Raw genomic sequence first — 144,179 nt, 5'->3', positions numbered from 1 at the left:
CCACAAGGGCCTTTTGATTGTTCTTAAGTCTACTTTTGATTGAGGCGTGTTGAATTAAGTGACCCCTTATTACTGCTTTGTAAGCGTCCCATATAGTTTGGATCTTGGTTTCCTCTTTGGTATTTAATTCGAAATAGTCCCTTGTTTTCTCTTTGTATTTCTTAATGTCCTCTTCTGTTTTGAGGAGATTGTCATCCAATCTCCATTTTCTTCTTCCTTGTCTGTGGTTTATTGTCATGGTGATTGGATTGTGGTCTGAGTGATCCCTCGGTAATATTTTGATCTCTGTTACTTTAGATGTAATTGTTCTTGTAGTCCAGATCATGTCGATTCTAGTCCAGACACGGTGTCTATTGGAGAAGTGTGTATAGTCCTTTACTCCTATATTATGGGCCCTCCAGGTATCATCTAGACCGTATTCTTCCAAACAACTTAGGAAGTTTGATGGCAGGGTATTAGTTTTTACCACTTTTTTCTTTTGTTGGGTTTTAGTCCTGTCTAGTTTTGGATTTATAATCCCGTTGAAGTCCCCGAGTATAACTAGGTGTGAGTAGTTTTCCGCCAGGATTTTTTCCTTCAGCGCCCTTACAAATTTCCCTTTAGGGCCGTTGGGGGCGTATATATTACATATAAGAATATTCTCTGTTCCCACCATTATTTTAACTGCTAGGATTCTGCCCTCTAAATCTTTAAAGATGAGGTCTGATGGGATATTCTCATCTATGTAAAGCGCTACTCCCCTTTTCTTTTCTGGGGCTGAGGAGTGATATACCTTGCCTAGTTTTTTGTGGACCAGATGTGATGAATGGCGTTGTGATATATGGGTTTCCTGCAATGCAATTACATTATATTTACCTCGTTTTAGCTGGTTAAAAATCATATTCCTTTTATTAGGTGAGTTTAACCCGTTTACGTTGTTAGAATAAAATTTTACCTGCTGTGTGATGTCGCCCATTTCACTCCTTTGTTTCATCATGGTCCATTTCGTCAGGCTCTTCTCCGTCATCCTGTTCCTCGTTGTCAAATCTTGAGTTCTGGGTCGTTTTTCCGGCATCCGGGGATTTGCTTCTTTTTCTTTTTGGTTTCTTCCTTTTTTCTTCTGGTCTTTGAGGGGACCTAATTTTGAATTCTTTCTCTAATCTCTTAAAGAAGGCTTTGGCTTTATCCTCTGAGGTAAGCCAAAATCTTTCCCCCTTGTATGTGGTCATAATTCCCTCTTGTTTTTCCCAGCGAAATCTGATGTTAAGTCTTTTAAGCTCGTCCATTAGGAAGAAATACTTCTTCCTCTTACTTAGGGTGTCTGGAGAAAATTCTTTTAGAATTAGTACTTTAGATTCCATGTAATATATGGGTTTCAAGTGGCTTATTCTCAGTACTTCATCCCTAGTTGTTTTCCTGACAAAGTTTACCACTGTATCTTTTGGTATCTTGTTTCTTTTCGCATAATTAGACTGTACCCTATGTACCCTGTCCAGCCCATTGTCTATTTCTTGTGCGGGTAAGTCTAATAGTTTAGCCAAGAGGTTGACTATAGTTTCCCTAATATTTTCTTTCTCTGTTTCTGCTATATTTCTAAAGCGAAGTTGGTATTCAGTATCGTTTTGTACTAGCTTCTCTTACGCTTTCTCCATTTTAAGATTTTGTCTTTCTATCCTCCCCAGTCTTTTCTCCATTTCCATTTGGGCTTTCTCTACTTTAATGTTATTTAATTTGGCATCCTTAATCTCTTGTATTGTTTTAGTTAGTTCTCCTTTCATTAGTTTCATCTCTTCTTTAAATTCCTTTTGGATTTTTGAAACTTCTGTTTGGATAGCCTTTTGCTGGGCTTCCTGTTTCTCAGCCCTAGTTTGGAAGTCTGCTTGTAACTTATCTTGTTTTTCCGATAATCCTTGTATCTCTTTTTGTATTCCCATTAGTAGTTCCTTTAGCCCCGGCTCCTCAGGAGTTGGGGGGTCTGCCACAGTTGGTGGGCCTGCCATTGAGTGCCTTCTAGATGGGCCTTTTAATTCTTTTATCTCCTTTAGGTCCTTGTCCGGTCAGAATTTGGTATTTGCCATTTCTATATTATCAGGTGTTTGGGGGGGGGGGATAAGGGTTTAGTATCTAATATTATTTCCTCTTTTTGTCCCCAGTGGGGTATTCCCCTTGGTCTTATTTTGTCAGCTGGCTTCTGTGAGGGGTAGTATATTGAGTCCTTATACTTTTTATAATCTCTGTCTCTTTGCCAGATTGAGGTGGTGGCTATTTGATAGATTTTAAATAGCTGCAATCTTGTTATTGTTGTCTCTTATTTCCTTTCACCACTTTTGGGGTTTCTCCTTTTGAGCTTTCTGTCTCCTTTTGATAGTTTCCACTTCTTCTCTTTCCTCTCTCTTTCTCTTCTATATTAACCCCCGTTCTGTACCATCTCTTTCCTCTGGGCTCTTTTTCTCTTTCTTTCCTCCCTTGCTCAGCTGCTTTATCTTGGGCCTCGAGATTCCCCACCCTTGGGGTGGGGGAGCTTGCTTACTCTTGCCTTTGAGTTAGTCTTTTTTCCTTACGTTTTCTCTCTAGTTAATTATAATTACCCCTCTATGGTCTATCTTTATCCCTTTTTCTCTCCCTAGCTATCTTCCAACTATCTTCCAACTTTCCTCCTTATTATTATTTGTTATTAACAAACTCCCCCCCCCCCGTGAGTTCCACAGTCAGCTGGTTCTCTTGTCCCTTCTGTCTCCTCTGTCCTTCTACTCACTGTTATTCAGCCGCACTCAGTCAGTACTCCGTCAAGCGCGCTGCTCCCTCGGTCACCTTTGTACGCAGTCAGGCATCCAAGTTGCAGCCAGCCACGACCGGTTGCGGTGCCTCTACCGGCTGCGCCGATTTCGCCGTCGTTAGTGGGTTATCCCCGCACCGTCGCTGGTCCTCTTCCTCCACTGCAGCTCAGCGTCTTCGTTGTCGTCTCTGTAGGACCCTGTAGATCCCTCTGCTGCCGCGTCGCACATCCGGGTCTTCTGGATTCCTCCGCCGCCGGATCTCATCTCCGCCGCTGCCTCTTTCGATCTTCAGGCTCTCCTCGTGGCCCTCCGCGTCTCCGCGTCTCAGCCGCCGTCCCAGCCGCCGTCTCGGCCTCCGCGTCTCCGCCGCCGTCCTAGCCGCCGTCTCTCCTCGGTCACGCTCCGTCCTCGGGCAGCTCGGAGCAGGGCGATAGCCAGGGAAGATCCGTGTGTCTCCCTCCCGGCCGCAGCTCTCTGCTGCTCCAAGGCTGGAGCCTGTTCTTAGATGAGGCACCTTGAGGTTATCCCAAAGTTGTGGTAAGATTTTGTTGGGGTTATGTTGCCTTCTCCGTTGTTTTAGACTTCTGCTCTGTCTCCTTCCCGAGATGGGGATTTCCCCAGTGTTTCAGGCCTCTGTTTCTTCTTTTCTTCTTTCTCCTCTTGTGAGGCTTTTCCCTGTTGTTTACTAGGTGTCTCTTCCTCTTAGCAACTCTTCCACTCCGCTCCTCTTTTCCACTCCTCCTGCATTACTCCATAGGTTACTCCTCACTTCTTACTTCTCTTCGCTTCTTATTTCCTTTTTCTGGTTGCAAGGCAGAGGGTTGGAGGGTCAGGCCTGTTTGAGCAGATAGCTCGGGGAGCTATGGATTATAGTTCTTACAGCTTGTGCCTTATTTTCTAAGAGTTTGTTTCTGTTTGGGGCAACAGTGTGGGATTTCTCGCAGTATTGCTCCCAATTAGAATCAAGTCTTTTAAGTTTTAGTAGTTTTTGATATCTTTAATATCTTCTTGTAGCTGAGGAGGGATGAAATGAACGAATGAAAAGATATACACATGTAATAAAACTACCTTTTTAGCTGGCTAGGCCGAAGCCTGCTTGGCAGTGGCTTGCCTCCTGGCTGTTGTACAGAGAAGGAGGAGGAGTCAGGCTGACTCCTGATTGGGTGTAACAATCAGGGGTGGAGTCAGCTGAATGGAGGGAAAGGAGTTGTCTTATCTGACAGGGGGAGAAGAGCCTGAGTTTGAGACAGAGAGAGTTGGATTTTTAGAGAGGGAACTGACAGAAAGGGAAGAGCTTCTAGCTAGTCTCTAGGTTAGGGAATAAGGAGAAGACATTGGGCTAGAGCTTTGCTAGTTTAGAGAGAGGCTAGTAAAGGAAAGCTGTGTCTTACTGAGCCTAAGAGAGGTCTCAAAGATACCTTATAACCCTGTGTGAGAGGCAGACTGAGGTCTGTGCTCTGTGTAAAACTGTGTCTAATATTAGAACAGTTGGTTAAAGAGACTCAAGCTGAGAAGGTCTTTCTGTCAGGAGAACTGTTTGTGTTCAAGCAACCAAGTTACTGCAACTGCATCAAGATTTTGTACCACTCATTACATCGAGTTGTTGTTATTCTCAAGTTAAAATAAACTCTTTATTAGTTTACTCTCAACTGTTGTTCGCCTCAATCCATTCATTTCCCCACAAAATCATTCTCTCAACATAGCTTTTGATCTCCAGACAGCCATTGAAGTTCAAGAGCTCAAACATCCTTTTACTTATTATACAATCACACCCTTTTAGTTCCTCAGGCAGGCATTTCTGAGGTGGTGGCAGCTATATTTCTATCAAGTACTTCGGTCACTAGGCTCAGCCTTTTGCTCCACACTATATCCAAGGGCGGAGGTGTGATCGTGGTGTCCACCCTGCCCAGGCTGAATGCTCTAACTCCTTTATAACACACATCCTCGGCGTCCTCATTTCTTCATTTTTAAGCATGTTTGGGTGGTTGCAGAGGCAGTAAATGCGGAGTATCCTCCGCTTCCCAACACTAGGTTCGCACACTGCGACTACAACCCCATTAGCCCTCCCCAAAACGTGCTCAGGGGTTAAGGGGGAGTCAAGCAGCTTGGTGACTCTCCGTCCCCTCACTCCAGGACAGAGAGGGGGGGTCCGAGACCCTCCTAAACCTAGAAAGTTGGATGACTAGGCGAGAGCACTCACCAAGCCCAGCCTGCCTCCATGAGCATCCACCGGAAGTCCCAGCGTCCACCGGAAGTCCCAGCAGGACTTCCTCTGCAGGACTCTTAACTATTGTCATCTGAATCTCTTTTTGTGTATGTCAAATAACTGTGGTTTTCAATTATATTATATTGTACTGTACTGAGTTTACATTTCTTCTTCCTTTCTCCGCTATGGTTTTTTTTCCCATTGGTGGGAAAAATTAAGACAGTATCCCAAAAGCTAATAGCATAAGTGAGATAAAGAAAAGACCAGATTAGTGGGTAGCAACAACATCCCTTGACTCTGCTGCCTCCAGAGGCTGGACCATAAAAGGAGGACTCCGGTGGGTGCCCAGTCACACAGCACCATCCAAGACAGCCAAAGTAGACCTTGGGACAGTGGCTCTCGGTCTGTGGGTCCCCGGGTGTTTTGGCCTGCGGCTCCCAGAAATCCCAGCCAATTTACCAGCTATTGTGATTTTTGGGAGTTGGGGCTGGTGCATCTAGGGGCCTGTGTGTTGGGAGGGACTGCCTTAGGATCATGAGAGGGGAAGTGGGAGGCCCTAGTTGGGCGCTTAAAGGATTGGTACAATGTGTTATTTGTGTATAGGGTTATTATGGTTTAATATGTTTAACAGTTTTAAATTGTATGTATACGCTTATTGTTTCTAGTGGTTTTATGATATGTTTTATATGGTGTGTATAATGAGGTATTGGATTTTTGCCTAGATGTATGATGTATGCCGCTCTGAGTTCCCTGAGGGGTGAGAAGAGCAGGATAGAAATGAAATAAATAAATAAATAAATAAATAGTATATAGGAAGTCATTGAACTACAGGGACATTAAACATTTTTCTAGTTTAACACCACAAGTAATTTAAAACATCATGGGTTGTAGTGAAATGAAATTGATCCTTCACATTTAGATAAAACCTAAAGAGAAAATCTCTTAAAGTGAGCTTCTGGGGTATAGCTGCTTGGCTAGATTAGCTCCACCCCTAAACAATAATCCCAGTTGGGACTATTTCTCTGGTCTGATCACTGGAGGAAGTCAAACTGCCCTCCCCACCCAGCAAGCAGGGAGGGGAAAGCTCATTTTGTTTCACTTTCCCAAGCATCATTGTCTTCTCATTACATGTCCAAAGTTCAAGAGTCACATTTTAGTCATTTTGGCTTCTGTGGAGAGTTCAGACTTGATTTGCTCTAAGGACGTTATCCCACCTTAACTTAACATTTTCTTACCATCTTCATTTGATGGCAAAATGGAGTCCCATGGAGGCCATCCCATGATGCACAGCCACTTCCGGTGACTGCCCATGGGAATCTGTCTTGCTAGTGTGCAAAGATGGTAAGAAGATCCATTTTCAGGAGTCAGGCATTTCCTGACTCCTGATTGAAGAAAGCAACAGGAAGTGGAGGAAAGCCCGAAAAAAACAGAGAAACATCATCAGATAGCTAGCCATTCCCAAAGATGAACTTTGCCAAGGTAAGACAGATCCCCACTCTTCAGGACACTTTCCCCTGCTTTCCTCTGCTTTATCCCCCCTTCCCTCCCACCCATGACAGTAGTTCCTAACCTTTGGTCCTCCAGTTGTTTTGGACTTCAACTCCCAAAAATCCCAGCTAGCTTACTAAGCTATTAGGAATTGCAAGAGCGGAAGTCTAAAACACCTGGAGGACCAAAGGTTGGGAACCAATGCTCTAAGACATAGAACTCTTCTCCAGCACCACATTTCAAATTAGATGATTTTATTCCTATCAGATTTCATCACTATCCAGCTTTCACAAACATACATAATTAGAAATACAACATAATCAACAATCTTAACTTTAGCATTAATAACATCTTGCCATCTCAAGATCTTATCTAGTTTGTTCATAACTACCCTTCTAAATCTTAGTCTTCTGTTTTCTTGACTGCAGTTTCCACTCTGATTAATGAATGAGCCAAGGTATGGAAAATATTGAACTATTTCAATATCTTCATCATCTATTTTATTTATTTATTTACTTACTTACTTACTTTATTTCTATACCGCTTTACTCAGCCTTTTCTCAGCCCTTAAAGTTATGTAGATTATCTGTGGTTATTATTTTTGTTTTCTTAATGTTCAGTTGTAAACCTACCTTTGCACTTTCTGTCTTGCTTTTCTTCAGTAATTGCTCCAAGCCTTTTCTATTTCTGCTAATAGTATGGTGTCACTTTTTCTTACCACATAAAAAAACCTCTTGTTAAATAAAGAAAGACAGAATAGCTGCAGATTTTCCTTATTATGGAGGGGGTATGTTATTGTTTTTACTGTTGATTTTACCGGTATTGAATTGTACCAGAGTTGTAAGACACCTTGAGTCCCTTGAGGGGGAGAAAGGCAGGGTATAAATGAAGTAAATAAATAAATAACGGTTTGTACCTGGCATTATTCTAGTTTGCTTCTGGATACATGTTGAGCAGTAAGAAACTAAAATATTCAGAAGTAATTAGGTAAATTGTACAGACAGTGTTGTAGGCTAGAAATAGAAATAACATTATTTTTTTCATACATAATAAAAATATAAAGAAGCAGAAGATTAAAATGACTATTATTACCTTGCAACTTTCATAGCCTAATATTAATAGTATATTTTGCAGACTGTTCCATATGTGACCAAGGAGAATGCATGTGAAGACATATCTAGTTGCTTGGTTGTTGCAGGCATTGTCAGCTATATCTGGCACTCTTTTTTTGGAACCATGGATGCAGAATTCACTGATACCTAGAAAGTCCTGCTTTTTTGTCACCAGGTGTTGTTATTGCTTTCAACCCTTTGTCAATACTGGTTCAGTCCACAGTGCCATCACACCTCAGAAACAGTGCCAATGTGCCTTCAGCCAGTTCCTCCATCGAGTTGTCTCTGTCACTTTCTATAATGCATTACATCATTATGTACAACTACATGCAGCATCAGATGAGTTAGGGAGAAACATCTCCTTGGTACCATGCTTTTGGCTACTTGTGCAAGTGGGACAGGGGGAGGCTAGAACAAATCCTGGGTTATCCATCGTCAAGTGCCCATAGTCTCCCCATTTCCTCCATGTCTGGCATGACATGCAAAGCAACCATTAGGCACACATCTATAACCAGAAGCTAGAAGCCATTTGCCAATCATTGCTAAGCTGCTCGCACTTGGGAGTCTAGTGGTGCCAGCCATCTTTGGTGTCAGCCTGATCTTATCTGGCCCTCTGGAAGAAAGCTCAGCTGCCATGGCTTTGAGCTGATTAGTAACAGTTCCAGACCCTTGACAGAGTATGGCCTGGAGTGCCAGAAAGAGCAGCAGGAGTATACAAGTGCCAGGAGAATTGGATCACTATGAGACAGCTAATTTCTAAAAAGAAGGCTATGGCAAAATACACAGGCAGACTTGGTTGGGTATTTTTGCAGAGCTTAATAGTACTTACGTTGGTTTCTAAACATTCGCAGACGAAGAAGAGGGAGACAAATTGGTCTGTTTCCAGTCCACAGCACTTTCATGTGGATTTATCCGTAATTTGGCATTGTTTCCAATGTAATCAGCTATGTTAAAAATAAATCCTCTCAAATGTGGATAACATGGATACACTGACCAGTATTCAGCTAAATTGTGTAAATGATACGCATAAACATGCTGTTGGGGATATGAAAGCAGAGAGGGACTGTCCAATGTTTTAACTAGTGTTAAAACATTTTTGACCCATATTCTAAACAAACAAAAAAGCTAAGGGCATCTGAAGGGCATGGCTGGATCTGAACAAAAGACTCTTCGGTCCAATGTTCTCTTTGCTCAGTGGTCAACCAATCATCTGACTTGATTATAACTAACTACCCCTAGTATGCTTCTGCAGAATTAAACTATGGTGTTTTATTCACCTCAATCCCTAGTCTTTAATTAGGAAGTAAAAGGACTAGAGGAAGATAAGGAGGCACCATGCCTCAAGATTGTAAAACAAGTAAAAGCTTACCATTCATTTAAATTATTTCTTGAGTGTCCTCTAGTATATGATCCAAGATAAACCACACTTCACTTTGAGTATACTGATATTTTGGTTCCTGAAATATTTGGGTTAATGGGGTGTTGTGTGGTTTCCAGGCTGTGTGGCCATGTTCTAGCAGCATTTCCTCCTGACATTTTGCCTGCATCTGTGGCTGACGTTTTCTGAGGTTCCTCTGAAGATGCTAGCCACAAATACAGGCAAAACGTCAGGTGAAAATGCTTCTAAAACATGACCATAAAGCCCAAAAACCACTCAACATTCCAGTGATTCTGGCCATGAAAACCTTTGACAATACATTTGGTTCAATAATTGCCAAGTCTGAACTTTGCATTCATGTTTAACATTATTAGAATCCATTGTCTGCCTTTGGGCATAAAGTGTGGAACACATAATTGAAGAATGCCATGGAAATTCCAGTCATCCCTTGCAGATGAGCTAATAAAGATATTTAGAACCTCTTCACATGGCCCATGGGGACCGTGCCATTGTGCCAGGAGTTGCTGGTGAAAGGGAAGGCACACATGGTGCCTTGTGACACCCCATGCATCCTCCCTCCTTCCCCCATCATATGGTAGGGATGGGATAAGGCATGTTGGCACCCTGTCACTGTCCCCATCATATGGGAGTAAGGGGGGGGGGGCAATGCCTTGCTGCCCTTTCCCCCATTATATGGAGGGAAAGGAAAGGAAGTGTGGGTAGCTCCATCGGAGCTAACTGAAAAATGCTTTCCGCCCTGTGGTGCAGGAGGAAAGTCCTTCTGATGCTTCCCCTCCACTTTGGGAGGAATGTGGGCAGGACCTGCTGAGCATTGTCTGATGGCAGTTGACACGCCCCGTCTAAGCCATGGCTAAAAGCACCAAAACTGGGCTATTTAGCCCCATGTGAAGAGGTCCTTAAAGATGAAACCTTATTTTTCTCTGTCTTGGGAAATTTCCCTATTTAAAAAATGTGTTAACTATATCCCTAGCAATGAAATAATGCACATAATTTAAAGTTCTTTATGTAAGAAAACACCTTGTAACATTATATTTTATTGCTTGATTTGTTTTTATACCAAAAAGAGTCATAATTTCACCACAGAGAGGAAATAATGTTTATTCTAAATTAATTGTACTTTTTATTTTTAAATTTGTGTCAATTAGCACTGGTTTTATCTGCATCCCCAATACATTGCTACTCTTGGTTTCACTCTGCCTTTAAAACTAAAAACTCCATGTCTTCCCCTTTAATTAAAAGTTGGATGGCAGATTTATGAGAACACAAGCTGGATACCCAGAAGAATTTTTGAAAACAATGATTTATGTTTTTACATTTGGATAGTGAAAATCTGCAAGAGGCTTTGCAATTGAGACATCAAAAGAGTTGCTGAGGTTTTGTTTCAGTAATTAATCAGTTCAGATTTTGTTTTAATTGGAATAGCATAGCACCCAAATCGAATACAGAGAAGTTTTGGGGTGTTGCACAGAACAAATGGTTTTTGTACCTTATCTTGAAACATAGCAGAGGGGACATTACACTGTGGGAGTACTACAATTTGACACAACTAATTATCATGGCTTCATAGTTTCACAAGGTCTTCAACCTTCTCTGCTACAGAGTACTGGTGCTTAACCAAACTACAAATCCCAGATTTCTTAGCACTGAGTCATGGCAATTAAAGTGGTGTCAACCTACATTCACTCTACAGTATAGATGCACCCAGGGGCTGCTGAGCGGATCTCTTTGCTAACATTCTAATTATTTAAATTTCTTTAGCTGTAGGGTTGCAATCCAAAATACCCTAAAAGTGCTAAATTCCATTTGATTTTGTAAGCTAAGGAGAGTCAGCTATTGTTGGCACTTGGATAGGAGACTGCCAAGAAGTACCAGATGATGTAGATTATGGACCTCATGAGATGGAGGTCCTCAAGCAGGGAGAAAGCAGGAGCATCCATGGGGCAGTGGGGCAAATCTGGTGGGCAGCAGAGGAAACTATTGCTCTGCACCCAGCATTGCCTTCATTGCCCCCTTCCCCAAGCTTTCACTAGCTTGTCCTATGAGGACACGAGAAGCCTCCCATGTTCTCGAGGTCTATCGTAGGATGGTGCCAGAACACTGGGAGGGCGGAGCCCCACAGGAAATAGCTGTGCCTTGTCTGATGGGATCAGCTCCATCCTTCCAGAATCCTGGAAGCATCCTAGTACACTGAAAAAGTCAAATGTTATGAGGTCCTATAGTATACAATAGAATCTCGCTTATCCAACATAAACGTTGGATATGTGATAATAAGGAGGGATTAGGGAAAAGCCTATTAAACGTCAAATTACATTATGATTTTACAAATTAAGCACCAAAATATCATGTTTTACAACAAATCAACAGAAAAAGCAATTCAATACACGGTAATGTTATGTAGTAATTACTGTATTTACGACTTTAGCACCAAAACATCAAAATATATTGAAACAGCCGTGGATCCGGGCAGGAGGCAGATTGTGTTGGATAATACAGAACGTTGGATGAGCAAAGGTTGGATAAGCAAGACTCTACTGTATTTCCAGGGAACAAACTGGTAAAAATATATCTGAGTATTCTTTGCCTATGAAAACCCAATGGCATTCTTAGTATTACCATAAATGAACTTGAAGGCACATACGCATTAAATTGTTGCCCATGTGTAAAGCTGCCTTCAGTCCCCTTCAGGACAAATCTGGCAAATAAATAAATAAATAATGCACATATATAGCTGCAGATTTGAGAATAAGGTAAGAGCTTACTTTGTTTTTAAAATATTTTAGTTCTTGTTTTCCTCTCCTACCTTACCCTACAGAAGATGTCTACATTCTTGTGTTGAGAGGGGATTTTTTTCTCTTTCTCTTTTCCTTGATAATTGTTAAAATGGCATTTGCAGTTTTTGTTGTAGCCAAGTTGGACTTCTCAACTATTCATTGACGTAGGACCCATGATTATTCTAATAGTGTGTTGGATAAAGCACTAAAGTGTGTAAGGACTAACTGGATTTTCATGTTTAGCATTCTAATTTATTTTGCATAACATGTGTTGTCTATTATGCCTTGTTTAATTAATTAACTAATACATTTAGTTTTATTATTTCATTTATTATCATATTGCCATAACCTTTATTTCAATCCTTTTGTAACTGCTTCACCTATTAGATTTCATAATAACCAGCCACATGGTTGGTGTTTCAGTTGTTATGGTATAAACTGCATATCCTTTATCCAAAATGCTTGGGACCAGAAATGTTTTAGATTTTGGATGTTTACTGATTTTGGAATGCTTTCATTGGCACATATGTATATAAGGAGATACCTTCAAGATGGGACTAAGTTCTAAACATGAAATTCATGTATCTTTCATACACATAACTTGGAGGTAATTGTATGTAGAATTTGTTTTAATAAGTTTGGTCATTAAATCAAGTCTGTATAACCATCTGAAGCCAGAAATGTCACTATTTCAGCACCAAAGTGTATTTTGGAATTTTTTGTAAGGCATATATATTACCACTATTTTATGGTTATATTATGAATATTTTAAATATCATATATTCCAAATTTTCACTTTTTTATATAAATAGCTATTAATTTTCAATTAAATTACCATTAATGTTTAATTTATTTTATTTTTGTATGTGTCTAGTTCAAAGATCAGTCTGAAACACTTAAGAATGCTTCCGATAATCACCATGACACGATATTTTATAATATGTGAGACCTCAATGTTTGGAGACTGTTCACCACTGAATAGCAGTCTGGTAGGAGCCTCTTACTTGCATGCCCTTCTTATGAGTTTTTCAGAGATATCTGGCTGGCTATTTATTTCATTAATTATATTTCTATTTGGTTGATTATTTATGTTATTAATAACATTTACCATATATGCCATTTTTCATCTGGTTGGGTACTGTACATGTCTCCTCACATTTTCCCATTTTCTCCTCAAACAGTTCTGTGGACCAGCTTAAAGAGAGAGATTGGTTCAAGGTCAGAAAGTAAAATATATAGCTCGGCTTCAGGCTATCTGAATGACCATATCCTCCTGTACTAGTTTTCCCTTGGGAGAAAACCTGCTTTCTGCCCAACAATCCTCACAAGCATGCCTGGTAAGAAAACGGGAGAGGACCTTTTCAAAGGCTTAATCCAGGCTATACACTTCCCTTCCCAATTTGGCTAGCATGGCTCCCCATTGTCCTTCAATCAGCAAATGAAGCATTTTTATATTCCAACAGACTTTAGAGATGTAAGAAAAGGGCATTGAAGAATGTTCTGTACTATGTTTGTTTTCTAGTCTTTTTTAGTTGATATGTTTTCAGTGGTTTGGTCTCATAAGGCACAATTTAAAAAATAGCTTTTGGTATTTTAGTTAGGTTGGATCACAGCCATAGAGACAAGGCATTGTTATATGATAATGATGTAAGCTTCATGTCCCAATGGGGATTTAACCTGAAACTCCCAATTCATTCTTTAAAACTATGCTAATTACAGCAATAAGATACAGTGGTAGATAGACTTCCAGTGTTAAACTTCACTTAATTTCTGCTTTCCGCATGGCATGTCTTTGGAAGTTTAGAAGTAACTCATTGTTAATCAATTTTAGAGGCCATGACAACTTTTGAAAACAGTGACTATTCAGGTCAAGTATTACAAAACTCAATTATATCCACTACTGATTTGTATTGATTTTTACCAAGGGATTTAAAGGTATTTTAAAGAAGGAGTATACAGAGGTGTTTTGGATGGATGTTAAAAGAAATGGATGGAAAAGAACAAAATGTGAAGACAAAATGTGAAGTGATATTGTGTTGGAAGAGGGAGAGAGAAATTCCAAAAAGTTTGTTATATCCCTTCCTTGTTAGTTTGTTGCCTTATAGAGGTGTGCGGAACGCCAAAAAGGCACTTCATTTCTAATTACAAAATTTGGGTGACCCCTGTTTCATTTCTAAAGTGTTTCTGTTTCATTTCTAATACAAAGTTCCAACACTTTGATTATTTTTTCATTTTGTTATTCCACCCATTTCTGCCAGCAGGGAAACCTCTGGGGCTCCTTTCTCCCTCATTTTTATGGATATCAGGATGAAACATGCTACAATTGTAGTGCACATTTACCTTTGTAAGCTACTAATTTTTGGATTTTTTTTGAAGTTTCTATGAACAACATTTAAAAAAAACTACAAGAGCTATCTCCCCTATTTCTCTAAAATGACACAACATAACCAGGAAATCACACACACACACACACACCCCAAGTTTCAAAAAATTTCACACGTCTACTGATTTCAATTTTTAAAAATTTTGCCCAAATTAAAAAAAACTACAAGACTACTGCACTTTATAGAATTTAATTATACCTTTGAACCAATAATAGATGTGTAATATGGGGAATGAAAGTAAAGAAAGAGGTTGGTAGTTACAGTTGGTATTCGGTAGTATTACCATTGCCCCCAAAATATGGCAAAGGAAAGAACAGGTTGGTTGGTAGACTAGAATTAAAATAGAATTAAAATAGACTAGAAAATAAAGCAGTTTGTAGACTTAATTAATTTTAAATTAAAGAAATCCAAAGGGAAACCTGCAAAGAATTAGTTTTGCAGTATAGATACACCCTTAACCATGTTAGTATGACTAAATGATTCTCAATTCCTAGAGGATCATAGAAGTAACATTTCTAAATGTGACTTACAAAATTTCACAAAAACAAGCATAAGTAAATCCAGTTACACCTGAATGTCTCCAGCAAGTACATTCCATAATGTATAGAGGTTCACCAATAAAAATGTAAACAATTGAAATAAGATCCAAGTCTCTTCCCAATGGCCTCCTAAATAAGATCAAAGCATTCTTTGTGACCATCTAAAGTGATGAAAGACCTGTGAAACCATCACTGCTGGCAATGTGCTTTTGACATCACATGACTCCTTTTATTACATATTTTTCTGTGGCTTACAGATTCTGTTTTTATGTGAGGTCTTAAGGAATGGTGAGATCTTAACAGAATATATTATGGTTGAGCACATAATAGAAGAAGCAGTGCCTCTGTTGAAAGAGTGAGAATATCCTATTCCCTTTTCCTATTGTTTACAGACTGGTCACGTTTATAGTAGCTTACTGCCATTGGGTGATGAGTGCTGTTTTAATTTGAGTCTTAAGTTGTTTGTTTTTTTTATATCTATTTGTTTTATTCAATTGTATTTTATATTGTATTTTATGTTCTGTTTTTGGCACCTTGTGTCGTTTGTAAGCCACCCCAAGTTTCTTCGGGGAGATGGAGGTGGGATACAAAAATAAAGTTGTTGTTGTTGTTGTTGATATTATTATTATTATTATTATTATTATTATTATTATTATTATATTATGCTTCAAGAAACAGTGCAGCTATCTGGAAACATCAATTCAGAATGCAGGTAGAAGACTGAATCTTGTCAAATGTTTTGTGCTTGTAAAAGGCCAGCATGCTGTGGAACATTGTCCTGCCAACAGTTTTATCTTGGTTATATTTGTGGGCTGAATGCCTGGAGAGAGTAATGCCATTCAAATATGTGTGTCTGTAAATATATATGGCTGTCTAATGCTGTCAGGCCATTAATCCACTGAATCCAGTATTGTTTGTTTTCTTGGGAAATTGCTTTTTCAGCCATTTTCCCATCTTTTCCCTGGGAGATACCTGTTATCTACACTAAGATCCTTACATATGCAAGGTATAAAATATGTTATGAAAATTGCCATAGTTTTGTTGGATGGTACTGCACTCTTCTTGACTCTTTACTGCAGATATAGTGTACAGCATTTTTTTTCTTTTATCAGTATACCAATTTCAATATACACATACAATATATTGCAAGAATGGATCATTCTGACCTATTTAAAGCCAATTCCAGTGCAGATTAGTTTTGCAATGCCAGACAATGCTCATTCCTGAACTATTTTTAGTTAGCATTTGTTCATTGTGATCTCTAAACTATTGGATTAATAGCATCACCCTGTCATCGGTTTTACATCAGCTGGAAGACCATTATATTGTTCTAGAATATTTTATAACTCTGACACAGTGTGTAAAATTAGAAGAGTGGCTGTTTGTCACTTGCTAGCTTAGATCAAAGTGTAATCTTCTTACTCCATCTCTGCCACATGCAAGTTAAAACTGTAAGCAAGATACTGCACGTAAATACGACACCATTAAACAGCCTTACATCCAACATAGTTGTTGTTATAACTCACCCTTTTGAGTCAGAAGATTCAGACAAAGAGCAGTCAGACTTCCAGGAATTTACTGCTCCTGATAACAGTGGCTTCTCGGGTTCCAAGTAACTGAGGTACATAGTTAGGGGGCGTGATACTCCACAACAGGAGGTGACAGATGCTGAGGATGCACTACCACCTTTTGAAGATTGTGGAAAAGATAAGGAGAGATTATATTGATCTCACTGGCTATTAACTAGGAGGTACTGAACCATTAAGCACCTGGTGTCTTAAGACAGCTGCCAATAAATCTCCCAGCAGCTGCCTAGCATCTTTGTTGCTTACAGCAATTCTGTCTTGATGACTAACAGAACTCTTTAACATACGTGTTTTCTTGACCTTGTGCTGGGTACAATTGGCAACTGCATTTTATTCCTTGCTGGTTATTTTTATCTAGACTACTAACTTGGTGTAATGTCTTCTAGACCAGCTGCTAACCACCCTGTTGTTTCTTCTTTCACAGCTGGATAACCTGTGACTGGTCTACACTGGATTAACTACCTGATCACTTGCTCTTGATGATTGGAACATAGGATAACTAGTGTCCATCACCCACCCATACATCGGGAGGAACTAAATCTGGAGTTTTGTGTGTGTTTTGTTTGTGTTATCCTAGTAAGTTGTAGCTTATAAAAGGAACTTTATTTAAGGTTACCAGATCTCATGATTTGGCCCTGAATCTCCAGTTTTTGTGAGTCAATTCCAAGCAGGAGATGAGGGCACAAATTCTCAAAATGCAAATGGCTCAGCTCTGCATGCAAGAGGGAAAGGCTTCCTGCAAATCTACGGTTCTTCTAGGAGGGTAGCAGCTTATTAGTTTGCAAGACTTAATAATATTTTCCTGCAACTTACAAAGACAAGGTGGGCATCTATCAATTTACTTTGTTAGCTTCTTCCCTTCCAGTCCTTGTGATATCGTGGCTCACTCTCCATCTCCTCTGTATCTATCTTCTGGCTAGAAGTATGTTAGATTAAATTTTCTTTATCACATATCTAAATAAGCAAAAATAAATAATCCTATCATTTCACCTTAATCAGGAAACAGTCCCTTAAACTAAGTCTTCATTTCCAATCAGGAACAATGTGTGTGAGGGTGTTTAAATAATAAGCAGTGAGCAATTGAAGTTAATATTTAATGCACAACACTAAATGATATCATCAATGGCCAGGAAACCTCACGGTCTGGGATGATCTTGAATCAGCACTCTTTGGCACCGTCCATGCAGCTGTATAAAATCCACATTGAACTGGATTATATAGCAGTGTGGACTCATATAATCCAGTTCAAAGCAGATATAGTGGGGGTGGGATGATGCCTGAAGTCAAACTCCATGCTTGTCTGGATACCCAACCTTTCTTCTTCTTCTTTTAAGCCTTATTTCTTTTAGCCCTTTAACCATTTCAATGCCTCCCAGAAGAGAAGTTCAGTTGAGTGGCTTCCTGTACATTTGTGCTGTTTCTCTGCACATCATGGTGGTTGGAATAAATCTTGCCATTTTAGCGAGTGAGAGGGTGGAGTGTTGGTAGCTTAAACTCTTGATTATCACCACCACTTTTTATGCCACTGAAAGATGTTAAATGCACAAAGCATATAAATAAATATTGGCTAGTAAAAAATTGTGGACACTGAACAGATGAAAGTGAGTCCCATGGAAGACAAAATCTGATTTGAACAACCAGGAAAGGAAGGAAAAGAAAGAAAAACCTGGAGGGATTCTGGAGCTAATAAGCCTTGCCTTCTGTATTGCGCTTACATAGGGATTTGACTCAGACAAATTTGTGCCAGTGAAAGGAAATAATTAAAATGTTGTCCTTTGGTTTCAATATTTACATAAGTGTTTATTGCCTTCTCTAAATTTCTTTTGTCTCAAAAACATTATGCTCCTATTTTCACACAGACACTTTGTAACAAGTGGATACAGTAGTTGCATGCAGCTCTCCAAAATTGTTGAGGGGGATTTTTTACCCCTCCAGGCTATCTGGACAGCTTCTTTTCTGATTCAAAAGTTTGTGATTTGCCTATTCTAGAAGAATCCAATAACGGCAGTACCCTATAAACAGCCTGGAGACACAACCTGCTTTTTTAACTTTAAAAAAAATCAGAAAATACACTTCACAAAAATAAACATGTATTTCTGGCCATTTCCAAAGAGAGTATTTGTTGGCATTTGAGGTCAGCAATTGACCAATATTCCCTTAGTCTCTCCCCTAGCTTAGATGATGGAATTCAGGTGAGTCAGCTTTACTGAACCGATGTCTGTTGTAATCCCTTTAGGCCTCTTGAAGATGCATCCCTGAGATACTTTAGGTTGCAAATACTACTTGGTCAATCCTCTGAATGTAGTAAGATATTGCCACAGGCATCTTGCTTTGACATTGGCTCAGTGCCCATGCAGAGCTCCACAAGATACTGTCAAAATGAGATCAAGCAACAGTCTACAATACAGTCTGAAACACTGAAACATGGAGAGGTGAGGACCATTTGCCAGGAGCAGTCCAGGGTTACATACCAGATAACCAATCAGCATTTCAAATTTCAAGGGCTGCAGCAACAAATAAGTTTATAAAACAGTCTAGGTCATATACAGTTCAGACCAGAGATCAAGAACAGAGACTGAATTGGAATTATTTCAAGTACTATTCAGATGCTTATAAAGCTAGAGATTTCTTGCCCCATCCAACCTCCCTGCTGTTGTCAGTCAAGTTTTCTTCAGATGCCTTCCTTCCTATTACAACCAAGTGAGATCATCTAAAAGGGAGGATCTGAGTTAGTTTCTTTTATCAACACCTTTCTTGGGGGCTTGAGAGCTGTTCTTCCTTCTGATCTGACTCTGAGCTTTTGTAGGCAGCAGAAGAGGGGCCTGGCTGTTTTTCAGCTATCTAGCTAGGCCTTTTCTGGGTCTTCTCTCTTTCATGCTGGCATGATAAGGCCTGTTCCTCATTAGATAAGGAGCCTTCAAGAGAAGTCATGACATCAGGGCAACCATACCATAGGCCCAACTCAAGAAAATGTGTAAGAAAAACACAGTAACATATCTTTTCAATGGTTTTTTTTTTTTAATGAAAGAAAGTTGAGTGAAGACAACAACAATGTATTGTGGAAGCATAACTATGTACACGACATGGAACAGAATGATATGCTTGTCCCTAAGGGCAGCATCCTTACTAGGGACAAACCAAATATTATCAAATGGGAGAAATGATATTTGGGTGAGGCACATTTTGAATGAGTAAAATTATCTACGAGCTCCAAGGCAACAGATGTCACCTCAGGAACTGCTTACCAAAAGCCATCATTCCCCACCGCCCACCCCATGTACTCACAGAATCATAATGTAGCATCATTACAGGAGCATTACTGGGGCAGTGACAGATGCTGCTATTTGCAATATTATCAAAAACATTACATAAATTAAAGTTAATGCTGTTACCTATTAACTTACAAATTATACCCCAACATCTTACAAATAAATTCCCCTCCCATCTACATTGCTACCTGAAAATGGGTTTTTTTTTTGTTCAGCCCTAATTTCATTGATAGCCATATATATTTTGCTCTTTATTATCTGATTTCTGTCTTTCCAATACATACAGATATACATTTAACCATAGGTCTGGCTTGTTATGTCCTTGATATCTAACAAACCGTGAAAGCGAGAAGAGTGAAGTTAGATTGTTAAAACACATCCTCTGTAATCCAAGAGTAATCTCTGAAACATTTAATGAGATGCTCAATCAAGTATAGTGTGTGATGTTACTAGTAATGGTGAAGAAGTCATGTTTCAACCTCAGGGAGAAAGAAGGCACTTGAAAATCCTGACACACAACACCATGCATACTCTGTTAAAAGCAAAAGGCTTCTTTGTATTTCTTTACATTCCTGACAGCTTGATTGTCAACCCTTGGCCTTAGAAATGTGTACTTTAGTGCTCATATACCTCAGCTGGAGGTAATCTGAGTCCATGGACCATAGGTTTGGTGACATGCACTCATCCCATTTTTAGAGGCCAATCAAGGTGAAGAAATATTATAAGATACTTTCTGTTCTTTTTTATCTGCTTTGAAAGAACTCAATTTCCCTTTGTAGGAAAAAAAATGGCTTATTTTACTATGTTTCTAGCAAATACCAAGGCTCCAAAATAAAGTAGTCTCTCATCCATTGGCTTATTGGTGTTTGCTTTTTAAAAAAAAAAAAAAAGGCTGGGAGCTCGTACGAAACCATACGAGCTGCATGAGAGTCCACTTTTTGATCACATTGAAGGTGGTAGTGGTTGAACCTTGTCTCATTTAAGATGGCCCTTCTCTCACTTCACTGTACAATTGCAGTGTAATACATGGCATATATAACAGAAAACGTGGGTTTGAATGGGTTTTCATTCCGTTCAGAGTAGCAATACTCAGGACTGATTTCAGGGGAGGATACAGCCATCCCCCAGAGGACCTTTTCATTTGCCGGCCCAAGACAGTGGAATGACCTGCTGGAAGAGATTTGACAGCTAAATCAGCCATCAGAATTTAAGAGGCAATTGAAGACCTATCTCTTTCAGCAGTCCCACTCAATTTTTAACTATGGCTTTTAAAGTCACACCATGTGTGTATTGTGTTTTAATATTTGTTCTGTGTTATTAGGAATATGTTTTAATATTGTTGTTGTTGTTCATTCGTTCAGTCATCTCCGACTCTTCGTGACCTCATGGACCAGCCTACGCCAGAGCTCCCTGTCGGCCGTTACCACCCCCAGCTCCCTCAAGGTCAGTCCAGTCACTTCAAGGATGCCATCCATCCATCTTGCCCTTGGTCGGCCCCTCTTCCTTTTGCCTTCCACTTTCCCCAGCATAATTGTCTTCTCTAGGCTTTCCTGTCTCCTCATGATGTGGCCAAAGTACTTCAACTTTGTCTCTAGTATCTTTCCCTCCAGTGAGCAGTCGGGCTTTATTTCCTGGAGGATGGACTGGTTGGATCTTCTCGCAGTCCAAGGCACTCTCAGCACTTTCCTCCAACACCACAGCTCAAAAGCATCGATCTTCCTTCGCTCAGCCTTCCCTAAGGTCCAGCTCTCACATCCGTAGGTTACTACAGGGAATACCATGGCTTTGACTAGGCGGATCTTTGTTGCCAGTCTGATGTCTCTACTCTTCACTATTCTCCTCATGTTTTAATATACAATATATGTATTTTACTGATTGTTTTATGATGGCATGTTTTTAATTATGTTGTGTTAAGCTGTGAGAAGTGGGGAGAAATAAAATTGTTGTTGTTGTTCTTGTTGTTACACTCTCCATGTCCATCCCACAGTGTCAGCAGGGCAGAGTCTGGATCAGCCATGGGCAAACTTCGGCCCTCCAGGTGTTTTTGGACTTCAACTCTCATAGTTCCCAACAATTAGTAAGCAGGCTGAGATTTCTGAAAGTTGAAGTTCAAAACACCTGGAGAGCTGAAGTTTGCCCAATGCGTGATCTAGATATTCTAGTGGGGCTGAAACTTGGTCAGCCCTGCTGGATGATCACCTTACCTTTTCTGTTTCCACTGCTGCTGCTGGGTGGAATTATCCTATTTCCATTGTCATTCTGTTGTCAGACAAAGAGCTTTTCCTTCAGGCATGACTTTGACAAATGGGGAAAATTGATGTAAATATCATTCTCTTAAGCAAAAATAGAGAAGACAATTATGCTGGGGAAAGTGGAAGGCAAAAGGAAGAGGGGCCGACCAAGGGCAAGATGGATGGATGGCATCCTTGAAGTGACTGGACTGACCTTGAGGGAGCTGGGGGTGGTAACGGCCGACAGGGAGCTCTGGCGTAGGCTGGTCCATGAGGTCACGAAGAGTCGGAGACGACTGAACGAATGAACAACAACAACAAGCAAAAATAATTTTATTATGTATTATTTATTATTTCAAACATATATACCCCATCCTTCTCAACCCCCGAGGGGGACTCAGGGTGGCTTATAACTGGCAACAATTTGATGACACACACACACACACACACACACATATATATATAGGTAATTACACAATGAATATTAGGTTAAAAACAATTTAAAACATTATTATAAACCGTTTAACCATTTCCAAGTCCGATTCAGCATCTAAAGATCCAATTCAAATCCTGTCCATAGTGAATTCTCATAACATTGCAAGTGCTCTCATGCCTGCTGCCCAGAAGCCTGGCCCCAGAATCATGATTTAAGCTTCTTCCTAAAGGAAAGGAGGGATGAAGATGACCTAATTTCACTGGAAAGCGAGCTCCACAGGCGGGGGCCACCACCAAGAAGGCCCTGTCCCTCATCTCCGCCAAATGTGTTTACGAGGATGGTGGGATTGAGAGAAGGGCCTCCCTGGACAATCTTAGATCCGAGGTGGGATGTAGAGGAAGATACAGTCAAATAGATAAGCTGGGCTGAAACCGTATAGGGCTTTATAGGCTAAGACCAATACCTTTTGCCCAATTTTCCTAGCAGAAAGTCTTGCTCTCTCTACTGAAATTTTGCTTTCTTTGCAGAAATGTTGTTTTCTGTGCAAAATAAATCATTTTAAAATTCAAAGTAAGTTTTGAACTACAAAAATACTTACCTGCCCAATCCTCCAGTTTTGACAATTTTTCAAACATTTTTTCCATTCTTACAAGATATGGGCTGCATCTTATAAACTGAAGTCAGGATTCATTATTCAACTCATAGTCACTATACATGCTTCAGTACTTACTGGATATAACTCTGGTAGTATAATTGTAGTACTTCATATATCAACAAAACCAGGCCTTCCTAAAGTTGGTTGCCAACACTGTATGTTTACGTCTCTGTATCTGGAATTACCAATCGGTTCTTCCTAGTAATAGAAATTCCTTCTTTTTAAAAATCCCTTAATCTTTCATGCAGGAGGCTGCTATTTTTGTTTACCAAGAGATAAGCATCATAATTAGACTTCTGCAACTAAGTCTTTCCCTCAGTGAGCTTAAAGTTTCATTTCAGCTGGCACTGTTTTCAGGGAGTCCATTGCAACCTAGAATCTGTTTCCCCATGAAACCAAGTTATCATCTCTCTCTGTGTGTAAGCTCTACTCAAGTCAGGTAATTTAGCAGGATTTGAACTTTGTTAATTACTACAAGCCAAAAAATAGAGATAATCCAGCATTAATAGACATCTTATGTATTAATAGACGTTTTGCTGACACAAATCTTCCCAGCAAATGAAACTAATAACAGTAAGGTTTTTGGTTTGGAGGCTTTTAAAAAAAAGGGCAGCCTCTCCACTGCCCAAAAAACCCACAAGGCCACATATTATTGGCTTTTCATAATGTTGTACACATAGCAATGACCCATTAAAAAAGGGTAGAACAGTGCTGGAGGATTAGTGTGGTTGCTTCTCTTTTTATGTATATGGACAAAATTCTCAAAGTCCAACAATTATTTTTGGTTATTATACCAGTCGCATTTTTTTTCCTTCCTTCCACTATGATCAAGTCACCCTGTAAACCAAACATGTTCATGTTGCCAACCCCTAGGGCTACATCCCTATAGCCAGATGTGCAATGATGACATCATTTATAAAATCTCTAGAGCAGGGGTCCTCAAACTAAGGCCCAGGGGCCAGATACGGCCCTCCAAGGTCATTTACCTGGCCCTTACTCAGGGTCAACCTAAGTCTGAAACGACTTGAAAGCACACAACAACAACAACAATCCTGTCTCATCAGCCAAAAGCAGGCCCACACTTCCCATTGAAATACTAATAAGTTTATATTTGTTAAAATTGTTTTTCATTTTAATTGCTGTATTGTTTTTAAGTGTTGTTTGAACTACAAATAAGATATATGCAGTGTGCATAGGAATTCATTCATGTTTTTTTTTATCAAACTATAATCCGGCCCTCCAACAGTTTGAGGGACTGTGACCTGGCCCTCTGTTTGAAAAGTTTGAGGACCCCTGCTCTAGAGGATCCCTTATGTCAGTTCCACACATACATTAAACCCATTTCAGAGTGGGATTAAGAGATCCACTCCAAAAGGAGTTTAAGTTCACACAGGCAGGGGGTAAATTGGTTTTGCCCACTGGCTGTCCACATGCCATCCTGAATATTTTGAGAATGGCATGTGGCCACTCAAAACCCTCATCAGTTATAGGTAATTTGTGTAAGCATCTTTGGTGGGAACATAATAGGGAGACTTATTGATTGCTTCCCTTGGGCTATGGAACTCCCTTCCTAGGGAAGTCAGAATGGCCTCCTTCCTGTTGACCTTCTGGTGGCAGGCTAAAACGTTTTTATTTAGGCACACTTTTGAAGCAGAATATTTTTAAGAATGAGTCAGAGGGTGCTCCATGATGTAGTGAATTGTTTTTAACATTATTTTTTAGCTATATGTTTTAATGAAATTTTAAACTAAATTGTTTTAATAATTGTAACATTTAATTCTATTTTAATATTTATGTTTTGTAGGTTTTAATGGTATGGTTTTTAAGGTTGTGAGTTGCTTTGGGACTCAGTCTTGATAGAAAAGCAGGGCAATATTGATAAAGATAAAAATAACAATAATTGATGATGATGATGATGATGATGATGATGATGATGATAATAATAAATGGAACTTGGAAAAAGGAGACTGAGAGCCTGATTCTTGCAGCCCAAGAACAAGCAATTAGGACAACTGCAATCAAAGCCAAAATTGAAAAGTCAACTACAAATTCCAAATGTAGACTCTGTAAGGAAGCAGACAAATTGATGGATCACATACTCAGCTGCTGCAAGAAGATTGTGCAGACAAACTACAAGCAGAGGCATAATACCATTGCTCATACGATCCATTGGAACTTGTGCCACAAATACCATCGGCCTGTGACAAAGAACTGGTGGGATTACGAGCTTGAAAAGGTTGCAGAATATGAACACGTCAAACTTCCGAATTCAGACTGACAGAGTTTTGGAGCACAATACTCCTGACCTCACAATCATGGAAAAAAATAAAGTATGGATCATCAATGTTACAATCACAGGCAACAGCAGGATTGATGAGAAGCAACTCAAAATGCTTATGCAATACGAGGCTTTAAAGATCAAACTGCAAAGACTCTAACACAGGCCAGTAAAGGTGGTCCCAATGGTAATCGGCATGCTGGATGCAGTGCCTAAAGACCTTGGCTTGCACTTAAAAACAATCAGCACTGACAAAATCATTGTCTGTCAGCTGCAAAATGCTACCCCACTTGGATCTGCACGCATGATTTGCCAAAACATCACATAGTCCTAGACACTGATGTGTGATCCAATACAACAGCCAGCAGAGTTTGCTATCTTGTTTGCTATGTACAAATCTTGTTATGTATCTAATTAATAATAATAATAATAATAATAATAATAATAATAATAGCATTGTCGAAGGCTTTCATGGCCGGAATCACTGGATTGTTGTAGGTTTTTTTGGGCTATATGGCCATGGTCTAGAGGCATTCTCTCCTGACATTTCGCCTGCATCTATGGCAAGCATCCTCAGAGGTAGTGAGGTCTGTTGGAACTAGGAAAAAAACCTACAACAACCCAATAATAATAGCATTATATGCCCCTCTCTGTGCCTCAAAGAGGGATAGAACACCATTTTAAAAATTCATATGCACGTTGTACCCTGTAGCATATTAATACCTGAAACCCTTTTCACTATGGAAACCTATGCAGATTTTCAGTCCACAACAGATGTTTCCCTTTCACTTTGATGCTTCAGCCAAGTGAAGTGCACCACATATTAATTATTTACATGTTATGAATGAATATATTCTCCATCCATTGTAACCATTCATGCAGATTTTTTTTCAACTATGAGCCGACTAATGTAAAAATGTAATGGACTTATGGATGAATTCATGCAAAACTAATATGGATGCATCTGTAATGCTACCAAACTTGAAAAGCAATGTAACTATTCTTAAAATATGCATGGGTGGCGACATCTGCAACTACAGCAAGCAAAGAACATTTTTGCAAATATGGCAGATATTTGATGGTTTCTTTTGGACCACATTTTCAATCAAACAAATTTAATCTGCATTTTCTGGAGTACCATGCAGGTTGAAACACAACAACTGTTGAATTCCACATTTCTCTGCATTCACAATTCTATTCTTGTCTTTTAAAATATACCAGAATCTATGTAAAATATATCTAAGAGAAAATACCTTTAAAATACATGCTTTTGTATAAAAATTAATCTAGCTATGATGCTTAAATGTGCAAATGTATCTTTTGTTTGTTTATTCATATGTAATAAAGCACAGACAGTGTTTATTTACATAACACTGCTCATCAGCAGTGTTCCCACCACCTCCTCTTCCAGCTGGTTGCAGAATACTGTGTAAACTCCTAGACATTATGGATGTCTCATTCTACCTCAAGGTCCAAGGCAGTTGAGTAGTTCAGCAGCTGTATCCATGACTGAGCAGCCCTTTTGAGGATCCACTCTGCTCACCCCACATGGGGAAGGGGCCAGAAAAGGTGCCGTAAACATAGTCTGCCTCTCTTATCCCTGACTGGACTGCCGCATCCAGGGGGGTCACCACCCTGCGACCAAAAAAGAAAAATGAACTTTGGAACATGGAACGTATGGACACTGATGGACAACACTGACAGTGAGTGGCCCGAACACAGAACTGCCATTATTGCAAGGGAGTTGGGAAGCTTTAACATTGACATAGCAGCACTTCAGGAGACCCAGAGAGCAGGAGAGGGAGAGCTGAAGGAAGAAAAAGGAGGCTACACCTTCTTCTGGAAGGGACTGCCTGAAGAAGACCAAAGAATGCACGGAGTTGGCTTTGATATCAGAAATGATCTGGTGAAACATCTGACTGAAGCACCCACTGGCTCCTCCTAATTGAACTTGCCAAAAACCAAAGGCAACCATCATAAATGCCTATGCACCAACACTAGATGCTGATGAAGACATCAAGAATTTTTTTACTGTCAGCTGGACACCGTCCTATTGGAGATACCTAAGGAGGACAAAATCATCCTCCTGTGGGACTTTAATGCAAGAGTCGGCCGAGACTTCAACCTGTGGCCAGGAACCATAGGAAAAGTCAGGGTTGGAAACAACAACTCAAATGGCATCCTGCTTCTCACCAAATGTGCGGAACACAACCTTGTCATCACCAACATGTTCTTCCGCCAGAAAAACAAGTTCAAGACATCATGGAAGCACCCCCGGTCAAAGCATTGGCACCTCTTAGACTACGTAATCACACGGGCCAGAGACCGCCGTGATGTGCTTCTCACAAGAGCCATGACAGGTGCTGACGACTGCTGGACAGACCACAGGCTAATCCAATCCATGATAGTTATCAAGATCGTCCCCAAGCGCAGACTCCAAGGAAGAAAGACAAGGCGCAAAATGAACACCCAAGCCCTTCAGGAGCCCTCCAAACGAGCCCATCTCCAAACAGCACTCAAGGGCCATCTACCCATAGAACACCCCGAAAATGTTGAGGAACATTGGAACAATCTGAAGACCTCCATCATCACAGCCTGCGAAGAAACTATTGGATATCAAACCAAGAAACATCAAGATTGGTTTGATGAAAATGACAACGAGATCCAACAGCTAATTGACAAGAAAAGGAAAGCCTTCCAAACATGGTAGAGAGACATCAATTGTGCTGCTAAAAAATGATCTACACCAGTGCTAAAGCTGAGGTCCAAAGAAGGACAAGAGAACTCAAGAACATCTGGTGGACAAAGAAGGTTGAAGAAATTCAACACCTGGCAGATACCCATGATGCTCAGGGATTTTTCAAAGCCACAAAGGTCATCTATGGACCAAGAAACCATGGCATACAGCCTCGACGCTCATCAGATCGAACCAAACTTCTGAAGGACAAAAAATCAATTGCACTACGTTGGAAAGAATACTACCAAAGCCTCCTGAATCACAGCTCCAATGTGGCTGAAGAGGTCCTCTCACAAATCCCACAACAACAAACCAGGGATGAGCTTGCAGCACTGCCTAGTTTGGTAGAAGTCAGCAATGCCATCAGCCAAAAAAAAAAAAAAAACAAAGCCAGTGGACCTGATGGGATCCCTGCTGAAATCTTTAAAGAGGGAGGACCTGAGCTGACACACCAACTCCACCAGCTCATTGAAAAAGTTTGGGTGACCGAGAAAATCCCAGCACATTTCAAGGATGCCGCCATCATCACCCTCTTCAAAAAAGGAAAAAGAACAGACTGCGGAAACTATCAAAGTATCTCCCTTCTAACCTCCGCTGGGAAAATCCTTGCAAGAATCCTTGCAAACTGCCTTCTACCCCTCTCAGAAGACACCCTCCCAGAATCCCAGAATGGCTTCTGCCCCTCCAGAGGAACAGTGCACATGATCTTCACTGCACGACAGCTCCAAGAAAAATGCAGGGAACAAAATCACCCACTGTACATGGCATTCATTGACCTTGCAAAGGCATTTGACACAGTGAATCGCAGCACTCTCTGGACCATCCTCCAGAAAATCGGGAGCCCTAACAAATTTGTGAACATCCTGCAGCTCCTCCATGATTACATGATGGCAACAGTCTTGGACAGCAATGGCTCCCAAAGTGACCTATTTAAGGTGGAATCAGGTATCAAACAGGGATGCATTATTGCCCCAACCTTATTTTCCATCTTCATCACTATGATACTTCATCTTGTTGATGGGAAGCTTCCCATCGGAGTGGAAATCATCTATCGGACAGATGGCAAGCTATTTAACCTCAGCAGACTGAAAGCCAAAACCAAGGTTAAAACCACATCTGTTATAGAACTCCAGTATGCTGATGACAACATTGTCTGTGTGCATTCAGAAGAAGGCCTACAAGTCACTCTAAACACCTTTGCAGAAGCATATGAGAAGCTCGCCCTGTAATTAAACATCGAGAAAACCAAAGTCCTCTTCCAGCAGTCACCAGCCAATCCCTCTCCAATGCCAGAAATGCAGCTTACTGGTGTAACATTAGAAAATGTTGACCATTTCCACTACCTTGGCAGCCACCTCTCCACAAAAGTCAACATTGACACTGAAATTCAACACCGCCTGAGCTCTGTAAATGCAGCAGAGAGTGTTTGAGGACCGGGACATCTATAGGGATACCAAGATGCTCGTTTGTAAAGCTATTGTCCTCCTAACCCTGCTATACACCTGTGAGACTTGGATAATCTACAGACGTCACATGCAACTCCTGGAACGATTTCATCAGTGCTGCCTCCGAAAAATCCTGCAAATCTCTTGGGAAGACCAGCAGATAAATGCAGCCTGCTGGAGGAAGCAAAGATCACCAGCATTGAAGCGATGGTCCTCCGCCATCAACTCCACTGGATCGGCCATGTTGTCCGGATGCCTGACCACTGTCTCCCAAAGCAGTTGCTCTATTCCGAACTCAAAAACAGAAAACGGAATGTTGGAGGACAGGAAAAGAGATTTAAAGACGGGCTCACAGCCAACCTTTAAAACTCTGGCATAGACACTGAGAACTGGGAAGCCCTGGCCCTTGAGCGCTCCAGTTGGAAGTCAGCTGTGACCAGCAGTGTTGGGGAATTTGAAGAGGCATGAATGGAGGGCGAAAGAGAAATACGTGCCAAGAGGAAGGCATGTCAAGCCAACCCCGACCAGGACCGCCTTCCATCTGGAAACCGATGCCCTCACCGTGGGAGAAGATGCAGATCAAGAATAGGGCTCCACAGTCACCTACAGGCCCACCGCCAGGATACTACACTTGGAGGACCATCATTCTCGGAATATGAGGCATCGCCTAAGTGAATTAAGTGAAATGTAGTTGGTTTAGGAGGATGCATGTGACCATTTCCAGGGCCACATGAATCTGGAACAGGCCCAGAATCACCAGTCACTCTACACAGGATCTAAGAAAACTGTATCCTCAAAAGATGTCAATGACCTAGCAGATATGTATGGGAAAGCATGGTCACATTTTTTAAATCCTTTATTATTTTGATATCTCTGAATTATTTCCATGGGATCCTTTGTTAAATGGGATCCTTTCTGTATTCACCCAGAACTGAACTCTAGAAAGAGAGTCAGCACAACATATAAGACTTACAAGAAGATTTTTGATGGATCATACCATAGACCTATGGAGATCTGTGAGTATACTCCAGCATCCTAATTCACATGTGGCTCTTGGGAAGTCCACAAAAGGACACAAGACCTTTCTTATGTTTTTCTTATGTTGGAAACTGCCCTGAATCCCTTTGGGTAGATAAGTCGGTCTATAAATAATAATAATAATTATTATAATAATAATAATTATTATTATTATTTGAAACACAACAAGATGAGTCCACAGTAGACAAGATCACTTTGCTGGCTGTTGTATTGGATCACACGTCGGACACTTCCCAAGTATCTAGGACTGTTTGATGTATCAGCGAATAATGCGTGCAGATCCCAGTAAGGTGGCCTTCTTCAGCTGGCAGATGGTAATTTTGTCAGCGCTGATTGTGTTAAAATGTAGGCCAAGGTCTTTAGGCACTGCACCCAGTGTGCCGATCACCACTGGGACCACCTTTACTGGCTTGTGCCATAGTCTTTGCAGTTCGATCTTTAAATCCTCATATCGTGTCAGCTTTTCCAATTGTTTCTCTTTGATCATTATTATTATTATTATTATTATTATTATTATTCCCTTCAACTGGCACTCAAATAATATTAACATAAGCTCTAATCCTTAGGATAGCACAAGTAGCCATTCACCTTCTATTGAAGGTGTCCAATCTCTTTTAAATACCCTGAAGCCAATGGGGTAATTTTTTAAATAATCAATGTCCCCTAATTAATTCTATGGGATAAACCCAAGCTACAGTAATAAGAGGCTTTTTGAATGTGTACAAGCGGACAGGTCTCTTTTTATATACTCCGCAATTCTATGAATCTCAGTCGATCATGTCTTCCTTAACCCATCTCTTTTCTAAACAAAATAGCTCCATATCTTCAATTTTTTATAGACCACTTGTTCCAGTCCCATCAACAGTTTGAATAACTTTTCCGTGCTTGTCAGTTTTCCATTATCCACAAATTCTACGTAACTAAATGCAGCTCTTAAAATTATATCTTTTGGAATTGATCTGATAGATAGCTAGGTTCCCCTGACCACCTTTAAAAAACACCTGTCCCCCCCCCCCCCAAAAAAAGCCCAAAAGACAGTTTCTGTAAGAGAATGCCCTTGAAAGCCAGAATGACTACAATGTGACAGCATTTTCCCTATACTCTACCCTTTAAAACAGCGAAACAGATTGTAGGTTTTCAGTCTGATTTAGCAGGACTGGCAGAAACTCTAATTTTGTCATGGCCCTTTCACTCAAAGACAGATTTCAGATTTCAACAACTATTACTTTACAGTGGAAACAACAAAGCACGGAGTGGACAGAAAAACAAAGTCTAAAAGACCCATAAGCAGTGATGCCACTGTAACAGATGATGTAAAGTAGATTTCTCTGTATGCTCCTGGTGACAAAAGGATCATTCCCTCATCAAAGGGGAGGGGTGATTGAGATTTCTAGGGCCCTTTTATACTATTTATTTATTTATTTATTTATTTATATCCCGCCCTTCTCACCTCCAAAGGGGGACTCTGACAATAACAATATCAGCAAAACACAATATTATAAAACTCTGAAAAAAATATACATATCAATTAAAATAGTCTTTCAAATGATTAAGACATGTCAAACATATCAAAAGCTCTGCAAACATTAAACCAATTGTGAGTCATATTCATTCCCAAAGGCTTGCTTAAATAACCAGGTCTTAAGATCCTTCCTGAAGCTTAAGAGTGAGGGGGCTGTTCTCATGTATCTGGGGAGGGAGTTCCACAGTTGTGGGGCCATCACCGAGAAAGCTCTGTCTCTTGTCCATGCCAACCACACCTGTGATGAGGGTGGGACCAAGAGAAGGGCCTCCCCAGAAGATCTTAACAGTTTCATGGGATCATAAAGGGAGATATGTTCAGACAGGTAAGCTGGACCTTATACTAAGAGTTATAACACTCTGATTCTACTTAATTGCCATGGATCTAGTATATGTCATTTTGCGTTGTACCATGTAGAAAGGAGCATTTATAATTCCTAACTGGAGCTCTGTAGAGCCTCCCCAAACTACAAAGTCCAGAATTGCATAGGATGCAGCCATGGCAATGGAATGATTGCAATGTGAAAGGCCCCAGGCCTTATCTTGCTCACTTGAGTAAGTCTGACAAAGTTTGATGCTTTTATAAGGGCTGAATTCAGTGCAGCATTAAATGCATTTTTGCATCTAACATACATAGTTTTTAAATTGCCAAAATTGAGTTAGACATGTGATAAGATCAGGGTGGATGGGTGCACTGGGCCCATCTACACTGGCCAAATGGATTTATTCAGAGTGAACCAGTTCGATGGCAGCCGCATGACATATGGGGCCTACTCACTATAATACGCCCTTGTCCCACATTTTAAAAAGTCATGGGATACTCTGGATTTTCCTCTCTGCAATGCAGAGATAGGGGGTAGCATAATAATAATAATAATAATAATAATAATAATAATAATAATAACAACAACAACAACAACAGCAACAACAACAACAACAACAACTTTATTTTTATACCCTGCTTCTATCTCCACAAAGGGACTCGGGGAGGCTTAAATGGGGTCAAGCCCAAATAACAAAGTTAAAACATAGCACATCAAAGTGCATCAACAGCAATTTAAAACAACATAAAAAACATTAAACATAATATAAAACGTTTAACTTGCTATGTCATTTTGGGCTTTGCAGTGCCCATCATGTGCAAAAATGGCAGTGTTAATTGCTGCGTGCCTGGAGTGATGTTAGCCAGAATAATGAGGCAATTGAAGAGGGGAAGGGTGAAAGGGAGAAATTCATCTTTTCTCCTCTCTCATATCAATTCATCACTCTGCCTATCGTCATTACAGGAACTGAGTGGTGACCAGTGCCATTTTCATGCACAGTTGGCACCACAAAGCACAAAAATGGTTGGAACCAGTATTTCCTCCCAATCTAATCCAAGTAACATTTTCAAAAGAATGCCCCAGAATACAATGAGGGGACAAGGGGGTTAAATTTCTGCTCCATACTTTTTCTCATCACTTTAAGGTAAAGGTAAAGGTTTTCCCCTGACATTAAGTCCAGCCATGTCTGACTCTGAGGTGTGATGCTCATCTCCATTTCCAAGCTGAAGAGCCAGTGTTGTCAGAAGACACCTCCAAGGTCATGTGGCTGGCATGACTACATGAAGCGCCATTACCTTTCCGCCAGAGCGGTACCTATTGATCTACTCACATTTGCATGTTTTTGAACTGCTAGGTTGGCAGAATCTGGGGCTGAAAGTGGAAGCTCACGCCACTCCCCGGATTTGAACCTGCCACCTTTTGGTCAACAAGCTCAGCAGCTCAGTGGTTTAACCCACTGTGCCACTGGGAAATTCACTACGTAAGTACACAAGCACAACACTTTATTACAGTCCATGGACCCACAACTATAGATAACATACAGGAGTTTACAGATCCCTCATAAGTACATTACGGCAGGAACATGTAGAATCAATTGAAGATGTTCTGAACCAGGAAGGATTTGAATTGGTCCTTCTACAAGAAGTGTGGTGTGAGAAAGATTATTGGGAAAGATTATTGGGAGTTGTACCTGCTACCCATCCTCCCATTATTTCAGAAGTGGAGTGATTGGCAGCGGGGCCTGTGTCTTCTCCAAAAACCAAATACTGGATACCTTCCAGCACTAGTATTCTGTAGATGGCTATCCCTACATGTCCCAACATGGAGAATGGTTTGATTGCAAGTCTGTGGAGCTTGTAGTGCTAAAGATCGAAGGAATTGTTTTCAACATCTATGTAACACATCTCCATGCAGAATACTCTCAAGAAAAATATTATTTCCTGTTCCATCGAGTGGTTCAGGCCTGGGAACTTGGCCAGTTTATACAATGTACTTGAAAAGGAGTCGATGGGGTTCGGCTTGGAGGAGATCTCAATACTCACCCAGAGAATGTTGTCATTTGGCTATTGCAAGGTTGGGGTGGGCTGCAGTATTCCTTCATCACAGCAGAAAAGATTGAGCATTGTAAGTATGGCGGTACTGCTTCTCAAACAAGAAGGAACTACAGTGTTTCTCACAAAGAATTTGTATAGACTACATTCTTTATAAGGGGTTATCTCAGTATGAAATAAGGTGATGTGGCCAACCAGGACAGCTCCAACCAGGACAGCTCCAAACAAGGACATTCCTTACTCTGACCATGAAGTTGTTATGGCCACCTTGTCTGTGGCTAAAAACAATCAGATGAAGAACTAAACCATCCTGCAGTTGAGCCAAGAGTGGAGGACATCTTGAATGAGGCATGAATAGAGGTGTGGGTGGGGCTTCACTCAGCACACCGCTAGTGGTATTCCTGTGGCTGCATGGCTGTCCTGGCTCTGCTGGTACTGCTCATTCAAGGAGCCATGGGCCTAATTTCCATCTTGGGTGGAAACCTACAGCGTCCCTTCTCCATGTTCTCCTTCTCCCTGCTTAGTCTGTTGGCTATGTTGGTGTTACTCATCTCAGCTATACCGTATCACTTCCACACTATTGAAATGAGGATGCTGCAGGGGACAGAGCCGGAAATGCGGCTGGGGCTGCAGACCTTCCAGGACAAGCTGAGCTCAATATGAAACCTTTTGTTCCTGAAGCTGTGATAGAGACCAAGAGACCTTTTGGCAAACGTGCGAACAGAACATTCTCCATTTTCTCTGTGTTCTCAGTAGTAGTAAAGTGTGTGGTAATAACTATAATTTGAAACTGTGTAAAGGATTTTTAGACTTTTTTTAGGACAGTAACATTTTCTATGGATGGGTCTATCTTTCCATTGAATAAATTATTTTAAAAACCCTTTTTGAAGGTAAAATGGGAATGACAAAGGAACTGAAGTACTGCATAGAGAAACCAGCAGTTTAATATTTTTAAGAAGTTATGCTGCTCAAACTGCATAAAATCACACTGACTCAGACAAGGTACTCAATGCAATTGAATGTCTTTTGGGGATAAGCAATTATATGGACTTGTTTGAAAATGCTTTCCACCCAATTGCAGGATACTAGTGGGGAAATTCACAACAAAAATTTATATCAGATGTATGGGACAGAATCTAACTGATTTCTATATTGGTGGTGAATTTTAAAATGTGATTGTCATATGAGTTATTTGCATAGATGATACTGTTACACTGCATACTCTGCTAATGTATAAGCTATTCTGCATTTCCTGAAATACAATATTTCAGGAAATGTGGAACATTATAACATTATGAAAACATTAGTTTTCTAACAAATCACTAACATATGTAAAGTAACAGGAAATTTGAATCTACAGAATTGTAATGTATTCAAGTATTGTATTGCCTTATAAAAATTTGTGTACTGAACCAATCTTGTTTAATAACTTATAGTGATGGCTTGAATTAAGAGTTTAATTTGTTCAGTGACTGAACTCTTAACTCAAATGTATCTTATCTCAAAGTGAATTTTCCCATTGAAATGCTATTAATGCTAGCCCCCCAAATGCTCCCAATTTTTTGTTATGTCTTTTAAAATAAGAAAATACACTTTATAAATAACAAATAATGTATAATTGAACATTCATATGGAACAATAAATAAGAAATACCAACTTTAAAATGGTAGAAGCACAAAGTTGTGGCAAGGAAGTATTTATTTATTTATTTGCCATATTTATACCCCGCTCTTCTCAAAGGGGACTCAAGCAGATTTACACATAGGCAACTATTCAATGCCTTAGAAACAACATACAATTAAAATAAACATTTAAATTAAGATTAAAATTAATACACATTAAAACAGTTAAAAACATTACATTCATTCTTCTAATTTTCCCAAAATCAAAAATTCATATACTTGGAAGAGACCTCATGGCCATCTAGTTCAACCCACTGCAATGCAGAAAAATCTTGTTTAAACAAGGGCCCTCCACCACACTCTGAGACAGAGAGTTCCAGTGCTGAACAGCTATTACAGTCAGGAAGTTCTTCCTAATGTTCAGGTAGAATCTCCTTTCCTGTAATTTGAACCCATTGCTCTGAGTCCTAGGCCAGAATATCAACACAGAAAATTCCACAATTTCTGCTTTGAACTGGAATATATGGCAGTGTAGACTCAGATAACCCAGTTCAAAGCAGATATTGTGAGATTTTCTGTGTTGATATTCTGGGTTTTATAGCTGTGTGGAAGGGCCCCTAGTCTTCAGGGCAGCAAAAAACAAACCTGCTCCATCCCCCTTATGACATACTTTCACATATTTGTACATGTCTATCATGTCACCTCTCAAGCTATTAATTCCCAGATAAGATGCTCCTTATAGGAACTGGTCTCCAGATCTTTTATTATTTTAGTTGCCCTCATATGGACACATTCCAACCAGTTAATATCTCTTTTAGGTTCCTTCTTTGGAGGCTTTTAAGCAGAGGCTGGATGGCCATCTGTCGGGGGTGCTTTGAATGCACTTTTCCTGCTTCTTGGCAGGGTGTTGGACTGGATGGCCCAACTCAATGATTCTATAATTCTATGATTCTTTGAATTTATGCTGCCTGGAATTAGCCACAGTATCCCAGGTGAGGTTTAACCAAAGCATTGCTTCTCTCGATCTAGACACTATAATCTTTCTGATGCAGGCCAAAATCCCATTGGCTTTTTTAGCTGCAGCATCAAATTGTTTATTAATGTTCTACTTGTTGTCCACAAAGACTCCAAGAACTTTTCACATGTACTGTTGTCAAGCCAGACGAGACCTGTTCTGTATTTTTACATTTCATTTTTTTCTAACTAAGTGGAGTATTTTACATTTCTGCTTGTTGAAATTCATTTTGTTAGTTTTGGCTCAGCTCTGTAATCTCATTTTGAATTCTGATCCTGCCTTCTGGAGTATTAGCTATCCCTCCTGATTTGGTGTCCTCTGCAAACTCGATAAGCATGTCCTCTCAACCTTCATCTAGGTCATTAATAAAGATGTCGAACAGTACAGGGCACAGGACCGAACTCTGTTGCACTCCACTAGTCACTTCTTTCCAGAAGAGTAGGTTGTATTATGTGTCAGTTGTGTTTTTATTCTGAGAAGACTGGTAAGATTTATTCTAAAGGTTTTATGGCGATATCTGTCCACTCCAACAACAATTTTTCTTTCTTTTGATTTCTTTCTTGGGTATGGAAAATTTTGAAGGGAAAAGTGAAGGGAATGAAATGATTTTACACACACACACGTGTGTGTGTGTGTGTGTGTGTAAAATAACAAAACTATACAGAAATTAAAATTCTAACATTGTGTGTCTTTCCATGGACATTTGCAGTGCAATTCTATACATGTCTTCCCAGAAATAAATCCAACTGACTTCAATTGATTCAGGTAGGGACATGAATCAATTGAAGTCAGTTGGATTTATTTCATATTTTCCTATACTCCTTTTTAAAAGGCCTCATTCTGAAATAAAATTCTCCCCTATCTTTACAGGCCAAATATAAAAAAGTGTAGTTATTCCTATCTTGAGAAAGACCAGGTTGCACCTGTTTGCTGTGTAGCTGTTATAGATGGAAATGTAGCTGTCAGGGGGAAAAATAGTCAGCAGTCCTAATTCAACATCACAAACATGGCTGAATGCACAGGGATTCAAAGCCAAGTTTTTAAGAGCTAAGTACTCAAAGCCCTCCACCTGGATGGATAAATCACTTTTTGCCCACATTTGCTCACCGTGTTTATGAATAAATTTGTAGATATAGTTACATTCTTGACAGAAATAAAAGAGCTGAATGAATTTTTCACCGAACTTTGCTTATAGGTAAATTACTATAAGGATGCAGATTAGATCAATTAAAATCTAAATTGTGGAATTTCAGGGAGAGCATTTATCTAATGGGTCTGGTTCATACATGTTATTTGAAGCTATTTCACAGATATTTGTGTTTTAAGTTTATATCTGAAATAGTATATGTGAACATGGGCAATGTTTGCATTCCTAAGGACAAACTGTGTCCTATTAAGTGTTGATAAACTATACGGCAATGTAACGACTATTCAACAATTTCCAATGGGTCACAGATTTCCCAGTCTTGAGGGACACTCTTTGGGAAATCACAACTGGTGCTGTTTTTTGTTTGATATATGCTTAATCAGATTCTTACTTCTGCATTTGCATAATATATGAAATTATCATTTAGCTACATAATCAATTGTTGGTTTCCAGACTATATATATATATATATATATATATATATATATATATATATATATGTAGCAGTCCAGCTTGGAGTAATACAGTGAGAGTTCTGTTCTTTAATAGGTGAGGTTTCTGATTCCAGTGGCAACAGAAACAGGTGTCTTAGCCAAATAAGACACAGTGTGACCTCAGATGTGGATCATGTCATGCTTGCCTGGAACAAAATGGGACACCATGTGCATAGTAATGAGCGGACTGGCTTTTTTTTGGAGAAAATAGTGGTGTGGATGGCTCACTAGCACAGCTTGGGCATCGTAGCTGGCAGTCTGATTTTGTTCCTACTGAGGCATTTTGTGAAAATGTCAGTCCAGCCTTGATCAGCACCTCTACTAAGTGTTATTGATGGATGTTCTTCAGAAGGGCTTGATGACCTGCCTACAAGTCAGCAATTTTCAATTCAATGTATACATAAAGCCTAGAATACATTTCACTACTTCATTAGCTACAGTGATATAATATGACTAGGGCAATTTTATATTTATTTATTTAATATCCTGTCACCATCTTCCCAAAGGGAGTCAGGGCAACTTACAAAAGCACTCCAAGGTGCAGCATGTAACATAAACGGTACAAGAGTATATATATAAAAAAATCTCACATAGAAATTATAAAAACTATATATATAAGAAAACCTGACCTAGGGCCTTATCCCATGGGGTGGGAAGATCATATTGCCGTGGTGCTTAGGCCTGCAGCATTACAAAGCACATAGTTTTGTTTGTCACTCTTTATCACATGTTACCCTTTCTTGCCTTTTCTCCCAAAATAATCCATTTCCAGATTCATCACACCAGTGAGTGCAGTTCCTGCCCACTCTATTCTTTTAAAAAAAGAAAAAAAATGGGGGGGGGTGTCTAGGTATACCAGGGCTTTTCCCTCCCTCCCATTTTGCTGCTCTGGAGTCTGGAGGAGAAGGGGGGCACTGATTTATTGTGTTGGCAGGAGAGAAACTTCTTGAAATTCAGATCTCTGAATGAGAGAGAGAGAGATGGAGGGAGGGAGCAAAGGGGGCAAAGTAGGATGATCATTTGAAGTGTTTCTTGTGCCAGTGGAATTCAACCATTACAATTGTGTCCTTGTACAGCTGGGAGGTGGGAGAGCAGGCTTTGTTAAACATGAGCCAACAATGTGATGTGGCGGCAAAAAAAGCCAATGGGATTTTGGCCTGCATCAATAGGAGCATAGTGTCTAGATCTAAGGAAGTAATGCTACCCCTCTATTCTGCTTTGGTTAGACCACATCTGGAATATTGTGTCCAATTCTGGGCACCACAATTCAAGAGAGACATTGACAAGCTGGAATGTGTCCAGAGGAGGGCGACTAAAATGATCAAGGGTCTGGTGAACAAGCCCTATGAGGAGCGGCTTAGGGAACTGGGCATGTTTAGCCTGAAGAAGAGAAGGCTGAGAGGAGATATGTTAGCCATGTATAAATATGTGAGAGGAAGCCACAGGGAGGAGGGAGCAAGCTTGTTTTCTGCTTCCCTGGAGACTAGGACGCGGAACAATGGCTTCAAACTACAAGAGAGGAGATTCCATCTGAACATTAGGAAGAACTTCCTGACTGTGAGAGCCGTTCAGCAGTGGAACTCTCTGCCCCGGAGTGTGGTGGAGGCTCCTTCTTTGGAAGCTTTTAAGCAGAGGCTGGATGGCCATCTGTCAGGGGTGATTTGAATGCAATATTCCTGCTTCTTGGCAGGGGGTTGGACTGGATGGCCCATGAGGTCTCTTCCAACTCTTTGATTCTATGATTCTATGTTCGGGTGTCTCTTCCATCACAAAGCTTTTCTTTAGGCAGAAGAATTTACCAAAGCTCACACTCCCTCTTTCTTTCTGTTTTTCATTTACACACACACACACACACACACACACTCCTCATTAAAAAGCATTGCAATGTGGGGAACTTATTTGTGAAGCTTAAAGAGCTCAGCAAAAATCGGCCAATCCCTGACTTCCCAACCTGCATTTACATGAGGGAAGAGACAGGAAACACAGTGTGAAGGAAAAATGAAAGAGAGCACTCTGGAGACACCGGCTTTTCTCAGTACTCTCCATTGCAGAAATCTGGAATTTTAAAAGCTAGCAATACAAACAGAAAAAAACAAAGATATTTTGAAATTTTGGTATTTTGAATGATTTTAAAAAATGAAATTAATTACCATGTTAAGCTTATGGGGCAGGATTTTGGGAGAGAAAATCCCAAAATCCTGCTTCATGACCACATGAACTGACCACAAAAATGCCCCTTATTCCCTGTCATGGAAGCAATTGAACCCGGGCAAATATGACAGCTCCTATCCCACTTGTTGTGATGTTTTCAGTTATATCCCAATTCCTGAGTCCAGAAGACAATCTCTGACCATCTTCTCCCCTCCCTTTGTATGGCTGTTTCTAATGTTTCCCTAATGAATCCTGACAGAGCTAACAGGAAGTTCCCCTGCACCATGGGAAGAGCATCATAAATTGTACCCTCAATGGCTTAGAAATGTTTTAAAATGGGAAGGGGGACATGGGATAAGGTCCTTTGTTTGTATTTTATATCCTAAAAACCACATCATGCCATGATCTTTTAGTGAGCACAATTCTTTGAAATTTGCAGTCAAGTTCTTGGCATAAAAACACATATATTGAGTAAAGTTGCAGACCAAATGTGTAGGCAATATATATATGCTTTAAAAAAAAGTGGATACTGAAATGAGGCTGAATATATGTGAAACTGACACACATAGAAACAGTCTGATGATAAATTCCTAAATATACAGTCCTTGTTTTTCTTCTTGCTGTTCTCATATCTGCTAAAACAAAATTCTTAGTACTTTAAAGCTCTTCCGACCCTTCCCTTGGTGGAATCATTCTTAAGCTTTCATTGCATGAACCCATAAATTTTGATTTATTTTGCCTCATCTCATAATACTTCCAGTCTCTTGCATTTTTAACAGGTAGATTATCTTCTTTTATGCAGCACATCATATATGATGAAAATGGAAGAAGTTTTTTAAAAGGAAAAAAATTAGCAACAGCCAAGAAATTTTAATGCATCTAGATAATGCCTTCTCAAAAAACATATTACCTTTTCTGTGCTCCCGCCTTGGGAAGCTAGCAATATGTTAAATGCCCTATATATGAAAGATAAGGCACTGTCTATTGGTTTCATGATAATGTGTTTCCATACTCTCCGCTGTAGGGAAATTGTAAAGTATCTCTGAATAGAGACAAGTATAAGCAGATTGGTACCAGAATTCCATACTTAAAATGGTCCTGCATTCATTTCCTGTTTATCCCAAAGAATCAACCCTTTACAAACTCTTCATGTTCCAGGTGAGACCACTATATCTGAAAAGTGAAGGAAACTTCAGGAAATCCAGAATATCAAGGCAGAAAATCCCACATTAATCTGAGTGTGGACTCAGATAACCCAGTTCAAAGCAGATATTGTGGGATTTTCTGCCTTGATATTCTTGAATATGGGCTGTGTGGAAGGGCCCCCAGTCTGACATGGCGAGGTTGAAATTTCTGTGTTAAAATTTCGTTACTTCCAGTAACAATGTGTAATTAAAATAGGCTGCTGCTGTTGTTTTTTACTTCACCTGTCTTCTTTCAAACTCAGGGCCCTTCCACACAGCCCTATATGTCAGAATATCAAGGCAGAAAATCCCACAGTATCTGCTTTGAACTGGGTTATCTGAGTCCACACTGCCTTGGTATTCTGGGATATAGAGCTGTATGGAAGGGCCTTCAACCACCAATAGATAAAGCTCTTAAGAACTCCTGTGTTGCTAATTTGAGTCCTCAATCTAAAAACAGTCCCCTTTCTTTGTTCTGAAGCAGAGGTGGGCAACTGCATGGGAGCTATTTTTTCTCAGATGACCATATCTCCTGCACCAAATTAAAAAAAAATTTCTCTCAAAATGGCAACAGAAAGTAAGGGGACATCTCCTGTCACCATTTTGAGAGTGGCTGCAGAAGAATGTATTGGTATGGTATTCTGTGGGCCCTTCCACATAGCCCAGAATATCAAGGCAGATAATCCATAATATCAGTTTTGAACTGGATTATCTGAATCCACACTGCCATGTAATCCAGTTCAATTTGGCTTTTATACGGCTGTTTGGAAGGGGCCTGGGGTGCTGTGGGAGTGGAGTGATATATTTTTGTGAGTTTTGGGGCAATTGGTGGGCATCTTCTGTGATTTTTAGACAATAAATGCCAATGACCCTTTGCAAAAATGGCCCAAAATCCATGCTGAATACTGGGATAGGGTTGTAGAACTAATGGGGGTTCCAAGGGCTACAAAAATTGATTCAATGTCTACACTGCCCACTTAGGTTAGTGTGAATTTGGATCAGCCCTGCAATAGCTAAACACTGCATGAGGCTCATCTGGGTTAATCAAGGGGAAAGTCATCTTTGTGTGGCTCTCCCAAGAGTTAAGTTAATTGGGGAGGGGGGTACCTAATTTTGAGCCAGACTTTGTATTGTCCCAAGTTGGGTGTGTCAGGACAGTTGGGCTGCTTCCTAAATGGACCCAGCCACAGTTATATTGACAGGCAACCCTAGCCCCTGAGCTCAAGTGGCATGGGCCCATAGGATGACAGTTCCTTGCTGGTCCCTCCATCCATGACCTGCTACTTACCTTTTCCTTAGTCACCTTAGTGACCTCACCAAGAAGATTGGGTGGAAAAAGGGAGGCTTCTCCCACCAGCTACCTTAGCAAGCCAGCACACCCCACAACTGAGGTAGTTGGGGCTATCACAGCTGGCAATAGTTGTAATGGATGGGAGGGGACATTATTGGTTGTTTACAGCAGCACTAAACTGCGCTCCCTGCCACCACTGAGGTGACCGAGGGAATCTATTGTGACACAAAGCATACTTGGTCCAGTGTACACGATGCTGGATCAAGGCCACTTTTTGAGTTAATGTAGAAGGGCCCTAGAGGGGCCTCCTTTTCGTTGTCTTTACAACAGCAGACAAATGCTTTTTATTCGGTCAGATACATTTGCTATGTGAAGGTTGTAAAGAAAGGGTTTTAAAGAGTACTATGTTGTTTTGAATTATATTGTTTTCTTTTTTTCCTTTTTATAGTTGTGTTTTAAATTGTTTCACTGTGGTGGATAGTTTAATTCTATTTTAAATGTTTACTTTTTGAATGTTTTCAGATATATAGATTATAAGATGCCCAATCTTAGAGGAAAGGTGGATAGAAATAAAATTTAATAGCAACAACAGCAATAAGGTCTCTTGTGCTGTCACAGAGATATATGTTTGCATTGTTTAGCTTTTCTTTTAAGGGTAGGGCAACGTATATAACCTATCTGATTAAACATATTTTGCCTGCTAATAAATCTGAAATCTAGTACCTCATTTTCTTAGCACTCAACACACAGTGATTGCTCTCTGTATACAATATTCCTAATATGCTAAATGGTTCTGGATCTCTGCACAATAATTCTTTGTGAATGATAATACACAGATCATGGGGATTTACTAAGTACGACCTATCGTAGTCCATCCATCAATATGACAGGCAGTCATTTACAGAATTCAAGCTGCCATTATGCTTGAATGCACCTTATCTACTGCTTTGCAGGTTCTGGTGATAATGCCTTTTATATGGCACTATATAATGTCTCACGTCCCACCCTATTCCTGTGGCTATCCCCTTGTATGGAACAAGAAATATGTTTTAAATTAGAAAGTAATCATAATCTTTGGCTTCATGTTTACTTCTTATGGAACTCAATAGGATTTAAGTGCTCATTATGACTCAGAAAAGTGCATCGTATGGACAAATTATAGCTATGCAGGCATAAGGGACATGATGATATGTTTTGTTTCAATTTCTCTCCTTTCAGCAGGTATATTTGAAGTATAGCACTGATCTGCAAACCACAAGCTACATGTAGCATCTTGGGGCCTAATGGGGGCTTATTTGCTCACAGATATGCTACTTGGCTGACTAAAGCAACCTAACCACTGTAGTAAAATAGCAAGAACAGCAGATCAGATTGGTATCATGCAGTAGAAGAACCATGCCATTCTGGGCATTCCAAATACTATGTCCCAAATCCCACTGATGTTGAACAAGATAGCTGGGGCCCCATCTACACTGCCATATAAGACAGTTTCATAATTCAGTTTAACAGCATTGAACTGCATTATATGCGTCTACGCTGCCATATAATCCTGTCCAATGCAATTAAACAGCACATGATAGTGTAGATGGGACCTGGGAGCTCAGGTTAAAGCCTGCCCGTCATATAAGAGATCATAGGCCTTCTCATATCATGTGACTTTAAGTCTCCAGCCTGGCACCCAATCAACATCAGATTTACTCCTGCTCCATACACACTTCTTTGTGAGATGTATTGACTTTCTCAGTAAATGGCATCTTGCGATTATGGGTGACTCAATGGAAAGGAATGATGCTTAGTGGAGTTATGGGCGGTAGAAGAATGAATCTTATTACCTGCTGTTTTGGAAAATGTGAATCTTCTTAACCATTTGGGAAATGGGATTCATAATCTTTTTTAAAAATGGTGGTCAAAGGAAAGGCATGACCTTGTTAGAAGTCACAACCTTTTGAAAAGTGATGTTCACCAGCATTCATGCAAGGCAAGTAGGTCTCTCAGCTGTTAAACTGATGTACCTATGAACTGCTAGGTATGTCTTTGAACTGCTAGAGACAAAGACATGCCAATGCTCAAAAACATATATTCAGCAGAGTTTCAGAAGTGTTCTTTGAAGTTGCTCAAAAACATCTACTCTTCCTTAAAATATATTTGCCTTTAAATCATGCTCTCAAGAGACAAAATAAACAGTCTTCTTCAAAAGTAACAGAGTTGGTTTACTCACAAAACATTATGTATACAGCATACAGGCACTTTGCTTATGATCCAGTTGCAATAGGATTTTGAGTAGTTTCTCTGTATAGGCATCTTCCTTAGACACAATAGTCCATAGTCCAAAGGAGACTTTAAGCATACTGTTCCTGCATAGAACTCTAAACTGTGCTAACTGCTTCTGATGCAAACAGATGGCTTGTCCTTTCTCTAAGAGTCTAATGGATTTTATCTCCACCTAAGCCTAAAGCAAACAGTTCTCTACAGACTTCTCAAAGCAAACACTGATCCAAAAATGGAGTCTTAGGTCCTGAACATTTCCAAACCTGATCACATGGTCTGCAGCCCTTCCCACAACAAAGTGGTTAGGTAAAATTGCAAACCAATACACACATACAATACAGTAAGCAATTATATACATAAGAAACAACTAGTGGAGGTTTGAGAAGGTTGCTATTGCCAACATACTGATGGACTCAATCAAGGAAATCAGACCTGAAAAGGTCTATTAATAAGAGGGTCTCTTGAAGGCTCTTACTCTTAGAGTCACCATAAACAGATGCAAACCTGATGACAAATAAAAACAAGAGCAATTGAGGTAGGTTAGTCATAGATGTGCTTTTGAGGAATGTGTTTATTTATTATTTATTTAAAACTTTTATATCCCGATCATCTCTACCTCCGTAGAGGGACTCAGACCAGCTGTAACCCTGGAATGTAGTACCGTTTCTTGCTTCATTCTTGCATATAAGTTTTCCTTTCTGGGCTCTTTCACACAACCATATAACCCAGAATATCAAGCCAGACAATCTACAATATCTGCTTTGAACTGGATTATCTGAGTCCACACTGCCATATAGTCTAGTTCAGTCGTTCTCAACCTGTGAGTTCCTAGATGTTTTGGCCTTCATCTCCCAGAAATCCTGACAGCTGGTAAACTGGCTGGGATTTCTGGGAGTTGTAGGCCAAAACACCTGGGGACCCACAGGTTGAGAACCACTGGTCTAGTTCAATGTGATTTTATACAGCTGTGTGTAAGGGCCCTCTGTTACAATAGGGACTTTAAAGGAACAGTCTAGGGCCCCTTCCACACAACCGTATGAAATCCACATTGAACTGGATTATATGGCAGTGTGGACTCAGATAATCCAGTTCAATGCAGATATTGTAGATTATCTGCCTTGATATTTTGGGTTATATGGCTATGTGGAAGGCTCCTATAACACTGAACTTATTTTGAGATAGCTTTTTATCTTTGGTTTAATTCTGCTGTGATTGAAACTGTTTTCATTGAAGCTTCTTAGGTTATAATCATATGATACACCTACACAGTATAGAGGCTACAGGATACTTCAGGTCTCTCTCATGAGTGTAGACAGGGGAGTCCATTCTCCGAAATTACTAATGAATTTTATGTATTTGTAGTCTATTTTTCTTTCAGTATGGGACAATGTGGATAAAAACAACATATCGGTAAAATAATAATCATTAAAATTTAGAAAATTACAATGTTACAATGTGGACAAAAACAACATATTGGTAAAATAGTAATCATTAAAATTTAGAAAATTGTCCCATTAAAACAGCACTAATTTAAAACAATTTAAAATATTTAAAATATTACAATGAGGATACAAATAAACCATGTTCCAATAAACGACCTTCAACAGCAACCAGCTAGAGGAGGGAAGATTCAAGTCAGACTTACATCTCCAGATATGTATGTGAATCAGGTTTTTTATTCATTTACTGTATGTTAAGATTATATTTTATATTAAGGTCCTGTGATGCTTTGATTTAGTTATTCTGACTATGACTTAAATGCCAGCACAAGCTTTTTCTAAAGTCTAACAGGATTGTATAAGCTGGAAGATGCATCAAGCAGACAAAATCTTATTGTATATTCCTTCAAAACTCTCCGAAGAAATATTATTCCAGCTGTCTTGCAAAAGTTATTATCCTGTCTGGTAACTGAAAAAAATATATACTTGGTTGAGACACGATGGTATTTCTTGAAAACCAATAAACATAAAGGGCTTTACTACCATATGCATTCAGGAAAAAATATTATTTCTTTATTTACTTACTTCATTTATACTCCGCCTTCTTACCACGCAGGGCACTCAAGGAGGCTTACAGACACTGGGAAAATTCAATGCTGCATATGAACAAAACAATAAAAACATATCCCATCCAACTATAAAACAGTGAAAACACATGAGCAAATAAAACACATACAACAATATTCTAAATTTTTATCCATATTTTGACTTAAGAATGATCTGGATATGTGATTGTTTTACCCATGAGCATGTTTAGGTATCAAGAATATTTCCATCTTTACATTTTTAGCTAACTTTTACAAAAGCTTGATTTTTCAGTTTTATCACAAAAAGGAACTAGTATGCTACAACGTAGGACTGAAACTAATGCTGAAATGTGGAAAATCATTCAGTTTTTCCCCCTGCAATAAATCACAGTGATTGAAACTAACCAAGCTTATAAAGTCTCTTTTTTGTCATCACCCCTGTATTTGTTTGTACTTAATATAAACACCATGAAAAAGTGCAAGTGATAATCACACGAAAGAATATAAAATTATTTACAATGAAAAAAAAACCTCTTACAAATTGAACTTGTAATTGAAGCAAAGTACCCATCTTCTTATGCATGATTGTATACATGTGCATCCTTTCCTAATGAGATAAATGAAGTGGCAGCGATCCATGAGACCTTTTAGAATTATTGCTGGATCACAAGAATGTATCTTCCAAGTTCTTAATAGGAGAAAAGCTCAGTGCTGTTTTAAAAAAAAGAAAGAAAAGAAATGATTTACTCAGTCTGCACCTTCCAGTTCAAAGAGATGCAATATGGATTGAAAATGGATGCAGTTTGTGTCTGGAAAGGAAATCCATACATTTCTAATACCTTTTTAAAATGACCCAATGCTGCATATATTTTTAAAATAGACATAAATGCACTTCATTCATTCTATTCATGTATTTATGAGTGTAAAATTTGAAACAATTTTACAAAAAATGTCCTTTTTAGTCAACAGCAACAACAACATGAACATGATCTTGAATTTGGGGAAAGGAAAATGTCTATAGAACTGGATTTAGCAGCGTTATTCAGAATGAAAAAACAAGACAAGTCTTAGGAACTTTGAAAACCAAGGGGAATTATTTTAATCACGAATGTTCCAAAAGTGGGTTATTATTGTTGCTTTCATTTCAGTTATGTTATTTTGTCGTTCACTTCCATAATAATTTAACAAGCATCTGATAGCGGAATTGATTTGAGATGAGCAAAGCTTCCTGGCGCAAGAGAGGCAGTGGCGGGCAGACAATGAGTGAACTGGTAATACAATACACAAGATAAATTGGGAGCCAAATCTCATATACAAAATATTATTAATTCTAATTTCTACTTATTACAAAGCAGCTTCTTTGCATGTATAACATTGCCTTTTGCACCCCATACATGACTTTAATTAAGCTCTAACTTATTCATGACTGTAATTCAGATCTAAGTGCTAGTCAAGTGAAATCAGTGTAATTAGTCCCAGAGGGCATTTAATATGAGAACTAGGTTTCTGTTTCATCTTTACATATAGGCAAATTCGAAGGGTACTGGATGATAATTTTGAGACATTTGTCACTTAAAAACTGCTATAAAGCTGGTGAGAGAATTACAAACGAAAATCTTGCTACAAAAGTCCCCCATAAAACACAGTTTAGTTTAATTTATTTACATGATATGAAAGTGGAGCAAAATGAGGGTATTATTCTCTTTAAAGCTCATAAACTTTTCATAACCATTTCTCTAATTTAGAAGGAAATAAGATTGTACAAGTTTTCTTAACCTTTGAAAAGGATTAAAACCCTTTAACCTTTTAAATATTTTCCCTTACTCTGCAGCAACCATTTCTGCCTTAGAAGTATCTGTAATATGAAACGATGAGACAGGGTTTCTGAGACAGATGTTTTGAAAAGGTCCCAACAGCACTGAAAGCGTATTTATTGAGGCTCAACTTCATTAGGTCAGACATCTGCTCAATATGAAGGTCTCCTCATCTTAATACAGGAGTCTCCAGCTAGCTACAAACTGGCTGTAGTTGACCCTATTCAACCGGTCACCTCATGGACAGATACAAAGGTACTCCAAAGGCCAACCTCAAAACATGCATGGATATCACAACTTGTAAGGTCAGACAAATGGAAAGGCTGCTTAGCTGTGTTTTGAAATTGTGTTTCCGACATCTGTGTTTTGGGAAAGACATCTACAGTTCTTTAAGATAAGAGAATACCTAAAGTCTTAGAGTGAACTCCATCCCTCAAACTATCATCAGTGGAAACATAACGTATTTTATCACATAATAGTCACCACCCCCATTGTTGGCCCCAAATTGGTAATTTTGCTTTCCTTGGTAATAGTCACACCCTTGATTCATTGCCGCAACGTATATGCTTTGCTTGCTCGCAGGCCTGTCCTCTTTCAGACACGCTTTTAAACTTTTGGTGGAGGGGTGAAAAAAGGAGTGTAACTATTATACAGTGAAACAAATTCCAACTATGGGACTTCATTTGAATGCCTCAGGTGCTAGCCCTTGTTCTGAGTATATCTGGCCTGCAAAAATGGCACTTGTTTTCAGCTCTAGTTTTTGTAATACAGAACATATGCCATCTACCAGTCATCACCTGCTCGCCCATAGAAAATCATGATAATCACCATATCTTTTTTTAAAAAACTAGAGCTAATGCTGTCTATTCAATGCAATTTTCTGAATCTGCACCCCATATAACTGTAGGAACAGGCCTGAAAACCAAGACACCAAGATTTTTTTCTGTTGCACTGAGTTATGTGATGGAATAAGGCAAATGGAAACACAGGTCAATTGTAGGAGATTTTTTTCCCTAATCTAATACAGTAATACCAGTATCTTTTCAAGGTTTCAGCCAACAGCTGTTTCTTTTCCCCCCCAAACTGAGTTGTCATGACTAAGTTTAGATCTTTAGCATGTAGACTATCACTGAGTAATAACATATGCAACTGCACCTGCAACCATAGCACCTGCGACCTACATTACATGTGAAAAGCTATAAAGATCTCAAACTCATTATAATAATATACTTATCCACTTAGTAGCAGAAAACAAAATTTTACACTGTTGTACATCTTTTTCTCATGATTCTGTCATCTCATTCCAAAAGACAGTGTGTGTGTGAGAGAGTGTGCATAATTAAAAATGCATAAATTACCAATCTTGATAAAATAATGAAGACTAGAGACATCACACTGGCAACAAAGATCTGCATAATTAAAGCAATGGTATTCCCTGCAGTAACCTATGGATGCAAGAGCTGGACCACAAGGAAGACAGAGCGAAGGAAGATAGATGCTTTTGAACTGTGGTGGAAAATTTTGAGAGTGCCTTGGACCACAAGAAGATCAAACCAGTTCATACTCCAGGAAATAAAACCTGATTGCTCACTGGAGGGAAGGATATTAAAGGCAAAGATGAAGTACTTTGGCCACATAATGAGAAGATAGGAAAGCTTGGAGAAGACAATGATGCTGGAGAAAATGGAAGGAAAAAGGGAAGAGGGGCAGACCAAGAGCAAGATGAATTGATGGTATCTTTGAAGTGACTGGCTTGACTTTGAAGGAACTGAGGGTGGCTATGGCCGACAGGGAGTTCTGACATGAGCTGGTCCATGAGGTCTCGAAGAGTCGGAAGCAACTGAACAAATAAACAACAACAAATTCTAAATTTCTCGATACACTGAAAATCAAGAAGAATCAATTTCATTAAAGAGGAAAGGGCTGATTAGTACCCAATGAACCTTTACTAAAACTTAAAAAATTGTTTCGATTGATTGCATGTTTTCTTTGCCTATATTTTCTAAACAAACACATAAATAAATAAATAAATAAATAAATGACAAGATCAAGGCAAACATTATATGTTGTACTTAATATAAAAGTTGCAAGGTGGCAGCATACCCTTAGAAATGAACCTTTCATATTTTTGCATTCAAACACACACACACATACACAAACTTTACTAGAGTTCTCTTTATTTCCACTAAAATGAAGAGAGATACTTTTTTTGCATTTTCTTTTCTTACATGCAAGAACAGTGCATTTAAAATGTTTTTGTCCATGCTAAATAAGATTATAATTTTCTTTTCACATTTCACATGTTTTACGTATGGAATTATGTTTTATGCAATAATGAATTTCCACTAAATGTGAAATTTCATCCAAATGTGAAAAATGTAATGGTATCTTGCTACTTTTATATGTGCTCATCTCATGGTGAAATCACTCCTATATTTGGTGCTACATGTATCAATAGAACACCCTTTTAAGATATAATGATCACTTACTAAAAAAAACTCCAAAAATGCAAGGGAAAATATTTTAAAACATATTGTTCTGCAGTAGTTTCCATGTCTAAAAGGCACAGATGCTATGTTTGTCACCCAACCTTTAACAATAAAGTATTTTAATGAAATTAACTAATAAATACTAAATGAATCTAAATGTGAATATGTGTGAAAAAAATGACCAGCAGATACTTTGTTAACCCCAAATTTGAACAAATTTTACTCCTAGGTCCAAATATTAGTCTCACAGTAGACATATGACATTATCCTATGAGTGAGGAGGTAGGCTCATATACCCATGGCATTATGTCCTGTTGTATTAGAAAGCAAATTGTATCATTTTGCAGATCCCATCACATATTGTTATTTCTTGCCTTTTCTCCCAAAATCATCCATTTTAAGACTTTTCATATCCCACGTGTTTTTCCCCTTTTTCTCCAGTTGTATAGCGATTCTTGAAGTCAGTAGATGATCTATGCCCATCTTCTCCCCTCCCCCACCCCCATTTTCAGACACTTCAGAAACTCGAGTGTTTAGAAATGGGGGGCTGGATGGGATGTCACTAGTGAGTCAATGAGATTAGATAAAAATGAATGTACTGTTCAGCATTTAAGTAAATGATTTTACTTTATTTGAGATTAGAACATGGATGTAGGCCTTGAGGTGTGTGGGATTCAAAGATGTCAAATGTTACTCTCAAATCAATGCCTCAGTCATTCTATTTTATTCCTTGTCTCTCTGTTTTCCCAGATAGTCTTTGGGACACTCACAGTGCAGGATCTCAACCCCAAGTTATTTGTCCCAAGAAGTTGGTATTAAGCAAAGCATCCTATTTTAAAACATTTTTTTAGAAAAATCATATACTCTGCATTCCTTTCTGTTGGCTAATTTCCAATAACTGATTAAATCACTTTGGAAAGCTATTTATCTTAGTAACTATCGGAACATCCTGGGGTGATTAAAGTCATAAATATCGTTTATAATGAATATTTAGGCAGATCTTCATTTCCTATAGATTCAAACTCAATGAAAAGCTACACAAAACAGGCTACATAACTGATTTCACATTAAATCTTTAGTTCCTATGTTGCCAATCTTTCCCTTTAGCTCTTACAGAAGGGGGAAGAGATCCTGCTTTTCTCCATGCTCATCCCTTGTTGCTACAATATTTAATTGCTCCCAATCATCTAGATTGGACAAACTGGAGACATAGATGGCTACCATTTATTTATTATTTATTTATTTTGTTTACTTCATTTTTACCCCACCTGTCTCACCCCACAGGAGACTCAAAGTGGCTTACAAACTTTGGTAAAATTCAATGCCACATAGACATAACAATAAAACACACAGTGACAGTGAACACTGTGTGCTTGACAATTAATTAGTATGTAGAGAACCTATACAATCAATAAAGGGCAGATCTACATTGACCAATATTCCAAGTCTGATCCAACATGTTATATACTGTATAAGTACCAGGTATGGACCACACAGGGAATCCTCCAGCCACAGTGGAGGTAGAAGGAAATGCTGATTGGACAGCCACCCTAACCATCCCTTCCCACCCTCAATGTCATGGCAGTAAACAATCACGACATGAATGTTACCTGTCTGCTATTGCATACAGTGACATGGGAGGGCAAGGAGAGGGAGATGGGGGTAGAATCCCCTTTCCCCTCCCTTCCTAGGCCACCACATGATGACAGGCAGGTAGGACCCATGTTACATACAGAGACCACTGTGATAAAGGGGGGGGGACTGCTATCCCATGACCCTGGGCCACCAGTGCTTGGGGAACATGGGATGGTAGGGATTATAGTTGAGGGCATCTGTTCCCAAAAGTCTAAAGTCAGGAGTAGCCCAAATTCTGTGACATTAAGCCAATTTGGCTCTATAACAACCTAACTGGTCAGTGCAGGTGTGTCTCATGCCTCTTATGTTGGTGTCAGTCTTTACATACTTCAGAACTACTGTTTACTTTGCTGATGGGTAAAGAGGTTATAGCTATATTACCATCTAGAAGGAAACAATACTATCCATATTAAGAAGGTTTTTTTTGTTTAGCATTTTGAGCATGTTGTGGAAGTTCTGTGCTCTCCTGCTTACAAACTCCACACAAAGCACAGAAAAATATTGGCAAGAGTGATGTATCTGTAAAAATTAACACATCTAAGACCACAGGATAAGGTCAATTGAACTCAATGAGTAGATATGCATAAGAGCTTGTCCTTATACCCAATTGGTATTTTGTCTGTCAGTATAGCAGGGACATGTTACAATTGTATTATCTGACTTATATGAGGGCAAAAGGTATTTTTATTAATACTTTTATTCATTCTAAAACAGCAACATATTAGAACATTTCAAAATAATTATTTTTTCCAAACATACAGATCTATGTTTAAGTCATGAATTTTCATCTATATATATAAATTTGTTAGGGGCATCCAACGAGGAAACAAAACTCAAAAACCCCCCAACGAAACTTAACCAAAATTCCCATGCACATAACACAACCCACAAGGTACAAACATATCTACTCAAAATGAAAAACAACACAACAACACACTCACAAAACGGCAAAACAACAAAACTCAAAAAAAAACCCAACGAAACTTAACCAAAATTCCCATGCACATAACACAACCCACAAGGTACAAACATATCTACTCAAAATGAAAAACAACACAACAACACGCTCACAAAACGGCAAAACAACAAAACTCAAAAAAAACCCAACGAAACTTAACCAAAATCCCCGTGCCCATAACACAACCCACAAGGTACAAACATATCTACTCAAAATGAAAAGCAACACAGCAACACACTCACAAAACGGCAAAAGAACAAAACTCAAAAAAACCCCAACGAAACTTAACCAAAATTCCCATGCCCATAACACAACCCACAAGGTACAAACATATCTACTCAAAATGAAAAACAACACAACAACACACTCACAAAACGGCAAAACAACCGAGCATGCGCATTGGCGCCCAGCCGCAAGTTCCCTGGCACGCGCACATGGCCTTCCGGCCAACGTTCCCTCTGCGGAAACCATGCCCACTCCAAGCCCCGCCGCGCCACTTCCCGCACACACACACCCCCTGCCGCACACACACACGCAACCCCACGCTCCATCACTCCCCCCGCCACCGCATACACACACGCAACCCCACTCCCCCCACCGCCACACACACACACACAACACCACGCTCCATCACTCCCCCCACCGCCGCACACACACGCAACCCCACTCCCCCCGCCGCCGCACACACACACGCAACCCCACGCTCCATCACTCCCCCCGCTGCCGCACACACACACGCAACCCCACGCTCCATCACTCCCCTGCCCCAATCTTACCTCCTTTTACTTCACGCCACCTCCAAACCCCACCCCGCCCCTTCCCGCCCTGTCAAAATCTAGGAAAGACAGGAAGGAAGGAAAGAAGGAAGAAAGAGAAAGGGAGGTAAAGAAAAAGGGGGAAGGAAGGAAAGTTAGAGGAAGAAGAAAAGGAAAGAAAAGGAAAGATGGAAGGAAAGAAAAGAGAGACAGCAGAAGAGAAAGAAAAAGGGGGAAGGAAGGAAAGAGATAGAGAAAGAAGAGGAGAAGGAAAGATGGGAAGGAAGGAAGGAAGGAAGGAAGGAGGGAAGGAGGGAGGGAGGGAGGGAGGGAGGGAAAGAAGGAGAGAAAGAGGGAAGATTGGCCACAGCAACACGTGGCGGGTAAAGGTTGTTATTTCTATTATTATTATGATGCTATTCTTCCTCTGAGGCCCTTTTAGGGGGAATGGGAGAGGTGTCAGGTTCCGGAGGCAATGCATTGCATTATTGTTATTGTTATGATGGTGGTGAAATAAAAGGAAATAAAAAGTGAAAGAAGGAAGTAAACAGGGAGGGAAGAAAGGCAAAGGAAGAAAGGGGGAGGGAATGAAGGAAAGAGAGAATCATAGAATCATAGAATCATAGAATCAAAGAGTTGGAAGAGACCTCATGGGCCATCCAGTCCAACCCCCTGCCAAGAAGCAGGAATATTGCATTCAAATCACCCCTGACAGATGGCCATCCAGCCTCTGTTTAAAAGCTTCCAAGGAAGGAGCCTCCACCACACTCCGGGGCAGAGAGTTCCACTGCTGAACGGCTCTCACAGTCAGGAAGTTCTTCCTAATGTTCAGATGGAATCTCCTTTCTTGTAGTTTGAAGCCATTGTTCCGTGTCCTAGTCTCCAAGGAAGCAGAAAACAAGCTAGCTCCCTCCTCCCTGTGGCTTCCTCTCACATATTTATACATGGCTATCATATCTCCTCTCAGCCTTCTCTTCTTCAGGCTAAACATGCCCAGTTCCCTAAGCCGCTCCTCATAGGGCTTGTTCTCCAGACCCTTGATCATTTTAGTCGCCCTCCTCTGGACACTTTCCAGCTTGTCAATATCTCTCTTGAATTGTGGTGCCCAGAATTGGACACAATATTCCAGATGTGGTCTAACCAAAGCAGAATAGAGGGGTAGCATTACTTCCTTAGATCTAGACACTATGCTCCTATTGATGCAGGCCAAAATCCCATTGGCTTTTTTTGCCGCCACATCACATTGTTGGCTCATGTTTAACTTGTTGTCCACGAGGACTCCAAGATCTTTTTCACACGTACTGCTCTCGAGCCAGGCGTCCCCCATTCTGTATCTTTGCATCTCATTTTTTCTGCCAAAGTGGAGTATCTTGCATTTGTCACTGTTGAACTTCATTTTGTTAGTTTTGGCCCATCTCTCTAATCTGTCAAGATCGTTTTGAATTCTGCTCCTGTCCTCTGGACTATTGGCTATCCCTCCCAATTTGGTGTCGTCTGCAAACTTGATGATCATGCCTTCTAGCCCTTCATCTAAGTCATTAATAAAGATGTTGAAAGGATGAAACCAAGTAGTGAAAAAAGGAAAGAAAGAGGTAGAGAAGGAAGAAAGGAGAGAAAGGGGGAGGAAAAGGGGGAAGGAATAGGTAGGGACCTCTCTTTCATAATAGTCCAGATATCTACCTCAACTTTGATAAGTTTTACTATAGGCCACAGCAACGCGTGGCAGGGCACAGCTAGTAGAATTGTAGATTCTATGATTCTATCCAAACATTTTAGAAAGAAAAATCAGAGCACGCATAATAGGTGCATTTGCCTAATTTACTTTTGCTAAATAACGTGACAAAATGAAATGGAGTAAATGCATTTGGGTATCTTGTCTCTGGCTTTAATTACACAGACTCTTTTTTTAAAGTTCAATTAACCTGATTCTGTGTAAGTTTCCTTTGTAAACAAAAACGCTTTTAAGACTAGATTGATTTTTGCTCTTTTAAAATGCCTGAGTGAATATGGGAAGCTGATTTTTGAGAACGCATTTAGAATAGTGGATGATTTTTTTCTAAAGAAATGTTTCTTAATGAATTGATTTTTTTCAGTATTAAATATATGAGGGAAACAGTTTAGGTATTAAATCTAACAAATTATTGTTGTTGTTGTTGTTGTTGTTGTTGTTATTTTACTGACACAAAAGCACAGTATGTCACAGCAAACGAGATCTATATGCTGGATTTCGTATCACAAAATCACAAGTCGAACACTTCCCAAGCGTCTAGGACTGTGTGATGTATTTTCGAATGATGCATGCAGATCCAAGTAAGGTGGACTTTGGCAATTGACAGATCGTGATTTTGTCGATGTTTATTGTTTCCAAATGCCGGCTGAGATCTTTTGGCACCCAGTGCGCCAATGACCACTGGGACCACCTGTGCTGGTTTATGCCAGAGCCTTTGTAGTTCGATTTTGAGTTCTTGATAGCGGCTGAGTTTTTCCTGTTGATTTTCCTCAATGCGACTGTCACCCGGTATGGCAACATCAATAAGCCAACTTTTTTCTTTTCCACAATTGTGATGTCTGGTGTATTGTGTTCCAAAACTTTGTCAGTCTGGATTTGAAAGTCCCACAGTATTTTTGCATGTTCATTTTCCATGACCTTTGTGGGTTTATTATTATTATTATTATTATTGTTGTTGTTGTTGTTGTTGTTGTTTATACCTCGCTTTATCTCCCCAAAGAGGACTTGAAGTGGCTTGACATAAAAGCATTAGTATACAATTTAAAATATACAAATATGCAACCATTAAAATAGAATTAAACCCAAACTGCACTAAAAAAAATCTTGCCTTGCAGGAATCTGGAGATAAAGTACTCCCAAGAAATTACTATCCAACTTCTATGTTAAAGCTCCGAATAATGTGAGATCTCTTGCTTTAAATGTATTTTTTCCACTCTTTCCAAATGTTAAAAAACTGGTCTAAGGACACATCTACACCAGGCATCCTTAAACTGTAGTACTCCATCTGTTTGGGCCTTCAACTCTTAGGATTCCTTACCATTGAACAAGCCGGCTAGGGCTTCTAGGGGTTGGAGTCCCAGACAGCTCAAGGGCCACAGTTTGAGGATGCCTGATCTACACTGTAGGATTCATGAAATTTGACACCACAATCATGACTCAATGGTATGGAATCCTTGAATTTAAATGGATGCATGCTACGACAGAGGAGATAAATTTGAAAGAAGAGGAATTTACAAGAGGTGGCTGAAGGACAAGGATCAAGAAGTGTATTTCCAGTATGGAAACACAACTTTTGATGTAGATTAGCAGCCAAAATTAAGATGACAATGGAGATTAATTTAGAAAGAATGCTGTGTGATTAGATGAGGAGGAAATCAGCAAACATTAATGGAAAGGGGGCATTGGGGGAAGCTGAGTGGGAAAAGTTTGGACACTTGGTAGATGTTTGCATTTCTGGAAGGGGGCAAATGAAAAGAAAGAGCTCCTCTCAGGATATGGGTGATTTGCTGATAGATATTCAATGGATACAAATGAGGGTATTTGGCAGAACACCAAGAATTTTCCAGATATACACTGCTGTTTCCCATTATCTGAAAAAGGAATGGGACTCAAAGAGTAGAAGCTGAGGTGCATGTGACCTACGAAGTCTCATCACAGAGACCAACCACCAGAATGGGAGGGCAGCTATGTTCCCTGATTTCAATAGATTAAACCTAAAATCATATTGAGAGTAAAAATCAATCAACCAATGGATTGATTGATTGATTGATTGATTATGAAACTAAAACTTTGTAGTGGGTATCAATTTCCCACTGCACATGTATGAAAGCATTAAGGGTGACGCTGTACAAGTATGGTAGAAGAAAATCCATTTATCAGGATTCATGGACTTAATGCAGTCCCGATGGTGAGGTGAAGGGGTGCCTCATCGGGAAGGTGTAAGTGAAGGGCAGAGAAAGCTGCAGGCATCCGGGGCGCCCAGGGTAGGGCAAAAAAGAGATAGGGTGGCTCTGTGCCCAGAAAAACACACCTTTTTTACCTGTCTGGCCCGCCCTTGTATCCTATTACTGTACCTCCTCCTCTGCCTCTCAGATCTCGCTTCCTGAAGAAGTGAAGTGGTGCAGGTGCGCAGGTACGAGATCTGAGAGGCAGAGAAGGAAAATTACCATATTGAAATCAAATCTGATGCTTTTAAAAATTTTATTTGGTGTGCATTGGAAGAGGGGTAATCTTATACGGCAAGTATATCCCAAACTCTGTATTTTAACTGGAAAAGTTGGAGTCATCTTATATGCCGGAAAATATGGTAAGTGTTTTGTACCAAGGCTTCTGTTTAAAACAAATACTGAAATTATTTTCAGGGTATGAGCATGGCCAGACCATTCACTAAGAATGAAAGAGCGTTAATACAACCCTATAGGTTTGCAAAAGAAATGTCTCTAGTGGAACTGTATGGGTCTTAAAATAAGAAGGAGCAAGACAATTTAAGAAATCCTTCACATTTGGAGGAATTACGTCACTGCCAATAATTGAAAAGTTTTCAAATTGAGCCTAGATCTAAAATATTAAAAGAGAAGGCTTTCTCCAGACATTTCTGTTGATATAACAGGTCCTAAATGGTCTGTGTTTTGGCAAATACCTCTTTTGAATAATCTCTTCTTAATTAGCACAAATTTTACAGTCTTCTGATTTGACTGAAAATTAGCATCGTTGATTTTTAGGTGAAAACACCCCAAATATTTTGGGGTGTTTTCATCATGTTATGTTCTTATTGGGGACAAAAATTAATAGCTGTGAATAACAAAATATTGTGAAGTAAACCTAAAGAGATCTAGAGAACCAGTGTCATGTATTTAATTCCTCTCACAGAAATACTGCCAATGTGCACAGATAATAAAGGAAACTTTGGCCTTGGTGCATGACTGTAAAAATTGTTATGCAGGGCCATTTGTTGCAGAAACTGAGCAGCAGTTGGTATCTGGGAATAGCAGATATCTCTCCTTAGATCCACCAACTCATTTTGGCTTAATGTGGCCCAGCTATTGAGGATAGTCCAACAAAAGCTTTGAGAGACACATCATCCAGTGACAACTGACAGTGCTGTCAGAAGAAATGATGAGTGATTTGATATTGCCTGTGTCAACTTTGAAAATGAAAATCTGTCTGGTATCAGAGGTGACATGTGTCAGAAATCAAAACAAATGACATCACTCTACAAAGGTATTGCCAAAGACTGGCTCAGATCTATCTGTACTGTATTTTCAATTAAAATCACAGCTATATGTAATTGAGGAGAAATTGTTCAAGAGAAATTGATAGTACCTACATTCCTTCAAAAGGATGTGCATCAGAGAAGACATAAGAATAGCTGAATATAAAAAGAGGAGACTGCAAAGTTATGTATTTGTTCTCCCATTACAAAATACATTGAAAGTCTTAAGAAAAAAGAGGGAAGAATGTATATGAACTTGACTATTGGGACAATGCCATTGTTAATTAGGTCAAATTTCAGGTGACTGGATGATGGATTAGAAGGAATTCTAGACAGATACATGTTAACTAACAAGTGGCAATGGGTGTGCAAATGCAACAGTTAAGAAAAAAGGGTAGTGAGATCATGTATGTTTCAATATGTGGTTATAATGCATAATTGTTAAATGGTTAGATACTAGGCCTGTCGGTTTTAGTTCGTTAATTCTTTAATTCGTTATTAAATCGTTATTTTTACCATATCCGACGCGATATCAAAACATATTTTCAAACCCGGAAGGGTTTAAAAATATCGAAACAGCAGCCCCATTTTTTTAACGAGCTTCAGCTCCGCTCGTTAATGGGATGGAGGCTGCTTTGCTGCTGGTGCCTGGATTGGCTCACCCATCGCCTGAAGTGTAGATCCAACCCAGGACGACCCTCTCCACGGCTCCCATCTGACTCCAAGCCCTTCCCTGCCCCGACTGAGCAAGAAACGGAGCGGCTCCCCGCAGCGCCTGGGTTGGGCTGAGCCCTCCTGATTCTCAAGCCTCCAAAGCCCGGCGCGCTCTTCCCATTCGTGGAGAAGCACGTCGCTCAAAAGGAAGAGGATTTGCCCCGCCCTGGAAGACTGAGGCATGCTGGGAGGTGTAGTTCCTCTAAGAGACCAATGCATGCCTCTTCCTTTTGAGCGACGTGCTTCTCCACGAATGGGAAGAGCGCACCGGGCTTTGGAGGCTTGAGAATCAGGAGGGCTCAGCCCAACCCAGGCGCTGCGGGGAGCCGCTCCGTTTCTTGCTCAGTCGGGGCAGGGAAGGGCTTGGAGTCGGATGGGAGCCGTGGAGAGGGTCGTCCTGGGTTGGATCTACACTTCAGGCGATGGGTGAGCCAATCCACCGGCAAAGAGCGGTGCTTTTCGGGCTTGGATGTTGGGTACCGTGCGCCTTTGCCGTTGCGCCCTCGCCGTGCGCTTTTACGCACGGAGTTTGGGAACTTGTTTTTGGCACGGCTTTCCTGGCACCGTGGAAGGAGCCTGTGAACGGGAAATGGATCGGGTGTGGAGTGAGCATTGCCCCCAACGCTTATCAGCTCTGACACTCGTGTTTGATCTCGTGTGTGTCGCGTACAAAGTTGGGAAAAGTTCCTCTTTATCCGAGCGCGCGCGCGTTGGAAAGCCTTGCTGAGGCGAGGAAGGTATGCGGTTGCTTGGCATTCTCGACATGCCTCTTGGCTCCCTGTTTGATCAAGAAAAAATTTGTTTCTAAAATGTTTTGTAAATATTTACGAAATTTCGTAAATAACAAAACATTTTTTTGGAAAGTTTTGTAAATATTTTAAATATCGAAACAAAAAAACACCCCAATTAAGAATCGAATTTAGAAACAAATTTTTTCTTGATCAAACAGGCCTATTAGATACAATAAAAGACAGTTTCCAAAATGCTTTAGAGGGAAGAAAGTGGAGGAATGTAATGCTCCCTTAGAAGTGACTAGAATATGCCAAGAAAGGAATACTGAGTGTTCTGTCAGTCTTTCTGCAGCATATCAACCAGTGCATTGATCAACCGGACTACAAAGAGGAATACAAAGAACACTGCACTCTTATAGGCATCTATCTATGAGTAAGCCCCAATGAACTCACAGCAGGTTTTAGGGATGTAATTCTTCAACAAGTAATTTCAACCACTGTCTTCAAATTCTGAAAAAGGCTTCAATGCAGTTTCTGGTGGCTATTCAAAATTTGGAGCTTAGTCTGTGCAAAATTTTCGTGTTTTGCTTAGAATACAGTATTTTTTTATGCAGGAAACGTTGTTTGCAAAGAAAATACTATTTCAATGCAGAAATATTCATTCCTATGCAAAAATGCTATTTTGTTTTAAAGAAATATTATTCCTATGCAAGTGAACCATGTGTGAATATTACACAAAACAAATATTTAATTACAGCATGTTCTATTCAGAAAATAACTTTCCCTGTGCATGGGACCAATATTTTGCATTGAAAAAATGTTTTATGTACACAAAATGATTTTCCTGCACAAAAGATATATGTGAATTTTGTGCAAAATGTGCCCTGAACTGTGAAAATTTTTGTCAGAGCAGAATTATGACGGTTTCTGAACATTCAAAACACCTGTTTTTCAGCATAATCAGTCAGTGAAATGGACATCATAGGGGGCTATGCTTTAGGAAATAGCTACAAACTTGTGGTGAAAGGGGCCAACCACCAAACTATATGGTCCATCAAACCTGAAAAGCTTTTAGCTAGTATTTTATATGCTCAACTGCATCTGGCTTATGCATTAAAAATATGACCAATGATAATGGAGTGTATTCATACACGCCTCCTGGCTCATTTGAACCAATTGAGGACCATGAATAAAAATAATAGGTTAAAATCAATTTTAAAACATTATTATCAACCGTGTAGCCATTTCCAAGTCCAAATCAGCATCCAAAGACCCAGATTCAAAGCATGTCTGAAGTCAATTCTCATAACATTACAAGTGCTGTCATGCCTGTTTTCCAAATGCCTGGTCCCAGAACCATGATTTAAGCTTCTTCCTAAAAGAAAGGAGGGATGGAGCTGACCTAATTTTGCTGTGAAGCGAGTTCTCTCTTGTAATCTGCCTTCAAATTTTGCTCCATAGAGCTTGGGGATCTTTCTGGGATCTTCCATACCTTAGTAAATTAATCTGATTTTATTAAAGCAGTGCAATGAGTGGAGGCCAGGGGCTTCTTGGAACAGGCATTCATCTACTGTAAACACAGCAAGAATATCAGGCAGATGACTCTTCCTAAAGTCTTAACTGTTTACTCATTGCATTTAGCACAAGAAGACAGGGGAATTTAAATGGAAAGGAAGTCCCAATGAACGAACAACAGTCCAGTAGTGAAAGATTAGATTTTACCTAAAGCACAAATTGGCTTCTCAAAGTATTCTAATCATGTCCAAGTCAAGAAACAATACAATTAAATTCCTGCAAATTTTGATAAAATGGAGGGGGAAATAGGAGTAAATATTGTTAGCATTGGGATGAAACTTTTTTCTTCAGCACATTTATGTAAAGCATAGCTTCCAACAGGAGGACAAAAGATTAAAGTCTACTTGTCCTCCTCCCCCTTGTTCAGATATGTTTTGAAGCAGAAATCATTGCGGTATACCATATCATGCAATTATGGGAAATCGGTCAGGGAAGCTGAGACTATTCAAATGTCACTCTCGGGTTCCAGGAATCAATCAACAACCTGGTTTAGAGAATAAAATGAAACTCTCCAGACCAGGAGGGGGGTGGATAAAGAGGAGCTAATTCCAGAAAACATCAATGGCTTTTCGTGAAAGCCATATTGACTCTCAATTACTGGGTGCTAAGTTAGTCTCATAAAAAACAATAGGCATGTCACCTAGACAATATATTTCTCTAAAAAGCGCATTTACTTTACTCAACATCTAGTAGTATAGCCTTGATCTAATTATCATTATTTATTTATTTATTTATTTCCTATACTTATATTCTGCCCTTCTCCCCCCTGGGGGTGAGGGGGACTCAGGGCAACCTCATAACAAGCATCATAAGATGCATTACAATCATAAAATAATAAAAAAATTCAACAGTTGTAATTAAAAATATTAAAACAATTAATTAAAAACATGTGATTAAAAACACCAGTTAAAAATCAAATCCGAGTCTGGGCCAATACATTGTCATGGGTTTCAACAACACATTTAAAAAATGGAGATAATTTTGAGGGTTGGGCTATGCTATGAAACGTTTACATGTTACATTTCCCTAGAAAAGCTTGTGGTACAAGAACACAAATTCATTTTACATGGTTGTCAAAGTGAGCAAAACAAAATCATCCATCAAGATTTAAACTTTCTTATTGAAAATATGGCCTAAAAAGAAAATCTTTGGAACTGAAGGAATTATATCCTGGACATTGATAGGATTCCGTGGTTTTCATTCCCACCCAAAGTAACATTTCTAAGCTCTGGTTATATTCTACATACTGTGTATTGCACTATTGTACTCTGAAAATCATTACATTAAAGGGGAAGAGTTTGTGAGAAACCAACTAAGTAAACACTGAAATCTGCAGTGACAGTGATGTAGTTATGTTATTGTAGCAAGTTTTCTGCTACGTCAAATAAGAATATATCGGTTATGTGCTCATGTGATGTCACTTTATAATATCTGAGCAGAAAATTTTATGGGCAAATCCAGCTGTGTCATTCCACTGACTTCATCATTTCCACTTTTGGAAATAAGAAAGGGCAATTCTACATACAAATAGACACACATTTTTGCAGCATCTCCACAAATCTGCTTCATGATTGGTTATGAAACAGCCATAATACTATTAGACTACTACAAGTGTGATAATGGATTTAGGTCTATATTTCCAAATGTGATCTTTTTGATCACAGCCTTTATCAGAAAGACTGTGACATTATTTTCCCATCATTTGATCCATATGAGACAAAGGGCCTCATCAGACAGGCAAAAATTATTATTATTTATTTATTTACTACCTTTATTTACATTTCTATACTATATTTATTTACTATATTAAATTGCCCTTCCTGCACTGCTTTTACCCCTCTTCAGACACAGAGCCCGCTAGCTCCCATGCCACAATGTTGATCTACTTCCATCAGGACTCCGTGTCTGAAGAGGGGTGAAATTGGTGTTGGCCACAGCAGAAGCTTCCTGTGTTGCATAAGGAACAGTGGAAGGGGGAGCCAGGTGGCAGATGGAGTAAGTGGCAAGGCGGGCAATGCGAGAAAAGGGGCGATGGGTTTCCCACATCCCACCCCAGGCCTCACCAGATGCACCAAGATTCATGGCAAATCCAGTAGTTAATGTGATGAGATCCTTAGCTGCAATAGCTGTTTTCCCCTCACCAACCACCTACTCCCTTAGACAGGATCTACACTGGCATATAATGCAGTTTCGGAATACAGATTAACTGCATTGAATTGAATTATATGGCAGTGTAGACTCAAATAATCCAGATAAATGCAGTTAATCTGCATTCTGAAATTTCTAAACTGTAGAATGAATGTAGATTGACACAGCGTTTACTGCCATAGTTCAATGCTCTGGAATCATAGGCAATGTAGTTTTATAAGGTCTTTATCCTTCTCCACCTACAAAATCATGAAGCCAACAGGAAATTGAAAGTTACCTGGGAAGGCAAATAACTTGTACACTGTCCCCATTAAATATCTCAGTGTTACTTTTGATGGGACATTAATATTTAGGAAATACTGTGGGAACACCAAGCACAAAATTGCTGCATGCAATAACATCCTGAAAAACTTACTGATAGCGCATGGGGTGCAGACCCAAAATTAATAAGTACATCAGCCCTGGCCTTGTCTTATTCAACTGCTGAGTATGCCTACCCCGTCTGGCATAAATCTATCCATATAAAGCAGGTGACTATAGCACTTACTGAAACATGTAGAATAATCACAGGATGTCTCAAGCCTACACCTGTTGATAGACTCTATAAGCTAGCTGGCATCCCCTCCCCTTCCCCCCCCCCCCCCCGTTCCCAATGTATGATGGGAAGTTGCTGCCAATAGCGAGAGAAATAAGGTTGAATACTATGAAAGCCTCCCACTGTATAGCTACCAGTCTCGTCTCAGTAGATTTAAATCAATGAAAAGTTTCATGAGAACCACACTCCTCTTAATGTTCCTTCAACGACAGCAAGAAGATCCCTGTGGGCAGAAAAATAAGTCAAGTCCAACTGGATGGCCCCCTACAAGGGTCTTCCTCCAAGGGCCAACCAAAATGGGCAACGTGGAAATCCCTGAACAGACTCAGAAGTGGTGTGGGCAGATCAAAAGACAACCTGGCAAAATTGCACTACCTAGAAGAATCCTCCACCTTGTGTGATTGTGCAGCAAAACATACAATTCAGCATCTGTATGCTTGCCCACAGTGCACTGCCTCATGCGAAGAGGAAGAACTGTTTAAAGCTACAGACAATGCAGTCACTGTTGTCCATTTTTGGTCTAAAATCATTTAGCTGCTTGTGTTCCCTTTACTTTATCAGTTTTATACTTATTTATTTATGCAATGCTTTTGACATGAAATAAATCAATCAATCTTTCTCTGTCACCTCACCAAACTACGAATCCCTGGATTCCATCCTATTGAGTCATGGCAGTTAACCTGGTGTCAAACCACATTAATGCTACAGTAGGTGTGCCCAAAATGCAGGTAAGTTTCTTGTCACTGAAATTGCATTAAATTGTGTTAAAAGAGGAATTACCATCAAGCACACGAACACAGTTCTTCCAACCTTTATTTGCCAATAGTGGTCAAAGTTTGCTGAACATACAAATGTGGATCAGGATTGCACTATATAGACACTTTCCTTAACATCATACATTGTATGTCACCCTGCCCCTCACTGCAACATGGCCATGTGTACAAATAAAACACAGCTTTATTAATACACATATTCAGACAAGCCCAGAACCCACTGCTGAAAATTAATTTGATGCAGTTAAATGCTGGAAGCTAAGAGAACAGTTCACTGCCATCAATTTTGAAGATGGAGTATGTTTGTTTTCTGGTGCTCTGCAACAAAGAGCACCTGAATGTTAACAAGAACTTCCTGATGGTAAGAGCTATTTGACAGTGAAATATATTGCTGTAGAGCAGTGCCAGATTTAGGATAAATGTCCTAAATGTCCCTGTGCTGATTAAGTTATAAGGCCTTTACTTGAAGGAGGTAGGCCCAGTAGGTCTACACTGCCTGCTTTGTGGCACACTCCCATACACTATCAACTCTATCATTATGTCTGGAATCACTCCGAAGCAGAATGCCTTGAAATTTACAACTGCCCCAGATAAGCAAAATTTATGTTAAAAGAATATTTTGGCAGGAAGATGGGCCCTCCTGGCCAACAGGCCCCTGTGCTTAAGCACACGTAAACACTATGGTAAATCTGGCAGTGCTTCAGAGTGTGGTGGAATCTCCTTCTTTAGAGGTTTTTAAGCAGAGGCTTAGTCTCTATCTGTCAGGGGTGCTTTCATAGTGCATTCCCACATGGAAGGATCTTGTGATCTCTTCCAGCTCTATGATTCTATGATCAGTGCCTGTTTAATTAAAAATTATTTATCTAAAACTATGATTCCCAACCGTTTTTTCTGACCAGGGACCACATTGACCAGGGACCACTCTCCAAGGGTTACAAATCAGTTTTTGGTCAACTTTAGATTTGGTTTGGTTATTTAGGCTGCTGATTCAGACAATTGCATTGGATAGACCACATCAGTTCTAGTTTCTGATACAGAACATATGCCATCCAGTAGTCACCATCTTCTTGCTCACAGAAAACCATATTTAATAAGCCTCAGCATTGTAAAAGGGTTTCGCGAAATCAGTCGCTTCTGTTGCAACAGTGTAATAACAGTAAGGTCACGGACCATATTTTAGTTCTTGTGTCCTACTGGTGGTCCATGGACCACAGGTTGAGAACAACTAATCCAAAAGGAGAGCAGGGTTGAGGTCTATAAGTAAAAGAGGCTGGAGTGCAGGGCATTTCTCAGTTTGCAGCTGCCACTGAAGGAGACTATTAGAAAATCGCTCTCAGATTTGTACAGTTCTCTCCATCTTGTCTGGAACTTCAGAGGAAGCCTGTGTATGGTCATCCCCTGTAATGATCTGACCCTCCTGAAGGCTCAAGGCTACTGAAAAGTAGAATTGGAAATAAACACTGCCAAGATGAATACACAACATAGTCAATGAGTACGTAAGCATACAAATGTAGCGAGCTGGGCCAAAAAAGAGGGTCAACATGATCAGATACCTGTTGAGGTCTCGGCCCGAAGCATTGGAAAGAGTTCTTTGGGCACTTTCAACCATGGGACACTTCACGAAGAGGTGACATCATCATGACCTATTCATTTTCACTAGCTCTCTATCTGTCTCAGACAATGTTGATATTGTAACTGTTATTTGCCTCTCATGGGATGCAAGCAATGATCAGGAAAGAAAGAATAACAGCAGCACCTGCCAATAATGGTGAAATCACTTAGAAGCACAAGCAGTCTTACTTACTTGCTTAAGGCCCCCCTGCCCACACTATTGAGAATGCCAAAGAGAAGACACCATAAAATCACTTACTGGTTTCACCTATCAAATGCTTCAGCATACAGTACAGGGAAATAACTATGAAAAACAAGATTTATAATTCAAAATAATTCAATTGCAGTTACCTCAATCGTTAGATTTGTGTCTTCACACAACTAAAGAACAAACAAAATAATTCTCAGGCTCTTTATTTACCTATTGATACATAAATACCTGACACTTTCATTGTGTTTTTATTGCTGGACTTTAATGTCACTGTATTTCTTTTCCCGACAGCTGGAGGTGAAGTTTGACAACTGCCAAAGTACTATTTTTCAGTTGGCATGATTATGAGCTACAGCCTGTCATCAACTATGCTATAAGCAATGCTAATTTGGAACAGCTTGTGAGCGTACATCCACACTGCTGACATTGTGACATTATGTGTACTAACCTTAATGATTCCAGTTATATGATGCCTCGATAAATTTGTTGGCATTAAATTTAACAATAGTGGCAACACAGCATTCCCTCATGTAGACTTTCATTGATTTGAAAACATGCTGGTTCAGGAATAAAATACACTTGTGCTAACAAACCAATTGCAACTCCCTATCAGTCACAGCTTGCTAGTTGTGTCATGTTATATTTTATTGTACATTTGCTATCAGATAAAGTAGAGAAGAGTCTTGTTATCACTAGTCCTAATTTATCAAAGAGATTGTGATTCCATTATGGGAGAACGAGGAGATAGATGTCATCAGCACCCCTGCTAGATACATCAGCCTGATAGTCTTCTACAACCCACTTTGAAATATTAGCTAAAGTACCATCCTTCAACCATGGGTTCCTTGAGATGGAGAAAAATTACTACCATCACGTGAATATCTTTTTAATTCTAAGACATATGAGATCAATATGTTCCCTTCACTCCCCTCCTTTCTTTTTCTTCAACGCTTACTCGTTTTTGCATTATTATTACATGACTAAAAAATCAGAGATAACAAAATTTGATCCTTCAAAATGACCTCAGCAAATAATATATCCCAAGAGCCTTAGTACAAATCCAAGAAATTACCAGAAACAGGCCCCCAAAAGGAATGAATCAAGTGGACATGAAAGTTTCCACTTGATTCATTCACCACCAAAATACAAGGAGCGTGTTTCTTTAGCCCAATCCGATGGTGCCCCATATCACTAAAAATTTTCACTAGCAGTCTAGTGTAGTAAAGACACAAAAATGGTTTGGTGCGGTATAACCAGGTGGAAATTGTAGCACTAGGTGGGAGTGGGATTGTTTAGGCTTTTTCCTCAGACTTTTTGAAATCAATTCTTCACTCCTGTTACTCATTACAATATTCTCAAAGTAATTAATTGCTATAATTCTTTTGAAATGTAACTTAGTTGCATCATGGTTACAAAGAAAGTCGTTTGATCTCATTACTACTAAGCTTTGTTTTCCCCAAGCACAATTTCTTAATTAAAATAAGCTAGTATTTTCTGCAGCAGAAAGCATACAAGCAGGCAAAATATGCCTATGGCCCAAATCTTATTGACGGCCAGAGGGATGCTATTTCTCTGAGATCAGAAGGTGTGGTGATATAGCATTATGGGATAAAGCGAAAGTCTGACCATGATCTTCATGGAAGCAGTGCTTTCCTGGTACAACTAAGGCAACTGTTATGAAAGGAGGTCTCCAAGGTCCCCTTACATAAACTGGCAAAATGCTTCATCATTAACATAACTGAACTGTTATGCAAATATAAGTGAATAACATGATTCTAGGCATCTTGTTGTCTGAGGCAAAACAGCACATGGCACCACAGACAAGAGGTATAAAATCCCAAAACCACCATATTGTTTTGTCACATGGCACAGAAGCATGTACAAATACCTGTCCTCAGCCATGGCAGTAAAAATGCAATATGCCCTTTTTTTTCAGTCTCCAATGTCCCTTTGAAGTATTGTCAGAGGCTTTCATGGCCAGAATCACTGGGTTGTTGTGTGTTTTCCAGGTTGTATGGCCATGTTCCAGAAGCATTCTCTCCTGATGTTTTGCCTGCTTCTATAGCTGGCATCCTCAGAGCTTGTGAGGTCTGTTGGAAACCAGGAAAATTGGGTTTATATATCTGTGGTATGTCCAGGATGGGAGAAAGAGTTCTTGTCTGAGGTAGCTGCTAGGCCATTAAATGCTAATCAAGGTAGTCAATTGCTACATTCACACCTACCTCAAACCCACTCTGGACATTTCACAGATATATAAACCCCGTTTCCTAGTTTCCAACAGACCTCACAACCTCCGAGGATGTCTACACATGCAGGCAAATCGTCAGGAGAGAATGCTTCTGGAACATGGCTATACAGCCCAGAAAACACACAAAAACCCAACCCTTTGAAGGCAACCATAAGGCTAATGTGGCTCTCAGTGAAAATGGGTGTGACACCCTTGATCTCCAAAATATAATGAATGCAGTTTGACACCACTTTAGCTGCCGTGGCTCAATGCTATGGATTCATGGGAATTGTAGTTTGGTGAGCACAGCACTATTCGGCTAAAGATCTGGTAAAGCTACAACTGCTATGGTTTCACAGCACTGAACCATGGCAGTTAATGTGATGTTACGCTGCATTCATTCTACACTGTAGATCACTGGTTCTCAGCCTATGGGTCACCAGTGTTTTGGCCTACAACTCCCAGAAATTCCAGCCAATTTACCAGCTGTTAGGATTTCAGGGAGTTGCAAGCCAAAACATCTGGTGACCCACAGGTTGAGAATCACTGCTGTAGATGAACCCAATGTGTGATGCTGACCCCTTTAGAGTTGCCCACTTACATAAACAGATGTTATTGTAGTCCTCAATACTGATGAACTGCTCAACATTTTCCCAAAGGATTCATGGATCAAATGTGTGCCATCATAAGTTAGCGCTACATTACAGAAAGGAGATTAGAAAGACAGTTTTACCCATAATTGACACTTTCCTTTGACAACTTGAGTAAAAGGCTCTTCAAATGATGAAAAGATACAATTGAAAAACATAACAGTAGCCTCAGCGAATAACAGCCATAATGAAAAGGTAGTCTGGAAAACTATAGTACCCACTATTCTTCTCTGTAAGAGATATAACACAGAAACCTTTCATCAACCATAACTATACAGTGGTTACACAAGCCCATATAATATAAAACCATGTTCTAGCCTTCAGATGGATGTTTCAAGATTAAGGGCATCATCTGTCACAGAGATACTAGTGATTACACACATGTGTATGGGAGAAAAATAAGGATAAATCAGACTGACCAATCAGCAACAAAATAAGAGGAAAGCTTAATAAAAACTTCTAATGTTGTTCATATTTTCTAGTTCATTGCTGAAATCGTAGATAGATATTTTACTATGTCTTAGCCTGAGATGCACTTTAACTGCCATTGTTCACCATTATGGAAACATAGGGGTTGCAGTTTGGTAAGATACCAACACTTTGACAGAGGCCCCTTCCACACTGCCCCTATATAACAGGATCTGATCCCAGATAATCTGTGAATCCCATGTTATCTGACAGTGATGACTCATATATTTCAATTTAAATCAGATAATCTGGGATCAGATCCTAGGATATAGGGCAAAGTGGAAGAGGCCAGAAAAGGCTAAAAACCTTGTAAAACTACAACTCCCATGATTTAAAAGCATTATGCCATGTCAGACATGATATCAAACTACATTAATTCTATAGTGTTTATGCACCTGTGCTTTGGCCTGATCTATACATACAATGGTTTCGTATACAGGAGATTTTAGAAGCATGACCTGTGACCTGCAATCGAAAATGTAAGTGGTGAGTATGCTCAAAACTTACTTCTTCCCAATATGATTTTGAAACATGAAAGATTGAGTTTGGATATGAGTAGAAAATATTACCTAAAACAGCTCCCACGTCTGAAGATCCAAGCTACAGCATTTGATGGGCCATATATTCCCACATGAGTTTGCCCAAGCTGATAAGATCTTCTAGGACAGTGGTTCTCAACCTGTTGGTCCTCAGATGTTGTGGCATTCAACTCTCAGAAATCCTAACAGCTATCAAATTGGCAGGGATTTTTGGGAATTGTAGGCCAAAACACCTGAGGTTCCACAGGTTGAAAACCACTGTTCTAGGAAGATCTTTTCTCAGGAAGACCTTTCTCTCAATTCCATTGCCTTCACAAGCATATTTGATAAGGATCTTGAAAAGAACTTCTGTTAGATTGCTTTTCCACACTTCGGAATTCCTAAAATTAGGAGAATTGGATGTTTCCTTCTTTGCTATCTTTTTGGAAGCTCTTGAAAACCTTTCTATTCCACCAAGAAAAGCATTTTTCCCTCATTTATTTATTAAATATATTTCTGTACTATCTCCCAGCCAACAGGGTTTCCTGAGTCAATAAACAAATAAAAACCAATTAAAACAATACAGAGATTAAAACAATATTTTAGGACCCATTGAAATATTATCTATATGCTTCTACAGCAGCTTAAAAGCAATCCTAGAACTCAATTTTGAAGAAGTTAAAATACCAATTTCAAACACTGAATGCCACAAGGAATTGCACTTTTTGGGCTGTCCACTGAAATCTTAAAACAGATGGGGCAGCCTAATTTCCTTGCATCGGGAGTTCCATAAATGAGGTGCTGCTTCAGAGAAAGCCTTGTTATGTTTACCCACCAACTGAACTTCACAAGGTTTCAGGACACACAACAAGGCCTATACTAAAAGTCACATAACCATCAGGATCATATGGGTGTTGGCGGCCTTTCAAATGTCTTCACCCAAGTCACTTAGACCTTGAATTAAGCTCAGAAGTAAATTGGAAGCCCATTTAATTCTGCAGGATCAGTGTTATATGGTCTCTAATATGCACTGCTGACACCAATCTGGATGTCACATTTTGCAGTAGCTGCAATTTGGGTCTAAGAGCACCCCTAAGGTACATATTGTGTGCTTGGGGTATGGTGGGGAAAGCTTTTAAAAGAAGTCTGGATAGTCATATTTCAGAGGTGCTTTGATTGTATATTCCTGCACAGCAGTTGGTTGGACTGAATTGTTCTTGCGGTCTCTTCCAACTCTGTTATTCTATGAATAAAGCAGAATGGTACAGTACCTTTAGTAATGTGGAATAAGGGGTAGAAGAGGAAGGCATGTTTGACAGTATAAAGCCCCTAACACCTATGTAATCGTGGAAGATGTCGAGTATAGAGAATTTGAGGACTTTCCCCTTTGTGGAGGAAATTGGAGAAGGGCACCTTGCAGCACATCCAGTGATATTACTGCTCTGTGGCTGGTCCCTCTGTTGTAAATGTACCTGCCATAATGTTCCATCCAGCTTGGCATAAAACTTCAAGATATACACATTGCAATGTTCTCGTGTTCAGTCATATGTTCACAACTCTCACATTTATGGGCCACTTTACATTAAATGGTTCTTTCTGCCACATCAAATCAAGCAACGCGTAGATGTTTAATTTAACTGTGCATATGCCATCATGAAATTGTGGAAGGTATTTTTCTCCCCCAAAGGCAGAATCATGGAGAGCCTGTAATGCAAACAGCAAGGAGAAGACTATGGCACAGTTGTTTTTTCTGAGCCGAAGACAATAAAAAGCATGCAATTTGCATACTATCATAAAGTGAGATTATTGCTTGTCTGGGATACACCTGTAAGCAGAATTAAGAAAATCAATCAAAGCATCAAGAACAACAAGCTTGGTGTTAAACATTTCACTAATGACTCCTTGCTGAGCAAAGCTAACATAAAGCAATTGGGACAAGAAGGATGCCTAGCGTTTGGAGAAATCAGGACAATTAAAATAAAGAACAAAACAAGGAACTTTAATAAGGAATTAGTACTGAGCTGAATTATATTACTGTGTCTGTAATATAAAACCATTTTATTTTCCTTTTAAAAAATTCATGCCTTTGTAATGTGTGCAATTTTCAATTGTTACAAATGTATATAATAAAGGTTTTCCCTGACATTAAGTCTAGTTGTGTCCAACTCTGGGGGTGATACATAGCTAAACCAAAGAACCAGTGTTGTCAGTAGACACCTTCAATGTCATGTGGCCAGCATGACTGCATAGAGCGCTGTTACCTTCCTGCAGAAGCGGTACCTACTGATCTACTTGTATTTGCATGTTTTCGAACTGCTAGGTTAGCAGGAGCTGGGCTAACAGCAGAGCTCAGCAAGTTCAGAAGTCAGCAAGTTCAGCAGCTCAACGGTTTAACCTGCTGTGCCACCAGGGGGCCCTGGCAAATGTGTGTGTGTGTAATGTACAGAAAACATGCATAGGAATTTTTATACTCACAACAATAAATCAAGCTTGAATGAATTTTAAGAAATTTCTGGTAATTTGTTTATACCTGAAGGTAAATCAATGACAGAAGCAGTCAAGGTTCCACTTTGCTTTCCTTACCACAGGAGCCCCCGGTGGTGCAGTGGGCTCCCTCTATCAGCTCCAGATCCTCATGCGGGGACATGAGAGAAGCCTCCCACAAGGATGATAAAACATCAAAACATCCAGGCGTCTCCTGGGCAGCGTCCTTGCAGACGTCCAATTCTCTCACACCAGAAACAACTTGAAGTTTCTCAAGTCACTCCTCACACGACAAAAAAAAAAAAAGATTAGATTCATTCATGAGCAGAGCATCTGAATAACCCAAATGTTAGTCTCAATAAGCAGAAGAGTAACTTTGACTCTTCAACTGTTTTGGAGTATGATACCCACAGTCCCCATGATGGATAGTATTTCCACATCCAAGCCTGTGGTGATTTGATGGACTATGGGCTATATTTTCTCTGAACAATTCCTTCTGAACAATTCAGAAGGAATATCATAGCAGGTAGGTGTTTCTAAACCATTAAGATAACAACTGTAGAGGTTTTCAGGCTAGCACTAGTTTAAATTGGGAAGCATGAAAAAACACTAATGCAACAAGATCATTGCTGTATGTACAATGGCCCTGCCAGGATTGTTGAGCTGGGCAAAATATATCTGTGCTTCACTTGTACATATGCACATGCACATCCTCATAAGTGTACTGTACCCACTTCCATAACCCACATTCTCCCACCATTGCTCTCTCTGAGCTCTTTTCTACTCCCCTATTCTTTCTTTCTGCTTTCTCCCTGACCTCCGCCTTCCTTCTCTCACATATACACACATTTTCTCCTTTGATATATGTCTCCCATTCTTTTCCCTCTTTCACTAACCAACTCGAATGCCCACTTTCCCTCATCTTACCACCAGGTAGAAATGCTGTCTGCTTCTCTAAACTCTCAAAAGAGGGCACGCATTCTTTCCAGGTATTAACTTTTCAAGTATTAACTGCAGGTGCTCCCAGCATGTTAATTTTCTGTGAATGCGTCCGAACCCCTGTGAGCCTGCTCTTTGGAGAAATGAAAATTTTCTCAGTGTGAATGACATTTCCTCCACACTGAACCCTTTCTAAGAGTTGAAAGACAGAAAAACAAAGGAAGAAATGTACCAGTACCTCATGAAGAGAAGAAATATAGAGAATCAGGGTGCAGGAAGTGAAAAGAATTGAAAAGAGACAGAGGAAGACAGAGATGAGCAAGCATTTCTGGCCTGAAAGTACTTTATGAAGGCTTGTGTTGCAACCACAAAAAACCACTATTCCTCCATAGCAGCATTTCTCAACCTGGGGGTCAAAATTCCTGAGGGGTCATGAGGGAGTGTCAGAGGGGTCACCCAAAGAACATCAGAAAACACATTTTCTGTTGGTCATGGAGTTCTGTGTGTGAAGTTTGGCCCAATATATCATTGGTGGAGTTCAGAATGTTCTTTGATTGTAGGCGAACTATAAAATCCCAGCAGCTACATCTTCCAAATGCCAAGGTCTATTTTCCCCAAACTCCACTAGTGTTAACATTTGGGCATATTGCGTAGTTGTGCCAAGTGTGCTCCAGATCCATCATTGTTTGAATCCACAGTGCTCTCTGGATGTAGGTGAACTGCAAATCCAAAACTCAAGGTCAATGCCCACTAAACTCTTCCAGTATTTTCTGTCATGGGAGTTCTGTGTGCCAAGTTTGGTTCAATCCCATTGTTGGTGGAGTTCAGAATGCTTTTTGATTGTAAGTGAACTATAAATCCCAGCAACTGCAACTTCCAAATAACAAAATCAATCCTCCCCCTACCCCATCAGTATTCAAATTCGGATGTATCGGGTATTTGTGCCAATTTTGGTCCAGTGAATGAAAATACATCCTGCATATCAGATATTTACATTATGATTCATAACAGCAGCAAAATTACAGTTATGAAGTAGCAACAAAAATAATTTTATGGTTGGGGTCACCACAAAGTCAAGAACTGTATTAAGGGGTCGTGGCATTCAGAAGGTTGACCACCACTGCTCTATAGCCACATTATCATTGCTAATGGATACATATCAGAGTTAAGCAGTTTCACTTTGGCAGCTTTCTTCAGTAGCCCACTTACGCTGACTTGTCAATCCATGGTTCTACAGGTGTGTTTGTGCAAATCCTTGGAATCCCACCTTTTCACACTATTGCTGTTTAGTAGCAGAAGCAGCAGTATTAGTAAAAACAATATTGCTAGTGCATTAGCAATATTCCAACATTTAAAAACAAAAACAAATGGATATAAATATAAAACATAAAGGAAAACAGGCAGCTTGGGAATAGCAAAAAGGAGTGGGGGACTCATCAGCCTGAAGATTCATTACAACCTGCTACCATAACAAGATCTGCAGCAAAATCCATATTGGTGAATGTTGAACAAAGGGCTCACACAAACATTTATCTGATTTTTGTCATTGTTTTATTAAACAATCATGTTTTACATATCATCAGACCTAAACCCTGAAGTGCAAAAATATGTTTGAGGTATTAAGACTGGAGAAAACCAAACACAGTACCTGTGAAACTGGGCCAACCCATGGCACTTTGGCGCCTGTGGCAGAACAAGTATAAATCGAACTGGACCGACAACAAGGCAACCTTTTCTTTTGCCATATCTACCATCCCCTGGCACCTGAGGTGGTTGCCTCTCTCCATGTAATGGCAGGGCTGGTCCTTTGCTGTGAAAGCACGGATACTGCAGCAAGCAGGATGTTTATGGACCATTTAGAGTTCTAGACTGACGTGATATGAATTGTTTGAGTGTGTTAGTGAAATAACCCTGATATTTGCATAGGTTTTCAGATTTAAAAACATATAGACATGATTAACTCAGGAAACTGAACAATGCCAAAAATATATTGCCTGAAGCAATATGTACAGGAGCAATTCTGTTCGCTCAATGTAGTGATGATCACAAACCCAAAATGATAGCATCTGGCAGATAAAATCAGCATCCAACTATATCCCATTATATGTTCTGCATTATGCAGCTTTGTTTATTGTCAATATAATATAACCATACATATTTTGGTGAGCTGTACATATATATCTAAGTGGCCATTGCTAATGTTATTTAACAATCAAAACAACATCTCTTGGGACAAACATCCCTTCCTGTAGAAGGGGTGAAACAAAATATGTTGGGAAGACACAGGTTACATACTTCTCAAATAGGTTTCTCCCCTCACATTCTTATTGGTCGTGCACACCAGTCCACTCCAGTGATTTTCTAGGTCAGAGAAGGCAGACATGTGTCATTTCACTGCAGGGCAAAAGAGAACTGTCTCTTTAAGGAAGGTATTGAAAAACCTCTTATGCAAGTCTATAAAACCTACTAACATTGGCATAAACCAGAATTATACTTAAATAGAATTCTGGCTTTTGGCTTACCATAATAAAATACAACCAAAACTTGGAAGTAACAAAAACAAAGAACAAGTCACTTGTCATTAATCCCACTTTTTCTAAATAACCCTGACATAGCTGAATTACATATCAGTTTTATATGTCTGGTCACGGTATCATATGGCTAATTGTAAGTGGGAAGAAAAAGTAGATATGAAACATAATGCACTTTAAACTTTAAAACAATATAAAAGGTCTACTTTGGGGGGGGGGGTACTTCTAGTTGATGTAAAATCCAAACATCCATAACTGTTTGATCATCAGAGGGGAGGCTTTAAAAATTACCTGAAAATTAACTTGATTTTTTTCTAAGGGTTTTGCATTTTTAATAGTGCAGACAACTTCATACAGTTTGCAGCCATAAATATGCTGTAGAAAGTATGTGTTCTAGTATAAACACCTTTCAATTACTTCATCATAATTTGAATGAGACCCAAAGTGTCCCTGAAGCCTCACAAATACTTGAAGGCATTTGGGAAAATATTTTCCTCTAGTGGGCTTTGTGAACTGTCCTTCATCCTAAAGGTGGGGTAAAAACTAAGCATAAAGTTAATATATCTTCTTCTACTGAAGGCCTACCAAGCATTGAATGGTTAGCTAGTTACAAAAAGCCCTATGCAAATGTTCACTTGCATATACAAATAGTTCAAATGGGAAGAAGGAAGTGCACATACATGTAACTCATGCCTCCAAATGCCCCTGTGTGCCCAGCTGTTAAACTTTCACGTCAATGCACCATTTGCAAAGCTCTCCAACCACATTCAGATGTACACACCTAATCAAATTGAACTCAACTCTCAAGAATTTCAGGTGTTCAGCCAAATTTGCAGGACCCTTTTCAATGTGTGAATGTGTGAAGTACAGGTGTAAATAATATTTACACCTTTTTCTTCCCTTCAGTGAAAAATGGAGCCTCAGTACACTGAAACTCCCCATTCAGAAACCACCCAAAGACTTTTTTGCATTTCAGGGGCCTTTGCACCAAAAAATAATTTGTACCCCTTCCCCACTCAAAAAACCGCCATGGATTTTATGGGAAAATAATGCTTTTGCATATAACAACTGTTCCAGGAATAAGTTTGCAAAACTTTGGAAGGGGACTGTGAGTGGAGTAGGACTACCTCCCATTAATTTAATGTAAGCTTTTTCCTATTTCTATCCACAACCCTCTCCACTCAAAAGAGTCCACCTACTCCCCTAAATTTGCATTTGTGGGGCTGTGAGGGCTGCCAAGGAGAAGGGAGCCAGAAAAGTGAGTTCCTTCCCCACAACACAGGAAACTGGATTTTGCTATGAGATGATAGAAATAATTATGGCTAAAGAAATTCAATTCAAAGAAAGAGCAAGGGGCAATTTGAATAAATTAAATAGGTGACTCTTTTCCAGCAATACATCTCAAATGAGTGGATGCTTTTCAACACTGCCAAATGCATTTCTAGGACGTTGAATAGTTTCAGTTCAATCCTAAATTTGCAACACAAAACATTTTGGCTTAGGAAAAATATGATTAAACACAAGTCAGTCATATGTCCATTATTGTCATTCCTTTCACAATATGAACTCAACCTAAAACAGAGTAACATTCACCCCATCCCATTTGATTATATTTCCCAAGCAATTAAAAACTATAACTACTCATTATGATTATTTTGAACTATTTGCTGCTCTTTTCTGCAGTGCAGTAGAAAATGAAAACTATGTGCTTCAAGTACCAGAATTCATAAAGAATGGAATAAAATGTATAAAATTGTCAAAAAATGGAAATAAACACAGAGGTTGCCCCCATTCAAAGGGGCATATTAACTATGGGTCTTTTATAGCAGTCATGTTTGTATAATATGGATATATTTGGAGGTTGTTTTTGATTCAAGCTTATTTTTTGCCTGAAGCTTTTTTAAAAAAAAAAACCCTTTATGATGCCACTTGGATGTTTGAAACCACTTCAATTATCTGTAATCCTGTTGGCAAATGTCAAATAGCTCAATCACTCACATAACCATAAACATAAATGAAAAAGAGCCGCCATCATCTTTACTGCTTATTATCTATACAATACCATGTATAAAACTACAAGTAAGACTAGCTGGAATCTGAAAGTGGCAGAATGCTGCCTTGGTGACACTTCAAAGAAAATACATTTCTTGGCAATCCCACAGAGAATGTCCCATTGATTTGTTCTTTCTAGTTAAAAACAGGGTTTCGTACACCACTCAAAACTGGACTACTGCTGGGCCACTTTCTGTGGAGGAGGAGGAGGGAAAATGTGAGGAAGACGGTGCTCATAATTCCCAAAATTACTATTCCTGAAATCAACGCACTGGTGACAGAATTGAGCTGGAAAGAAGATCCATTTGGATTGCCTACAAAGAAAAGAAATTGAAAAGATCTGTGTTACAATATTATTATACAAACTCTGGGAATGATCCAGCTGAAGATATTTAAGTTCAATGTATTGTTGAAGGCTTTCATGGCCAGAATCACTGGAGTGGTTTGTGGTTCCCGGGCTGCATGGCCATGTGCTAATGGCATTTTCTTCTGAAGACAAGAGGGATCCTCTCATTTCTTCAGGAGTTTACCATGCAGCAGGGCCGTAGCCAGAAAAAAATTTCGGGAGGGGTTGAAATTTTGGGGGGGGGGGTTGAAAATTGCGCAGGGGGGGGGGGTTGAAACCTGCCTCCTAGCTCACGCTGAAGCAAAGAGCACAGCAGAGGGCAGAGCAGCCTTCAATAGCCTGCAGCTCTGCCCTTGTCAACCACCTCCACCAAGTCTGGCCTCCTGAATGAGAGCATTCAACATCCCCCCTCCCCAACTTGGTTGCTTCACTACTGTTCTGTTGCACGCTGGGCCTGTAAAGAATTGTCTTTAGAACAGGATGTGCAACCTTTGCCCAGCGGGAAGCCAGGGGACCTAAAGAGAAATTCTCAGAGGTTTCCACCACAAACAGTCTTTAGATGACTTGAGAAGTACAACAAAGTCTTTTATTAATGAACAATCAAACAGAAACTTCTCTTGTCTTCAGTAAAGTTAAGCAAATGATTCCAAGCTTTTGGGCAACTGGTGAATTCCTAATCTTGCCCACGAAGGACAGGCAACTGTCTTCAATAACTTCTTCTTTAAAGGAAAATCCCCGTTTTAACTTCTCCCAGGTTGACTGTAATCTAACCCTTACTGATATGGGCTCTGCTACCGGGTTGAACTGCGTCTCGAACACCAAGTGGACCTACCAGCAAGGCAGTAGCTGTTCTCCAGCTGGAGTTCTTTGGTCTTTAGGGCTGTTTTCCTGGAAATTCTTTGGAGACAGACCTTTCTCCCCCGGAAGGTCTTAAGGGTTGAAGCTTTTGTACAGGGGAAGCTTGCACACATCCTATACATAAGCTTACCTTGCTGAGACTAACTAAAAATGGCTCCCTTCCCTTCCCAATTGCCCTGAGCAAGGGGCGGAACCAAAACTTAACAATGATGGACAGGTGACTTGCCCTATGACTGCAACCAAAGAAGCCACCTATCTGCAGAGTCCCTGAAACCTGGGACTGCAAGCAAACATTTAATACAAAGCAAATAAAGTTGGAGCTCTTGGTACAGCTGTACCAGAACAACTACATCGGCTATTACTGCAAGTAATGACAGTGTGAATAAATTGCTAATATTTGCTTGAGATAGTGCTTTCAGTTCTGGAGGGACTCTTGATTTTTTGCATCTCATAGACTTAGCATGGGGATTTGGTTAACCAGTTAAATTCATGAGTAAACCAGGTTTAAAAAAAAATCTGAAACTTTTGGGGGGAGGTTGAACCCCTACCCCCCCCCCCTCGCTAAGGGCCTGCCATGCAGCTGTGGACAAGTCTAGAAAGGGACCACCAAATGCAGCATTGCCCAAACACAAATCAAGGAACATGAACGGCTCTACAGATTACTTCAACCAGAGAAGTCAGCCATAGCAGAGCACCTGATGAACCAACCTGGACACAGCATATTATTTGAGAACACAGAAATGCTGGACCACTCTAACAACTATCATGTCAGGCTACACAGAGAAGCCATTGAAATCCACAAGCATGCGGACAATTTCAACAGAAAGAAAGAACCATGAAAATGAATAAAATCTGGCTACCAGTATTTAAAACAACTCTAAAATTAAAACAGGAAATAAAGAACAAAACTCAAACACAGGGGATCCCCCAACAAGAAAAAATCAGGAACAGCTAATCACCTCTCAACAAAGGATTCCCCCAGACACTAACAAGACACACCTAAAAACTGTCAGGCCATCAAATGCTAATCAAGGTGGCCAATTGAAACATTCACACCTAGCTCCAACAAAGAGTTCTTTCTCGCACTCTGGACTTTCCACGGATATATAAACCCAATTTTCCTAGTTTCCAATAGACCTCACAACCTCTGAGGATGCCTGCCATAGATGCAGGTAAAACATCAGGAGAGAATGCTTCTGGAACATGGCCATACAGCCCGAAAAACCTACAACAACCTATTTTCTCCTGACTTTCCATATGCATCTGTGGCTGGCATCCTTTGAAAATGCCAGCCAGAGATGCAGGCAAAACATCAGGAGAAAATGCTGCTAGAACACAACCATACAGCCCAGAAACCACTCAACACTCTATATTTAAGATCCCTTTTACTCACAGTTATAGAGGGACTCCTATACTCTCTGGGAAGGAAACTGGGATCACAGAATACTTTCTACAGCTGGAATAGGAGATCCATAGATAGGAAGAACATACTCTCTAGCACTTTACAAATTAAAACCAGGACAATTGTGGCCAGAGTGTAGTCAACTTGGCAGAAGTTATTAATAAGGAGGCACACACAAGCTAGAATGGGATGCAGAAGTTTTCTTTAACCTGTTGGGAAGGGCAAGGTACTATTCCCTCATGTCCTCTCTGCCATGCTGAATTAATCCAATTTGTACTTTTAACTCACTTTGTAAAAATAAGCTTAATTTTTGTAAGAATAAGCAGAGAATGGGGAGAGTATGAAGAGGACTGAGAAATGGAGACATTTTTAAAGCAGCAGAACATTAATTGGGACTGTCTCTGCCAAATTAGAATAGTTGGAAGATATGGAAGGAAGGGCCATAGGTGGAAGCCTCATATCTTCTGTGTTTCCATTGGTTTGAAAACTGCACTTGTATCTTCTTTTGAATTCCCAAACTATATTTCTAAACGCTCAACTGAACTTTGAGGTTTCTGCAACATTAGAAATGTAAAGGCTCTTAGTGTTCATTCCTAACCTTATATGTTGCTCAGATTCCCAAGTGTGAGCCATGGTAGAGACTGCTCTAGCTATCTATAGTGTGTGCGTGTGTGTGTGTGTGTGTGTGTGTGTCACGAAAATACTTCTTCCTATTCATTGGCCCATATTTGTTTCATCTAATATTTAATGCATCAGCTTCCAAGATGGAAGTTATGGCCATGGTCAGTCTTGAGTAAATCTCTGTCCTCTAGACCACTCTAGACTTGATCCTCTGAATACTGTAGATATGTGAGAAATATGTTGCATGCTTTAGAAATCAAGTTCAATTTCAACTTGGCCAGGGCCTATTTCCAGCTAGCTAGATCTAGACAGGATTTAGCAAGAATTATGTAAGCCTCTATTAGTTGATTGTGTAAATAGTTTGTATAATAAATAAAATTAAATTAAAAATAAGAAAAGAAATGTGGGGGCTCAAGGAAAATTGCACTGAGGGAAGGGTTAGAATTCTTAGGTGTAGAGCCATTTTCTTATTTTGTTCCATTTCCCTAACTACCCACTGGAAGTCAAAATTTGTTGGATATAGAATAGTCCATTGCCTTCCCTTAGGTTAAGTGGAAGGAAAATGTTTTTGAAAATCTTGCCTTTCTTTCTTCCACACTAGCCACTGTACATCAACCACAGAGTTTGTTGCCATCTCCTTCTCTGAAGGTTATTAAAAAGGCTGGATGGCCATCTGTCAGGAATCCTTTTATTGGGTTGTTGTAAGTTTTTTGGACTGTATGGCCATGTTCCAGAAGCATTCTCTCCTGAGGTTTCACCTGCACCTATGACATTGTAGGGTCTGTTGGAAACTAGGAAAATTGGGTTTATATATCTTTGGAATGTCTGTTTGAGGTAGGTTTGAATGTTTCAATTGGCCACCTGCCATTCTGAATTAATCCAATTTGTACTTTTGGATTAATGTTTGGCATTAAATGTTTGGCATTTAATGGCCTAGAAGTTTCAAGGTGTGGCTTCTTACTGCCTGGGGAAATCCTTTGTTGAGAGGTGATTAGCTATCTCTGATTGTTTCTTCTCAAGAGTTCCCCTATTTTTGAGTATTGTTCTTTATTTACTGTTATGATTTTAGTTTTTGAATACTAGTAGCCAGATTTAGTTCATTTTCATGGTTTCATCCTTTCTGTTGAAATTGTCCACACCATTATGGATTTCAGTGGCTACTCTGTGTAGACTGGCAGAATGGAGCTAGACTGGATGGCCACTGTGGTCTATTCCAACTCTTGTGTTTCTATGATTTTAAGACTCTGAATAGGGCAGTGGCACTGCTGCAATCTCTCTCTCTCCTGCCCCCAAGGTGATTAGGATTGTGCCATCTTATTGGTTCTAGAATTGATTGCTGTGCTCTATTGATTCTGATTTGAGAGAGCGGCACAGTTAATCCCCACCACCGCAAATGTCATTAGTGGTACTTAGAATGCATAACTTTGGCTGGCTCTTGCCCCCAATTAATTGCTAAATGCCTTCTTCCTTAATACTACAGCATTACAGTTTGAGCAAGTCTTCAATTGACCTTCGTCGTGATGTTTTATCTGACCATGGATTAGGAATCAAGACAACGAATTGGATGACGATTTTAACTATGAGATGTCCCGATCTGTATTGGTGGCCCAATACTGCGTATGTTTTTTGTATGTATTCTTAATTTTAATTTTTATATGCTTAAGTGAATTGTATTTTTTAACATTGTATATTTTAACATGTTGTAAACCGCAATGAGTCGCCGCTCAGGCTGAGATATTGGCGGTATACAAGCATACCAAATAAATAAATAAATAAATAAATAGCAAACTCCCTCTTTGCTCTCTCTGTTTTACAATCTCTTACAGAAAGTTTGCAGACGTACATGAGAAATGACCTATGTCACGTCACAATAGTATCAACTGGCCTGCAACTGGCTTTTTAAATGTCAGATCCATTTTGAAGAGTGGAATCTGTTAAGCTTATCAAAGATGGCCATAGGAATTTAATTGGATGTTCAACATTTACCATTTACTTTCTTGCTGCAAATGATTGAAAAATACTGCAACATATCAGATTAAATCCAAATCGTTCCAGTAGTCACTGGTGTAAAATTCAAATATTCCTTTTCTAAAAAGAGTAGTTTGCAATTCCAATAACAACTTACCAAGTTGTGAATTATTGGTTGGAGTCTCATCTGTGTAAAAGATAAAAATAGATATGTTGTAATTTGAAGACACTTTTTCCATAGCCTCTTTTTTCTTTCATGTTGGACACATTCAGCTATTTCAGATGGATAGTTTGTAACTGCATTGGTTAGAATCAGGTCTCATGTGAGAGGAAGCCACAGGGAGGAGGGAGCAAGCTTGTTTTCTGCTTCCTTGGAGACTAGGACGCGGAACAATGGCTTCAAACTACAAGAGAGGAGATTCCATCTGAACATTAGGAAGAACTTCCTGACTGTGAGAGCCGTTCAGCAGTGGAACTCTCTGCCCCGGAGTGTGGTGGAGGCTCCTTCTTTGGAAGCTTTTAAGCAGAGGCTGGATGGCCATTTGTCAGGGGTGATTTGAATGCAATATTCCTGCTTCTTGGCAGGGGGTTGGACTGGATGGCCCATGAGGTCTCTTCCAACTCTTTGATTCTATGATTCTATGATTCTATGATTCATACACACGTCCTGGGAGTAAACCTAGTTGAATTCAATGAAACTTATTTTGATGTAGACCTGTTTAGGATTGCCCTGCATATTAAAGTCTTGACAATCATAGATCAATTACTTTCAGATTTAGCAGACATTTCCCCAAATTAATTTATTCTGGAAATAGTTTGTAGCTATCTTTCAAAAAGTTTCATTCAACAATACTGAAATTTGGACCACAATGTCCTATTTATTTATTTATTTATTTATTTACAGTATTTATATTCCGTCCTTCTCACCATGCAGGGGACTCAGAGCAGATTACAATGCACATATACATGGCAAATATTTGATGTCATTAGACATACAACATATATAGATAGACACAGAGGGAATTTAACATTCCAGCTTTCCAGTTTCATGAGGGTATGCTCGATTCCAGCCACAGTGGGAGTTGCTACTTCATCATCTACTTGTGACACCAAGTCCTTGATGGAGTACTTCCTCATTCTTACACATACTGCTGGAAAGTTTTATGGTGTCGTAAATTAGTTAAATTAGCTTCCCCACATAAAACGGTACCTAAATTTCCTACTTGACAGATGCAACTGTCTTTCAGGTTGCATAGGTCAATAGCAAGGTAGACTATTAATGGTCAGGCACTCACTCCGATCTGGGCTGGCTTCAAACTCATGACCTCTTGTTCAGTAGTGATTTAATGCCCCGCAGCCCGGTCCCAGTTTCCCTGCTTTGCCTTTTCTCTTCATCTATATCCTATCTCAATCCCCTTTCCTCTTTAAGGAACTGGATCATTTCTGGACATTGGCTATAAAGTGTTTTTTTTTCTCCTCTTACAAAACAAGCACAATTGATGACTGAACACCAACCTATTGATTGTTTCAACTATTCCTACTTGAAGAGAGAATATGAGTCAGGAATAATATGCAGTTCTAATCCTGATTTTTTTATTATTTTTTGGCAAGATATTAATTGCAACACCCGCATAATGTGACAGGGACAACTTAAATGTACTGTGACAGTAATATAATTTGACAGCTTAAACTTTGACAGATGAAGAACAAATAAGGAAGTGAAGAAATGAATTACCATATGCCAAACATCCACTTCAGAAATTGAACTTTTGTAATCAACAGTAAATTTCAAAATGTACAAGCCATTCTCATTTGAGAAATAAATCCTGACACTCTAAACATGGCAATAAAGTAAGTGTCTATGTGCCTTAAATCCTGTTCAAGCCTTTCCTCATCATGCATGAGGGGAAATCAGAGAAACATTCACTGGCCTCAAATCTTCTAATATACCCATAACTGGCACCATACTGTCCACATTCTGGATGGAGCTTTTTGAAGGTGGAAGGTTTTTGTATGCATGCAGGCTCCCTGTGAAAATGCAAAGCCTTCACAGTTAGAGTCTAGAATCACTTGGGGAACATCTACACTGACCATTTAGGTGTGAGGAGGGATCAGCTGCATGGGGTTGATCCGGTTTAACCCGGGAGAAGGTATCTTAACATGGCTTTGCCCTGGGTTAAGATAACTTGGAGGTAAACCCAACTACTTATCCAGGATCATAGTTGTCTCCTGAAGTTATGGACCCTGAATTAGGACCTAAATGAAAATGGTGACAGCTGGTTTAACAGCCATCCCACAGTCCCCAGGCTAAAGTGGGCCATGAATGCAGGATGGCAGTCCCCTCCTGTCTCCTCTCCCCATATTGCGCCTGTTCCCAACCACAACAGAGATACATACAATGTCTGGAAAGGCTGGGTGAGAGAAGAGGGGGGCTGTCCTCTCCCTAACTGCCTTAGTAAACAACACACTGTTTGAAATCAGCCAGTGCACCTCAAGGACCAAGTAAGTGAAAGTATTGCAGCTGGTAACAGTCATGACACAGAAATGGGGGGTGACATTTCAGGTGGTTGCCCAGCTACACTGAACACATGTTCAGTGCATCTAGATAGTAGAACTCTCTGCCAACCTCAAGGTAGCTGAGGAAGTCCCTGTCAACTGCCAAGTGGGCTCAATCTAGCAGTCAGTGAAAAAGCGACCATGAAGAGCCCATGGCATGTTTAAGTAAATATAGCTGGTTCTTTGCTTTTAAAATTTCCCTTTGGCATGTGGAAAGAAGCTGTGACAAGCCTGGCCCAAACACAAGGAACAGAAAAGATAGGAATGTTCCAAAGTATAATTTTTTCAACCCAAAGAAATCCTCATAGAGTGCATCAGTCCCTCCATATAAAACCATCTGAAGAATGGGAAGGATACAAATTTCTTCTGAGGACTCCCAGTGTAAGCAATTTCCAGTTCTGAGATACCTGTCTATCTATCTGTAGAGGATATAATATATCTGTGGGGGACATACCTGGAAGAGTGTTCTGGGGGAAGTGGTCAGGGGACTGAAAAATAAGAGGGCACTTAAGCCCATAGGTCAACTAAAACATGGCCGCTTCTCATTGAATCATTATAGCTGTGTTCCAGTTTAGCTGTCATGGTTACATTCTGGCATTTAGAATGTTCTGCAAGAGAATTGTAGCGCCTCTGCAAATTGGAAACACCATAGGCTGTTTTCTTGGGAGCTAAACTTCAATCATATCAATATAATTATGTAATGTGAATTATGGGTGCAAAACCTACAATTGCATTCCCACTGTCCACTCAGATTGGGAATGAAAATCAGGTTTGAATGCCCAAGCTTTCAAACCAACTGGATGCTATCCCAAAAAGAAGAAAACTTTTGACTGTGTCATCGAAATCAGGCCATGATAATCATATTCTTACCAGTTCTGGTTATGATGGGTCCAGCAGAGATGACCGCACTTCCAGATGTGCTCTGAGGGCTCCAAGTGGTTATTTTTGCCACGTCTCTTCTTTTTCTGTTGCTACAAATCTGGAGAGATGACCAAAACAGTACGGAGGTCTGAATGGAGTGGGTCATTTCCATCCTAGATGTTGTATAATACATGATCTTCCAGGGCTCTAATGAAAGTGTATCTGCTCTAAATCAGGGGAGGGAATGCCCATAAACCTAGAGGACCATACCAGATTATTTTTAGTTGCTCTAGGGAGCTGCAGCCAATTGTTCTAGGCACCATTTTGCAACTATAAGCAATGTTGCATAACTCATTTAGAGAAGGGGTTTTTGCTGTTTTGGGGGTACCCAAAAAAACAACAAGCATATGTGGCTGCTCTGAATTTTTAAAGATTGCAGGTCTGGGGTTGCATAATTTTGTTTCAGTCCAAATAATAGTGGTAGCTAAGGTCCAAGAGACATTCCCGGGGTTCCATAGGATATTTGACCAAAAGACCATAGAGTTTCCACACTTCTAAAACACATTTGCTCCGCATAATTTTGGTGAAAGGATGAAATGATTATCTACAGGTATGCTCAATCTGTGTATTTCCTGCATTGCAAGTTCTCACAATCTTCTCGGACTTTAGACTGTTGAAACAATTGCCCAAAATGCAGGGAGGATAAAAGGAAGATTGAAATATTGCCACTGCACTCCTGTGTACACACATATACACACATCACATCCCTGTCCCTAGTTTTATCCTTCCCCATGTTCAGACAAATGCTTGAATAGGACTTATATCCTTCTTCAGGCATTCCAGTCACATGTAACTTGTATATATGAGAACAAGGATTGGAAGTGTGCTAACTCATAACTTCATCACACACACAATAAAATCAGCATTTCTACACATTTGAGAAAGAGCAACCCACTATGCCCTTCATATGACACAAGCTTCAACTGTGGGGGTGATGTATCTTGCAGTTTCTAAAGTGTTGGTTTTTCCAACGATTTCTGAGTCGATTGGCAAGTGACTTACTTTTAAATTCCCTGCACAGACATGCGCCAAATCGCCAATTTCTCAGTGTGATGTTAATCACTGTTGCCTACTTTTGCTGCCCACTTGTAAATAAAATTATGACACTGTGTGTGTGGGAGGAGCCAAAATGCCCATTTCCCCAGATCAACAATGCAGAGGCTTGGGGAAAGGGTTAATTTAAAACTACTTCCTACGTTCGCTAATGCAAGGCTCTGAGAAAGATGAGAGTTAATTTAAAACCACTTCTGGGGTGATTTTTTTTAAAAAAGATAAATAATTGAAACCCTAGAGGGACAATTGGAGGAAATCTCAGTGCAAACAACCCCAGGGAAAGTGCTGCCTTAAGAGGGTGCTTCTGTTTCAGTCAAGGTTCTCAAGTGCAAACAACCCCAGTTCCACCTTAAGAAAGGTACTTCTGTTTCAGTGGAAGAGGGTTGAGTACAAATTACCCCAGTGCCACCTTAAGAAAGGTGCTTCTGTTTCAGTTGAAGGAGTTTGAAGGCAGGGCTGCATTAAAGGATGCCTGTTTTAAAAAGTGTGCTGCTATCCTTAAAATGGGAGGAGTCATCGCCTGCCCATGTGATGGGAATTAAACAAATTGTTGAGTTAGAAGCTAGAGGAGGCAAAATTAGCATGATGGGATTGAGTAAATTTTTCATCTTGTATAACGACAGAACCTGATGAAACCCCACCCTTTCCCCCACTTTCCCTCATTTTGTCAAGCTCAATGTGATGAAGTCCTCAATCTGCCACACAGATCATCCTATATCTAGACATATTATTTCTGCAATTTCCTGCTTGAATTTCCAGAAAGATATCCTCTCCACATGACATACGATGGAAAGAAGGTGCTCTCCCTCCTTGTGTGTAAAGATTTTACACTTTGAACATTTCAAGAAGCCTTATATGAAATTATTAATCTACAATAGACACGGTTTTGCTTTCAAGAAAGTTCACTGGTACTGGAAAGAATCACTTAGGGCACAATCAAGTCCTGACAGATTGCTACACTTTGTCCCATGCCTTTACTGTAACTACCAAATTAAAAAGACATGCCTAAGCAATGCCAATTACACTGGCATCCTGTTATTGACATACGTAAGTAAAATATATGCCAGAATCTATTTTTCTCTTTTTTGTTTCATTGAAGAGGCTGGTATTCTGTTCCCCCATCAGCAATGACCAAAGTTCTTCACCCAACCCAGGACTTGTCATTTCATTGTGAGAGTCTTCACCATGGCCATTCAATGGTTGGTGAAAAGTGAGGGAAGAGTGAATGGAGAAGCATGTTTGGTACTTCTGCCACCGTACATAGCCAGACATTTCTCCAATTCCATCCCCTGTTTGCTCTCCACTAAATGGCTGGTGGGAGGGGAAACAGCTAAATGGTGCAAAAAGTATGGTTTTCAGGACAGGTGTAGCATAGTTTTATTGGCAGAATATTTACACCATAATTGTGCAAAATTGTGTAAGTGTGCGACTAATTAGAGTAGATGTTTCAGTTTTTGTCTCATGTCTACACAGAGTGAAAGAAAAGAGAAAACCCCTTCCCCATTGAACTCCAATTGCAGTATTACCAAAACAATCGAAAACCTACAGGAGCAAGAAAGGGGCAGTCATCAGCTCTGCACAGCTTTGTCACACAATGAAGAAAAACTGTGGACATTTTCTGGTTCTTGTGCTTCACAAAGCGGAACACCTCGAAGGAAAACCGGCCCATCTGACTCTTCCCATTTTCAATTATGGTTGTCTGAGGGTCTTTGTCACAGCTGAAGGAAGAGAAATGAGGATTATTATTTTTTCTATTTCCAAGACTGCAGAGCCTCACATAAGCAGATAACAGAGTCATAAATGCTAGAAAATATAGAATCATGTTTAGAGATAAGTGTTTCCCTGCATGGCATCATCCAAGATTATGTAGCCTTAATGAACCTAAATTGGTCTAGATTTTGACAATGCCTAGATGAATGGCCACTTCTGTTCCATGAAGAAAGAATGATATAAATATAAATGTTTTTTCAAAAAAAATGTTCAGATTTTGTATGCTCTATTTTATTGTATTTGTGGCCTATAAATTTGATACACAACTTCAAATGTTATGTGGAATTATCATTTGATACCATTTCATATGCTACTGCACCATATTCTTCATCCAAGAAGCAACACAATATTTGAACTATCCTCCTCTATTGTTTAATTTCTATCAATGTTAGTTGTTGATAAATATTGTCCTGAAACAATTTAGCTTAAGAGTGAGTAAAGCTATTTGTACTGTTGTCTAATTGGGACCATCTTTCAGGCAAGGGGGAAAGCTATATTATCACAAGAATGAGACAAGCAAGGATATTATTATTATTATTATTATTATTATTATTATTATTATTATTATTATTATCTTTATTTGTACCCTGCTAGCATCTCCCGAAGGACTCGATGCGGCTTACATAGGCCAAGGCCTCAAAACACAACACAACAATACAACACCTAAAGCAAATAAGAAACAGTTAAAGCAATATTAACAACAAGCAATAAATAATACATCAAGACACTATAAAACTGGGCCGGGCCAGAGTAATGGGTGCAAGATTAAAAGTGCTGATGTGACAGGAGGTATGTAAGGATTATAGGGTAAGTGCAGTGTGCAGTGTGCAGCAATCTTAGTTCTACTAAAGTGCTTCTGGGACTTGTTATTGGAGATTCCTAATCTGGAAAGGCACATCGGAACAGCCAGGTCTTCAAGTTCTTTCTAAAAATATACATCAATAGATATACATCAATAGTCTAGATCAGGGGTTCTCAAACCTTTTCAGACACGGAGTCCTTTTTGAAGCAAAAGTTTCTCATGGCATCCCAAGAGATATTTATATATAATGTATATATATCAGGCATGGGCAAACTTTTTGACCAACATAAACTTAACAAGGAGGTGAGGGAAAAGGCTTTAGGGGACTAGGGAGATACAGGAAAAGTCAAGGGAGGTAGGGAAGGAGCAAGAAAGAGGGAAAGATTGGAGGGAGGGGGAGGGAAACACTGAGCCCTCCAGTATGCTTAGCAGAACTCCAAGGGCTCTGTAGAGCATACTTTGAGATCACTGGTCTAGAGCAAGGATGGACAATTAAAAACCATATCTGTCCCATTGGGACCCCATCCCAATTTTGGCATGATTATTTAGCCAAAAAAGTGTTACTTAAATTTGCATAAATACGGTATGTCAGAAGCAATTTGAGAAACTGCAAGTTTCTTCTGGTGTGAGAGAATTAGCCGTCTGCAAGGACGTTGCCCAGGGGACGCCCGGATGTTTTTGATGTTTTATCATCCTTGTGGAAGGCTTCTCTCATGTTCCCACATGGGGAGCTGGAGCTAACAGAAAGAGGTCATCCACACTCTCCCCGGATTTGAACCTACAACCTGTTGGTCTTCAGTACTGTGGGTTAAACACAAGGTTTAACCCACAAGGTTTAACCCACTGTGCCACCGGGGGCTCCGATTTTTGCACTGATGCAGAAGGACTCAGTCTTTCTCTGAGGGTTACTTGTATTGGTATCTATTTTCCCCACTGTAAAGAATTGCATTTAACCAAAGCATTGTTTAAACTGGGAATTTTTGTATTCATTTTGAAAATAATTAATATATTAATCCATATAATCCCATCACAGCAGAAACATATATTTAGAACATGCCTACCTAAAGAAGAGATCATATCTCAAATCATCATTTGGATTTCCAGATGGAGTTGTATAGCAGTAGTCCATCAAAACATTCCATCTGTGCAATAAAAAATAAACAGTTAAAAGATAAGTTGAATTCAATATATTCAGGTGAACTGAAAATGCTTGCTGATAACTGTAATATGAACAATTATCTTCTATAATAAGTGAACAAATAAACAAATTTCCCTATGCTCAGAATTTTTTCCCTTTTCAATGTTATTAACACTATAACCAACAATTAATGCTATATAACAGATATGGAGATCTAGGGTGCCTCTGCACGATAGAAATAATGCAGTTTGAAACCACTTGAAGTACCATGGCTCAATACTATGGAATCCTGCGACTTGTAGTTTGGCACCAGACTTTTTGACAGACAAGGCTTGTAAAACTTCACCTCTCATGATTCCATAACATTGAGCCATGGCAGTTAAAGTGATGTCAAACTGCATTAATTTGAAGTGCAGATATGCCCCTAGCCTTCCCCACTCAATACAGATTCCACAATTATAAAGAGCAAAAGGTGTTGTTTTGCTTGATGCTCCCACCTTTATGGTTAAACGAGAGGGACTGTAATAGGTGGAGCAAGAAAATATATGTGTAGCTCTCCCATCTATGCAACCTGCTTTAGTGATGGTTCACCACAGCAAGCACACCTCATTGTAGATTTTATAATACTTTAGTAGAGGATTTAAATCATCTGTGTCATGCTCTGCCTCTAAAGCACATGGCAGAAAGCAACATGACTTCATTACTGTACAAAACTCTTTGCAGTGTGTCACTAGGATTCTTATTCCCAAACATACCTTGGAAAGTCATCAACCATCTGTTATTATTATACATGCACATATGCATATACAATATGCCCCACAGTTCAATCAAATTCAGGTTGCCTTCTGGGCTGGATTTTCTATTAGAAAAAGCTTTGACATTGGTAGAATTTATGCACATTTAAACCTGGAAATTAAATGATGGTCAATGTCATTTCATTTTGCATGTTTTTCCTATTTCTATACTTCAAAGATAAACTCATTAAAGAATTGAAAAGTTGGTCTTTCTTCTGTCGAAACCTAACACTAAGAATTGGCAATCTAAGAATGGCAGTGATGTTTTCATATAATATATGTTCCCACATTTTTCATACATAGCTATATCTATGGAGAAGATGCCCACAGTGAAGAGTCAGATAGGAGGGAGAATTTTGCCAAACTTCCTGGAGAGCCACCGCCAGAAAGATAAGACCAAATGGCATAATGTTCTTAGGTTTTTTTGTTGTTGTTTGAGTCAGGAGCGACTTGTGAAACTGCAAGACACTTCTGGTTTGAGAAAATTGGCCGTCTGCAAGGATGTTGCCCAGAAGCCACCTGGATGTTTTTGATATTCTACCATCCTTTTGGGGAGGCTTCTCTCATGTCCCCGCATGGGGAGCTGGAGCTGACAGGAGTTTTATTGCTCAGTCCTGTCTAACTTAGTGTAAGGTAACTTCACCAGTGAGCCACAAGGACGAAAATCTGGTCCACAAGACTTCCTCTTTATTTATTTATTTTTATTTCATTTTCACTCTTTACGGTGCCTGACACTCCTTCCCTGTTGCTGATCATGGCATATATTCTGTATCAGAAACTAGAGCTGATGTGGTCTATCCAATGCAATTTTTTGAATTAGCACCCCAAACCATATCTAAAGTTGACCAAAAACTGATTCGTAACCTGTTTGATACTAATGTTGGAGAGTGGTCCCTGGTCAAAGTGATTCCTGATCAAGTGGTCCCTGGTCAAGTGGTCCCTGGTCAAAAAAAGGTTGGAAACCACCGATATATATGAATGGAACTGGTGCAGAGGTATAGATTCACAAACATATTAAGGAAAATTAACCATGTTATGTACCGTACCTTCCATCAAGATTTGTTGCTCTCACAGCTGCAAAAACTTTTGTTTTCAAAGGTAACCCTATACTAGGGATGATCAGTTGTTGGCTGTAGGTAGAATCCTAGAAAAACAAATACCAGGTTTATTGGTAGTCTGCTGCTGAACAACTTCAATATTTATTCTCTGGCAAATTTAGTCACTGGAAGTATGCAGGTGATAAATTCTCTGTTCCAAACTTTTACTTCAGAGAAGATGCATTTAGTGTCTATTCCACTGCTGCATTTCAGAAACATGGCAAAATCTGGGAAAACAGGACATCATTTTCTCTTTGCAATTAATGTAGGAACATACTGTAGTGGCTTAAGTCATTGTTCCTATCTACCCCTTTTCTTCTACATTACTCTTTCAAACTCTTTCCTTCACTGCCAGCCCTGCTTGATGAAATAAAAACTGCTTTAAAATAAAATGTTTTTGGGGGAAAATAATAGAGTAGAATCCCTTCACTCTGTAGCTATATCCTGCAAATCCTTGGCTACTTTACAGCAAAGAAGCAGTATGCCAAATTTCCAAACCCATATTTGGCACTGATTGGTTGGATTTGATGGGAGGTACAATCCATGAGGAAAATGCTCATTCTCTAGGGTCATTCAGAAATGAATAGGACATGCACCAGACTAGCTTTAAATTTACCAATTCCCATTACGTATTAAAGACTACATAAAACTGGATCTGCACGTCAATGTAATTCAAGGTGACCACATGCACTTAAAGTGAACTATGTTTAATAATGTCATAGATTACAAGGGAGAAAGGATGCCAGTTTGTATCAAGGTCTATGCTATTAGAAAAGTATATGGCAATTGCAAATGCTACCAGATAATTTACAAGGAATAAAAAAATGCTAACCATGATATATGACTAGGAAATAATCTAGCCACTCCGCATTTTTATCCTGGCAAAACACTCAGATTAATATGGGGAAGGGGGAGAATTTCGTATATCATTTTAAATGTTAGCAACTCAGTAGTACTTTTCATTCTGTTGTTCTCTTCTTTTCCAAAATAACTTGAAACCTCCTGGAGTTCAGAGCAAAACCTATGGGATTTAGGTACTAAATCCACTGACAAATGAATACTGATTATGCTTACATTGCAAATCCTAGACATGCTTACGTTTATTCAGTGGGACATACTTCCAAGTAACAGAAGGGGACAAAGTGTAGTTTATGAAATGTATGAAGAACCCTGAACCACAACAATTGTTCCTAGCTTGCCTGTGACCTCCTATCCATCCCATAAATATGGCCTCAAAATTGTCAATTGCCCTTGCCTCTAAGACAGTATTTTTCAACCTGGGGGTGGGGACCTCTTGGGGGTCATGAGGGTGTTTCAGAGGGGTCAACGAAGACCATCAGAAAACATAATATTTCTGATGGTCTTAGGAACCCCTTTGGTAGGGAAGGCTGAAGATCTTTCCGCCTGTCCTTCTCTTCGTTTTTGGAAACATATGGTGAATCCTCCCACCAAAAGCCCTTCTCAACTGCGATTGACGGTCTCTCAGCCAAGGGGAGGGCTGTTTCTGAGATTCCAAGTGGGGAGGGGAGAATAGGCACATGGCAGCATGGTGTGCATGTGCAGGTGAGGGAAAGTGTGCGAGGCTGGAGGGAGGCTTGCACCAGCGAGTCCCTTCAAGACATGGGGTTCTGTGCGGGAAGTTTGGTCCAATTCTATTGTTAGTGGGGTTCAGAATGTTCTTTGATTGTAGGTGAACTATAAATCCCAGCAACTACAATTCCCAAATGTCAGGGTCTATTTTCCCCAAACTCCACCAGTGTTCACATTTGGACATATTGAATATCTATGCAAAGTTTGCTCCAGATTCATCATTGTTTGGGTCTACAGTGCTCACTGGATTTAAGTGACCTATAACTCCAAAACTCAAGGTCAATGTCCACCAAACTCTTCCAGTATTTTCTGTTGGTCATGGGAGTTTTATGTGCCACGATTGGTTCAATTCCATCGTTGGTGGGGGGTCACCACAACATGTGGAACTGTATTAAGGGTAGCAGCATTAGGACAGTTGAGAAATACTGCTCTAAGAGGTACAGTCAGTCAGCTATTTAATCCCAGTTTCACCCGTGACACATTTTAGGACTGTGAGAAGGTCTATTTTCTTAAATTGAATTGAAAAAATCCAGTTGGAAAGGCAGTAAAATGGAGCAAAATGGCCAGCTGAATTATCTAATGGATATAATATTTAGACATTTGGAACCCCTTGGGTATGAAAAATTGAGAGGGGCAAAAACCAGCCCTAAATTTGTGGATGTTTAGGTCTCCTTGCCATAACAACCTTCTAAAGAACCCCCAAAATGGCGGAAAATGGTTCTTTTTCATCCAAGTCTTAACACAGAAGATACTGACAGATATTCCCATTCCACTCCATGCTTGCAGTTGTTTCTTGCCTCCATAGCTAATATCATCTTATTATTTGCTTCCTGTAGTAGGTTTTTCCTAAACCATTTTCCTGTCCTCTGTGCCTGGTTCTAATTTTGATTAAATTCTGGTGTATAAAAATTGTCAAATGTTAATTAAATTACATATCAAATAATGGCATTTGCAATATTAATTTAGGCCATTAATCATTTGTTAGCAAAATAGTATGGGAGTTAAACAACACCTTCAGTCTACCCACCTCTGGGCCTCCGGCAAAGAGTGCACTCAGCTCTAAAAGTATTTAAACCATCTCTGACAATGGGTGAAGTTGTCCCTCAATCCATTATGCAAACACTGCACAGTTTGAATAGAGAATATTAAATTTTAAATGTATGGAAATGAAAAGGTTTCATATTCATGCTTAATTAACTGCTCTCTTTGCAAAATGAGGGCTTGACTCTAAAAAAAACCCTTTGCCCATCAGCATCTCTTGTTCACCAAGTAGTCCTACTAGATACATATGTATGAGTTGAGAAGAACACGAACAGGAGGAATAATTCATCCAAAGTGATGGCTTTGCTTTAGCAAGTAAAACCCTCCAGATTAATATGAAGTATTTTAGAAAGGAATAAGAAATAAGATCATTTTTTTAAAAAAACCTCATGAACATTTATTTTGATCCATGATAGTCATGTTACACTAAATGGAAGAAGTGGCTAACAACTGTCCAGGGTTGGAGAAAATAGGATGAGTGTAGCCCTCGGTTCTCCTGCTCCTACATAGCTCTGGGTTTTTTTTCCCCCATGGTTGAGGCAACTGCTACTGCTGTCCTTAAAATGGTCCACCTGTCTTCACTCTAAGGTTATACTAACAGGATCAATGTACAGGACTGACTCACAAAAGTATCCTGGGTGGAAATGGGAAAGTGGAACATTGCAAAATTGTAAAATGGAATATTGCGCAAAACTGGAATTTGATTGTTTGCACAGGATATCAGAATGATCCCAAGCATTGTTACAATGAAAGAGTAATTAATTTATTATAGTTTTATTTATTGTGCTAATGAGATTTTTGTCTCTGGTACCAAAATCATTAGGGCACTATTGACCTTTGCCTCATAGGAAAGGATTATATTTACAACTTCACTGTGGGAAGCATAAGTTCCATTTCTTTAAAACCTTTGAAATACAAAGATACAGAATGGGGGATGCCTGGCTTGACAGCAGTGTGTGTGAAAAAGATCTTTGAATCCTCGTGGACAACAAGTTAAACAAGAGCCAACAATGTCATGCGGCAGCTTAAAAAGCCAATGAGATTTTGGCCTGCATCAATAGGAGCATAGTGTCTAGACCCAAGGAAGTCATGGTACCCCTCTATTCTGTCTTGGTCAGACCACACTTGGAATATTGTGTCCAATTCTGGGCACCACAATTTAACAGAGCTGTTGACAGGCTAGAATAAGTGCAGGGAATGGCAACTAAAATGATCAAGAGTCTGAAGAACAAGCCCTATGAGGCACTTAAAGAGCTGGACATGTTTAGCCTGAAGAATGCTAAGAGGAGACATGATGATGGCAATGTATAAATATGTGACGGGAAGTCATAGGAAGGAGGGAGCAACCTTGTTTTCTGTTGCCCTGGAGACTAGGATGCAGAGCAATGGCTTCAAAGTACAGGAAAAGAGATTCCACCTGAACATTAGGAAGGACTTCCTAACAATGAGAGCTGTTCAAGAGTGGAACTCTCAGCCCCAGAATGTGATGGAGACTCATTTTTGGAGGCTTTTAAACAGAGGCTGGATAGCCATCTGTCGGAGGTGCTTTGAATGCGATTTTCCTGCTTCTTGGCAGGGGGTTGGACTGGATGGCCCACGAGGTCTCTTCCAACTCTAGGATTATATACGTCTATGCACTACATTCTCATGAGTTCAACTGAACTTTTATAAACTACACTGTACTAAATAAACAAGAACAACTATTCCAAAAAGGTAGTTTCTAATTTCTCTCCATGGTGACAGAAAAGTAACCTTTTTTGGACTAGAAGTAATATTGTCTTCTATCTATCTCATTTTAATGTATTCTGCAGAACCCTGTACAGTCAGATAGCAAAACTTACAAACAGGAAATTCATTTAAATGTGATTGAAAATATTCTACTATGGTACTATTTATAGCTCATTCATTACACTCCCAAGCCTCAAGCACTGACTTCTAAATCAACTGCATGAATTATAACCCAGGCCCATGATGACATGAATAATAATCCCAAAAAACAGATTTGTAATTCACTAAAATACTGTTTGAGAGAAGGAAAGCTGATTTGTAAATCAGGCATTTGAATGGGTGAATAAAAATTTTAATCAACACAAAAATAACATTTGGAAGATTAGTGTTGCTGTTATAAATATAAGTCGATAAAAATCTTTTACATTTTCTTTCCAGTGTCCCCGTTTATGAAATACAAGTGTATACAATTATATATATTCAAATTGGATTATCATGCTAATAAGGTGAAAACATTAGCTATCCCAAGGAGATTTTCAAAATATTAGCTTTCATCATGTCCAAGGACCAGTATTCTGTCTCCCAGGAGTTCAATTTGCATTGCCCCATAGTTGTAGGACCCCTTTTGCATTTTTTCCAGGGTTGTTACAGATTCAGCAACACCCTGATAGTTAACCATTATCAGAGGCTTGAAGTCACCCTGCAAAGCCTTTCCTGCTGATGGCTTGCAAAAGTATCTTTTTGATTTTGAGACCGCCCCTTTTTCCTGGGGATGAAATCTCCATTTTGAGAAGCTCTTCTGCCTTCTACAGTATAGCAAAAGACTCAGATGTGCTTGTGGTCAAGCCAGGCCAGCTCAGACAAGCCATCGTAAGTACTAACCTCTTGCCTTTGAAACTAGGTCTGAGTTTAGATAGGGAAAGACCTGCTATTTCTAAAATAGCAACTCAGCACTAGGGCAGAGAATATCCCAGGATTTCTCTGCCATTGGAAGAAGCTCTAACTACTTCACCTCCAAGCTAGCTTTGAGTTTAGATAGGGAAAGACCTGCTCTTTCTAGTATAGCGACTCAGGGCTAGAGTAGAGAGTATTCCAGGATTCCTCCACCATTGAAAGAAGTTAACTCAGCAACTGAAGGGGAAAGTAAGAAAGGAACATCCACATGATTTTGTAAGTTAACTGTTTGTATTTGTAACCTCAACAAGTTGTGCCAAGCCTGTCAAGGACTTTGAGAAAATAAAAAAAATTGTTTGATGTTCAATCTGGAGATGTCTTAGTTGCTGGGACTCCTGAGCTTCAAAGTAAGTCCCCCGCAGTCCACCCGGCTAAAGAAAGAAGCACATCATAGTTTCAAACTTAATGTGCCTAGGTGTGACTGCACAACCAGAAAAAAGTAACACCAGCTCTGTACTACAGAAATATTTTCTGTTTTCTGTATGAGTAGTTACTGTATTAGTTATGCCACTGGCCTGGATATGAACAATGTGGAGACATATATTCCTCATAGTAGAATAAGACATATTAAGACTGATGTGAGGTCTATTTAACTTCAGTCTCCTTTTTTTCAAATCTGTTTTAATCGATTAAGTTTTTTAATATGCTTTTTGTGCTTAAATAATTTTTATTACATTTATTTATTTTTTAATTTTTTTGAACTTTTCACTCAATTTAACTTATTGATACTTTAATAAATTAACTAGAAATCATAGAAAAACACAACTGGAAGGGATCACAGGTCCACCCAGTCCAACTCCATTCTGCCATGCAGGAATACGCAAGTAAAGTACTTCCGACCATACAGTCTCCAAAGAAGAAGTCTCCATCACTATTTTAGCATGGTTTCCAGCAATCAGATTTCCATGTGTTGTTGAAGGCTTTCATGACCAGAATCACTGGATTGCTGTGAGCTTTCCAAGCTATATGGCCATGTACTAGAAGCAGTCTCTCCTAACATTTTCCCCACATTTATGGCAGGCATCCTCAGAGGTAGTGAGGTCTGATGGAAACTAGGCAAATTGGGTTTATATATCAGTGAAATGTCCAGGGTGGGAGAAAGAACGCTTGTCTGCTTGAATTCCTGACATGAAACAATCAGGGCCAGCTAACACCTCCCAACAAAGGATTCCCCAAGGCAAGAAGCAGCCAGGCTTTCAAGCTGCAAGGCCATTAAAGGCTAATCAAGGTGACCAATTGCAACATTCACATTTGCCTCAAGCAGACAAGAGTTCTTTCTCCCACCCTGGACATTTTACAGATATATAAACCTCACTTGCCTAGTTTCCAACAGACCTCACAACCTCTGAGGATGCTTGCCATAGATGTGGGCAAAACGTAAGGAGCAAATGCTTTTGGAACATGACTATACAGCCCGGAAAATTCACAGCAACCCAGTCAGATTTCCTACTGTATCCAGGGCTTACATTGTGAGCATTATTGCATGTGCACCTGAAACAGCATCACTCACATCCAGGGGGGAGGTGGGTATCAGAAGAATACCAAAATCTGCATAAATAACATTAAAGCACATAGAGAAAACCCCAAACAGTAGACTAATGTTGCATACCATATTCAGTGGACATGGGATATTCGCTGTCTACAGGGAAGGAGCAGATAAGAAGTCGAAGCAAGATGAAGTGGAATGGCATCTTCAAACTATTTGACATTTGTAGCATTTTCTAAAAGATTTGACTGGTAGCATTTTAAGGTCATCCAGAATGGATTTCTTAGCAAAGAACAAGTTGCTGTCTTGAAGAGACATCTAATTCTTTGTACTTACATTGTAAAGGAGTAAATTCAAAGTGCTAACAAATGTGCCATTGTTCTCTCTGACAGATATAGCAGCTGATGACCTAGAAAAGATTTAGAAAGCAAAAACACTTGGTGGGATCACTTTTGTTGTCGTTAGCAGTGTCATATTTCATTGACGTTACTTGTTAAGTTAGCTTCTTAAGACTCAGCAGAAGGAATCCCTTTTTTTTCTTTTTATTGTTTATAAAATGCTGTGAACCGAAGGTTATAGTAGAAACTCTGACTGGGCTTTGAAGCCATGGGTATGTTAAAACAATAGATCAAGCAAAGTGACCAAAAATAAAGAACAGTTAATGTTCTATGAGCTGCAGTAGCTATTCATAGATTTAAAAGGAGATTACACAGTTTTGCCTGTATTTTGCCTATGACCACCATCCAAACCCTCAATATTTCTTCATCCTAGTACATTATATCCTCTTTATCCATGGACTCGATATCCACAGTTTTACTTATTCACACTCTAAACAATATTCTTCCAGAAGTTTTTGTGAGCCCTTCTAAGTCAGTGGTTCTCAACATGTGGGTCCCCAGATGTTTTGGCCTTCAACTCCCATAAATAGTATTTATTTATTTATTTATTTATGGCATTTGTAGCCCACCTTTCTAAGCCTTACATCAACTCAAGGCGGCTTACAGAAATTGGCAGAATTTGATGCCATACATTCATAAAGTACAATTAAAACATTCAACCTAATATTATAAAAGCAATATAAACCATTAAAACCATTAAAACATATAATCACCAGTGTTGTCCTGTTAAAATCATTATTCAACACCATCATCTAGTCATTCCATGTTCATTCTTCTTATGTCATAATTATTTATTCCGCTGCATTTCCAAATGCTTGTTCAAGGAGCCAAGTTTTTACTCTTTTTCTGAAGGTCAGGAGGTTGGGGGCAAATCTAATATCCCTAGGGCGGGAGTTCCACAGCCAAGGGGCCACCACTGAGAAGGCCTTGTCTCTCGTCCCCACCAGACGCACTTGGGAGGAAGGCAGGATCGAGAGTAGGGCCTTCCCAGATGATCTTAGATTCCTAGATGGTTCATAAGGAGAGATACATTCAGACAGATAAACTGGGCTAGAACCGTTTAGAGCTTTATAGGTTAAGCGAGCACTTTGAATTGTGCCCGGTAGCAAACTGGCAGCCAGTGGAGTTGGTGCTACAGAGGAGTTGTATGCTCCCTGAGCACAGCTCCCATTAGTAATCTGGCTGCCACCCACTGGACCATTTGAAGCTTCCAAACACTTTTCAAAGGCAACTCCATGTAGAGCGCATTACAGTACTCTATATGAGATGTAACCAGAGCACGGACTACCGTGGCCAAGTCAGACTTCCCAAGGTATGGCTGCATTTGGTGCACAAGCTTTAACTGTGCAAATGTGGCAGCTGGTAAACTGGCTGGGATTTCTGGGAGTTATAGGCCAAAATATCTGGGGACCCACAGATTGAGAACCACTGTTTTAAGTCCTCCAGTATGTTCTACAGTATGCTTACAGCCCAAGTAAAACCAAAATATAGGCTATACCAATATATGGTGTTTCAGGTAACCACAGGGGGCAATGTATCCCCGGTGGATGCAGAATGTACTGTCCTGTTCCAACACTACCTCCTTAGATTTCCCTTAACTTGTTTTGTATGCTTAAAAACTTAACTTGGAAAAATCACTGGATAACTCCCATAGCCAGGATAGCTACTACTGTGCAGAGACCAATCGGTCACTCTACAGTTTTAAATCTCTACATGATGTGAGTCACAGCTGTGGCTTCGCTCATTAGTTAAAACACACTGAAAAGTAGTAGCAGCTTGATGTTTTCCAGAATAATTGGACAGAAAAGTGACTGGACATTTTGCCTTGCATTTTGATTTCTACAGAAAGTAGAGACATAGTCAGGGATGTAGCCGGGGGGGGGGGGGGCTTGAGGGGCTTCAGCCCCCCCCCCTCGAAATTCTCATGGTGGTTTGCGAAAAAGCCTTACTGGTGCATTATTTAAACTGTTATGTTTATTCATATCATGATCTGATCACCATACTCAATATATCCCATATGCATGGGGGTATTGGGGTAATGATACAAAAGGTTTGCTAGGCTAGACCCTCTTTCACTCAAACTCAGCCCCCCCCCAAAACTCAGCCCCACCCCGAAAAAAACTCACACACCCCCCCGAAACCCCCCTTGAAAAAAACTCACACACACCCCCGAATCGAAATCCTGGCTACGGGCCTGGACATACTATATTAATTTCCTTTACAGCTATGTCATTATCTACAAAGACTAGAGATATAAATATGTTGGCAGCACGATTACATCAATTTCCTGCCATTTTGCCATTTCTCCAACCCAGAAAATCTAGCTTTGCGAGGTATTTTGATACCTCATTGAATTTTGCTGGAGTTTGTAAGCCACCTTGAGTCCCCTGCATGGTGAGAAAGGCAGGATATAAATGAAGTAAATAAATAAATAAATTTAGAATCCTTGGTGGCAGAGCTCTAGTCTGTTCCCTAGAACTTCTGTTCCTAAAGTGATCTGAATGTTATTTTCTCTATAGAATTAAATTTGATCTTTTAATCTTTCCTGTTCATTGTGTTCTAGGTCCCAAGCAGTATTGCTATCATATAAACATGTAGTAAAGATGAATTTGGGTGATTTTGCAATAAGACTAGGAATCCAAATCAGCTAAATGAATAATTTTGTGCCAGGTGTCATAGCCAGAATGAAATAAAAATCACCCAACTTGGCTTTATAGCAACTGTAACTTCCTCTCTTTATCTCTTGCTGTTTTATTTTTTTTCTCCCACCCAGCCTTCCCATTCTTCCACCCCTTTTCTGTCTTTCACTGCACCTATTTATCAACAGGAATGCTCATTTTTATCTTTGACTCAACAGATATGGGCACAGAGGGCCCAACCAGACAAGCCCATATCCCAGGACCTGTCTCAGATTATTATTATTATTAACTTTATTTGTACCCCGCTAGCATCTCCCGCAGGACTCGATGCGGCTTACACAGGCCGAAGCCTCAAAACACAATACAATAAAACATAATACAATAATAAGCAAAGCAAATCAAACAATTAAGCAAAATAACAACAATAACTACATCAAGACACTGTTAAAACTGGTTCAGCCGGCGCAATGGGGTACAGGGGTTAAAGTGCTGAGATGGCAGGAGGAACGTAGGATTAGAGGTATGGTGTGCAGTAACATCGGTTGTACTAAAGTGCTTCTAGGACTTGGGATGGGGGATTCCTAATCTGAGAAGGCACGTCGGAACAGCCAGGTTTTTAGGTTCCTTCTGAAAACTGCTAAGGTAGGGGCCTGTCGGAGATCTTTTGGAAGGGCATTCCAAAGTCGGGGGCCGCCACAGAGAAGGCCCTGTCCCGTGTCCCCACCAAGCGCGCTTGCGACATGGGTGGGATCACGAGCAGGGCCTCCCCAGATGATCGGAGTGAGCGTGTGGGTTCGTAGATGGAGATGCGGTCACGCAGGTAGGGTGGTCCCAAACCGTTCAGGGCACCTGCACCTTGAATTGGGCTCGGAAAATAAATGGCAGCCAGTGGAGCTCCTTAAACAGAGGGGTAGACCTCTCTTGATAATGAGCCCCGGTTAGCATCCTGGCTGCTGCCCGCTGGACCAATTGAAGCTTCCGAGCCGTTTTCAAGGGCAGCCCCACGTAGAGCGCATTGCAGTAATCCATTCTAGAGGTGACCAAGGCGTGGACCACCCCGGCCAGATCTGCCTTCACGAGGTACGGTCGCAGCTGACGCACAAGTCTCAATTGTGCAAAGGCCCTCCCGGATACCGCCGACACCTGAGCCTCAAGTGTGAGCGAAGAATCCAAGAGGACACCCAAACTGCGGATTACCTATGGTAAAACCAAATTAATTTGGAATAAATTATGTTTTTTACACCTGCTTTGGCACATATTTTAGTCATGTCTGGAAGTGCCCATAGAGACAAGCAAGGTTTAATATGTAGTTAGCCATTAACAGCACAGAAAATGCTGATTTCTAGGAGTATGCAAAGCTTTGGAGCTCCATTTCATAACTGGTAAATACAAATCTCTGAATTACTAATAAAAAGGACCCCTCTGAAGCATTTACAAATCACACTTTTACCGATTTCTGTGTGCGGGAATGAAAAAAAAACATGCAGGAATTTTGTGCAAAATAAATCCCAGAACTACAAAAATTCACAACAGTCCACAATTTTCTTTGTGAAGATTTCACAACATTCAAGAAACATTATGGACAATTTTCTCATATTTTCCCACCTTTCACCCAATCTGAGAACTCAAATTATCGAAGTTTAAAATTACAATATAGTTAAAAACAAACAAAAAGACAGAATTAAAATAGGATTCAATTACCACCAAACTAGTATAGATAGATACACTGTTGTGGAAACATAACTAATGTTAAAATAAAATGTCACTGTATGTTCCACAGCTACTGTGGGATTAATCAGAATTTTTAATCAATTTTTATCCTGAAATGCAAGCATCAAAGTAGAGACTTAACTGCTAAAATAATTTCATAATTCCAAAATCCTTGAAATCATTTTCCTTCTTTCCCTTATTCTCTCTTTATGTATATTTTTCTTGTAACATTTCCACCTTCTCTCCTTTTTAGATTTTGTACTTTTTATGTTGAAAGAGTGAAGGAATCAGCTTTGGTACACGCATTTGGTTTATATAGTTGGGTTCAAAAGCATATCTACTTCCACCTTGTTCCAAGTCTCTAAACAGCTTCATCAGAAGAATAAATAAAACAGAGGGAATGTTTGATGCATAAAAGAAGAAACTGAACATAAATATGAGCCCATACTTACGATGCAAGTTGCGTATTGTTGACTAAGTATTCCAGAGGGTAGCTACAACTAAATTTATATAGAAGTCCTGGCAAATAGCTGATGATTGTTGGTGGATCTGGGGTATCTATATATCCTGAAACATTCCCTATCTGGACTGTAGATATATTGCCATAAGCATTAACACCTGGAACCGAGGTGACCTATTTGGATAAGACAATAAAAATAATTAAAGAAACAGCATATATAAAAGAGATTTTTTTTTAAAAAAAAAGCTACTAGGGATGGATAGTACAAATTAGAAATCAAGCTTGCAGATTGATTTGAGTTATCTTCAACACCAGACTCTAATTCCCTTCTTACCAACTCCACCCCATCACCCATGTTATTCTGCCTCCATTTAAGCTTTTCATTGCCATCATAGAGGACACAAAGGAAAGTAACATGTGGTCCATTTATCCTGAAAAGATCACATTCTATGATTTGTTGTGCCTATCCCTCTGTTCAGACAAAAAATTCACTAAATGCGTACATACCCTTTTGTGATACCATTTATATTCTGTGTAAATGCTCTATTTGGAAATTTATGTGGCAGAAATGGTACATTGTTTGGATTTTGGTGAACAAATGTCTTGCATTTAAATATAAAGATGGGAGTTCTCTCCATCCATCCATCTTTCTTTTCTTTTCTTTTGTTTCACCAATAGCCACAATGGTGGGAGGGCAAGCATCTCTTTCATCGAGAATGTCCATCACAACATGACACAACAGAGCATTGGTCAACTGAGAGCAGCTAAGCCACCACATAAAGTGATAGCAAAGTGTTACTGTTCTTTTAGACAGAAAGGGTTACCTCAGACAGAATGAACATATTGGGAAATATTTGCTGCTGCAGTGGAATAAAGCAACCGGATACAAAGGCCATAACAAGTGGCAAGGAGCAATATTGTAAGAATGTATGTTTGCTTCTTCTAACCAGGAATAGTCCAAGGGGAAGGCAAGAACATCCTGAACCATTACTATCTGAAAAATCAGAAAATCTATTTATTTTATTTTATTTATTATATTTATTTAGACCCCGCTTTATCTCCCCAAAGGGGACTCAAACTGACTTGACATAAGAGCATTAGCATAGAATTTAAAATATACAAACATTCAAAAATTAAAACAGAATTAAACACAAACAGCAGTTTAAAAATCACTTAAAATCCATCAAAACATATTCAAAAATCTACCATTTTCCTGAGAGTAACCTAATTTTCAGAAAGAGCCATTTAACATCCTCTTGTTCCCTCTTATTTCCTCAGTCATTACCCACTCAGCAGACACACATTTGATTGCTGACAGAAGAAGACAACCTTTTGATTAAACTGGAATTTGGGAGGTTGAAAAAGTATCTCCAGCTTGATTCCCTACAGCCTTCTTCCTTCCAACTCCCCTTCCAATCTGTCAACACTAAAGAAGAAGCATTCAAGTTGGTTTTTAAAGTGTTTCTCACAACACATGAAGAATTCAGCTTCAGATCTACCTGTAAAACATTGGAATGTTGGTAGTTGGAAGGTTGGTAGTTGGTCCAATGGAGGACAGAAAAGCCAATGGGATTTTGTCCTGCCTAAATAGTATAGGGGCTTGATTAATGCAAGGCTGGGGTGAAAATTGCTGGAAGAAACATTAACAACCTCAGATATGCAGATGACACCACTCTGATGGCCGAAAGCGAGGAGGAGCTGAGGAGCCTTCTAATCAAGGTGAAAAAAGAAAGCGCAAAAGCCGGGTTGCAGCTAAACATAAAAAAAACCAAGATTATGGCAACAAGAATGATTGACAACTGGAAAATAGAGGGAGAAAATGTGGAGGCCATGACAGACTTTGTATTTCTAGGCCCAAAGATTACTGCAGATGCAGACTGTAGCCAGGAAATCAGAAGACGCTTACTTCTTGGGAGGAGAGCAATGTCCAATCTAGATAAAATAGTAAAGAGCAGAGACATCACACTCGCAACAAAGATCCGCCTAGTCAAAGCCATGGTATTCCCTGTAGTAACCTACGGATGTGAGAGCTGGACCTTAGGGAAGGCTGAGCGAAGGAAGATCGATGCTTTTGAGCTGTGGTGCTGGAGGAAAGTGCTGAGAGTGCCTTGGACTGCGAGAAGATCCAACCAGTCCATCCTCCAGGAAAGAAAGCCTGACTGCTCATTGGAGGGAAGGATACTAGAGACAAAGTTGAAGTACTTTGGCCACATCATGAGGAGACAGCAAAGCCTGGAGAAGACAATTATGCTGGGGAAAGTGGAAGGCAAAAGGAAGAGGGGCCGACCAAGGGCAAGATGGATGGATGGCATCCTTGAAGTGACTGGACTGACCTTGAAGGAGCTGGGGGTGGTGACGGCCGACAGGGAGCTCTGGCATGGGCTGGTCCATGAGGTCACGAGGAGTCGGAGGCGACTGAACGAATGAACAACAACATCTAGATCCAGGGAAGTCATGCTACCCCTCTATTCTGCCTTGGTCAGACCACAACTGGAATACTATGTCCAATTCCAAGCACCACAATTTAAGGGAGATGTCAACAAGCTGGAAGGTGTCCAGAGGAAAGCGATTAAAGTGATCAAGGGTCTGGAGAACAAGCCCTATGAGGAGCACCTTAAAGAGCTGGGCATGTTTAGCCTGTAGAAGAGACGGCTGAAATGATGGCCATGTATAAATATTTTAGGGGGAGTCATAGGGAGGGGAGACCAAGCCTGGTTACTGCTACGCTAGAGACTAGGATGCAGAACAATGGCTTCAAACTACAGGAAAGAGGATTCCACCTGAGCATTACGAAGAACTTCCTAACTCTAAGAGCTGTTCAGCAGTGGAATTCTCTGCCTCAGAGTGTGGTGGAGGCTCCTTCTTTGGAGGCTCTTAAACAGAGGTTGGATCGTCATCTGTCTAGGGTGCTTTGAATGTGATTTTCCTGCTTCTTGGCAGGGATTGGACTGGGAGGCCCACGAGGTCTCTTCCAACTCTATGATTCTATGATACACATGCCTCAGTGCCCTTCCAATATTTTGAAGGATATAATTCTTCACAAAGTTTCTCCTCAGATAAACTTTGAGCAACTTCTGCAAATGTCTTCCTACAGCAAGAAAATAATTAAACCCATGCAATTTTTAAGGGCTATTTGTAATGTGGCCTTTCTCTTTGTGTGGAAAATAATTTTTCAAAACAGAAAATTTCATTCATGTGCAAAAAATGCTCTTTGTCACAATTGGGGAGGTATTGTGTGAAAAATTTGCACATGGATGAGCAACTTCTGCAAATGTCTTCCTACAGCAAGAAAATAATTAAACCCATGCAATTTTTAAGGGCTATTTGTAATGTGGCCTTTCTCTTTGTGTGGAAAATAATTTTTCAAAACAGAAAATTTCATTCATGTGCAAAAAATGCTCTTTGTCACAATTGGGGAGGTATTGTGTGAAAAATTTGCACATGGATGATTTGTATAAAGAACAGCATTGTGTCTTCTGAAACTAACATTTCAAGTTTGAAAAAATAATCATGCAAAAAGTGGTTTTTTTGTGAAAGAAAATATGATTTTTATGCAAAACAACCATGTGCAAATTTTGCCAATAATAAATCCCAAAATCCAAAGATTGTCATCACTCCAATAAACTTGTCATCACAATTTCAACACTCAGAAAAATATTTTTGACCATGTTTTGATATTTTCAAATATTCTTTCTATCCCTAATATTTTGTTCCTACAAATGTTATTTGAAGATAAGGATATGTTTCCTATTTTATAACTTTCTCTTCTAATATGACTAAAACTTGTATCAAAAAATGCATTTGGAAGCAAGAGTTTGCAGTGTTGTTAGTGTCAAAAATTACAAACCAGAGCCACTGCACAGTTGATAGTCCTTAATAAGGATTCCCAATGGCATAGACTCTCAGAAACATACTTGTCCAAACATTAGCTCACCTTTTGCCATCCAAAAAATAAAGGAACATTCACTCTGATAACAAAAAGCTGCTGTTGACAGTACAGGGTGATTCATGAAATCCATCTTTCCCCCTCAAGCTAGTCTTCACTATTTTGGAGTTCACAATCTTGGATGACCCCAGCACTCACATATAGAGTCAACAACATTTCCCATAATCACACACTTTTCCTAGCTGCTGTAATCATAGAAACTTCTAGTGACTCTGTCTTCATTCAAGTGAAAACAAACGGAAATGTTTGCATGGGAGAAAATGAATTATATTACCCAGCTCTCAGCCTAATAAGTTAACACTAACATTGACTATAATATGTGTCAGAACATTTACATATATACAAACACAAAAGAAATTGAGTTTTCTTTTCAATTAGGGCTCTCAAAAGGCATTTAATTGCTCCCTGCTCAGTTTTTCCACTTCTGTAGTGAACTTCAACCATGAAGTGGTTGACCCTGCCCTGTTCCCACTTGATTTGTGTCACTATAGCAAGAGAAGCACTGAATTGTTAGAACTTTTCTAAAGGCCATTTAAAGCAAGAGGAATTCATTGGTCATAATCCTCAGATTGCTTTCACCACAACAGTCCTGCTGGCTTCAGAAAAAATGCTATTCTGTGCTACACAGAGAAGTTCCGTCCACGGTTTTATTATTTTAATGTGTTTTCTGAATTTATATCTTTGCCATTTGACCCATAATAGAAATGGTTGCAAGGATCTGTGCAAACTCACAAATAATGCTGGACATTAACAATTTGGTTTAAAGTATCAAGTGTAAGTGTTTGCCCTTTTAGGAAACTTTATGAATTGTCAATCAGTTGTAATCACAGGTCAGCTAACAACAAATGAAACAGGTCCCAAAAATGGTGCCAATAAAATAAAAAATGATAGGAACATATTTTTTTAAACAGAAGAACTTCAGCTCTATGTCATTTACTGCAAAATAATAATAATAATAATAATAATAATAATAATAATAATAATCTTTATTTGTATATTGCCCTATCTCCCCTAGGGGACTCAGAGCGGTTTCCACATATGCAAAATAATACAAAAACATACAATATAAAACAAAAACATAGGCATAAACTGTTAACACAAGATATACGTTACAATCAATTTAAAACCAGCACCGCTCTCTTCTTCATGCAAGGTAAGCTGCCAGATCAAGCATTTCAATAAGGGTTCTCTACTATTTAGAACGGGCTGGGCCAAGGATAAGGGAAAAATGGGGCTAGGTGAATACTATAGTACAAGGATTAGTCTCAGCAATGGCCCTACTAGGGGACCGGGGCCACTCAAAATATTTCAAAGTCTGGGACTTTTGATAATCTCGGAAATTGAAAACCTGCAGACATTCTATAAAACTGGGTAGAGAAGCTTGAGGATGGGTATGTAAGATTCACAGCTAATTTATTTACTACATTTATATACCGTCCCACTCAGCCCACAGGCGACTCGGAGCTAAGAGAAATTGTGTTCCAAACGTCTGTATGGTAAGACTTGAACTCCTTAGGCAAAACAATGGTGCTTGATTATTTGGCCTATTTAACATTTTATAAGGCAACTAGGTTCTGAAAAGGGTTGTGCCTTTCTTTGTTGCAGTGAATGCATAAGACAGTGAAAGATAGAATTGCTTCTCCAGATGATTAGGGATATATAGTAACAATAATGCAAATCAAAAATTAAGTTTGGCTTCAATTTGGCTCCAAGTTCTTTGAAAACCCTATCCTAGTTATACCCTATCTTGTTCATGCCCAGCATTATTTTTAAATATTTTTAAATTTTAATTATGACATTTGGCCCGGCCATAGGTTTTAAATGCAGGCAATCCTAAATCAATATTAAAGTGCATTTGAGGACATATTGCTAAGAGATTTCCTTATTCTGGGAAGGCATACTGGAACAACCACGTTTTCAGGCTCCTCCTAAAGACTGCCAGCGTTGGGACATGTCTGATGTCCTTGGAAAGTGAATTCCAGAGTTGGGGGGGCACCACCGAGAAGGCCCTCTCCCTCATCCCCACCAATCGCACCTGCGAAGGAGGTGGGAGTGCGAGCAGGGCCTCTCCAGATGATCGAAGAGAGCGTGTGGGTTCGTACACAGAAATGCGGTCACGCAGGTAGGTAGGTAGGTAGATTATAATGGCTATTATAATCATTGCTATAACTTGAATACTCTAATGATAAGAATGGCTGGTTTAAATGGCATTATATAATGGTTTTACAGGGTTTATGATGTGATTAAAATTGTTTGTTCATTTATGCTTATATTGTTGTGTTATTTTGCTTTTATTAACTAATATGTGGCTATTTTTATGTATACTACTCTGGTTGTAAGACACCCCGAATTCCTCCAGGGAAATGAGGCGGGGTACAAACAAATAAAGCTTATATTTATTATTATTATTATTATTATTATTATTATTTTACTGACACAAAGACATAGTATGATACAGCAAACAAGATACATATGCTGGATTTCGTATCACAAAATCACAAGCCAAACACCTCCCAAGCATTTAGGACTGTGTGATGTATTTTGAATGATGTGCACAGATCCAAGGAAGGGGGACTTTTGCAGTTGACAGATCGTGATTTTGTCAATGTGTATTGTTTTCAAATGCTTGCTGAGATCTTTTGGCATGGCACCTGTACTGGTTTATGCCATAGCCTTTGTAGTTCGATTTTGAGGTCCTGATAACAGGTTGTTTTTCCTGTTGTTTTTCATCAATTTGACTGTCACCTGGCATGGTGACATCAATCATCTAAACTTTTTTTCTTTTCCACAATCATGATGTCTGGCGTATTGTGTTCCAAAACTTTTTCAGTCTGGATTTGAAAGCCCCACAGTATTTTTGCGTTTCATTTTCCACTACCTTTGCAGGTTTATGTTCCCACCAGTTCTTTGCTACTGGCAGGTGGTCATTGTGACATAAGTTCTACGAACCCTCCGACTGGTGCTACTTTGTCATGGTGGGGAGCTTAACTGCTCCAAAGATGCTGAGAGCTGTGATGGTAGTAGTTTCATACGTTCCATTAAACTATTTTTAACATTCCCGTTGCTGAGAGACAGAACTAGCAAATAGCATTAAACAGGCCCGATATGTTTCTTAAATACACATCCTACAAAGCTCTGTGATATGGTAAAACAATTTCCTATGACTGGAAGCTAGTACTGCCAGTCACAGTGCTACAGTCTGGCTTTCCTTCTCTACACCTTTTCTTTCATATGAGAAGACTGCAAATAGTTTATCAATGGGATGGGTGAGATCTAGAATTTAAATAAGAGTAAGCAACCAATACTCCAAACTCCTGAACCTCACCTCTTAATTTCAAACATAATTTCATAAATGTTCAACTTGTTGCTATGCAGCATATGACAACAGAATAGAGGCCACCATGAAGTCTGTAAGTCTGTGAAATGTTATACTCACAAGAACAAAGTGTATCATTAAACCTAGCTGTTTCATTCAGGTTTTCCTATCTTTCTTCAATCCCCAAAATCTATATTCAGTAAAGAATACTTCTCCAGCATCCATAGTTTTATAGACCTATGCCTCTCAAGCTACATGATGTGGGTGACTAGCAAGGGTTTTTTCTCCCAATCTGCAAGAGACCATTACCATATTTGCATGCACTGACTGCAATTGTTTGTTACCTAGAAACTCATCACAGAGTGGAGGTCAATGATTCATGCGCTGGTATTTGTCCAGAGACTACCACTTTGCACAGCACTAATGTACACAACTTCTCAAGAGAATCAAACAAGACTGACAACCCCATACTTCTTTCCCTTTCTCCTCTTCTTTTCCTAGTAACAGGTACTAGATAAAATGGATGGTGTGCTGCCATTGCAAGTTTCCCCCATTATGCCTCATTCCATTGAAATGTAACAAATGCAGTGCCATATTTTATTTTTGTTTATTACATGGTAGCAAGAGATAGAGACTACATATTGATCTGACAGTATATACTGTTTTACCCAGTGCTAGCAATTTAAAAGCAACATGTAAGGTTTAAAGAAACGTGTCTTACCATTAAAGAGTTACCACAGGCCTCCAATGTGCTGAGATTGATGATGAATATGACCACAGCAGGAAATGTGTTGTTGTTTATAAATCCCCTGCAGTGAGAGTCCCCATGTTTCCCATTTAATGCTAAATCTGTTTCAGAATAACCGGAGAAAAGGACAGTGCAAAAATTAATCTTCATAGAAATTGCTTGTACTCCACAGTAGACATTGATGTCTCTTTCCGCTACAATGAAACAAAAATAAAAATAGAGTTATTTATATTTATCTATACTTTTATTTTAATTGCAAGAATAATTCTAATACAAAATATTTTTAAAAATACAGGCCACATAATAAATTAAGAATGTAAGCAATTTGGATTGACACAAATTGATTTCCTCTGAGAAAGTTCTGTAGTGTGGGTGTCAAAACCGAAAAAACCATGCAAGACATGATGACTTATTTGGACCTTAGAAAGGTTACTTTCTGGACTACAGTTACTGGAATTCCCCAGTTAACATGCTGGCTGGGAGCTCTGAAGATGTATCTTTCCCAGACTCTGGACCTTTCACATCACTAAAGAAGAAAACCCAAAGCAAAGTTAATCTTAATGAATACAGAACATTTTCTTCACAGATGTGAGACAGACCACCTCATCACAAAGGGCTGATTTTGGCAAAATACACTGGCTCTGCCCTACATCACCCATGTAACCTGTCAGCTCCCATCAGCTCCACGGGTGATGTAGGGTGGAGCTGATGCATGCCACCGCTGCAGCAACACTGGAGGATTCCTGTGATGCCATAAGAAGCAATGGGGGGAAGCTGTGTGGTCGACATTTCCTATCATGGGATCACCCTTAACAGGAGCCAGGCAATGTGGGGCATGGAACTGCGCATTCCTCATGCCCCCTGATGATGCAAGGAGATTCCAGTAGCCATGTGACAAGATCATAAGAACCAGATCAAAATTGTGAACACTATGGGTCTGTGTGATTTGGCCCATGGGCTACATTTTTGTACATCTTCCAATTAAGGAGAGGAACAGAGAGCTCTTCATTAAAAGACACACTAATATCACACACACATCATTTGCAGATGGCACTCAATTCAAAGTATCTTTGTTAAGTATCAGTGTTACTTAAATAAAATGTTAGTGGTAGAAAAAGTGCAATGAAACATGTGACTTCACTTAATGATGCACATAAAAATTTTAAACAGCACCCAATTGATGTAGTATATTAATGGGAGCAATATTTTGTGGAACCATAATAAAGGTCTTACATCACAACTGGCTTCTGAATACAATATTTGATCTAATAGCACATTTTGTTCATCATATAATGTAGGACTGAGAATACAGTCAAAGAGAGCCTTCAGAGAGAGCATCCAATTAATTTGGTTCTAGGAGCACACATGTCATTAACAGCTTTTTAGATTATCATAATAACGAGGAGGTTTTGAAAGGTTTTCCAGTGATGACATCTCTGTTTTCCAGCAAAGACAGCTGCAGTAGTAGGAGCAGTCTGAATCACAGGACTGTTACAAAATGTAACAGAAATTGGTCACACAAATCCCATAAAACTATTACAGGCTTTCTTTTTGGTACCCCAACAATCACATCTTCATTATAACCATATTTAATTCAAAATCAATCCAGTAGATTATAACTGAACACACTTCAAAATTCTACTTAGAAATATCCAGTTCAATCCAGCAAGAGAAAACATAGGTGTAAGCACCTAGTATTTCTCATCTGTTGCAGATGCACAAGTGAATACTTATCCTCAGCTGATGTTCCAACATAGAGAGTTACGATGCATAGTGAGGCAAATGTTCATGGGAGTTTTGGGGAAGATAGCCATAAGATTGTTCCTGTATCAATATATGTGCCAAATGACCTTCCTAGTATTAATAAAACTAGCTTTCTCTTTTGTATCATCCTTAGTTTGATACTGTACCATCGTTAGTGATGATGTACACTTATAAAAATAAGATTGCATCGTTTATCCTCTTAAGTTGTGTATATGGAAAGTGAGAAATAACTATTTTGCCTTTCTCCAACAACAAAATGTTTTGGATGTTGGGTCAGCCTTGATCCCAAACAATATTGAACTGTCCTGATGTCTCTTCGTAGAAATACTAGGATATATCTCCACCTAAAGCTATCGTTACACATAGTATTACACCAGAGTTCAGAGGATTACTTTTTGGACAGCTCTTAAGCCCGTGAGCAGCCACGCTGCTTAGCCACTCAGTTTTGTCCATGAGGTTTAAACTGAGACTGTCATGTTTCGGCCATATAATGAGAAAACATAACTCACTAGAAAATACAGTAATGCTTGGTATGGTAAAAGGCAAAATAAAAGAGAACCTCATTACAGATAGATAGAGGAAGGCACAGCATGAATCTGTGAGACTTGAGCAGGGTTGTTATGGATAAGGTGACTTGGAAGTCTCTCATTCATAGGTGATTTGACAGCAGCTAACAACAAGGGAAATGGAGAAAATAATCATATGATGATGGTCAGTATAATTGGCCCTCCATATCCATGGATTTAACCATCCATAGTTTGAAAATATTTCAAAAAAGGAATTCCACAAAACCAACTTTGATGTTGCCATGTATATAATAGCATCCATGGATTTTGGTATGCACAGGGATCCTGAACCCAAATCACAATGAATAACAAGGGACAACTCTATTAATAAAACAATTGTGTCAATTACATAATTACATAGCTAACAAATAGCTCAAAATAGGCATGTGGAATCATGGAGGACAGACCAATAATGATCCCAAAACTAATGGGAGCATGCCACTGGACTATAGTAACAAGTGCATGTGCTGGCATTGGGAAGGTTTATAGAAAAGTGAAGGCTGAATTTCACAGATTAAATTAAAGTTAACCAGCTGAAACTTTGACTCCTTTCTGTTTCTACATAAATAGCCCACATGTTTTCTATTGTTGCTCCCTTCTTTTCTACTTGATTACTGTAACTTAAAGGTTATAGTCATATGGAAGAGATAGTCTGGCATGTTAGGAAATCCCCAAGCACACAGTGGGAGTTCTACTGTTGCTAACTTGATGATAAAAATTTAATTACCAAGTATAATCGTCTTTTTTATTACATCAATAAATTTGCAGAAGCATGATTGAGCTATACTGTTGTGACGCATTAAATCACCAACTGAAATATTAAAGCAAAGTCTAAAATCAGCATTCTTTTTTTCTCAACAGACTTTGGTGAATTAGCCAAGCTGAAATTCATGATGGCAGACAAACTCCAGGGATTGCCAATTATCATAATCACCTATTCAAAATTAAGATTTACCTACTGGGGATCAATGCCATATTTTTAAAGCTATTTTCAGTATAAAGGCAAACTTTCAACCAGACAGCCTTGTGTCAGTGGTAGGACCAAGTGAAAATCCACCCTTGAGAATATTAAGACTTAGACAGGTTTCTGTTTATTCCATTTCACTAAAAGATAAAATATTCCATTTTGAAGAAAGGAAAGAGCTGCAGTGCCAGCTATAAATGTACATGAAACAAGTTGTCATCTTTCTAATGGGAGCTAGGAAAGTATCTGTGTGTTTTCCTGGCTCTGTGTATCTTCAAAGTGAAAAGATAAGAATAAAAGAGAGATTATGTCAGTTTTGGTAGATATTATAAATAGAAAAACATATTGCCAAAGTTAAACACATTTAAATGTCATTGATTTCATTATGGAACTCAAAAATGGGAATAGCAAAAGCTCTGTTACATAGACCATGGACCTCATCACAAGAGGCCTTGGCTGCATCCTAGAATACTTCCTGGATGGAATCAGGACAGAGCCTGATGGAGCCCATCACATGACACAGAGCTACTTCCAATGGGGCTCCATCCTGACTCTGTCCTAGAAGCGTCCTACAGCAGAGTCCTGAGATCATGGGAGGCTTCCCGCATTTTCATTTGGTAAGCTGGAGTCAGTGCAGGGAGAAGCCGGGCAGTGATGCTTTTCCCTATGTGATGGGGAAAGTGGCCATGCTGGCAATGTGGGGCATGGGACATTGGTTTTCCCCTCTGCCCGCCAGATTTACCACTCGGTCTAGTGAATCCCCCCCCCCCCCGCTGTTGCCCGCTTTTTCGACCTTAATGTGATGAGGTCCCAAGACTGTGATCCTACATCAAAAGTGTGTAGCATAATACTATGCATTCCATTGTGCTGATCACCCTAAAAAAAACAGCTTTCAAGCCTTGGGAACAATGTCATAACCATTTGCTGGACAAAGGAGGTAACCAGGCAGCATTCAACAGCAATTCTGTCTGGATGAGAACCTGCAGAGTTCTGCAGTAAGAGAAAGAAAACAGAGGACACTCTCCTGGATTTGGAAATCTGGGAGGACAACTTCAGTTCTCTTCCATACCTACAGATGTGTAGCCAGACATGGCCTGTTTGGATTGTTGTAGGTTTTTTCGGGCTATATAGCCATGTTCTAGAGGCATTCTCTCCTGACGTTTCACTTGCATCTATGGCAAGCATCCCCAGAGGTTGTGAGGTCTGTTGGAACTAGGAAAATTGGGTTTATATATCTGTGGAATGACCAGGGTGGAAGAACTCTTGTCTGTTGGAGCTTGGTGTGTATGTTTCAACTGACCATCTTGATTAGCATTTGATGGCCTGACAGTTTTTTGGTGTGGCTTGTTAGTGCCTGGGGGAATATTTTGTTGAGAGGTGATTAGCTGTCCCTGATTGTTTCCTCTCTGTTGTTTTGCTGTTGTAATTTTAGAGTTTTTTAATACTGGTAGCCAGGCCCGTAGCCAGGATTTCATTTCGGGGGGGGGGGGGCTGAATTTTTTTCAGGGAGGGCTTCGGGGGGGCTGAGTTTGAGTGAAAGAGGGTTTAGCCTAGCAAACCTTTTGTATCATTACCCCAATACCCCCATGCATATGGAATATATTGAGTATGGTGATCAGATCATGATATGAATAAACATAACAGTTTAAATAATGCACCAGTAAGGCCTTTTCACGAACCACCATGAGAATTTCGGCTACATGCCTGCTGGTAGCCAGATTTTGTTCATTTTCATGGTTTTCTCCTTTCTGTTGAAATTGTCCACATGCTTATGGATTTCAATTGCTTCTCTGTGTAGTCTGACATGGTAGTTGTTAGAGTGGTCCAGCATTTCTGTGTTCTCAAATAATATGCTGTGTCCCAGTTGGTTCATCAGGTGCTCTGCTATGGCTGACTTCCCTGTCTTAAGTAGTCTGCAGTGCCTTACATGTTCCTTGATTTGTGTTTGGGCACTGCATTTGGTGGTCCCTATGTAGACTTGTCCACAGCTGCATGGTATATGGTTGACTCCCACAGAAGTGAGAGGATCCCTCTTGTCCTTTGCTGGCCTGTTTGCTTCACCCTTCCTTCTCCAGTTAATAAATTACGGTTACAGTAACACTGGGACCTGTTTTGATATTGCACAAAATGGTCCTGAATGTCTCCTTGCACAATACCCACCACCCCAAAAGGTATACACATGCATAAATTCAAGTTGCACACACATACACTGGCAACAGGATTTCAGACATAGTCCATCATTTCCACCACTTCTAGTCAGTGTGTGTCAGTAATAAATATTATTTTGTCACATTGTAAGTAATAGCAGTAACTTCTGTACATTAGGTCCTCTGGAGGACATCTACTCCAGCCTGCCAGAACCTGACTGGCAACTGTGATTCAGAAGACCTTTGCATCAGCTGCAAAGATCCTCTGAATCACAAGTCTATGGAATGTCCTGCTAGAAGAGATAATCTCAGAGTCCAAACCAACTCATTCAGGGAGATACAGTCTACCAAATATCCTGGACCTGAGTTGTATAGGGATTTGTAGGTCATAATCAGCACTTTGATTTGTGCCCAGAAACAAACTGCCAGCCAATGGTACTGTTTCAACAGAGGTATACAATGCCCCAGTTAATAGTCTGGCTGCAGATCTTTGAAGCAGCTAAAGTTTCAAACACTCTTCAAAGGTAGTTCCAAGTAGACTAGTCACAGTAATACAAACAGGATGTAATTAAGTCATGTAACACTGTGATCAGATCCAGCATCTCAAGGAAAGGTTACATTTAGAGCACATGCTTTAAATGTGCAAAGGTTCTCCTGGCCACTGTAAAAACCTGTGTCTCTGGGTTCAAAGCCGAGTCCAAGAGTATCTCCAAACTGTAGATATGTGTCTATAGCAGTGGTTCTCAACCTGTGGGTCTCCAGATGTTTTGGACTTCAGCTCCCAGAAATCCTAACTGCTGATAAACTGTAATACGCTTTTATTCTGCAGGTTAGAAGGGAAGCACATACTTGGGGTTCAAAATATTCATAGTGCTGCCATTCATTCTCAGCTTTGCATTATTAGGAGAGTAGGCATCAGCAAGGCAATTTAGTTAAAAGCAATTTGAAGTTTTCAAATGAAATGTTAGAGACTTCTCAGTGCAACATTAGACATGACAGTTGTCAGCTACTACATGAATGCCTTTTTTCTTGTTTTTTTAAGAGTACGTAGCAAGCATAGGATGCCTAACCTCAATGAAAATCTAACAAGGGGTAGAGGTTGCTTCTTGATTGACCCACACTGACTCTATATATAACTCCAATTATGGAATCCTGCTTTCTTGCTGGCGTATTTTTTTAAAAATCTTTCACTCAACTGCTGAGAATCGTGTTATATTTTGTTTGACCCTAAGGAAACATCTTCCTACATTGCTGTAGGAAAAACATGTTACCAATATTTCTAACAATAATTGGATACATTTTGACTAAAAGGGGGCTCTAAAGTTCACCCTTTGGATGAAAAGAAAGTATGTTGTTATTATTTGGATTGGCACCTACGTATAACCCAGCTGGTAGTTTTTGCTGCTTTACAGGAATTTCACTCACCATTAGACAGTTAATGAGGTGTTTTCTCCCAGTTCTTCAGTCACTTTGAAACTTTTCATTTTTACTGAAAAGAATATCTTGTAAACTAGATAACGAAGAACTTAATTAATTTGTTGCAATTAGCACTTACCAGGAAATCTGCTGTGGAGGCTGGCATCACAGTTGTATCCATTGAATTGCGTGGTCACTGAGAGCACCTTTATAGTGAGCAGGAGCAGCAGCCATACTCGTTCCATTGCAAAACCTAGCAGAACATCAGGCAATTATTCTTTGCCCTGGATTGCTTTCTTAGACATTCAAGTTGTAACAGTTATATCAGCTGATCAAAATTAAAATACAAGAATGATGATCCGCTTGCCCTGATTCTGAAACAGCAGTCATAAGGAATTATAAAAATTGGAAGAGACCACAAGGGCCATTCAGTCCAACCCCCTTCCATGCAGGAACACACAATCAAAGCACTCCTGACAAATGGCTATCCGGCCTCTGTTTGAGAATCTCCAAAGATGGTGAGTCCACCACACCCCGAAGCACTCTATTCCATTGCCAAATAGCTCTTATCATGAAAGCCCTGACCAAAAAATACCCCTTTGTCTGTGAGTGTCCAGGTGTGTCTGTCTTCACGTCACCTGTCAACATTTAGTGACTCTATGGGCACTCAGATAATATACTTTTGCTGGTTCCTTCCTCTCAAATGTATTAACAGTCTCAAATATATTGGCAGTCTCCCATCTAAGTATTAATCAAGGCTGATTCTGCTTAGCTTCCAAGATCAGATAGGCTTTGGTTCTTTGAAAATTCAAATCAAAACAGGTGTGAATGCCTAGCTGCAGTATGCTTTGTTTTTTCCATGGCTTTTAAATTTCCCAATATTCTGGTACTCCACTGAACTCCAATTTCCATGTTCTTTCTATATTTGTATGTTCAAACTATATGTTACTATTCAGATTCAATTGTGTCTTTCTGTTACTGCAAGTGACTCTGTGCAATCTATAATGAATGACAGAATTGGATTCATAGCTAAGGAATGGCATCATCAGTTGCACAAATAACAGTATCTTTACAGACCACAACAACAAGGGTCTGACCACTTGTTAAATAAGTGTAGAGACAGAAGTGACTTCAGCCACTAGGGGTGCATCTACACTGTGTAACTTGCAGTTTCTCAAGTTGCTCCTGATACAAAAAAAAGGTTCCAGAATGCCATAGCATTGCGCCATGGCAATTAAAGTGGTGTCTTTTCTATTTTTAATATATTTTGGCAGTGTTTTCAAACTGCATCATCTGAACAGTGTAGATGCACCCTAGGATTACACAAGGCATAAGCTGTAGAGTTCCCTTCTCCAATGGGACTGAAAATATGCTATTCAGTGCGGTTTCTTCCATACATACAAATGGGTGTGTGAATTACTGCCATTGAATGATTTTTGTATGAATACATGATTAAGAATTAGTATTCCTAATTTCCAATTGAATAACCTGACAACAGCTGATAGTATATAGTCATTTTGTCTACGTAGTCATCTATTTTATGCTGACTTTATTTTTCCTAAACCTGTTTCTTTTGAAGATAGCACATCAACATTTTTAGGATTGTCTAGCTGCAAAGGATAAAAATTATGTGCCCAAACTTTTCCTATGTATCATACCTACTTTTCCATGATGGATAAATATATAAACCATCCTGTTAGAGCCATTACTGTATTCATAATCAGCATACATTAGTTATGCATATTATTTGGACAGTCATTTATCAAACTTTATTGGATCAAATCTGTGATGAGGTAGCTTTCATAGAAAGGTAATAATTATAAATCTTTTTTTACAATCGAACAAGACACACCTCACCAGTGAACAAACAACAAACACTGCATTTTCATTATCTATGTTTTATGCCAGCACCCTTTCAGTCTATTTGGTTGTATGCTTTAGTGTTTTATGGCTTGAAACTAAAGAACAATTTTAAAGTATATTGGGGAAATTTCATTAAAATGCACACAGAATGAAAAAGAAGTTGGAAGAAGCGAGCCTTTCTCACTGCAATAGTTTTGAACCCCAAAACCTTGTTCGGAAGAGATGGCAACCCCTTTGGAGAGAGTTTATGAACTGTTCAAAGGCTGCAGCATTGAAGAAAAGGGAAGAAAAGGGATGGAAGACTCATTTTGCCAGATTTGGACTGAGGGACAGATGGATTTGTCTATTTAGTTCTCAATATTATCCATTTGTTCAAGTTCTTTCCATTCCAATTTCCCATAACTGTGATTTTAATAAAACTGTTATGAAAAATCATAGACATCCTTACATACATCTTGCATTAAAAATCATATACATTCTTGCATACATCATGCATACATTTTAATACATCTTGCATTAAAATTTGTATGGATTTTAAAGTACCCCCCCCCCCCCCCAATAAAGTTTGGTATTGTGATTTATTTTCAAGCCATAGAACTCTAATGTAATAATAATAAACTTTATTTATACCCCACCACCATCTCCCCATAGGGGACTACACACTGCAGACAACAAAAATTGCATCAGAATAAAATACATACAGTAACAAAATAACATAAATAAAGCAAATTAACACGATATGAAATCAAACAGAATGGGCAGGCCAAATGGACACGGTAAAATGATAAAACCCTGGATGAGGTAGGAATAAAAAATATATAAAAATAAAGTATGCATTTTTATACATGGTGATGAGAGAACATCAATACAAAATTTAAAGTGAAGGAATGGCAAAAATAATTTCAATTGACATTGCAAAATAATTTGATGTCACATTGCATACTGGTCTACATAAATCAGGTTGAAATATGAAAATACAAATCAGGTAAATTTTTACCACTCCTCAATTATCATTACTTTCTTCCATAGATTTCAATAGGTCTGCTTCCCATAGATTTCAATAAGATTGACTCTAGGCCTGGGTATAGCAATGTGGAGCAAAATGAGAGCATTGCACAACAAACTCTCCCTACGATGAATTTTTCATTTACCTCCCAAATTTCTAGCATTCCAGAGAATGATCCATTGAAAATTATTCACAACTATTTGTCCTGGTGACACAATGGGTTAAACCCTTGTGCTGGTAGGACTACTTGCCAAAAAGTCGGTGGTTCGAGTCCAGGGAGCAGGGTGAGCTCCCATCTGTCAGCTCCAGCTTCCTATGCTGGGACATGAGAGAAGCCTGTCACAGGATGGTAAAACATCTGGACATCCCCTGGGCAACATCTCATGTTGTGACACAGCTGGAATCAGAGGGTGTTTCTGACAAGGATGGTGGGACTCAGGTTCACATTTTGGTTCAAGATGTCCCTGCTATAGACAGTGAAGAAGAAAGGTAGTTTCCCACAGCAAGGCCTGAGAGTGCAGAAACTGAAAATATCAGCCAGGTGCAGATTGACTCCGAAAGAGAAGATAGCTCTTTGCCTAGTTCCCGGCCTGATAATGAACAAACAGAAAAGCAGGCTGCTAACGAACAGATTGACCTTGATGAAACGGGAACATTAGATAGAGCAGCCCGGTTGGAATTTCATGTCCGAAGTGAAAGGATTGCAAACAAGAGGGAGGCTAGAGGCCAACGAAATGCCTTCATGTTTGCAAAGGGTCCATTACAAGAGGTTTGAGATGAGATCTTTGTCAAAGCAACTTTCGTGTTCACCTAAGAAGTTTGCCTAAGCTAGGCTGGATTGACCTTGCTGTTTTTGTGTTCATGATTCCAGGACTTTGTCATGTTCTCTTGGGTCTTGTTTTGCTGATGCCTATTGGATTATGCTTCAAGTGCTATGTTATCCTGATCTTTTGAAACAGTACTTTTGCTTTTAAGAACTTTTTACCTTTTACTTCTAATAAACCATAAAGACTATTGGCTGTGCGCAGTTTGGTGTCCTTCAGCAAGGTAATTCTACTCTGAGGTGCAACATCTCATACCAGAAGCGACTTGCAATTTCTCAAGTCACTTCTGACACAAAAAAATTGCTGTGTTTTCTTTGCATTGGTAACTTTGCCCCTTTTCTTCAGATGCCTAAACTGCATTTCCAAATACTCAATTGAAGTTTTAAGCTACTGCAATGTTAAAAATCAGGGGACTGCAGGGGGGATAAATAATTGAGGAAACATAATTCTGTCTTCTTCAGTGATCTCAATATTGTTCAAAGGACACATTTTCTAGGCTCTGATTGTTTAGCTTCTCTTCTGTCTTTTTTTTAAAAAAAAAACAATCTTTTTAAAAACAGATCCTGCTTCATGTCCCATTTGGTGGCAGACAAAGCATGTAAACATACAAACAATGCACCCTGAGGTAATTTAACTGGTTGTCATGAGGATTCAGCTGCCGTGATTATTGATGTATTTCTTAAATATTGAAATAGTGAAATATTTGAACTGTTTTGAATATTTTTTGAGGAAAACTATACATGTTTTCTTATAGGAAAATGTTGATTCCCCAGTTGATCTTGGGAAGAGATAGTCGCCTCACACCAAAGTTTATCAATCACAGCAAAAGTATCCTAAAATCTTTCTGGCAGTAGGAATCACTAAATATACATAGAATAATTTTGAATTGTCCATAGTTCAGAGTGCTGAGTGGTTTTCTACTAAAACATTTTAAAGTATTATTGACTGTTTAATAATTATTTCCTTCCCATTATTCAAGAACTATATAGGAAACCTATTAAGGTTTTGGCATATTTGACGGAACATTCTAAAGACCCAAATTATGTTAGCATGGTCATAAGTCTATTGACTCATGACAAATTCTAGTAAGTTTAACAGCACTTAACTCACTTTTAAATTCATTTAGGAGTGAAGGCTTAATTCCCTTTGTGAATTCATTTTGGCCATTTCCAAAGTGTATCTTGTATCTAATAACTAAGAAATAGTAACACTCATTTCATTGCAAAGGTAGTTGAAGATAGCAGAAATGATACCATGCTCATAGCAACAACAATTTAACAACATTTCAAAAATACAATTGGACAATTTTCTTTATCTTTTAAATTTGCCACAATCTTATTTTGGGATTAAAAAGCCAGAGTTTTTCATTGCATTTCTTAAACACCAAAGAGTGTTAAGAGGTCTTAGAGAATGACATATTTTATCCCACATGATTGAAATGGCCTGCTGTCTGCAATAAAACATGTCCACTTTTTGAAAATACCATAAGACTATTTGTTTTCTTTTTGCTCCTTTATTTCATTGTACAAAATCTTTGTAGCAACTTGGTATGACTGTTAAATATTTTTTCAAAAAACAAATGGTCAAGATGGTCTCCAACAAAATCTGTTGGGTTTTTATCACAACAGATATTCATATATTTTAGAAATTGATTAATCCAGCATAGATTTCATGATTAGCATCCAGTTGGTTAGTCCATTCAATCAATTGTTGAATTGTGTCCTAACATGTCGATAAATCAATGGTTTCAATGGTCAGGACCACAAAAAAAGGATTTTGACCAGTGTATTGGTGGATGGATGCATGCATAGCTAGATGGATATATTATACTTGCCAACATACATTTTGGAGTCTTAACTGTTAAATCTGTTTCTGAGTATATTTGACCTGCCGATTCCAAAAATGGCACCCATCTCAGCAATAGAGTTTGAGATATAGAACATTGTATGCCACCTACCAGTCTTCATCTGCTTACCCACAGACATCCATGATAACCATATCTAAGAAACTAGAGCTGATGCAGTCTATCCGATGCAATTTTCTGAATCAGCACCCAAAATATCCCCAGGAACGGCCCTAAAAATCGCAACACCAAGATTTTTTTATTTGGCTGTGTTATTTATAGCTGGCTTGATTTGATAAAATCTATTTCTATGTTTGACATATTTTATAATTGTATTGCTAATGAGAAGATTATTGAATTTTCTTTTTCAAGCTTTTTGCTGCAACAGCAAAATATGTTCACCCGGAAATGTCTGCAATTCTCCTTTTCTTAATCCTTTTTCTAAAAAATTAAATGGTCATAGATATATGTAGGTTGAAATGGGGCAATGAAGGTTTGGAGAAAGAGGATCGAGGGTCAGATGCATGCAGAAGATCTGCTTTGGCTTTAACAGTAGGGATAAAATTATTGCTCTTCCAGTAGTGGGACAACTATTGCATTTTCTATGAAGACACATTACTGAGCTACTGAGATTGAAGATCTTATTCAATAGCAGGCAGCTTCTTGTTTTACAGTGTTGAATTTCTCCAACTGCATAGGTGGATGCAGATCCAAACAAATATTACTATGTTGTTATTGTTATTCTGTGCATCCTTTCACAGTGAACGAAAAGTCAAGGCAGAAATCCTCCAGAAATGATTGAAGGAAATAGCACAGATTTTAGTGAAGCCTTCTGTTTTCAGTGTGAATAAAGACAGTATTATTTTATTGCTTTATACCTAGTTTTGATCTCTCTTCTTCGAAAAAAGAAATTATCTGTAAGGAATGTAAAATTTGGTGCAATATAATATACCCGATTCTAACCTCCTCCTCCTCCTCTTTCTTCAAATTATGTGTACCTTTTGGTATACAGTAGATGTTTCCAAAATTTCATTAATTCTGCATATAAAATGCCAGTAGTTACCTTAGCTTTTACATTTTCTATCCATCTACTTTTTTGTTGGAAAGCCAGCACAGGGGGGGAACCCACATTTTTATGGCAAAATAGAAAAAAACGATTCCTCATTTATTTTGAATCTCACTCAATAATGATCCTGGACTCTGAGAAGCTTTACAGCTGTTCTGGGAGCAATTGCCAAAATATGCCTTGTCTAGTTTAGATGAAAGGAGGGAGGGAGGAAATATGCCAAATTCTTTTATAAAGAATTATATTCATAATAAAGAAGAGTTAGATTAGGTCTACTTTAGCTATCCCCAAGGGTGGATAAAATCCTGTTTGGTATACATTTAAATATTATTCTGCTATTTTCAGTTATATTGGTTGAACAAAGGGATTTTATTTCAAGTTCAACTTATTTCTCCTTAAAGAAGATGTAGTCATTTTTAAAAGAAACAAAATAAATAAACAAAAATCTGCTTCCCTCCCTATAATATGAAACTTTTGGTAATAGTGAAACTGTGCACACATTGAATTTCTGTCCTTCTATTGCAGTAGAATCCAGATAAGAAATCCCATTGATCAAAATCCTCTCATTTGATTTTCACATGGCTTTGATTTTGGGAATGGGTTAGACTGATGCCATAAGCCGGATAAGACTGTCTGGAACCACTTGCAAAGTTCTGTGCTAGATCTGCATCTTCATCCCAAGACAGTTCCAATCCTAAATCCAAACAGCAGCCTAACACATTGCTAGGTTTCATCAATCCAGGATGCAAAATTAACACAATCCCTCTCAAACTGAAGCTTTGACAGATGCTTAATTCATCTTGTCCATAGTCAACTCTCAACAAGCTCCACTAGAATTACCCATGATCCCATATTGCTTGATGAGTGACACAAAGGAAACTTCGGAAAATATTCATATTTGTTTTTTACCCTCGAAAAATATTGTGGAACCTCTTAAGCAGTTTCTATGAAGGGTACTTACCCAAATCCCCCAGATCAGAACTTGAGTCAGCTGAACTCCATGTATCCTGTACTGCTGAATGTAATCATCTGTTTAACATCACTGCCTAGCTGGAACTTTTTCAGAAAATACTCCACTGCCTCCGACAAGGAAAAAGACACTCATTATGGAAATTCTTTTTTAAAACTTTGCCTGGATTTTAGAGGGGAAAATCTGCCAGGTCTCAAAATACTTACCAAGCCTGTTCATCACCAGACTGAAATCTGAGTAGGTTCTTTATGATAGGGCTTTTTCCCCTCAGTTTTGTGTTCCTTTTTTTTCTTTTGGTTTTATGCTTTTGATCTACAACTTTTCAGGGTTAAAATATTTCAAGGGGTCCGTGGGGGGCGAACAATCAATCTGGAGATATTACTCTGTCATCAGCTCATTGTGGAAAGATCTTGTCTGCTGTTGTATGCTTTTTTTAAAAAAAAAGCATGGAGATAACATCAGTCTCTGGCTTGCAAAGTTATCAGTGTCCTGTTGTACTTTGTGAGAAGTTTCTAACCCTTTTTCAATTGTGATCACACTCAAAAACAAGTGAGCAAAAAGAGAAAAGCACATTTCATTTTGAGATAGAATGTGATATGAGATGTCATATTGAATGCAACTGTCATCAAAACAATATTCACCAATAAGGTATCTATCTATACATACAAAACCAACTGAGCACAATAGAAAAGAGAAAATGGCTGGAAACTGAACCTTAATTTGGCAGTTCTGCTGTCTCATCTTTACAATCATGAATCTTTTAAAAAAAATCTTTGTGAGGGATTTCCTCTCCACTTTATTGCTTTTGTCCATGGATGTTAAGAGAAGGGGCAAAGAAACAAATTTGAACACATAGCAGATGAGACAGTTTGTAACACAGGTGCTGCCTTAGGTCATGTACTGGGAGAAAAATGGGAAATGAATTGTGTGATGCAGGAAAACAAGAACAAAACAGTTTAAATTATAAAAAGTTGAATAAATGTCAAATAAATCTTTGGAACTATTTGAGCCGCATCTCAATAGTGGCTTTACCACCTCCATGTTCAGATATATATATTTTTAAAAGGGTGGAAATAACATCACTCTGAAAGGATGTACAGAATAAGAATAACAACAATGTTGCATTTTGTATTGTCGAAGGCTTTCATGGCTGGAGTCACTGGGTTGTTGTAGGTTTTTTGGATGGTATGGCCATGTTCTAGAAGTATTCTCTCCTGATGTTTCACCTGCATCACAATGTCAGGCATCCTCAGAGGTTGTGAGGTCTGTTGGAAACTAGGAAAATTGGGTTTATAAATCTGTGTAAAGTCCAGGAGAGAAAGAACTCTTCTCCATTGGAGCTAGGTGTGAATGTTTCATTTGACCACCTTGATTAGCATTTGATGGCCTGACAGTTTTTAGGTGTGCCCTCTTACTACCTGAGGGAATTCTTTGTTGAGTGGTGATTAGCTGTTCCTTATTGTTTCTTCTCTGGATTCCCCTGTGTTTGAGTTTTGTTTTTTATTTACTGTTATAATTTTAGAGTTTTTTAATACTGGTAGCCAGATTCTGTTAACCCTCATGGCCTCCTCCTCTCTGTTGAAACCATCCACATTTCAATTGAAACATTGAAACATTCACACCTAGCTCCCAACAGACAAGCATTCTTTCTCCCACCCTGGACATTCCACCCTGGATTTTCCTAGTTTCCAACAGACCTCACAACCTCTGAGGATGCGTGCCATAGATGCAGGTGAAATGTCATACAGGGCCATACATCCCGAAAAACCTACAACAACCCAATGTGGCATTTGCTCAGATCTGCATCCACCTATGCAATTTGAGAAAGTAATTTTGATTGCTCAGTAATTTTCAGTTTGCTTAGCTAACTGGAACTAAGAAAAGAACATAAGAATTCTATAAAGGTGACTCTGCACCAGAGCAACAATGATTTCTAAAGTCCTGCCAGTTTCACACCATCCAAGGCAGAATGTAGAGATAAGGCTGCACAGGAGAAAAAATAAGCACCTTAGAGATTTTTATGGGGTTGTGCAACACATTCAGACAAAACCCAAATCTCAAAGTAAATAGAGCCATTTTAAAACAATCTGGATTGGTTCCAAATCTTATCAAATTGGTTTGAAGTAAGTCAAGATAACTTGGTTACTATGACATCAAACTGCATTTAAGAAAATCAAGTGCTTTCTCCAAAATAATGTTAAACAACTCTCTATAAGGAAAACATCAGAATGGGGATAAGGGCTGGGAAAGAGAAGAGAGGAGCTGGAAATTGTTCATTGGCAACCTTACCTTCTAATCTGGGATACATGTCTCAACAGCACTTTCCAATCACAACAATACAAAGGAATAAATGGTATCACTATCCTCGTTTCTCTTCCATTTTCCAAGTTTGCTATTAGAGCATTTTGGGAAGTGCTATCTTGGAACTGGGTGGAAATTATATGTTTATCTTTCATCTTTCAATTTCTATGAATGAACCTTCACTTTCCATTTCCTAAATCTCTCCAAATGCCTTCATTACTCTTACATCTTCCTTACTCTTATATCTTCTAAAAACATGGAAAAGGTTTATTAAACTGCAAAAACTCTGTTTTTGTGGGACACCCTACAACACATTTTGCTACAGTTTTTCAATGAATATGTCACAGAGTCTCAACCAATTCAACACCATTTGTGGCAGTCACAAAAACTAAATTTCTGTAGTATAACAACTACTTTCAAAATAAGTATCACACAAATAAATAGGAAATAACACTTACAAACCAGGAACTGATTTTTTTCAATTGTTGTTACATATGTTATTTGATTGAGAAATCTGCTACTATTTGTCTTATTTCCCAATAAATCTTGCACTCTGTGGAGGACTTTTGGTGTTATAATCTATGCAGTTAGCCTCTTTCAATGCAGCATAAGCAAGTTTTATAGTATCTCATGATCCCAATACAGATTTCCTTGGGGGTCATAAAATTATGCCCTTAACTGTAATGCAAAATTACAGTCTTCAATAATGATACAGCCTTAGCCATCAAAGATATTGCAAAATACAAGAAACTGTGTTGACTTGTATCAACAAAAAGTTCTATAATTATTTTTATTACTTTAATCTTCACCAGAAACAGATGTTTGCAAAAAGAATGAGGTGTAGGTCTTGTAAGACTGTAGATTTTATATAGCAGTATTAAATGATCACTCACAAGCCGGTTTTGCTTGGAAATGAATATATTGCTTGTATCTCTGCAGCAAAGAAAGACACTACTGACTTCTTCCCACCACCACTTCCTTTTATTCACCTTTCCTACCCACCTCCCCCCTCTTCCCAGTTTCCTTATTAGAGCTCGTTGCGTCACAAGTTCCAATACAAGGTTTCCAGCGCCCTCTGCTGGCTTCAAAATGTCGCAGAGAGAGAATTGAGGCAGTCAGGATGATTCAGTCAGGATGTCACGGAGGGAATTTGTGATGTCTTCATGCCGTCAGAAATTGACTCCTGACAAATTTCTACTGAATACTAAGCTATATCCAAAAATCTTGAATTACAACAGGAATAATTCATGAGAATACAAAAATTTTTGAAAATCAATTCAGACCTCTCCTCAGTCACTGAGATGATTGCAGCTAAACCCAGAAGGAACAAGGAAGCTTAAGGGAGGAATGGCAGGTGGAGGCTGTCTTTCGACCTTATCAGATGGGCTGCCAGAATTGCCATGAATCATGGAGAATTCGGCTGTAACCATCAGGGGGCATGGGGAACTCGTCATCCTCGCATCACCCAACTCACCCGAGTCCCCATCCCATGGGGGAAAGCGTTGGCTGCCTGGCTTCACCCTGTTGACTTCATAATAATAATAACTTTATCCTTATATCCCGCCAACATCTCCCTGGCTTACATGGGGACCAAGCCCAGCAAAAACAGAAGTAAAATATAGCAAAATTAAAATACATTGCATTGCAATAATTTAAACAATAAAACCATGCAACAGACATCATAAAAACATAATAACATCGATAACTATCAACCAGTAGCAGAGAACAGTGGGCATGTTCAGATTTAGGAGGGTGGGGCAAGGGCTAGTGCAATACAGTTGTAAGAGTGGAGTTGGTAATAAAGTGCTACAGAGCCAGACAATAAGTTAGGGCTAGGTGGGCCTAGTCAATAGATGAACCGATTAATCAAGGGCACATTAAAACATCCAAGCTTTTAAGTCTTTATGGAAGGTGGACAGGGAAGCCTCCCATGTTGCTATTCAACATGGGAAGCCTCCCGTGATGCTGCAGTAGTAGCATGTGGTGGTTTGCTTTTACTTTTATGATGGATCTCCACCAGAACCCTAACTCTACATCATGAGATGGGAACCAGTAGGCTGCAGCATAAAAGTAGAAGCAAACCAGCACATACTACCAAAAAGGACCTCATATGCTGAGGTCATTTAACAATATTTAAGTCCCATTGCTTCAGCCCTATGGGTCTTGGTTTCACTGAAGCACTTGCCTTCATATGCAACATATGCATTCTTCATGTGTAAGCAAAGCTGGTTTGGAAACTGCATATTATGATTCAGCCCTCTTTAAAGTCTAAGATACCTTAAGCACTTCATCTCCTAGACTATAACAACAGCAAGCCTATCTTGTTTATGTGAAAAAAAAACAATGTTAATATGAGGAATGCACTGAGAAAGAAAATTCTAGTTTTAGCTCCACAAAATCATTTTGGCCCACAGTTCTTGCAACAAAGCCATTTCCATGGAGAAATAAATACTTTGGAAGAAGCTGAAAAAGTGATGCAAGCAACTGTAAGTATATCAGCATTAGGTGAGCAAAAGACTGTCTAATAATATGAGGAGCTCTGTCTTTCTATCTATTAAGGCTGTGTAAAATTATCATTAGTCTTAATAAGTTGGATCAAATTCATTACATTTGTATTTACAATGTGATATCTGACACGTGGATGTGGCCTGCGCCAAGAACTTAAGAATCAAGACTTACTCAATACTTTTACATTTGAATTTTGTAAACCTTGGAAAACTCCCAAAGTTAGTTTCATTTTCAGGGCAAACAAGCAAGCAAAACAAAGCCAAAAAGACTGCCATTCCTCTTTAATTTAATGTCCTCTCACCATTAGGAGAGGGAAGCAGCAAGGAAAAAGCAGAGTTTGCTGGGAAAGAAACTGAGAAAGCACAGCATTCTGGGAAATGTATATTGGGAAGGCGAGAAGCCCCATGCCAGAGAATTCAGAAGGCCCTGCCCTAAATTACATTTCCCAGATTGTTAATCTACTAGGCCAGTTTGACATAGTAAGAGCATCATAATCCAATAATAATAATAATTATTATTATTATTAACTTTATTTGTACCCCGCTAGCATCTCCCGTAGGACTCGATGCGGCTCACATAGGCCGAAGCCACAAAACACAATACAATAAAACATGATACAGCAGCAATACCAAGCAAATCAAAAACAGTAAGCAAAAAACAACAACAATAACAATATCAGGACACTTTAAAACTGGGCTGGCCAGAGCAGTGGGTACAGAATTAAAAAGTGCTGAAGTGGCAGGAGGAATGTAGGATTATAAGATGCGGTGTGCAGCGATCTTAATACAACTAAAGTGCTTCTGGGACTTGGTGATGGGGATTCCTACTCTGAAAAGGCACATCGGAATAGCCAGGTTTTTAAATTCTTTCTGAAGACAGCCAATGTAGGGGCCTGCCTAAGATCTTTTGGGAGGGCGTTCCAAAGACGGGGGCCACCACAGAGAAGGCCCTGTCTCGCGTCCCCACCAGCCGCGCTTGCGACGCGGGTGGGATCACGAGCAGGGCCTCTCCAGATGACCGAAGAGAGCGTGTGGGTTCATAGATGGTGATGCGGTCACGCAGGTAGGGTGGTCCCAAACCGTTCAGGGCTTTGTAGGTGAGCACCTGCACCTTAAATTGGGCTCGGAAAATAAATGGCAGCCAGTGGAGCTCCTTAAACAGAGGGGTCGACCTCTCTCTGTAATGAGCCCCAGTCAGCATCCTGGCTGCAGCCCGCTGAACCAGTTGGAGTTTCTGAGCCGTTTTCAAGGGCAGCCCCACATAGAGCGCATTGCAGTAATCCAATCTGGAGGTGACCAAGGCATGGACCACCCCGGCCAGATCAGCCTTCGCGAGGTACGGTCGCAGCTGGCGCACAAGTCTCAGTTGTGCAAAAGCCCTCCCGGACACCGCCGACACCTGAGCCTCAAGCGTGAGCGAAGAATCCAAGAGGACTCCCAAGCTGCGGACCTGTGGCTTCAGGGGGAGTGTAACCCCGTCCAACACAGGTAGCCACCCTATACCCCGATCCGGTTTGCGATCGACCAGGAGGACCTCTGTCTTGTCAGGATTGATTTTCAGCTTGTTCCTCCTCATCCAGATAGACACAGCGGCCAGGCACTCGTCCAACACCTGAGAGGCCTCCTTGGAATTAGATGGAAAGGAGTAGTAGAGTTGTACGTCATCTGCATAGAGATGGCACCCAACTCCAAAACTCCGAATGACCTCTCCCAGCGGTTTCATGTAGATGTTAAAGAGCATGGGAGACAAAATAGAACCTTGCGGGACCCCACAGGTCAAAGGCCAGGGATCCGAGCAGGTGTCTCCCAGCTTCACCATCTGGGTTCATCCCTCCAGGAAGGACTGGAGCCACGACAGAACCGTGCCCCCAAGGCCCATCCCAGAGAGACGACCCAGAAGGATACCATAATCGATGGTATCGAAAGCCGCTGAGATGTCCAAGAGAACCAACAGAGTCACACTCCCCCTGTCCAGCTCTCTGCGGAGGTCATCCACCAAGGTGACCAAGGCTGTCTCAGTGCCGTGACCAGGCCTGAAACCAGACTGTGACTGATCTAGGTAGTCGATATCATCCAAAAAGCCCTGGAGCTGCAAGGCGACCACCCGCTCCAGCACCTTACCCAAGAAAGGGAGGTTGGAGATTGGCCTGTAATTGCTCAGCACCGTGGAGTCAAGGGAAGCCTTCTTAAGGAGTGGCCGAACCACAGCCTGCTTCAGATTAGATGGAAAAGTCCCTTGTTCCAACGATGCATTAATGATCAACACAAACCAATCAACCAGCCCCTCCTTGGCCGATTTAATGAGCCAAGATGGGCACGGGTCTAGAGACGAGGTGGTCGCCCTCACAGCCCCAAGGACCTCTTCTACGGTTTCAGGAAGAACAAGCCTAAAAGAATCCCACAAAATTGGACAAGCAGATGCCTCTGTCACCTCCTCTGGCACTGCAATGAAATTGGAGTCAAGCTCAAGGCGTATCTGAGCAACTTTGCCTGCAAAATGGTGTGCGAAATCGCAACACCGAGCTGCTGAGTCGTCAGAGATCTCCTCCACCACAGGTGGATGAAGGAGCTCTCCCACAACCCGGAACAGCTCCGATGATCTATTTGCTGCAGATGCTATACGGGTGGTCGTGAAAGATTTCCTGGCCACCCGTATAGCCACGGAATATGCCCGAAGGGAGGCTTTAGCCTGTGCTTGATCAGATACGTCCCGAGATTTCCTCCATTTGCGCTCTAGCCCCCTTCTCGTATGCTTCATCACAGCCAGCTCCCCGGTGAACCAGGGAGAAGGCCTGTCACGACGCAATGGGATGGGACGTTCAGGAGCGATCGCATCTATCGCCCTGGACATCTCCCCATTATAGAGAGTCACCAAGGCGTCGATAGGATCGCCAGGCTCCATGACAGGAAAAACCCCAAGATTCCTCAGGAATCCATCCAGATCCATCAGTCTCCTAGGGCGGACCAGTTTAATCTGTCCTCCACCCCTGCGGAGGTTAAAGGTCGCAGTGAGTCTAAAACTGATCAGATAATGATCAGACCATGACACCGGAAGGATGTTTTGTTCTTCCACTCTAATCATTTCGCTGTTCGCCACGAAAACAAGGTCAAGTGTATGTCCAGCCTGATGGGTGGGTCCAGATATTATTTGTGACAGTCCTATGGTCGTCATGATGGCCATAAAGTCCTGAGCTGCGCCAGACCACGGCGATGGATTGCCGGAAGACCACTGCAACCCCTCCTCCCCACCCCCCCAGTCTGGCCTGCTGATGCACTCCGAAACCCGGTGGACACAACTGAGTGAGATTTACACCTCCCAGCTCGTCCAACCAGGTCTCAGTAATGCATGCCAGATCCGCCCTCTCATCCAGAATCAAGTCCTGAATGGCCGCGGTCTTACCATTAACGGAGCTAGCATTAATCAGCAGGACCTTTAGACTGAGGGGACTGCCATGGAGCCTACCACTTCCCACCTTCTCCAGGGTCGCAAGAACTCTGTTGCGCTTCTCCCTGGGATGTTGGTGACCTGAAAATCTCCTCCCCCACACGACCTGGATGGCATCCCCTTCCTCCGGGCCCCCCTCCTCCCCTACAAGGTTGGAATCTGTGGCTAGTCAGCTCTCAGAAGAAGTGGGACTGGGGAATAATCTCCCTTGGGCATCAGGTAGGGATGTTTCTGATGTTGAGGTAGATAGTGAAACATCAAGGGAGCTTAGTGGGCTGAACAGGGGAAGTGTTCTCAAGCGGAGGAGGGTGGCTGGTTGAGTGGGGGCGACCGGAGCAGATGGGGTCTCAAAATGATACGAACCAGGAGGGGGGGCCCCAACCGGGGAGCTATCTGTAGAGTTCTCACGGGGACTTGGTGGAACATGGCGGGAGGGAACCCCGGAGTCAAACAGGGGGCGTATATGAGGGTCCACAACTGCCCTTCTGATGGTAATGCCCCATTTCTTTAGGCAAGATCGCATTGCCATTAGCTCGCCAAGCCATGAGTTGTCTTCTGGTGTGATTAGAAGACGAGTGGAGCGGTCAGGTGATTGATAATCCCTCCACAGCCATACTATGGCTTCTAGTCTTAATTCCTGTGATCTTTTACCTAGGATTTGGGCCAAGGAGTTACAAACCGCCCTCTTGGAGGTCCATCTGCCTCTGTTTATCAATAGGTCAGCAATGTCCACGGCAAATTGTGGTGAACAATACCAAACCAACCGCTGAATTTTATCTGATGAAATTCACATTAATATCTTGCTTTTATAAATAAAAGACAGAGTAAAACCTAACTACTGTCTCATACAATCAGTAATAAGAATGATTTCACTGAGCAGAGATATTGCCAAGGAATAGCAAGTAGAAGGGACTGGAATGTAGGAGAATGTATTCACTTTTTAAGGTCCCCAATTAAAGTTAACGCAGGATCACTCTGCATGAAGGGAATCAGCAATAGAGTACTGCTTAAGCATCATAAACAAATGTACTTAGGGTACATTTTTATCCTTGAATAGATTAACAATAAGCGAATCTCCTAGTTTTATGATGTCATTAGCTTTTTAAAAAGAAGACCTTTCCTTTTGGTCTTTGGTGGAGGTTATTAAAAACATAAAATCACTCTGTAACACTACTCCTGTCTCTCTCCATTAACACTGACTTAAAATGTGCTGCCTCATGAAGATCTCCAATGACATTTGAAGAGCCTTCCCTCTGGCAGGAGGAAACAAAACAAAAGCCTGGGTCAATTCTTAAATATTACTCCAGCCTTCTATGAAACCGTCAACTAAAACATATTGGCAAGATATTCATCTGTATAGAACTTCAGCTACATTTCTAAACATATACACACATAGTTATCACAGTACGCCTACAACCTTTTAGCATATCATAACGTAATTGTCAACAACAAATAAGCTTTCAGATAAGTTTGATTTCTGCACCATGGAGTTAATGAGCTAAAGTCAATTGTTAGTCCCAATAGGACTGAGTTTACATAAGTGTTGATTTACTGAGTTTACATTGATTTAATGGACCCAATGTAGTTGGAATCAAGAATTAGATTTTTAATCCAAGCAGCATGAATTTTTAAACATTATGTTTGTTGCTAAGGCACCTTTTGGCATGTGAGGGATATCCCAGTGAACCTTACAGTTTACAGAAGTTTCAAAAATCTAGATGGGAGAGATGTCAAAACTATACAAAGAAGACCGACGCTACATAGTAGATACAGCATGTTGACTGGCGAATGGGTGAATATCTAACTAGCTGGGAACCTAGGTTGTGGGAGTTATCTTTGCTGGCCTTCTAATGAGGAGATGACAACAGTATCAAGGCACTCTGCACCATGACTGTGAGCATAGGGGAATAAAGAAAAGTGGATAAATCTCCTTTTGCCCCCCCCCCTTTTTTTTTTGAAACTGCTTTATCCCATCTCCTTGCCTCTGGGGGCCCTTCCACACAACCCTATATCCCAGAATATCAAGGCAGGAAATCCCACATTGTCTTAGGGCCTATCCAGTCAGTACCGTTATCCCAGGAGCTCCCGCAGGTTCTCTGTAAACCCGGAAGTAATCACAACAAAAGGCAAAAAACATGAGATTTTCAAGTGCGGGAATATTATGGGTTTTAGCCAAATATCCAGATATTTGCATGTCTGTATGTCCCTGCAATCGGATATCACGGGATTTTTTTATCTTGTTTAGTTACTGGGTTTTTGATGCTTGTTCCTGATTGATCAGTTTCTAAAAAGAAGATGACACTTGAGTAGAAGTCAAAAACTTTGTCCTGGGAAGAGGAACTTCATCCTTCACCTGTTTAATGAAGTTTGTGGCAGAAAAATGCAGTTCCTATATGAAATCCCATGAGGTTTGTAAGTATGGGAGATACTTCATGAAACATCTGGATGGAACAGTTTCCTGGCCAGGACAAAGAACAGAACTTTTGCGGCTCACCATATATCCTAACATCTGCATATTCGCATCCCGTGATTTTTTTAAAAAAAACTGCTGGCTTCTAGCGGAAGTCCTGCCTCTGGTGGCCATCTTGGGAGCCTCCAAATCTCAGAACAAAGCATGATATCTGGACAACGGAGGCCAAAATCCTGGGAACAACAGGTGTGTATGTGGACCTCTCCTGAAGTCCCAGGATTTTTTTACCCTTACTAAACTCCATGATAAACTGTTGTCTGGAACTGCCCTGAGTGTGGACTCAGATAACCTAATTCAAAGCAGATATTGTGTGATTTTCTGCCTTGATATTCTGGGATATTGGGCTGTGTGGAAGGGCCCTGTGACAGTGTAAGCAGATTGATCACTTTGGGCCAGATGAGCATTTTTCTCCCTTGAATTCACCCTTTTGCTGAAGCATACGGCCAACATCAATTTGAGAATGCGAAATGGTCAATTTGTTGCAGTGCTTAGAACTTGTGAGATGTATATTTAATGAAAGAGAATTATCTTTATTCATGAGCACAGTCAAAAGGATTATGTTTCTAGCACATGGGACGGGAATGTGTCCCGACTGCCTTTGCTTTCTTAGATCCTTATGAAACAATCTCAGCTCTCCTGCCCCTAAACAAGCTTGTTAGCAGCTTGTCTTTTCGTTCTTATTTTGTGGACTTTATTTGTAGATAAAGGATTTTGCTATGTAAAATAGACACTTGCAGTTTGTGGGTGTGGGAGCGAGCAAGCTTAAAGCTTGCATATGGTTATCCTAGGCAGAACAGATGCAAGTGTAGAAATGAAAAACATAAGACACAGGCTTGACATGTCTCTCAAAATTGCCTCATTACAAGACGCTTTGCTTCATATAGGCACACATTCCCTTCAATTTCACACGCAGAGCCAGTTTGAATACTTATGTTGTCACGTGGTTTAATACCAAGATTCCAGTTACCTGAAAGTGACTTTACAGAAAAAATTGTGCATGATCAGTAAAAAGAAAGGGAGGGATTAAATTATCTTACTTCAGTCTTTCATCTTGTCAAGTCGGAATGCTGTCTTTTGATATTCATTGCTTCATCTATAGAATGCCAAGGAGACCAGCAGTAACAATATTTTTATCTTCTGTGCATTTTGCTATGGTTGGCAAAACAGTATTACTAATCAGAGGACTGGGAAAGAAATGCTGCAGTCAACAGTTGACTGATGTTTAAAAAGGCGGGTATTTAATTGAAGAAATAAAAGAAAGACTTTTGTTTGGACTGAATGGCCCTTCCAGCTCTATGATTCAAAAAAGTCAGACAGCCAGTATGGTGCAGTAGCTTGAATGTTGGACTAGGAATCCCAGAAACAAGATTCAATCCTCTCCCTTCCATGGAAGTCCACTGGCTGATCTAAATCAAAGAGGTGCATAAATCAGGATCAACTTGAAGGCACATTAACTACAATATAAAAGTAATCTGTGAAAATATTATTTTCGTTCAAAACCAGACTAGAGAACATGTCGCCTTCTGACTTTTGTGGGTGGTTGAAGATTAATGAAGGCTGTACCTGACAAATCACAGAGAAGGCCCCCTCTCTCATTCACACCAACCATGCTTGCAATGGGGGTGGGACCGGGAGCAGGGCTTACTCTGCTGATCAGAGTGCTCAAGCAGGTTTGAATGTGGAGCTGCAGTGTGCTAAATAGCCTAGGCCGGGGCCCAAACCATTTAGAGCTTTAAAGGTAATAGCCAGCACTTTGCCCAGAAGCAGATTGGCAGTCAGTGGAGCTGCTGTAACATGGGGTGGTTCTCTTCATGAATGGAGCCTGAGTTAGTAATCTGGCTGCTGATCTCTGAACCAGTTGAAGCTTCCAGGCTATCTCAAAGGCAGCCCCACATAGAAGGCATTGCAGTAGTCCAATCGGGATGTGATTAAGACGTGGACTACCATGGCCAAGTCAGGTGTCTGAAGGTATGGGCACAGTTTTAATTGTGTGAAGGCACTCCTGGCCACTGCAGACATCTGAGGCCCCAGAGTCAGCAATGAATCCAAGATCACCCCCAAACTGCGAATCTGTGTCTTCAGGGAAAGGGTAACCCCATCCAACACAGGCTGTAACGCTATACCTTGATCGGCCTTGCAACTGACCATTAAAACATATTTCTATAAAATATACATTAAAATACATGGAAAAAATTAAAATGCCACATATAATTTCACTACTATGTCATATATAGGATTGCACAAAGATTTAGTAATAAATCTTTCCACACCAAAGCATCAAAACTGTTCTTTTATTAATTCTTGAGTACAAATCAGCGAGCAAGACTGGAAGAAAAAATCTCACAGACTCATTTCTCTGAAGTGTTTTTTTTTTAACGGTTCTGGCACTGAAGATCTTTGTGGTTCTTTGCAGTGCTGTGTGCCTGAACGTTTTCAACACTTTTGAAAGCTGCATAGTTTTATCCTCTTGTGAGACTGGTTGGGTATTTTTTTTCAGACGTTGGGATAAAGGGAGCATTTTGATGCTGAAAAGTCACACTAAACTAATCCCTGTCGTCTAACAGCAGTGCCCTTCATCCTCTTTCATTTAAACTCAAACACCGCTGCCCTTTCTTTTGGCTACAGAAAACAAGCAGCCTATTAAAAACTTGGAGGCGTGGACAGATTCTCCCATTCAGATGATTCCCAACACACTTGCAGGTGCTGAACAGCACCTCTTGTATTGCTGAGAAAAAGCCAACACAGAAAGAACGTTCTTCTCTAAGTGGTTTCCTGGTTTCACATTTTCTGAAGTACAGTGTTAAGTCGCTGAAAGACTACTTCGGTCTCATGACTTGGAAGCCATTCAACATTAGAGTGAAGAGAGAATGAACCAATAATTATGGGACTGAAAATTATGAGTAGTTTAGATTATATCTCAAAGAAAGACGCCTACATTTCTTTTTCTATTATATCAGGGCCACATTCAGGGGACTTTATGATAAGCTTTACTCTCATTCTTGTACAGTTACACACATGAATGGCCCCAGAAGCTGCTATAAAGGGCAACAGTCTAAGTGCCTGAATGAGGCTGAAATGCAGCAAATGGAACTTTACAATTTAGTTTTCATCATTGCTAATGAGAACCCCTCAAATTATCCTTCTACTTGTAACTTAACCACC

General features: G+C 39.7%; 1 protein-coding gene and 1 pseudogene across 1 annotated transcript; one reads left to right on the top strand and one right to left on the bottom strand.

The window, feature by feature from the left end:
• Positions 1-30,022: 30,022 nt before the first annotated feature.
• LOC132770264 (sphingomyelin phosphodiesterase 2-like) lies at positions 30,023-34,888 on the top strand (annotated as a pseudogene).
• Positions 34,889-78,679: 43,791 nt separating this feature from the next.
• Positions 78,680-130,390, bottom strand: ZPLD1 (zona pellucida like domain containing 1). Its single transcript, XM_060770683.2, has 11 exons — positions 130,286-130,390; positions 122,862-122,975; positions 115,839-116,059; positions 107,848-108,029; positions 102,985-103,057; positions 95,799-95,896; positions 93,882-93,962; positions 91,795-91,966; positions 89,145-89,253; positions 85,876-85,905; positions 78,680-80,837 (listed from the first exon to the last, which is right to left on the bottom strand). Exons 2-11 carry the CDS (start codon positions 122,965-122,967, stop codon positions 80,659-80,661), a joined length of 1,251 nt encoding a protein of 416 aa, XP_060626666.2. The 5' UTR covers positions 122,968-122,975; positions 130,286-130,390; the 3' UTR covers positions 78,680-80,658.
• Between the last annotated feature and the right edge of the window lie 13,789 nt (positions 130,391-144,179).

Source organism: Anolis sagrei, chromosome 3 (assembly GCF_037176765.1).
Source record: "Anolis sagrei isolate rAnoSag1 chromosome 3, rAnoSag1.mat, whole genome shotgun sequence".
In the NCBI taxonomy this organism is placed as follows: Eukaryota; Metazoa; Chordata; class Lepidosauria; order Squamata; family Dactyloidae; genus Anolis; species Anolis sagrei.
The sequence above is the reverse complement of the archived record's forward strand: the minus strand, read 5'-3'. Positions and strand labels throughout refer to the sequence as shown.

Excerpts from the sequence above, each read along its gene's own strand:
- ZPLD1 (XM_060770683.2), bottom strand. The coding sequence starts at position 122,967 with ATGGAACGAGTATGGCTGCTGCTCCTGCTCACTATAAAGGTGCTCTCA. Across the intron at positions 116,060-122,861 it reads CCTCCACAGCAGATTTCCTG|CGGAAAGAGACATCAATGTC; the intron begins GTAAGTGCTAAT and ends GTTTCATTGTAG. Across the intron at positions 103,058-107,847 it reads AACAATACGCAACTTGCATC|GTCATCAGCTGCTATATCTG; the intron begins GTAAGTATGGGC and ends AATCTTTTCTAG.